At 38.5% G+C, this 144,179-nt stretch overlaps 3 protein-coding genes, 1 long non-coding RNA gene, 11 other non-coding genes and 7 pseudogenes across 17 annotated transcripts in view; 3 read left to right on the plus strand and 19 right to left on the minus strand.

Moving 5' to 3' along the window:
• Nucleotides 1-13,146: 13,146 nt before the first annotated feature.
• On the minus strand, nt 13,147-13,265 carry LOC132131998 (5S ribosomal RNA). The gene has a single exon (XR_009428984.1). It is a non-coding gene; the product is annotated as a 5S ribosomal RNA (ribosomal RNA).
• Nucleotides 13,266-21,677: 8,412 nt separating this feature from the next.
• Nucleotides 21,678-25,080, plus strand: LOC132131317 (uncharacterized). Its single transcript, XM_059543342.1, has 5 exons — nt 21,678-22,469; nt 22,758-22,850; nt 23,011-23,393; nt 24,907-25,020; nt 25,063-25,080. Exons 1-5 carry the CDS (start codon nt 22,244-22,246, stop codon nt 25,078-25,080), a joined length of 834 nt encoding a protein of 277 aa, XP_059399325.1. The 5' UTR covers nt 21,678-22,243.
• Nucleotides 25,081-27,145: 2,065 nt separating this feature from the next.
• On the plus strand, nt 27,146-29,254 carry LOC132131514 (uncharacterized). 3 transcript variants are annotated; one of them, XM_059543558.1, is made up of 4 exons: nt 27,146-27,230; nt 27,716-27,985; nt 28,129-28,305; nt 28,384-29,254. In XM_059543558.1, the coding sequence occupies exons 1-4, from the start codon at nt 27,158-27,160 to the stop codon at nt 28,596-28,598; spliced, it is 735 nt and encodes a 244-aa protein (XP_059399541.1). In that variant the 5' UTR covers nt 27,146-27,157; the 3' UTR covers nt 28,599-29,254. The 3 variants fall into 3 exon arrangements, with proteins under 3 accessions (XP_059399541.1, XP_059399540.1, XP_059399542.1); XM_059543557.1 differs by having other exon boundaries at nt 27,716-27,988; nt 28,384-29,251; XM_059543559.1 differs by having other exon boundaries at nt 27,716-27,988; nt 28,129-28,290; nt 28,384-29,250.
• Nucleotides 29,255-33,415: 4,161 nt separating this feature from the next.
• Nucleotides 33,416-36,015, minus strand: LOC132131874 (uncharacterized). Its single transcript, XR_009428962.1, has 4 exons — nt 35,987-36,015; nt 34,822-34,889; nt 34,578-34,621; nt 33,416-33,680 (listed from the first exon to the last, which is right to left on the minus strand). It is a non-coding gene; the product is annotated as an uncharacterized LOC132131874 (long non-coding RNA).
• Nucleotides 36,016-57,201: 21,186 nt separating this feature from the next.
• Nucleotides 57,202-57,320, minus strand: LOC132132010 (5S ribosomal RNA; annotated as a pseudogene).
• Nucleotides 57,321-67,781: 10,461 nt separating this feature from the next.
• Nucleotides 67,782-67,900, minus strand: LOC132131999 (5S ribosomal RNA; annotated as a pseudogene).
• Nucleotides 67,901-68,943: 1,043 nt separating this feature from the next.
• LOC132132019 (5S ribosomal RNA) lies at nt 68,944-69,060 on the minus strand (annotated as a pseudogene).
• A 1,035-nt stretch (nt 69,061-70,095) lies between these two features.
• Nucleotides 70,096-70,214, minus strand: LOC132132011 (5S ribosomal RNA; annotated as a pseudogene).
• Nucleotides 70,215-70,836: 622 nt separating this feature from the next.
• LOC132132000 (5S ribosomal RNA) lies at nt 70,837-70,955 on the minus strand (annotated as a pseudogene).
• An 892-nt stretch (nt 70,956-71,847) lies between these two features.
• LOC132132022 (5S ribosomal RNA) lies at nt 71,848-71,966 on the minus strand (annotated as a pseudogene).
• Nucleotides 71,967-72,816: 850 nt separating this feature from the next.
• Nucleotides 72,817-72,935, minus strand: LOC132132020 (5S ribosomal RNA; annotated as a pseudogene).
• A 14,417-nt stretch (nt 72,936-87,352) lies between these two features.
• Nucleotides 87,353-87,423, minus strand: trnag-gcc (transfer RNA glycine (anticodon GCC)). Its single transcript has one exon. It is a non-coding gene; the product is annotated as a tRNA-Gly (tRNA).
• A 227-nt stretch (nt 87,424-87,650) lies between these two features.
• On the minus strand, nt 87,651-87,721 carry trnag-gcc (transfer RNA glycine (anticodon GCC)). Its single transcript has one exon. It is a non-coding gene; the product is annotated as a tRNA-Gly (tRNA).
• A 739-nt stretch (nt 87,722-88,460) lies between these two features.
• trnag-gcc (transfer RNA glycine (anticodon GCC)) lies at nt 88,461-88,531 on the minus strand. The gene has a single exon. It is a non-coding gene; the product is annotated as a tRNA-Gly (tRNA).
• Nucleotides 88,532-89,366: 835 nt separating this feature from the next.
• Nucleotides 89,367-89,437, minus strand: trnag-gcc (transfer RNA glycine (anticodon GCC)). Its single transcript has one exon. It is a non-coding gene; the product is annotated as a tRNA-Gly (tRNA).
• Nucleotides 89,438-89,975: 538 nt separating this feature from the next.
• trnag-gcc (transfer RNA glycine (anticodon GCC)) lies at nt 89,976-90,046 on the minus strand. Its single transcript has one exon. It is a non-coding gene; the product is annotated as a tRNA-Gly (tRNA).
• Nucleotides 90,047-91,095: 1,049 nt separating this feature from the next.
• Nucleotides 91,096-91,166, minus strand: trnag-gcc (transfer RNA glycine (anticodon GCC)). Its single transcript has one exon. It is a non-coding gene; the product is annotated as a tRNA-Gly (tRNA).
• A 227-nt stretch (nt 91,167-91,393) lies between these two features.
• Nucleotides 91,394-91,464, minus strand: trnag-gcc (transfer RNA glycine (anticodon GCC)). Its single transcript has one exon. It is a non-coding gene; the product is annotated as a tRNA-Gly (tRNA).
• A 227-nt stretch (nt 91,465-91,691) lies between these two features.
• trnag-gcc (transfer RNA glycine (anticodon GCC)) lies at nt 91,692-91,762 on the minus strand. Its single transcript has one exon. It is a non-coding gene; the product is annotated as a tRNA-Gly (tRNA).
• A 1,061-nt stretch (nt 91,763-92,823) lies between these two features.
• On the minus strand, nt 92,824-92,894 carry trnag-gcc (transfer RNA glycine (anticodon GCC)). Its single transcript has one exon. It is a non-coding gene; the product is annotated as a tRNA-Gly (tRNA).
• A 229-nt stretch (nt 92,895-93,123) lies between these two features.
• On the minus strand, nt 93,124-93,194 carry trnag-gcc (transfer RNA glycine (anticodon GCC)). The gene has a single exon. It is a non-coding gene; the product is annotated as a tRNA-Gly (tRNA).
• A 49,422-nt stretch (nt 93,195-142,616) lies between these two features.
• LOC132131618 (gastrula zinc finger protein XlCGF8.2DB-like) overlaps nt 142,617-144,179 on the plus strand; it is a 14,258-nt gene continuing 12,695 nt past the window's right edge. Inside the window, exon 1 of the mRNA XM_059543679.1 lies at nt 142,617-142,753. Coding sequence (XP_059399662.1) covers nt 142,672-142,753 — 82 coding nt within the window. The 5' untranslated portion in view covers nt 142,617-142,671. The remainder of the gene's footprint in view (nt 142,754-144,179) is intronic.

A 144,179-nucleotide genomic window follows, 5' to 3' on the forward strand; every position in this document is an offset into this window, starting at 1 on the left:
CCACTTGTTTCCTTATTTCCAGCCATCTTTACTGTCATGGCAGCATGATCACTTACTCCAATAAACTTATATCTCACATTTTTCACATAATATAATATTTCTCTTTTAACTAAACACAGATCTATTTGACTTTGTTTTAAGTTTCCCAGCACCATTTGCCTTCTTGAAAATTCCTTTTTAAATGGATTCTCCTCTCTCCAGGCATCTAACATATCCTCACTTTGCATTAATTTGTTTAAAAACCTTCTAGACACATCTGATTTGAAATTTGCACTTCTAGACACATCTAGTCTTTTGCACCACACATTAAAATCTCCAACCACTATACAGTTGCCTTTACATAATGGTTTAATTTGCTCAAAAACTCCTTTTCTTTCGATTTCTACATTAGGTGCATATAAATTAATCAATCTAAAAAGTTCATTGTTGAACATGAAATCTATTCCTAACAGTCTTCCTTTACCATCATTATATATTTCCTTTACATTATACATTTCACCTCTTTTCATCAGAATCGCCACTCCACAAGCCCTCTGATTCCCATGATTTACATAAATATCATGTTCCCAGATATGTTTTATATTGACCATTATGTCTTCAGACCAATGTGTCTCTTGTAAACAAATTACATCTGTTTTAAACTTTCCAATAACCTGCAAATAAACTTAACTTATAGAAAATAAACTTATTTTCTCTGAGACCATTACAGTTCAAGCAGGCAATGCTCATTATGTCACACATTGCATGTATTACAAGTATTAGGAGGCAACACATAAAAAAACCCAAGTTCTTACTTTTTCGCAAAGCATTCTTGACCGCCTTTCATTTTCCTTTTCAGCAACTTGATACTTCCTTCACTTGTGTCCAAATCCTCTTCCAGATTTATCAGTGGAGTCTCCAGAGACTCCCTCACCTCTTCTCTTCTGCTTTCCTTATTCTTTAAGCTTTCATCTTCTTCTTGGTGCCTTGTTCCTTGTTTTTTCTTTTTCCCATCATCCCCTTCACTTTTTCCCCCTTTTTTGGTTGCCCCTCCATCTTTCTCTTTAGTCATCTGTACTCTCCCGATTTTCCCGTTACCCTCCTTTAAACTTTCAACAACATCTCTGCTTCTCTCTTTCTCAGCAGTCTGTTGTCCTGCAGTTAAATCTCTTTCACTCCATGCATCCCCTCTTTCCTCTTCCTCCACCGTTAAACTCTCCTCCGACTCTTCATACAGGTCCACGAAGCTTCCCACGCTATCTCCTTCCTCCCGCTCTTCTGAAATTTTGCATACGCAAAATGCAGTTCTCATCCTGCAAATGCTACAGTTTCCCTCATTGCATTCCCTTACATAGTGGCCCTGCATTCCACACCGAAAACATTTAAAGCTTGGACAGTCTCTCACTATGTGTCCAGGTTCAATGCACAGATGGCAAACTTTAACCTGTCTGTCATGTATGACTCGAAAGTGCTCAGTTCCTCCCAAAGTCTCAAACTTTGTTGAGTATGGCAGCGATTTAACAGTATCTGTGAACTTGACTTTCAAGAATCTCGTTCCATCAGCAATGTCAGTCCCTGGCCACATTCTCCTTTTAATAGTTGAAACTGCTGTCACTCCCCAATCTGTTAGCTTTCCCTTTATCTCCTCATCTTGAATATAAGTCGGCAGATTTAGGAATGAAACCACCATCTCATTATTGCTTATTTCCTTCGCTATCACCCTACTATTTTTTATCTTTAGCCCATCCAAAATTTTGTCTTTTCCATTCTCTTCTTTCATTGTCAGTTCATATTCTCTTGGATTTTTATATCTACAACCAATTACCACTCCACAATCTTCTCTTACTTTTTTCAGTAGCTCCATCATCGTAATTCTGTCTTACCCAACAATCTCCACCAACACAGTTAATTTATTATCATAGTTTTGTCTTCTTGATTCATCTTCATTTTCTCCCATATTCCATCTACCTTTTCCTTTGTCCATGTCTGTGTTATCAGCCCGTATCATTTAGCAACTCAAAATAAAAAGAGATAAGATCCCCAAACAGCAAAAAGCTGTTTGGGGAATAAAGCAAAAAATCTTCTTTTTTTTCTTTTTTAAATAAAGATATCAAAACAAACCAAAAAGTCTAAATTTTTCTACAAACAAATACTCTCCACGTGCTCTCTGCACCAATACTTCCACTTCCTGAATAGCTCAATTGCGCCCTCAGGTTGGTATGGCCGTAAGCGAAAGCTGCTGCAAAGAGAGGGCTATTAAAAGATCAGCCACTGTAATCTTTTTTGTAATCTGTAAAAAAATTTTTTTTTTGCACGATTATTATATAATTAGTGAAAAAATTCCATAAAGTAAAAAATTGTGAAAAATTTCCAAAAAGCTTTCATCACCTGGTATTCCCAGGCAGTTTCCCATCCAAGTACTAACCAGGCATAGCCAGGTATGGCCGTAAGCGAAGGCTGCTGCAGAGAGAGGGCAATTTAAAGATCAGCCACCCTAATCTCCAGTTCAATATATAAGTAGGGAAGAAAACCCAAAAGCTTACAGCACCTGGTATTCCCAGGCGGTCTCCCATCCAAGTACTAACCAGGCCCAAACCTGCTTAGCTTCCGAGATCAGACGAGATCGGGCATAGCCTTTTTTTTTTTTTTTTTTTTTTTTTTATTAAAGAAATTTCAAATAAAGTACAATAGATTAAACACAAGCAATAGAAAATACAGAATTTCTTCTGTACACATCTCTACATTACACATCTTTCCTTTACATAGATAATTTAAAAATCTCCTTCACTTCCTGGCAGCTTCCACATTAAATCATTTAAAACACAATACACTTTTGGGGTAAAAACATCATAAAAATAATCCAACATAATTACACCTTTAAAATACACATACAAACTTTCAATATATAATTCAGTTTTCCTTTTAAACACAGTCCAAACATCCAACACAATGATTTCCTTTTTAGCCACAGTTCTTCTCTCCCATATTGCACTTTTCATTAGCATTACACACAGATTAATGAAACATTTGTTTTGACACTTTTTTTCCCAACCAAACATCACAACTCTGTTCCATTCCATTCCATTTTCATCCCACTCCTCAGTCACATCTTTAATTAAACATTTACATTTCCTTAAAAATTCCTCCAGTTCTCTACAATATAAAAACATATGTAAAATCCCCTCTTCCTCTTCCTGGCACACTTTACACAGAGCATTTTCTTCCCTTCCTATTTTATTTAAAATAATCTCCGTAAAAACCACTTTATGCCTTATAAAATACTCCAAACATCCCAATTTTGTTTCCACACACTTCCCTGTCATGTTTCTCCATATACACTCTTTTTATAAATCTTTGAATTTCTGCACCCAGTAACCATTTGCAATCGGCTCTTTAAAAACATCATCTCTAAAAGCACAATAAATCATTTTCACAGTACATTCCTTAAAATCATACAGTTTTTCACGTAAATACATTTCTCTTTTGGCTCTCCTTCCATACATTCTATTCTTTTTATCCACTCTTTGGGTATTGCGCTTTTAATGATTTCATATTTATTTTTTATGTCTTGTTCACTGTAATCCTCTTTTGCCTCCTCCATTGCATCTACAATAAATTGTGTCGGTAAAAACCCTTCTTTAAATTCATACAATACATCTCTCACTCTTGTTATCCCCACTTCCATCCATTTCTTTAAAAAAATCCCTTTGTCTTGTTTTAAAATGTTCTAAAATGTCTCTTATGCTCATTGTTATGTCTGCTATATCTCTTCCTTTTACTCCATATGCTTGGTTTGTTTGAATTATACTTGGCATTACTTCCTTTAACCTGTTTGCTAAAACCTTTGCTAAAATCTTAAAATCTGTGTTAAGCATCGTAATCGGCCTATAGTTTTTTAAATCTACCTTTTCTCCTTTCCTTTTATATATCAGTTTTGTTATACCATCCCCATTCTTTCATTAACTTCTTTTTCAAAAACTTCACTAAAAACTTCCTTTAAAATCTTGGTTAAAATCTCTTTAAAACATATATAAAATTCACTTCCCAAACCATCTATTCCTGGACTTTTATTTTTATTCAGCTGCTGTATTGCTCTTTCAATCTCTTCTTCACCAATTTTTTGATCGCATTCTATTTTATCTTCCTCACTAATTTTTACTTTTATCTGATTCAACAGTTCCCTTTTTTCGTTTTCTTCTACACCCCTTGCACTAAAAAGATCTTCATAAAAATTATTTATTTCTTCTAAAATCTCTTCATTCCCTTCTACACCTTCCCCATTTTTCCCTCTTACCTGTTTTATTGTTTCAGCTTTCCCTCTCTTTTTTTCCAAATCAAAAAAAAACTTTGTGCATTTTTCTCCCTCCACAGTATATTTAGCTTTGCTTCTTAACCTCGCCCCCTCATATTGTATTTCCTCTATTTCTTTAAGTTTTTCCTCCATTTCCCTTATCTTTTGTATATCTTTATTTTCTTTAGTCAATTCCACTTCCAAACTTTCCTTTATTTCTTTTTCTTTGTATCTTTTGCATTTTTGTACTATACTGCAATACTTAATTGAGAATTTTTTTATTAAAAACTTTACATTCTCCCACCATATTCTCTTATCGTCTTCATACATTTCATTTTCCTTTTCTTTTTCTATAATTTCTTTAACCTTTAATACATAGTCTTCATTTTCTAACATTTTTGTATTTAAAACCCATATTCCTGGCCCTCTTTGCACTTTATTCCAGTCCAAATTAAAAAATAAAAACTTGTGACTTCATACTTAATATTTTCTATAAAATTCTCCACATTTCTTGTACATAAAATAAAGTCAATTCTTGTTTCGCACACAAACTGCCCCACTATTTGCCTTCTTGAAAACTCCTTTTTCTTTTCATTTCTTTCTCTCCACACATCTATCATATTATTTTCTGCCATTAATGCTTTTGTTCTTTTCTCCCTTTGTCAGTTTTAAAACCATTCCTTCTGCCATGTCTTGTTTACTAAAAACCGTATTAAAATCCCCCATCATTATTATTTCTTTATACTTCTTTACAAAACTACTTAAAACATAAAAAAACTCTTTCTTTTCCTTCTCCTCCGTTGGTGCATGTACATTTACTAAAATCAATTCCCTTCCTTCATGTTTTATCTGAACAACCATACATTTCCCCATCGTATCTTTGTATAAATTTGACTTGCTTTAAAAACATCATCCTTCATTAAAAAAGCCACACCTCTCCCAAACCTCCCATCTCCATTATTGTATAAAATCCCTCCTTCCCATCTCTTTTTATATTCATTCATTACATTTTCTCTCCAGTTTGTTTCCTGTAGTACAATAATGTCTTCTTTTACATTTTTCTTTTATATTTTCAAATTTCTTTAAGTTCAAAAGTCCTCTTGCATTAAAAGTCACAACACTTAAAACCATTAAAAAGAAAAAGAATAAATATCTAAAACCCATCATTCTCAGTCTTTCTCCTCCATTCCCTTTAACACCTCAAACCTATTTAAACATTTAACTTTTTTCCTTGCCGTTCCTATATTTGGCTTTACCTTTAGCGATTTTCTTCATATTTTTCCCCTCTCCGCCTTTTCCTCCTCATCCTCCTCCATACTTATTTCTCCTTCGTTGTCAGTTTCTTTGTCTTGTTCTTTTCCTTTTTGTCCATGAATTGAAGATATGTCCATCTGTGTAATTTGTGTGTCCTCTTCTCTTATTTGTTCATTGTTATTTTCTTTTTCTCCTTCTCCTTCCTGTCTGTTGTTTGTTCCTTCCTCTGTTTCCTTTGGTTGTAATTCATCCTCTTCTTGTCTTTCATCACAATGTCCTTCATCATTGTTTTCTTCATGCACCTGTCTGTCCACCTGTTCTTTCCTTCCACCTACCACCCCCTCCATCCAGCATTCACATTTATTTAAAATTCCTTGGCAATCCGGACACCTGACAGCATTGCAGTCTCGTGCAAAATGTCCCCTTTCCAAACATTTATAGCACTTGAATTCTGGGCACTCTTTCAGTAGAAGTTCTGGGCTCATGCACAGCCTACAAGTCTTCACCTGGTGGCTGTGCATCACCCTAAAGTACTGCGGGCCCTCGGCTGTTTCCATCTTTGTGCTATAAGGGAGTGATGCCACTTCTTTGGGGAACCTCACCTTTACAAACCTTGTACCGTCTTCAATGTCAGTGCCCGGATAGCACCTTCTTTTGATTTTAGATAAGGGGGATACCCCCCATCCTTCCAATTTGTCTAAAATTTCCTTATCCTCCAGGTAGACAGGCAGGTGCATGAAGGAAACAACGTAATCTTTATTTTGCAGTTTTTTTACTTCACAGTCCACTCCCTTTATTGTCAATCCATTGATTAAAATGTCAGACATTTCTTCCTGTTCCAATGTCAGTTCACATTCTTTGCCTTGTCTGGGTCTTACAGCCAACACCTTTCCACTTCCAATTTTTTCTGAGATTGCTTTAATTATATCCTCTCCTCTCACACCAATCACATTCTCTGTACTCACGATCACTGTTGCCTCCTTTAAATATTTTCTTTCACCAGATCTTTTCCTTACTTCTTGATCTTTTAAATTTCCAGCTCTTTGTCTCTTCTCCAGTCCAGTGTTGTTTGCCATGCGTGTTCCTAAAGCCAGTTCAGAGTCGTTACCATATAATCCGTCCATTTTTGAGAAAAAAAAAAAAAAAAGATCAACCACCCTCCAGACAGCGATATGCTGCTGTTAGGTGGTTTTCAAAAAAGAAAAAATACCAAAAAAAACAATCACAGATTCACAAAACAACCACAAATAGAAAAACACAAAATGGAGGAGAGCCTTCCTCTCCCAACTGCAGCCAACACTTCCTGTAGCTCTCTAGCGCCATCAGGTTGGTATGGCCGTAAACGAAGGCTGCTGCAAAGAGAGGGCTATTTAAAGATCAGCCACTGTAATCTCCAGTACATTATATAAGTAGGGAAGAAAACCCAAAAGCTTACAGCACCTGGTATTCCCAGGCGGTCTCCCATCCAAGTAGTAACCAGAACCAAACATGCTAAGATTCAGACATCGGGCATTGACTCTTTTATTATTATTATTTTTTGCACGATTATTATATAATTAGTGAAAGAATTCCATAAAGTAAAAAATTGTGAAAAATTTCCAAAAAGCTTTCATCACCTGGTATTCCCAGGCGGTTTCCCATCCTAGTACTAACCAGGGATAGCCAGGTATGGCCGTAAGCGAAGGCTGCTGCAGAGAGAGGGCAATTTAAAGATCAGCCACTCTAATCTCCAGTTCAATATATAAGTAGGGAAGAAAACCCAAAAGCTTACAGCACCTGGTATTCCCAGGCAGTCTACCATCCAAGTAGTAACCAGGCCCAAACCTGCTTCGCTTCCGAGATCAGACGAGATCGGGCATTTTTTTTTTTTATTATTATTTTTAATAACACAAATTTTATACATTCACAGTATTACATTTGAAGCATATGCAGAAGCAGAAAATAATTATTAAAAAAAAAAAATAATAATAATAATAATAATAATAATAAATAAATATTTTTACAATGTATGGATTGTTTTTTTTACAATGTATTTGTTAAATACATCCATTTGTGCATTCATATTAAAAAAGTCGTATATGTCCTCTGTCACTGCAGTCAAATACTGTTTAAATAAGCTACATAATGAAAGTTCTTTTTTCTTCATTTTCATTATATTCCTTCTTCTCCAAATCGTATATCTTGCTACTGTTAACCATAAATTTAATGCATAAACATTTTGTGCTGTTCCATTAAAGACAAATAAAATCAATGTTTCCCATTTCTCTAACCAATCATTCTGATCACTTAAAAAGTCCCCCACAATTTTCCTTAACATCTTCATAAAATTGTCTAATTTTATACATTTTAAAAACAAATGCAACACTCCTTCATCTTTTTCCATACATAATTTACATTTTGCATCTTGTGCTATTCCAATGTTTGCCAATTTCAGTCCTTAAAACATTGTGTCTCAACAAGAAATCCAAATTATCCAGGACAGGACTTTTAAACCTACATTTTACATTTTTCCAGATTTTTGTTACATCTAATTCACAAAAAGACCTTTCCCAAAAATCTGTTGCTTTTGGTCTTAAAAATACAAGATCACATAGACAAACATAAAACATTTTAAGAACACAGCCATTGAAAGGAATCTGTTCATCATTTCTTTTTAAAAAAAATTCAGGTTTCTCATTTCCTGTTTCTTTATCGTCAATGCTTTTAATCCACTGTAGTGGCACAGCTTCTTTTAATTTTATGTATTGCTCCTTAATCAGCTTTCTGTTTTCTATATCTTCATTCTCCTCTAATATGTCTATAATTGCCTGTAAAGGTAAAAATCCAGGTTCTACCTCATATAAAATGTCTTTGACTTGTCTTAATCCTGCATAATACCATTTCTTATAAAGAATTGTATTACTATTCCTTGAAATTAATTTGTTTAAGAAAAGGGGCTGTTTCAATAGTTGCTCTCTTCCTTTAAACTCCACATGAACCTTCCCTTTAAAAACTTTCCATGCTCTTAAGACTTCTTTATAAAATTCAGGTATCTTCTCAAGCATATTATCTGTAAAATTCATCCACATAAAATCATCCCCCATTTTCCCACACTTATTTATAAAGAAACTCATTATTCTTTTCCATACCATATCATCATTATTCAAAAACTTTTTTACTGTCTTTATTCTCATACTCTTCATTCTTACCATTGGATCTATAAGTCTCAAACCTCCATTTTCCACCTCCCCAATTATTGTGTCATATGCTATTTTTGCTGGCTTATCATCCCATAAAAACTTTAAAATATACGTTTTTATTCTTTTGTACGCCCATGCTGGCAGACTAACCACACTTAAAATATACCACATCTTAGACAGGAATAAAGAATTTAGAACTAATACTTTCCCTTTTAAAAACAATTCTCTTTGTTTCCAAAAATTAAGTCTTTTTTCCATTTTACCTATAACCTCCTCCCAAATCAGGTCTCTTGTTTTCATTTCATCTTTCCCAAGTATAACTCCTAAAATCTTTAATTGGTTGTTCTGCTCTTTAAATTGCCATTGTTTTTCTAAAGTATCCACCTTCCCTATCCTCATATATTCAGTCTTATCTTTATTGACTTTAGCTCCTGTTCCGCTACAATATTTTTCAAAAATTAACATTGCTTTTTCGATACTCTTTAAATCCTTTAAAAACAAAGTCGTGTCATCTGCATATTGGAAAATTTTTTGTTGCATTTCATCATTTTCAACTAAAATTCCTTGTATTTGTTTTTCTTTATTTATTGCTATTCCTAATGGTTCAGCAACTAAAGTATAAAGTAATGCCGATAATGGACAGCCCTGCCTTATAGACCTCGAAATTTAAATATAATCAGTTAAAAACCCATTTACTTTAATACAACTTAAAATGTCAGTATAGAAACATTTCATCCATGTTATAAAATTCCTCCCAAATCCAAATTTTTCAATTAAGTCAAACAAATATTTATGCTCTACTCTGTCGAAAGCCTTTTCCAAATCTATGCTAATTAAATACCCTCCTTCACCTTTTTCTTTCATATAACACATTAAGTCTCTAATATTTGTTACTATGTCTGTTATATCTCTATTTAAAACACCATATGCCTGATTTGTTGTTATAATGTTTGGAATCACTTTTTTCAGTCTATTTGCCATGATCTTAGCCAAAATCTTATAGTCAGTATTTAGCATACTCAACGGTCTGTAATTTTTAAGATGATCTTTATCTCCTTTATTCTTATAGATCATTTTTATCATTCCTGTCTTCATGCTTTCACTCATTTGTTTCCGCTTAAAAATATCAGTAAATAAATTGTGCAAAATTGGTATTAAAACATTTTTAAAAACCTTGTAAAACTCAGATGTTAAGCCATCTAGTCCTGGACTTTTCCCATTCTTCAAATGGTCTATAACCTCTTCAATGTCCTCTTCATTTATATCCTTATCACACATTCTTTTATCTTCTTCATTTACTTGCACTTGAATTTGATTCAATAAAAACTCTTCATCTTTCACATTTATATAATCATTTTTAAATAAGGTAGTATAAAAATCCTTCACTTCTTTTAAAATACATTGTTTTTCCTTCACAACTTTCCCATCTTTTAATATACTTTTGATCAATTCTGCATGTTTCCTTGTTTTCTCAAACTCAAAAAAGAATTTTGTACTTCTTTCTCCCTCTACTGTATTTTTCACTCTGCTTCTAATTTTAGCTCCCCTGCACTTTTCCTCCTCTATTTTCTTAAATTGTTCTTCTAAAAACACTATTTTTGTCACATCCATCTTTCCTTCGGACATCTTTTTCATTTCTTCTTCCCATTCCTTATTTAAAAATCTTCCATTACTTTTCTTTGCCTTTTGCATTCTTTTTGAATATTCAATGGATATTTTTTTCATAGCTTTTTTCAAATTATCCCACCACAAGCTTTTTTCTTCATCATATAGAATATTGTTTATACTATTTATTATGACATTTTCTATTTCCATTTTGTAAGACTCGTTTTTTAAAAGTTCAGCATTGAAAACCCACACCCCTGGACCTCTCTCTACTCCACTAAAATCAATTATTACATTTAAAAAATCATGATCACTTTCACTGAACCTTTTATAAAATACGTTTGATATGAATAGTTCCAACTGTCTGTTACATAAAACCAAATCAAGTCTACTTTGCTTTAATACTGTGTTCACAATTTGCCTTCTGGAATATTCTCTTTTTACTCTGTTTCTTTCCCGCCATATATCTAAAAATTTGTGTTTTTCCATCATTTTCTTTAATTCAGTTCTCCCCACATCTGCTCTATATACCATATAATCCTCCACATCAATTCTTTCCAAAATAGTATTAAAATCCCCAATTAAAATCCCTTTTGTATAACCATCCATTAAAACACTTAATTCTTTAAAAAAGATGACTCTTTCTAAACGGTCATTTGGTGCATGAATTGTACATATCATTAATTCTTCTTCTTTGCTTTTGATTTTAACTACCAACAATCTTCCTACATTATCTGTGAACATTTCTGTTGCTTTTTCTGTCACTCCCCTTCTAATTAAAATTGCTACTCCTTTTTTCCTGTTTGGGTCATTAATGTAAAAAAATTCTCCATCCCATATTTTCTTAAAACCATTAACAATGTCTTCATTCCATCCAGTTTCTTGTACACATATTATATCACTCTTCTTTGTTAAATAGAGTACATTTTCAAATTTAGTCCTAGTTGACAATCCTCTTGCATTGATTGAAACTAGTTTCAACTGACTCATAAACAAAAGAAGAAAAATATAAATGCGAAACAAAACCCACATCACTTTTGTTCAGTCTCTCTCAAATCAACATCTTTTAAAGCAATTATCTCAACTTTCTTCTTTTTTTTTCTTTAGATTCTCTTCTTATTCTTTGTCTTTCCAAGACCTTTTCAATGTTTATTTGTCCTGATGTTTTCCCTTTATTCCCCCTGCTCAAAAACTTTTCTTTCCACAATCTTTTCTTTTTTTCTCCCCAATGTCGCTTACCTCTTCCGGGATTGTACTATCCTTTGTTCCATTATTATCTTCTTTATTTTCCATCACATCCTGCTCCACATTTTTCACAGATAATTGTAGTCCAGTCATCACTTTTTCTTCTCCATCCTGCTCATTCTCACTTGTTTCCTCTTCTTCTTCTTCTTCTTCTTCTTCTTCTTCTCCTTCACTGCTCAGTACATCCTTTGTTAATCCACTTGATTTTTGTGATGTTTTTTCTTTCTCAGCCTCCTCCAAATACTCCACTTCATTATGCATCTCCATTTCCATTTCCTCATGTTCCTCTTCATCTGTTTCACATGCGCATGTTGGCAATGCCTTTCTGCAGCCTTGGCACCGCAGGGCTGTGCAGTCCCGCGCATAATGCCCCTGCTCCAGGCATTCTCTGCATGTTAGTTGAGGGCAGTCTTTCTTTTCATGTTCAGCACTTGAACATAGTCGGCATATTTTTACTTGCTGATCATAAATGACTCTGAAAAACTGTGTTCCTTCCTCTGTTTCAAAACTGGTGTTATATGGAAGTGACACCACGTCCTTAGGGAATTTGACTCGAATAAATCTAGTTCCATCTGCCACCATTGTCCCTGGATAATACCTCCTTCTCAACGGCAGTATCGGTGTCGTAACTCCCCAGCTTTGCAGTTTTTGTAGTAAATCCTTGTCATTGATATAATTTGGCAAACGTAAAAAAGAAACCACCCTCTCCATTTCACAAAGTTTGCTTATTTTACACATTTGTCCGTTCAATAGTAATCCATTCGATAAATTGTCACAGTCTAGTTGATTCTCCATTGTAAGCTCATACTCAAAGATATTTTTTTTCCTTAGTCCATATAGTTTACCTTTTCCAGCAATGTCCTCAATAGCTTTAATTATCATCATGGCAGTTAGTTTTTCTGGATTATCCACAGTCATTGTCAGTGTTGTTTCTTTCTTGTATTCTCTCTGATATTTCATTTTGTCTTTTAATCTATTTATCATTTCATTTCTCCGACTTTCTTCTTGTCTCTTTTCTCCGTTTGTATCAAACTTTTCTTTACCTTGTGAAGTTGGTTGCTGTTCAGTGCGACCTTTCTCCATTTCAGCTCCATTTCTTTTCCTTCTCGATACAACAGTTGCCCATGTTTCATTGTAATCCTTTCCATCATTTTTCATAATCCCTTTTTTCAAAGTAGTGTCTCCTTCAAAATCATTGTTCTTTTCCTCAAAAGCTTTGTCCAGATCTGATCCATTAGCCATTGTTTCCATCCTTGTTAGCTTAGCTAAATAGCTTAGCCAAAAAAAAAAACACCAACAAACAAAACAAAGTAGCTCAATCCCAGACAGTTTAAAACTGCCCGGGGTTAAAAAGACTTTAACAAAAACAAAATACTTCAAACTTTATACCTTGATATTAAACAAAAACAAAACAAATGAAAAAAAATGTGGGAGAGCCTTCCTCTCCAACTGCAGCACAGTACTTCCTGTCAGACTCTCTAGCGCCATCAGGTTGGTATGGCCGTAAGCGAAAGCTGCTGCAAAGAGAGGGCTTTTTAAAGATTAGACACTCTAATCTCCAGTTCATTATATAAGTTCGGAAGAAAACCCAAAAGCTTACAGCACCTGGTATTCCCAGGCGGTCTCCCATCCAAGTACTAACCAGGCCCAAACCTGCTTAGCTTCCGAGATCAGACGAGATCGGGCATAGCCAGGTTGGTATGGCCGTAAGCGAAAGCTGCTGCAAAGAGAGGGCTAATTAAAGATCAGCCTCTCTAATCTCCAGTACATTATATAAGTAGGGAAGAAAACCCAAAAGCTTACAGCACCTGGCAATCCCAGGCGGTCTCCCATCCAAGTAGTAACCAGAACCAAACATGCTAAGATTCAGACATCGGGTATTGACTCTTTTATTTTTTTTATTTTTTTTTTGCAAGATTATTATATAATTAGTGAACAAATTCCATGAAGTAAAAAATTTTGAAAAATTTCCAAAAAGCTTTCATCACCTGGTATTCCCAGGCGGTTTCCCATCCTAGTACTAACCAGGCATAGCCAGGTATGGCCGTAAGCGAAGGCTGCTGCAGAGAGAGGGCTATTTAAAGATCAGCCACTCTAATCTCCAGTTCAATATATAAGTAGGGAAGAAAACCCAAAAGCTTACAGCACCTGGTATTCCCAGGCGGTCTCCCATCCAAGTACCACTTCCTGTTTGTTTGTTGGCGGCTGTACTGCGTTTGAGCTCCGTCACTATATTCTTTTCATTGACTATTTTTAACTCAAAAATCAATTTTATACATCATCGTTTCCGCTTATATAACGTGTGAATGTATCCTTCCTCTATTGTATTCTACAACAAAAACAATCAGAGCGCCTCGCTATCACTAGTTTTACTTTGATCTCCCGGGTCCGCTATTAGCTTTTAGCCCGTTAGCATCAGCAAGCGTGGTTGCAGCTAACTGCGCTTACTTTGCTAATACTCTATTCACACACATTACCACTGCTGTACTCACTGTTACTTGCTTTAATGGCGGATGAATGTCTCCACTCTGTGCAGCTCGAGCTCGAGGCCGTGGGAAAGCAGATTCGCGACCTGGAGGTGAGGCAGGCCCAGCTGAGAGAGCTGGAATCATCCCGGGCTGACGCTCACAAGTCCGGGGTAAGTATACAGCGATCTGTTAACAGTCCCACCACGTCTACTCCGTGTGTTTCTCTGCACAGGCCCGGTGCACCCAGGACGCGATCTTCCCAGATGTCCTTCACTGCGACGCCGGGACACCACGGACCCTGGGTGCATCCACAGCGGAGGACGCGAGCCGGGTCCCGGGCGACGACTTATCCCCCTCCTGCCTTCGACATCTCCATCTGGAACCGCTTCGCTCCCCTCCGCGAGACAGGACGCGACGCTGTGATCATCTGAGACTCCATCGTCCGACACGTAAGTGCTACGTTAGCCGAAGGTAAAGTGCAAACTCATTGTTTGCCTGGTGCTCGTGTTCTCGATGTTTCTGCGCAGATACCCGCGATCCTGAAGGCCGACGAGAGCCCCAGAGCGGTCGTGCTTCACGCCGGGGTTAACGACACCACGCTGCGGCAGACGGAGACGCTGAAGAGGGACTTCAGGAGCCTGATCGAGACGGTTTGCAGCACGTCGCCGCCGTGTCAGGACCACCGCCCACGTATCGACGAGGACACGAAAGGTTCAGTAGACTTTTTGCTTTAAATGAATGGTTGTTGTCATGGTGTAAAGAACAGAAACTGCTATTTGTTAATAACTGGAATCTTTTCTGGGAGCGTCCTAGGCTGTTTCGCGCTGATGGATTACACCCCAGCAGAGTCGGAGCGGAGCTGCTCTCTGACAACATCTCCAGGACACTTCGCTCCATGTGACTAGTAAGACAATTCTCTAATAACTATTATGATGAGTTTTGTTCCACCCGCTTAAATGATAAAAGTACTTGCGCTGTAAAAACTATTAAGACTGTGTCTGTTCCCCGAATAGTGAGGTCAAAATATAATGTAGGATCTAGAAAAAATCTTATCGTAATTAAACCAGAAAAATGTAAAGTAAATGAACAAAAACAATTTTTAAAGTTTGGGCTCATAAATATTAGATCACTCACACCCAAAGCAGTTATTGTAAATGAAATGATCACAGAAAATAGATTTGATGTACCCAAAAATACACATGAATTAGACGAAATTACTGACAACATGGGCACTATTTTCTCTAATACATTAGAAGCTGTTGCCCCCATCAAGTTGAAAAAGGTTAGAGAAAAACGTACTGTGCCATGGTATAACAGTAATACTCACTCTCTCAAGAAAGTAACTCGTAGTCTTGAACGCAAATGGAGAAAAACTAACTTGGAAGTTTTTAAAATTGCATGGAAACACAGTATGTCCAGCTATAGACAGGCTCTAAAAACTGAGCAGAGCATATCCACAAACTCATTGAAAATAACCAAAACAATCCAAGGTTTTTATTTATCACAGTGGCTAAATTAACAAATTACCAGACGCCACCTGATTCAAATATTCCACCAACGTTAAATAGTAATGACTTTATGAATTTCTTCACTGATAAAATAGATAACATTAGAAATACAATAGCGAATGTAGATTCTACAGCGTCTAACACTTCTGTTTCATCCATCGCACCCAAAGATAAACTGCAGTGCTTTACAAATATGCAGTAGGTGGCCATCCTTTCTGGGGCTTACCGCCGCGTGTACCAATCATTCGCGAAACTACCGCCAGGTGGCGCAAAGGGACGGATTGCAAAATGAATGTAACTGTAAAATGAGATAAAAGTAGGAAGTAAAACAACAATAACATTATGATATAACATTGTAACATTTAAAAAAAAACATAATTTTCTTTACAATTTGTTAATTTTTAAAATGTAGGATAGTCTTAGGCTACAGTCTACTAAACAAAAATTAAAAGAAGACCTTAACACAAAGGATCATATGCATGCTATTTTTATAAAACAGTAAATAAATATAAGGCCTATATATATATAAGCTAAATGTTTTAATTTCATTTTCATTTCGGTTCATTCTTGGTTTAAAAAAATCTTCAGGTTCCATATGCAGAGCGAAATGGGAACGGTCCAGCATTTAGCAATAATTAGTATTAACTCTGTTATTATTCTTGATTTTTCAAACTACCAGCATTTTTTAATTATGCCTTATGTGTGACCAAAAATTAAGTATTATTTGTTTCAGCTGTTTGAGCTTGCTGGTTCCTCGCGCACACATTGACTGGAAACAGCAGTCGTTCACCAGACATTCGGCATGAGCACTTTGACATTGTTAATTATGATTTTTTTTTTTGCTCGATACTGAAACGCACACAGCCTATTTACCTCATGAATAATAGTTAAGCTTCAAATGGGAACATCACAAATATGGAAACGTTTGATTTCTCCCGATTGAGAAGGCCAAACCTTACCTTATGCTTAGCTTTAAATTATTATTATTTTGTTTTTTTTTGTTTTATTACTAAGCCTATATTATTATATACTGCAACTATATTTATCCATTAGAATTATATATTTTTAATTATTGTTTTGTTCTGATAAATTTATTAAATTTAAAGGATTTGTTGTAAAATATATTCTTATAGCCTATTTTTTTCCTCTCACAAACTGATTTATTTTTTAGCGTTTTTAAAAAAAAACATGCAGCAAATGAAAATAGGTGATTGATCCGTTAAAATGAAACCTATACACGACTCATATTTTTTTTCCTCTGACAAACTTTATTTAATTTTTAGCGTGTTTAAAAAATAAAAAATAAAGAAAACATTCAGCAAATGAAAATAGGCGATTAATCCGTTAAAATGTGTTAAAAATGTGTTACTCTTGGTTAACAGTAATTATAATTATTTTACTTCAGAACAGAGCCTGGGACTAAGGTTATCCATTGTTTTTTTTTTTTTCATTGCATCTGAAAATGACTTCATTACATTCACTTCACGCGATCTGGCGCAGATCAGCCTCCCGCAAAACTCAGATGTGGACGATTTAAAAATGTTTGAAATAAAGCAGTGGTTCTCAACCCGCGGCCCGTGACGAATTCAAATGAGGCCCGAACCACATGCTGAATAAATTTTTTTTTTTAATAATTTTCTAAAATTTTATTATTTACATCAATTAAAAAGAAATTATGCTACCAATGAAATATAAGCTATAGCCTATCCTAATGTTTTTATGTGATTTTTTTCTTCATATATTATTTTCAGACATGAGCACTGGCATTAGCATTTAACGAACACATACAAGCGCGCACTTTGGCAGAATTCAATTCAAATAGTCATTAACAGCCATTAGGTAAATTGCCTTTAAGGTAAAATTGCGCATCAGAATGGACACATTTGTTTTTAAGGGAGAAAAAAAAGAAATTCAAAAAATGCCAGCGAATGAACATGTACAAACTGTGAATAGTCGCAGTATCAGTATTGAAGGAGAAGTGCTGGATTTTCGTTTGTTTGTTTTTTTTGCCCCGCAATTCACTTGAAGAAGTTCAGATAAATGGAAACACCATACACTATGTAACAATCCTTATCGTCATTGGAGAGTGTGTGCCAAGGCTCATGAGCAGACGACCGCGCGGACAGGTGTGCGTGGTCAGTAGGCTTCAAAAGCAAAATTGCACATGTGCAGGCAGAGTGAAGAAGCTCATTGCTACTCGAACCTGTGCAATCCATCAGTAAAAGAATATAAAGACAGTCAGATGTGCAATAATTCTGGGCAATTGCAGAGCGGACCATCATCCTGCGCACTCAGAAGTATAAATTGATGAAGTCTGCATCCGCGCTGGCCGTGTCTGCATCCGGATTGCTCATGCGGAAAGTATAACACAGGCGATACAATCGCAACTTCTTTGTGTTATTGCTTTCAAGCTGAATCTCACAAAATTGTTCAGCTCCCGACAGCATCAGGTGTTTTATTTATGGGGAATAGAATTGTTTATTTCAATGAATGTGATAGATTATATATCATAATAGTTAGGCTATAATATTATAAATCAGGTTGGCTTGTATTGCTGACGTAATATTTAAATTATATGCGTAGACTTGCACTTAGACCATAGTGCGGCCCGCTGGAAAAAAAGGTTGAGAACCACTGATATAAAGGTTGCTGTCCCATTTTATACAGGAATTGTTCATTTAAAAAAAATATATATATTTTTAGTTCTAATTATATTGTTAACACAAGTTCATTTAGAACCTTTTTTTTACTTATAAACTCCTTGAGAATTTAAAGTTAGTTTAATAGTATTTAAATTCAAGTTTAAAAAAAGGTTTTAATTGCTTAAATTATTTTTATTAATTAATAATATGTTATCATGTTTGTTCTTGTAAAAAATACGTGTTTATTCTTTAGGAAAACAAGGGAAAAAATAAGGGACAATCCGAATATTTGTTTTGCTTTACCTATTTAGGCTATGTAAGCTAAAATTGTTCAAATAATAATAATAATAATAAAATAATGTCATTAAAAAAATACCATTGGCCTGAGTAATTTTGACCATTATAGAATTGTGACTTTAAAGATTAGTCATTTAGGTGGTAAAAATACTGTGAAATTAATAATGGCATAACATTTTAGAAATTAACAATGGCATTTTAGAGCAACCGAAGGTTTATGAAACATTAGCCAATAAAGCATTTTTTTGAACAACGGAACTTAAAGTTGTGAACTAAAATATTATTTCAACCATACAGTGTGAATAAATAAAATGCATAAGTTTAAGAATAGCCCTAGACTAGTTTCTCTCTCTCTCTCTCTCTCTCTGTTTAACAGCATTAGCTCAATGATATACGTCTTCCTTCCGTTAGAATTTTCCTGCCTTGCTAAATGTTGGGCTCATGCAGGGCCGGCGCGTGCCTGTAGGCGAACTAGGCAGCCGCCTAGGGCGGAGAGAGAGAAGGCGAGAGAGAGAGAAGGTGAGAGAGAGAAAGAGAGAGAGAGAGAGAATTATTAATTTATTTGTTTGTTTCACATTAGGTATAAATAAAATAAAAGCTATAAATAAATAAAAAAAACTTTACATTTCGAATAAAAATTCCCGCACGGCAGCGCCCTATTAGTAGGTCTATATGTATGCAAAATACTTTAATGTATATTCAAAAATTTCAAACCGAATAAATTTATCTGGTCATGAGTAATCGCCTCCGTGGAAGAGCGCTTTTCGCTGCTTAGAGACCATGGGCGCGGATTTGGACTTTTATATGACATCGCATCTCTCAAAGAAAAGGAGAATACAATAGTTCTTCAGGATTGCTTAGGACTGGAAAAGGCCCTGACTCATGGAGACTTGCGGGATGTTGATGGGCATGAATTGTTTGAAGAGCTGACTGCTTTGGGCAGACGCCTTGTTGCTGGATCTAAACCACTGGATGCGCTTAAATTCATCTGTGAAAAAGGGATGGAAAACAATTTTCCAAATGTTTTTGTAGCATTGAGAGTGCTTCCCACTCTCCCTGTCACTGTGAGCTATGGAGAACGCAATTTCTCAAAGCTTAAACTGATAAAAATGATCTCCGAAGTACAAGTTAAACTCGAGGACGCAATCACAGCATTTGCCGCTGTGAAAGCCCGATGCGCACGCTTCTGAAATGAAGGTGTGTGAATGTGTGTATCAGTCAAGAAAACAATCGAAAACTCCAGTTTTGTGAGCTAAAAAGTTGAGTGCACATGTTTAGTTTTATTCTGTACACTATCTATTAGCCCATAAAACAGAATTTATACTTAGCTGTTGCATTGTGTAGGCTACCCTTTTCACATTTTTGCAATATGAAAAAATTAAAAACTCTGAAAACATGCTTGCACGTTTTTATTTTAGTGTAAATTCATAGATTAAAAAAAAATTGTTTACATGCATCTTAAGGATCCCCAATTGTGAATGTGAGGGGGGCGGCACGATCGTGCTCTGCCTAGAGCGGCATTTGAGCTTGCGCTGGCCCTGGGCTCATGATCAATAAGTTGTATTCGCCTCAATCTGATTCAGTAAAGTCAAACCGCAGACAGTGAAGCCTCGAGACCCGTGCGCTGTGAGGCGGGAACAGAGGATTCCGCTTGGTCTTAAAGCCTCCCGCAAACATCCACGATCACAAATAACAATGATTTTCGTAAAATAATGATTAGGCCTAATTATTAATTGATGATTTGTTATTATCATTATGGTCTTGTGAAAATAATAATATGGGCTGGGAGAAAATTATGAATACAAAGAGTACTTCTGAGTGAAAGCATGTTTCAGCCCAGTAACACACCGTTCCTCAGAGCCAAAACAGACCGAATTCTGTTCAGCTGGAGGGGGTTGGGTTTTGGGTAGTTATTCATGGATTGTGAGGGTCGAGATAAAAGTGTGAATTGCTCTTTCATATGGACAGACAACAAAGTCTCACTCTCTACTCGTCAAATGTCTGACGCATGGTCAAGGGATCTGGCGTCCCTTTTTTGACGCACTGGGTATACCTTTGACGTCTTTTTTCAACGTGGGGGTAGACCGATAGACTTCTATAGAACTCAGCAGCGTTGAAATTTGACGTCTTGGATCAGCACACCACAACCCGTTGTCTGCCTCGTATGGTTCGAGACTACACTGAATAAAAATAAAAAGGAATAGGTTACAAAAAATGATCTATGCCAAGGTGAGTCAAATGGCGGCCCCCAGATCATTTTTATCTGGCCCTCCAACTGTTTTTTTGATGTTTAAAAAGCCTCGCAATCTGATATCAAAGCGCCCTCTGCGCAAAGGTTTAGCGCGTTCATCAGCGGTGAGTTCATCAACACTCAACTGCAGGGTAAACGGCATTAAAAGGTGAGTTTAACAACGCTCCAAGGCGCGTGCAAGTAAGCAGTTTAAGCGTTTTCTTATCATAGGTAGGACACCGCTTTAACTATAGCATGCTGGATAACGTATTTTTAACGGAGGTTTGTTGATTTTAATAAATGTATATAAATGCTACGATTGTGTTCAATTAATCTTTTTTTATTATTATTATTATTATTATTAAATCCTCTAAATTAATAACGCTGACGTCACCGTGTGGGCGATCCCAAGGTCCATTGCGATTTTCCACTCGGTAAGTAAAGTAATGTTAGAAGGCTTAATTAATAAAGATCGATACTATTCTTACATTTACACATCAAAACTATTGAATCAGGACAAGAAGTTGTGTTTAGAAACTTTAGATTTTTTAAGGTGGCCATGTCTTATGACGATAAATAATGGAAAACATAAAAAAAATAGCTTTCTGTACCAAATGTGCAGGCTAGCAAAGTTAGCTAATTGAATTCAAGTTAATTTTTTGTCGCATATAATCATGTAAGGTACAATCATAGGGGAATGTTAGATTTTCATAATGAGACATAACGTAAGTGTTACAGCAGCTATAATGTATTTCTGCGTTGGGATTCTTCTTGTGGTTGTATGTCATTGCTCTTTCTTTGTCCAGTGTTTTGTGCCCATTTATACACATGATAGTCAGTGTATCTTATAACTGTGCTAATGAAAGCATAGACATGAAAATTAACATTAACTAATTAAATGTGTTAATTAAAAGCTAGTGTTCTAAACTACTATGACTGCTGAGAAAAGTTTTTGATTAAAATGATCACAGATAAAAGGAAATAAACCAGTTAAAGAAATATTTTTCCTTGTCAATACAAAAGTATAATTAATAACTTAAACATATTTTTAAAAAAAATGGCACTGATCAGCCAAACTGGCATTTTGAATGGTTGGTATCAATATCAGCCATGATTGTAAAGATCAGTCCATCCCTTTTGAGCTATTGTATTGTGAGTTTTCAGGCAACACCCAGCCCTACAGTATTCTGGCCTAATACTTACTATAAGTACCCACAGACCTCCCCACCACATCCCAAAGCATGGGCAAACTAGACCAACATTTTCTCAAGTTCTTAAACCTTTCAGTTATTCAGTATATATCTATTTGTATGTAGCATGATCTTCAAATCTGAATGTATTATCTTTCCCTTCTCTCAACAGGTCCCCTTGTTCCTTCATCATTTATTTGAAAACTTCAGTTTCGTTACAAAGCAAAAACAAAGGCACTTTTAAGAGCCACGTTTGTCTAGTTAATTGTTGTTAGTCCGTCTAGTTCTCTGTTGTTCTTGCTCATTTGCTCTTCCCCCTATCCCTTTAGTGTTGTCTTGTTTGTCCTTGTTCGTCATGAGTGACCATTCCAATTTCGAACAGGTCCTTAATGAGCTTGATGAGCTTGTTGAACATTCTGAATTAAATTATGAACTCCAGACCTTGGATGATTTCATTAATAAGATGTCAGGAGAACAGGAGGCAGCACCATCCACCAGCCATCAACCTGTCAGGTGGTTGAAGAGAGACAGTGATGGAAATGTTGTCTATGACAGACCAAGGTCATCCCGAAACCAAACGGGTCAGTTTTATTTTTCAGTTATATTACGTAAAGGAGAACTCCCTGTGATTTTTCACATATATCTAAAACAGAGATGTAGATTGTTTTGCCTCTTGGGATTGAATACATGAATCAGTCATGTGTCTGGTATGAGATATGCAGTTTTTTTTACATACTCACCAAAGTGGTATAGACAACATAATTGGGCTAATAAAAGTTTGTATCATTGTGTGGAATAAAATGAGCTTGTCAAAATCTTTGGAATTGTAATGCTGTAAAGGTTGATTTGGGTTTTATTTTCTGCTACAGCTAGTCACAGCTACAGTCGTAAGGCTGGTGCTCATCCTAGAATGTTGGACAGCAGCGTTGAGATAACCAACTACTGTCCTCCTGACACTGTTGGTATGTTCTTTTTTTGTCACTATTAGTTCATTTTGTTTACAGATTCTAATAATTAGAATGTAAATTACATGTTTTTGCAACAGGATAACCGACAACATCCATGTTACATACTTTGATAGTGTAGAAATTAGTTTTTAAATATGATGTACTATTTTAACAGAGACTTTCCTTGAAGAGCTAAACCACTCACAGGGTGATGACTTGGATGATCAGGAAACGGCACCAGCACCACCACGAGCCTCCTCAGACTGGTCTACTCGAAAAAGTCTCCTCTCAGAGAGGTGGGAGAAAGAAAGAGCCTGTCTGGTGAATACCATGGTAGCACAACAAAATGTGACAACTCAGATCTGCAAACAATGTGGCAGCAGTCCAGCTGCTGTCCGTTGTCGTGACTGCAGACCACAACCATTTTTCTGTGCTGATTGTGATGTCAGTATACACCGAAACCACGTATTCCACAACAGGGATGCAACAATAGCTGGATTCTTTCAGCCATTGCCTCCAACAACCTGTGTCGTGGAGAGAGGGCTCTTTCCCAGTGTGGTAAGCTGTATTTCTTTTTTTTCCCCTTTTTTTTTGAGTGTCCCATTTAGGGCTGCACAATTAATGCAATCACAATTGCAATATGATCCAACGCAACTGCCTAATGGTAAAATCTGCAAATAATCATAAAAGTCAAATGTCACAAATGTACCTATGCATATTCACGTCATCCTCCTTGACTTGCAACTTCTGGTTGGTGGGTCTGCGTAGTGCGTGAAGGGTACAAAAATTCTGATTGGCGAACTTCAGTCAGTCAGTGGGTGTTAGTCTTGTACACTGGCTGTGCTTACCTATCAGAGGTGGTACAAATGAAAGAGACATTTGGAATATTGAATTAAATCAAATCATTCACATTCAAAAATCGTATTGGAAATGGTAATCGCTTTATCTGTCAGAAAAAACGCAATTATATATTGTGCAGCCCTAGTCCCATTCTCATTTTATTTAAATAACTTTACAGTATAATAGGCTTCACAGGAATCTTTTGAGTACTTTCTCTGAAACACACTTAATGACCTTTATCTTTAAAGCTTTTCAAATCATTTATTAAAAAAAAATGATTACAGAATACTTCCGAGTTAGTACATAGGACGATGCATGTCTTTAATCCCTGCATATGATGTGTCTTTCAGTGTGTATTGTGCCATTGGAGATGCCCAAAAAAATATGTAGTTGTTCTCCAGGATCGTTGAGTGTCAACACAGGAAAAGTTGTTGCTGTGGTTACAATGAATGGTAAGAATAAGATGAACTTAAGAGAACATTCCAGATCAAACGGCTGTAGCGTCCATATCACATTCTGGGCAAAGCGCCCATAGGGACCTGGGTTGGACTTTAACCTGATTCCACCCCATAGGGCTCTCCCACTCGCTTCCTGACACTTTCCATTGTCCTATTTGAATAAAAAAAACTGCTTATCTATTTCTATTCAAACGTTCCCTATAGTGGTCTGCGCTGGGCAGGATTTTCAGTCCCGCACCCCCCCCCCCCCCCCCCGTTCCTGCAATATTCTGTCCCGTTCTGCAATGTGTTGTTTTAGTCCTGCTCCCACCCGCATCGATAACCTTATGTGCATCTCCCGCCTATGAAAGACCGCAGGATAGGCAAGAGGGATGTTCAGTTTTGCATTCTCTCACGAAAGAGGCATTTGACAACTGAGAAAGACTGCCAGATGTCTGATTTTAAGTTTCTTGGTTCTGACTGTACTACATGGGAGATTATAATGTAGGCTACTTTTCTTTAGAAATTCAAGAACATCTGAAGTAGCCCAGTGGTGTCCACTTCTTCTGTCATGCTTTCAATTTCAATTTCAGATGGAGCAGCAGGAAAGAATTGAAACCACGTAAACAACATTGTCAGTTAGGCTGCTTAAACCCCTTCTTTTTTTATTGCTGCCTAACATATCATCCATCTGAACTATAATTACATACACTACTTTCTCATTTGTGTATGTTGTTTTACACAAATATTTCATTTGTGGAAATGCAGTGAATCATCTGTTTCTCCTGCACCAGCAAACACACCTGTCTCATCCCGGCCAGTCCCGCATAGAGCTTTCAAAACCTGTCCCGCGCTGCAGTCTTTTGTGTCGGGACATGCAGGAGGGACCTCTAGTTCCCAATGAATTTGTCAGAGTTGTGCATAATACAATGTGTTCTTGATTTTTTCAGGACGATATGATCTCCTGAGATGAAATGCGAGGCATGCAAAGCCACATGGAGCCCTGGAGTGGATGACTTAGTCCGTAATGACTACTGGCCTGCTACCCTTCACTTTTCCACGGTGTACTCTATAGATGTGTTTTATTCATATGAAGAGTTGAAGATGGCAGCACCAGGACTGTCCTGCCAAGCATTTTTAAGAATGCTTGATCAACGAACTGTCCGCTTTGGCCGTGTGAGTATTAGTGGTGGGAATCACTAACAACTAGAACTAGTATTAACGTGTATTGTAGAATGACTATGGTGATATTATCAACACATTGATTATTATAATTGGAGCATGTTGATGGTATCAAAACACAGTGATTTAGCTATACACGATACATTGATAGAACATCATCTAATATTCAAAATTTTTGTGTAAAAACTACCGCTCTGTAAAAAATCTAAATTCGTACACTAAATGTACAAAAGTTTTGGAGCAATTTATCAACTCAATCACTCAAAACATTAGAACTGTGTATAAGATCAAGTAGTGATGTCCCTGTCACATCCTAGTCATGCAGTTTGCATTCAGAAAAAACAAAGAGCCAAAAGATTTCCAATGATGCACTGGGCTGAGCAGCTGCCTGTGGAGGCTCGATGCTGGAGGATTTGGCGTCACCTTTGACCTTACTGACTTTAGTTAACTGTGAATTATGTTGGCATGTTTTACTGTTTTGAAACAGATTGGGAAGATCACAGCAGACAGCTTCAGAAAAAGTTTTTTGGAGTGGGAGGCTGTTAGATTTGAGGTGGATAAGATCTGCAGGGAGGAGCATTTTGTCTGTCCTGCATGCACCCCAGACATGCTTGCTGTTTCTGTGGATGGAAATCGCAAGCACTACCGCTTTAAGAATGCAGCAAGGTACTTACAAAATGTGTGTAATTTGCAGTGTTGTTAAAGTAACCTTGGCTGTGTCATATTGAAGGTCAATGTGTACCTTTCTTTCATTTAGATCTGAAGAAAAAGCCTTATTTGATGGCATCTTCATTCCAAAAGATGATGAAGTAGAGAGATTTGTGGATTACATTCATTCTACCACCAACCATGTAAACTTGTTTTATAATATTTAAAAAAAAAAAACACCAATAACATCTTGACATTGTTTGGGTGATTCCTTACTTTTTATAACAACCTTTTTCCATTTTGTAGGTCTCTGGAAGAGGTGTCTGTGGAGGGGAGCGGTCAGCTGCAAGGGAAACGTCTCAGAAATCCTCAAGTAAAATTGATGAGGAGGGACTTGAGCTTGCAGTCTGTCGACATGGAGTTTTTCTCGCCGCTCTCAACATGTTCAGGGGAGAAATATATGCTTATCCCCTCTACCTGCAGAACAAGCTGGCAAACACGCCAATAAGCTTTTTTGCCATGGATGTAACCTGCAAGTACTGGCCTTACCTCAACAAAGTGACAAAAAGCTGCCCGGAGCTCCAGCACCTTCTGAACATGAAACCATTCCTCTCAGTGTTTCATGCCAAAGCCCATGATTTTAAATGTGAGGTAAGAAAACATTACAATGTCATTGACTGTCCCTAAACACCTGCAAAGGAATGTTGGCAGCTTTTAAGTATTTTCATCAATAGGTTAAATGGAGTGGAGCTTACCAGCAAGGGGCCGGATTGACACTTGGGGAGGAGGTTGAGCAGTGTAACACCTTCCTCTCTAGGATTGCTGTGACCACGAAGCACATGTCCAAAGCAGGTAAGGTAACCACACACTGCACTAGACTGAAAGTGTTACAAGAAAATTGTAGCCAGTGAGGGACATGTAGTACAACACAGAATAGTGTTTTTTTTTATTTTTTTTTTTGTAGGACGTACAGACATGCTTACACTGATGGCCATGCGCTGGAATCAGCAAAAGTTTAATAACTTGGCTACTTCACTTGCCTGCCGATATCAGAAGGTAGAGATGAGTATTTTTTTATTTATTTTTTTTCTTATTATTGTTATTTTCTTATATTGTAAATACCTTCTATTGTATATTTTTGTAGGTATAACATTTTTCTACTTTCGTTTCCTTTTTTTGTTATTTGAAGGCCACAAACTTCAGGACCTGGAAAGCATGAGAATCCAGCTGGCAGTGACACAGGTTGAAGTTGAGGGCTGGGTCACTGATATTAAGGAGTGGGCAGAAGGTGAGAGTAATACTATTACTTCAATGTCTCAGTTCTGCAGAATAATGGGAGACATGCTTCTGCAAGTAATTATTGTTTTAAAATGAAATCATACATACACAGTTTTTTTGGTCATGTACTTATGCAATAAAAATGCCAAATTTTAGTATGTAGTGCATACAGACTGGAAATAATGTCAAAACAAAGTACCCTGAAAGTACCTGAATGGTGCATAGTCCAAAAGTTGGAACATTGGACATTTCTTGCAGTTAGTGGATCCCATCTTGGCTACGTTGTCATTTTCTTTGGTACCCTGTTATATACTTCCTATACACGCTAATAAATATGAAATGATTGAGACTTGCATGTCCTTCCTCTAGGAGCTGTTTTTTTTTTTATAAAGAAAAAAAAAAAAGCAAAGAGGGATAATCCTTATGGCTTCACTGTAGCGTTTCAGTTACTGCCATGAAAATGTAAGTGAAATGTTTTTTTTTTTTTTTTCTCAGCAACAACATCCCAAAAGAATGCCGATCTTGACGCGGTGATCAATAGAATGGAGGTGCTGGTGGCCAGCATTAAAAGAAGGTCCCAGCGCCTTTACAAAGACACCGATGGCAGCAAAGGTCGGGCCCGGATCCGGCGCAAAATCAGAGAGGAGAAGGCCATTCTTAGCTCTGTTGTTGAAAAATACAACAGTATGGTTCCAGATACAGAAAGAATCGCCTTTGACATCATTCTCTCTGACGAGACAGTTTGGCCATGGCAGCTTTCACATGGTGGTATGTACACAAATCTGTTGACAATTTTGTTTAATTCACAGTATCAAAAAACTAATTATGCCTTATCCCAGATTATCTCAGAAATTCTTTTAAAAATAATCATACTTACAATTGACTTATTTTCCACAACTGTATCCCAGACGCTGTAGATTTGAAAACCAAGAGGAAGGCGTTTGATGTTGTGATGGCTATAAGGAGACTTGAGGAGGAGAAGAAGATTGTTCTTTCTGAGATGGCAAAGCATTGGAAATCTCTCTCCACTCGTGCAGACACACTCAAGGAGATGTCATGCCAGCTTTCCAGTGAGGCATTGAAAAGTACGCATTAAGTAATGCGTTGAAATACTATACTGTACATTGGAATTTTTTTTTTCTGATAATTTTTTGTTTTACAAGGTGAGCTGTGGGATTTAAATGAAGAAGGGATCAAGGGTTTCCTCAGCTTAACTTTGAGAAAGAAGCAAGAAGTCACCAGAATGATGAAGCATACAAGAGACTGTTATGCTAAAGTTTTGACTGGAACAAGTATGGACTTCCAGAATGATTGGGATGGATACGACAGTGACTCTGAATTGTCAGATGAGTTTGAGGAGCTCTCAAGTGAGAAATGAGCATTAAGTCATTTTTGTTTTGATTTCTTATATTTGTCAGAGTTTCCTTTGTATTTTTTTTTCCACTCTAACAATGCAGCCCTATTTCTGATACCGTGGGGGGTCAGAAATGTTGCTGTGGGGGGCCACCACGGTCAAATCAACATGGAGGAATCACTGTTTGTGGGTCAGATATGCTTGAATAATAGTATTCATCATATCTACATGTGACATTACTACAATAATAATGAGTGTGATTAAGTTAAGTAACTGTTTTTCCAATAGTAATCTTCTGTTTATGGTAGAACAAAACTATGTGCAGAAAAGTTTGCAGGAAGGTGTAAATATGTAAATATGTGCATTGTAATAATAATAATAAAAAACATAATTCCACTAATGTCATCTGCTGTGGCAAATCTGAGTTTTCCGACAGTTTTACATTGACACACAAACCCTTTTTTTTTTGAATTTGGACTCTTGCATCATCTCATGCTACAAATGGTCTCTGAAAGCATCCTTGACAGGACTTAATCAGCTGCTTCTCATGTGCAGTGAAAGTACATAGAGGTTCAACAAATGCAAAAACTGGCCCAAAACTTGAAAATGTGACTTAATTATATACACAATAGTGGTTATTATATACACACAATTAAATTTTTCTGAATTTGGATGTTTAATAGGGAAGCCTCATTGAATTACTTCAAGATTTGCTTTAATAACAATATTTCCTGACTATATAAAAAACCTACAGTTGAGTGTTTAAAAATACAGCCTAATAGCTCGTTTGACTAATTTGCATTTGTTTTAACTTGTACTGTTTGAAAAACAAAAAATAAACCATACAAAGAGAAGCATTTTTTTACATGCATGTTATTTAATTTTCTAATATTGTGGTTGATAAATATTAATAGCAGAGGCTACAGGGAAAAAAACATGAGCATATTTATGTGTGAGGCTTTGATTTAAAATCACATTGCATTATTCCATTTTTGGCACACCTCTTGCTCAGCCTTCTGCACACAGACACAAGGAAGCAGACAGACTGGCTAAACCGACCGTCTGCTAGCTGCCTCACGTCACAGAGGTCAGTTAATTCTCAGCACATAGAGACTCTTTCACCTAGATATCACACTATAGAGACTGTGTCTGTTCCCCGAACTAGAAAATACAAAAAACGTCCAAACCAAGTTAAGATTAACAATTTAATTGAGGTTCAACAAATAAAAAACAGAAGCAATATGGATAAACAAATGATAAAGCTTGGCTTATTGAATATCAGATCCCTTTCTACGAAAACACTTTTGTAAATAATATGAACACTGATCATAATATAAATGTGCTCTGTTGGACAGAAACCTGGCTAAAACCTGATGATTACATTATTTTAAATGAGTCCACCCCCCAAGATCACTGTTATAAACATGAGCCGCGTCTAAAAGGCAAAGGTGGAGGTGTTGCTTCAATTTATAACAACGTTTTCAGGATTTCTCAGAGGGCAGGCTACAAGTATAACTCGTTTGAAGTAATGGTACTTCATATAACATTATCCAAAGAAACAAATGTTAATGATAAATCCCCTGTTATGTTTGTACTGGCTACTGTATACAGGCCACCAGGGCACCATACAGACTTTATTAAAGAGTTTGGTGATTTTACATCCGAGTTAGTTCTGGCTGCAGATAAAGTTTTAATAGTTGGTGATTTTAATATCCATGTTGATAATGAAAACGATGCATTGGGATCAGCATTTATAGACATTCTGAACTCTATTGGTGTTAGACAACACGTTTCAGGACCTACTCATTGTCGAAATCATACTCTAGATTTAATACTGTCACATGGAATTGATGTTGATGGTGTTGAAATTATTCAGCCAAGTGATGATATCTCAGATCATTATTTAGTTTTGTACAGCACACTCGAACACTAAAGAGAGCAGCCCGGAAAATGGAGCGCAGCTGGAGGAAAACAAAACTAGAGGTATTTCGTATTGCTTAGTGGGAAAGTAACATATCCTACAGAAAAGCATTAAAAACTGCTAGATCCGATTACTTTTCTTCTCTTTTAGAAGGAAACAAACATAACCCCAGGTATTTATTCAATACAGTGACGAAAAATAAAGCATCAACAAGTGTTGGTTCAGTTGATTTGACGCAATCTTTTTTGTTTAAAGTGCTATATAAATAAAGGTGACTTGACTTGGCAACTCACACATCTCATTTAACCATTTCACAAGCTGATGAAAGGGTCGTGACATGGGTCAGAAGGTATCAGATGTCATAAATGTTGAACCAATCCATCAGCTCTGCTCCTATTGGTGTGTATATGGACAATACCTTTGGCTGGAAGGCCCGTGTTGAAAGTGGGTGTTATCATTTAGAGCAAACACTCATGGTGAATCAGAGGGTTTTATATTATACAAGGCTGCATTACAGAGTATTTTAATATGAAGATTGTGGAGAGGAATAGAAACAAGTCTCTCCAGGCAAGCATAAAGAATGGGGTCTGATCCATCTTTATTCTCAATACCAAGTATGAGTTCTTATCCTCTGGCAGAAGTTATAGGTACCCCTATCTAAATTTAACATTTCTAAACTATAGCCCTATTTGGACCTACAGTACCTCAATTAAAAGTTTAAATAATGTTGTTTGAGGCTGGTTGTACAATAGCTTCATGATATAACGCAAATGGTTGTGTGTTGCTCGTCACTGTTTGTGAAACATGAGCAATAGATTGTTACTGTGTGATGTGCTTTAGCAAGGTTGCCAACTCTCACGCATCTGGTGTGACACTCACGCTTGGACTTAAGCGTGAGATTGATGCTGAAAGCGTGAGTTGGCAACCCTGGCTTCAGTCTGACTACATATCACTTTGTTTATGTTGTTTTTAATTGTAAGTATAGGTCAGCTGTATGATAAAACAATATGTCAAGTGTTATGTGTGAAGCATTTGAACTCAAAGCAGATATCCCTCTGGGGACAATAAAGGAGGCTATCGCCCAAAGTGGATCATCTGCAAACCATGATATGTAAAAATATAAACGTTGTAGTAGGACAAAATTGTCAACAGGACTATAGCAAACAAAACATTGGAAAGGTCTCAACATGGGGATTAACATATTTCAGTCTGAAGAGGATACATTACTCCTGCTTTGAAATATTGACCTCTGAACCTTGAACCCAGTCCATCTTTGAAGGCTTGTCATTCAGCAACAGTGGACAAGGTGCTAAACACGTAAGACCAGCAGTTATAGAAAGCTCTGGGCCTCTGCTGTCATGTAGATATGGTCACCAAAGTTTAACCACTGTAAGCACTGTCAAATATGGTAGTAAGCTATGTTCACCTATTTAACAATTACATTTTTAAAATCTGATGACACCAGTGTGTTCCCCATCCCCAAAAAACACAGGGTGTATCCAAAATTGTACACTTTTGACTTCTAATTATGAGAAATATACCAATATACTTTAAACTACAACTCCCATAAGAGACGCGCCACATAAACTGTCACAAAGCATGTGTGTTATTCCGGGGTGGGTGGGGGGACATGTTCGACTCCTGTGATTCTGCCGTCTGCCGTGAATCACTATGGCCGTGAATGGTCTTCATTCCATTTCAGATTGCCGCCGACCGAAGAGCACACAATACATGAGCCAAATACCTGAAACTGTATTTTATTATTATTGTTATCTTTATTGTTAAAATCTTCAAATACTAGGTTAGACAAAAACATCAATATAACGAATATTATGTTGTTGTTGTTTTTTTAAATCTTTTTTTTAATTCAAGAAATGTTTTACAATAGTGCAAACACACATTTCTTAGAAAGCTAGAACATTTCCCAAAAAGCATATATTAAACAAATGAAGTCAATTTTGCAAAAAAAAATTTTTTTGATCTTCTTATCCGCCGAGTGGTCACTTCTGGAGTCTTCGGTTGATTTAAATTAACGATATTGCGGAGCATAACTTACTGGAACAAAGCTGAGCAACGTGTAGTTGCTGGTGACAAAACCAATGATTATATATGTGTACATTGAAGCGATACTGGCGTTAAAGACCAGCTGATCGCTGTCCGATTCTGTGAATGAATGCCCGCATTGCATTGTGGAATATAGGCTTTGAATGCGTCTAGCTCGGATCATATAGTAATGTTCTGTATTACAGCATACTGTAATATTTCAACGTTAATTAGACCAAAGTAATATGCAAATAAAGAAATTAATACCATGATAACATCTAAATAAATATTGATAGGTGTAGCGTTATAGTTTTAAAAATATAAATAAACAACAAAGAAACCCAGCTTCCCTGGCCCATATAGATTGAAATAATAACATTAAAAGTGTAAAAAAATATATTGTCTTCTGCTTTTTACCCATCCGGGGGTAGACTTGCACACACACATTCAGTGTGTCAAAGTAAATGGAAGGCCATTAGTGCAGCAGCCAGGGTTTCATGTGCCTTGCCTTTAGAAGCATTTTTTTAAAAGCCTTTAGAAACTTTCCTGAATTAAAAACCATGCTTTCACATTTTTAGAGGCTTCTGGACCCTTTTGACATCTGGTCCTGGTAAGCCTGTTCATTTATCCACCCCTGCCTACCTCAGCTACCCTTTATACAGAAAATGTATTATTTAGCTGGTGAAATCAACTGCCTCTTCATGGTGTCAGTTAATATGAATGAAAACATGTCCCACCTTCCTACATATTTTGGTGCATCATATTGCAATATATCATTTGATGTGTTGAAGAATATTTCAGCTAATTGGCTAACCCACAAGGTGAATGGAAAGACATAAACAGAAATATAGTTACACTTTGATTTATGAACACAGCTTTTAACAAGAATCAGTAATAAAGAAAAAAACAGCATGACAGCATGTTAGGGTGGAAACCATTGAAAGTGTGTAACGTGGCTCCTCCTTCTCATCTAAAATCGTCACATCCGTAAACAGGATGGCTGTGCCGTAACAGCGATCTCGACAACTCATAGCAGGTATTCAACTCATATTGAATTGTAGACGAATGGGTGACGTCACACATGCTTGACACCTGGTGAGAACTGGCAGGCCGGCTCCCATGTCTCCTCCCAGATTTTTCCACTGTAAGTATCAGTAAAAAATAATAATAATAACAACATTAGAACAGTGAAAAACAGAGGGGCCATTTTAACATAATAGTTTCACAGCATAAATAGTTTCAAAAAATTATTGTATGGCCTTGTATTTGTTTTTATACAAACCTATACATATGTAATGCTTGATGCAATGTAACAGATAAACATCAGCCACTCCGATCTATGAAGTCATAGAAAGTTAACTAGCCAATAGCCTATATCAGTCAACAAGGATGATCTTGGCTGATACTGATTTTCTGCCAGTATATTGGTGAATGTCCACTTCCTACATATAATCACACAGGGGCTATTATGCATGGTACTGAAAAGAACAAGTGGCTAAATCCTGTAGACAATATTTGACACTGCATTTAATCCATCCTGTACCAACAGTGTAACAAACAGTGTAATTAATATACAGGTGGGTCTCCAAAATTACAATATTGTGCAATATTTCAAGCAATTTTTGTTGTTTTAATCTTGATGACAGCTGACAGCTCATGAAAACCAAAAATCATCAAATCACTATATTATAATAAAGAGGCATACAGAAATGTCGACCTTTTGAAAATAAATTAACAAATCTGACTTATCAAAAATTTTAATGCATACATTCTACTTGGTCTGGCTGCTTTTGCACAAATTACTCTAAAATCTCCAGGTAGAAGGCTGCATTGACTCTGGACTTAAAACCTAGTGGACATGACAATTCTCTCAACGCTGCTTGTTGGTTGCAAAACTTTGAGACCCATCTGTACATTTACACAGGTGTGCTACAATATACATTCCGACCTTACGTTCCAACCTTTATCCACCACCTATGAGATGGTTAAAAGTGGAAACAGAAAGGACATGTATGAAGGCAATATAAAGCAGTACTTACCATGCAGAGCAAGGTAACCATTTCACCCTTACTTCTGCTTGCCCCTGCAGAAAGACACAAACATATAATCAGGTTTTGAATTTCATAATTTTTGGGGCAAGGCCACTTGGCCTTCATTTGAACTTAAATGGACTCAAATTACCACCTGCTTAAATGGTTAGTATTTTGTGATCTGTGAAATGCCAGATGAGCAACAGACAATGGAGAGATGATGAGACAGCCCAATGAAAAATATATTTCTTACCTCATTTATCCTTCTTCCTGTTATGGAGTCATATTTGAAAACTTTTTGCCTACTGCATTTCCGGCAACCTTAAATGACCAAAAAATAAATATATTAATTAACCATAAGTGTCAAAAACCTTAAAAAAAAAAAAAAAAACGTTCTTAACTAAGTTTCATAAAACCTGGGGAACAACATTAACCATTGTCCTTGAACTTTGAAAACGTCAAAAATACAGCTAAATAACTAAAGAATACTTATATTAAGGGCCATTCACACCAAGAACGATAACTATAAAAAAATATATTGTTCTTGTTAATATGATAAACTATAACGATAACGATATGGGGAACAATATTGTTGGGGATCACTTTTAAAGCGATTTTGAGAACGATAAAAAGCTAACAGCCAATAAGAACCCATCACATTTTAGCCATTACATTTATTAACACAAGGTGAGACTTTGCTTATCGTTGGTCAGTCTGGATGCTTTTATCGTTATGGTTATAGTTATCGTTCCTGGAATGAACTGCCCTTTAGCCATCAAATTCAGTGATTTCATAGCCGAAATGTAGACTTATTATCATATAGCCTAGCCTAAAGGTTATTGAAGCAGACATGAGAACAGTGGTGGGGGTGGGGGGAGGGGATAAGCTACCTGGGCTGCTCACTGATGTGTGTGTGTGTATTCATCTCTCCTCAAGTGTGTATTGCTAATTGCTTGACTCCTAGAGTGCGTGTTCAGTACTGAAAGGTATGTATGCGAGGACAAACTTCTTTGCGTATCACACTGGCCACTGAAAATACTCACTATTAACTGATTGACTGCACTTAAATTCACTTGAAGATTTCTGTATTTTAATGAATAATGATTACAAAAAAGGGGAAATTCATACATAGTGTGCTAAGACCATGAGATGGTCCTCACTACAGGACACAAGATCCAGGGGGAGTGTTTGGATCCAGATCCAACTCCTCCCTCCTTACATCTACCTAAACCTACCCGTCTCCACCCCCTGATTCCTAAACCCACCCAGTTCCACCCAGTTCCACCCCTAAACCTACCCATCTGCCAGAGCTCCACCCCTAAACCTACCAAACTCCACCCCCTAGATGTGGATCCAACCACGCCCCTTGGATCTTGTGTTCTGCAGTGAGGAGCTACTGAAGACCACAGTTCACTTACACTTTCTTTTTTTTGTTGGGGGGGGGGGGGGGGCGGTGGGTAGAGACAGGGTATAAATCTAAAAGATAAAAGGTCTCCTTTTCCTGGGCCTGAGACTGGGACTCAGCCAGGGCCAAGAACTGAGGCTGTGGCTTGGGCTGGACCTGATGCTGGGGCTCGGGTTGAGCCTGATGCTGGGGCTCAGGCTGGTCCTGATGCTGGGGCTCGGGCTGGGCCTGATGCTGGGGCTCGGGCTGGACCTGATGTTGGGGCTCGGGCTGGTCGTGATGCTGGGGCTCGGGCTGGGCCTGATGCTGGGGCTCGGGTTGAGCCTGATGCTGGGGCTCGGGCTGGGCCTGATGCTGGGGCTCGGGCTGGGCCTGATGCTGGGGCTCGGGTTGAGTCTGATGCTGGGCCTCAGTCTGGGGCTGAGGCTGGGGCTCTGGCGTGGAGTTCCCTACAATATTGTATGTGTATGTTTATTTTTTATATTTCTCCATCATAAAAAAAACCCCGTTTAAAACTGTCATGACCTACCTTCTTTGATCAATACAAAATTGTAGGCCTTTCTCATGGTGGCCACAATTTTTAGGTTATCCTCAGTGGGTGTCAGGTGGGTCACAACATCGGCCACCCACTTTCCAGAGGCCTTATCTTTCTTGGCGAAAAATAGAATTGGGACATAGCCCAATGCACTTAGTTTTTTCACCTGTAATAAATAAATGCAGACAGCAAACATTAGTTATTCCCACTGCATTATTTTCCACCCTATTGAAAACAACTGCATTAAATACATCAGTGCTACTGTTTCTAATATACAAGTACACAATTAACATTATCAACCTTAACAGTTTTTCCCCTTAGAAACAACATTACATTATGTTTTATTAACAAAGTTTTGTAGGGAGCATTTCCAAATAATCAAACCTAATTAGACATGAGTTGAACAAACTCTGCTAATCAATCAAATGAACGAGTTAAGAGGTGTATATATAACAACAAGCATACCTCTGTCCGTTGACAGTTTGACAGCATCCCTCCACCACCCCACCTCCTCACTTCTAGTCCTAAATACTTTTATAACAACGGGGGAAGTACTCTGGGTTCTGGCAAAAATCCTGAGCTTGGAGCCCTCCCCGGACAGCACACCAAATACTCATAATCTTTACTCTGTTTAATTGATGTAAGTTTGAAGACCAAGTTAGTACACACCAGCTAGAAAACATGGAATAGTGAACTCGGACACAACTTCAGGGAATAGAAATGTCATCAAAATATACAAACGGTAGCAAGCATATGCTTAATCGTTTTGATTATGTGAGGGTCCTTGGAAACTGTTCTCCCACACAAAGGGTCCTTGGAACAAACAGTTTGTGAACCCCTGATTTATACAACCAATATTCATGTAATGTTGTGCTGGATGCTGGTGGTTTAGTACTTAGCAATCTGGGTTTCTAAAGGGAACACTAAAAGTCCGGACACCCTTCAATAATAATTATATTGATTGGACACACACAAAACAAAATATGATAACAAAAATAAATTTTGACTGGACTCCTTCTTTATGGCCACCTATCCACCTGATCCAAACACTCTCCTCCCCCCACTGGTCGGTCTACCTGTCTCTGCCCACTGTAAATGTAGATTGGGGGACAAACAGAAACACTCATTTGGGAATGCCACCAACGGACATAAAATAGCCAGCCACTCTACAGAACCTGGTCTCGGTCCTACTCCAGTAGGTATGGTTGAATCCTTTCTACTTTTAATGTGACATTACTATCCCCCCTGTAGTAATTAAAATGTTTTTTTAAGTTGTGGCTTTGAATATGGCCTTGCTTTTAACAACACATATGTTGCACACAGTATGGCTTACACTCATGTCAGAGTTATTTTGCCACATCATCATGCACTTTCTCTAAAACTAACGCAGTGAAGACACTATAAGGGTGAGATGCAATATTCACACGCTAGGGGTGGTAGTGCAAGGTAGGATCATGTTATCTACTTACATAATCATGCAAGACTGTCTTTAATAGTGACTCTGGTTCTGAATTCTTTGAATTGCCTTTAGCAGAGACAGAGACTTCAATGACACGCATACTGAAGTACCTGTGTATTACTAAAGCAAAGTTATATTTACAATGTAGGCGGTTGTATATGTAAACAAATGTACATGAGCGCCGGGTCAAAAAGAAAGTCTATTCCATGCGTGTCAAGCAAATTACAAAGTAATCAAAATAATATGTTACACGAATGCAATCTATGACAACCTCAAATTCATTCACTGACAGATTAAACTTGTTTTTGTAAAACGAGGCCCTTGCCCTACCACACAATATTAATGAAACTGAAACAAATTATATTGCTTAATGAAATATGAAGATTTCTACTTACTGCAATATGGGCAGAGTCCACCACTCTTCCAGCATTTCTATTTTTTAGGACCCTTTCCCCCCACTTCCTGTCCAGGGTCACTTTTTTGGCTGCTACTTTTTTTTTGGGAGATGGCTGCAAAACAAGAGCTGCAGGTTTTGAGGCTCACCTGTGTTGGTATTAGTATACCAAAGCGAGACATCAGATCCACAGTCACAGAGAAAAAGTACAATCAAGAAAGAGTTTAATTTGGCTGTATACAGGATAGAGAGGAACACACAAAACACAATGCAATTCAGAATATGCGTCTCTAGATTGACACATGGTTCTTCTTCTTCTTATTATAATCATACAGTGAAAGTGGCAGATGTAGGAGACACCCAGGCTACTCTAATTAATATTGCCTATGTTGTTTGGTGCAAAACAAGCAATCAAAATTGATATCAACCAGACGCCTTACATTATCACTGTTTTGTAACACAGTACAGATATCATACAGGGTACAGTAGGAGCATACTTTAGTGTCCAATTGACCTAACAATGAGAAATGTAGAACATTAAAACCACATATTTGAATATTACACATAATGCTCTATTCCATTTTCCTTCACCTGGTTAAGTGCTTGGCAGGAGGGGCAAGGCTATGATAAGAAAATGCTTAAACTGCTTACTTGCACGCGCCTTGGAGCGTTGTTAAACTCACCTTTTAATGCCGTTTTACCTGCAGTTGACCGTTGCTTTGGACAAACTCACCTCTGAATGCTGTTTACCCTGCAGGTGAGCGTTGTTAAACTCACCTCTGAATGCTGTTTACCCTGCAGGTGAGCGTTGTTAAACTCACCTCTGAATGCTGTTTACCCTGCAGGTGAGCGTTGTTAAACTCACCTCTGAATGCTGTTTACCCTGCAGGTGAGCGTTGTTAAACTCACCTCTGAATGCCGTTTACCCTGCAGGTGAGCGTTGTTAAACTCACCTCTGAATGCCGTTTACCCTGCAGGTGAGCGTTGTTAAACTCACCTCTGAATGCTGTTTACCCTGCAGGTGAGCGTTGTTAAACTAACCTCTGAATGCCGTTTTCCCCGCAGGTGAGCGTTGATGAACTCACCGCTGATGAACGCGCTAAACCTTTGCGCAGAGGGCGCTTTGATATCAGATTGCGAGGCTTTTTAAACGTCCAAAAACCAGTTGGAGGGCCAGATAAAAATGATCTGGGGGCCGCCATTTGACTCACCTTGGCATAGATCATTTTTTGTAATCTATTCCTTTTTATTTATTGTAGTCTCGACCCATACGAGGCAGACAACGGGTTGTGGTGTGCTGATCCAAGACGTCAAATTTCAACGCTGCTGAGTTCTATAGAAGTCTATCGGTCTACCCCCACGTTGAAAAAAGACGCCAAAGGTATACCCAGTGCGTCAAAAAAGGGACGCCAGATCCCTTGACCATGCGTCAGACATTTGACGAGTAGAGAGTGAGACTGTGTTGGGACAGAGGCTTTCACTTGCTGAAACGGTTTATATACGACTGTTGTTTTGGCTATATTCACAGTGCTGGCTCTCTCCGACGAGAGAAATGCAACATTCACACATTACACTATTCATTTTCCTTATATTTTTAATGTACCTATGTGAGACACCACGATATTATGTTAATTAAAAAATTATACATTCATTATCATGGAAAATTAAAGTGATGAGACGGCGCCTCCCTGTCATTAATGCACATTAATAATTTTTGCACAAACACTTGAATATGAGCTTCTTATCACGAGTAAAATTCATGCCAACAGCCAACATATTTAGCTTGATAAGAAGGTTGACTGCAAGAGTACAGCGGGATGTTAAGAGTTTGTCTGTTTCTTTTACTGATTATTTTCGGGTTAAAGCATGATTTAAACAGATTCACACTCAATCGCTTTTGCAATAATGCGTTCAAACAAATGTAATCTTACAGTGCTACTACATTATCAGCATGCTATCTGATTTAGAAATCTTGAAGAAGTTAATCAATCTGTTTAGATAAAAAAAACTGACAAAAATATACTGTTATTTTCATCACAAACAAAATTTTCACAGCAGAAAGCAGCAATTAAAGATGTAATGCTTACAATGTTATTAGTTTGGCATGTGATAGGCTTTAGGGGAAAAAGTTTACACAAAATAGCTTAAGCCACTTTGAAACTCTCCAGTTATTTTTTTATTATTATTATTTTATATGCTATGTTATGTTTCTGGTATCAGAGCGCGTGGAGGGGAAGTTGTTGCTTCTCACAGACTCTGCTGCGGAGTGAGAGAGATGTTTCACCCGACGAAATGAAGACGACCGCGGCTGCACAAGCACAGCACATCCGCCGAAAATCAACCTGAAGCAATGCTCGTACATCGACTCACCAAGCTTTACTTTTGTAGGTCGCATGGCAGTAAATAATTTGATAATATGACCATGCAGTCAATACAAATATTTAATTGACTCCATTGTGAAAAAGGCCCAGCAGAGGTTGTACTTCCTTCACCAGCTGAGGAAGTTTAACCTGCCACAGGATCTGCTGAAACAGTTCTACTCCACCATCATTGAATCCATCCTCTGCACTTCAGTAACTGTCTGGTTCAGCTCAGCTTCTAAATCTGACCTCAGAAGACTACAGAGGGTAGTCCGGACTGCTGAGCGAATTATCGGTACAACCCTCCCATCTATTCAAGAACTGTACTTATCCAGAGTGAGCAAAAGGGCTGTTAAAATCACTCTGGACCCCTCACATCCAGCACACTCCCTCTTTGAACTGTTGCCATCTGGTCGACGCTACAGAGCACTGAGCACCAGAACGACCAGACACAGGAACAGTTTCTTCCCTCAGGCAATCCATCTTATGAACAGCTGATAATAACTGTGGGACACACTACACTATTTATATTTATATACACTACACTTTTTATCCAACACACATACTTAGCGTACACTTAAATCTTTTGCACATAATATACATGTACATACATGGAACACACTACACTACTTATATTTATATTTATATACACATACACTTATTTATCCAAACACACATACTTAGCGTACAGTTACAATTTTTCCACATAATATACATGTACATACATAAATGCTCATTTAAATATACCTGCCATACATTGTCAATTTGTATATTGTCAATCCTTACCCACCTATTTGTATTTTTTTGTATTTTTTATTCCTTATTGTGTTTTTTGTTCTGTCGCTGTTATGTTGTACTGCGGAGCTCTGTCACGAAAACAAATTCCTCGTATGTGTGAACATACCTGGCAATAAAGCTCATTCTGATTCTGATTCTGATTCTGATTCTAATAAAAACATTAAAACAAGCAGGGCTGTAAAATAAAACAATAAAAAAACGCATGCCAGGTCTACACCGGACACAAGTGGAACGATCCAACAAAAGACAACAGAACCCAGTGATGGATGCACTGCACTCGATCCCCATCAGTGAACTGATGCTCGTTCTGTTTATGATGAAATGTTCTGACACTGTGTTCAGATGATTTGACACTATAGTGTGATGTCATCACGTTTAGACACACTTTTCGCTGTAGACACAGACAGTGACTGCTCTATTTACAAATAAGTTCTATAAGAAAAAAAAAAAAGAAAAAAAAAAATCTAAACCAGTGGCATACCGAGATGGAAATATAAACTAGAAAAAAAATATTAACAGGTCTTCCGTCCATGACACTGACTCACTGCGGAGCTGCAGTTTTAATCTGAACAGCTCTTAAAGCTGAGTGGATGTTAGATGCATGATGGGCTAGTATAAAAAAAATAGCATCTTTCCAGCATTAAGGTAATAACAGTACTGTTTTTTTTATCATCTTGATGCAATTTGACTGCTAAATGAATGATAAAGAACTATATTAAAACTTGTTTTGTAAAATTTCTTCTCATTTGAATATTGATTTAAAAATCGGTTTAAATCATAAATCAGATTTTTTTCTCTAAAATAAAAAAAAAAAAAAGCAGGGATTTTTTTTAGGCTATATGATATTACCCTACTTTAAAAATAAGTAAAGAAGGTTCCCTTTAAAATAACTTTAGTTGTCAATTACTAAAGCTTTTTTTTTACATCGTGTGAATGTTGTTGATTATAATGAGAGAACTTGAGTTTAATTGTGAGGACGTTTTATTAATTCTTTAGAGTTTCAAAGATTTAATCGTGCCGGTTTCATTTTATTCGTTTCTTGTTTTAGGCAAATTAGGCCTAGATAATGGGAATGACATTATACAGTGCTTCACATTTAAACATGCAACAATTTCTTAATCAGTTTACGGACAAATGTCTTTTTCCCAATAAGTTAAAGGACAGATAACGAATAACAAAAATGCATGTTGTTTTATTAACCCTCTGGAGTCGATTAACGCGGATACCCGTTATGAGTCATTTTCTCCTGATAACCCCGAAAAGAACTTAAATTACACTTTCAGTTTTAATCGTACAGATAAGAGCAATACATCAATCGAATCTGTAAAGGGTCTATTTTTTTGGATACAGACATAATAACAACAAAACTTTGTGCACTTATAAAATAAAGATAACAAACAAGGTGTGCTGTCTGCAGCCTTTGTCTGCGCCGATCTTCATTTACAAACACGTCATTAAAATGAACTGTAACTCCGTGAATAGCTACTCAACGAAAATGCATGAGAGAGATATCTATAGAAAGCTTGACATGTCTACTTTTAAACTAAACAAGTGCCGCCGAAAACAGATATTCTGTGATAAAGTAATCCTTATATTGACATTTTGCATATTAATCCATGTAGCCAACCCCCCTAAAATAGGCTACCACTTTTAATGCTCCAATGCAAAGTAAACCACAATTTATTTTTAATAATATAACGCATAATATAATATAAATAATACTGCACACCTTTTAAATGTGTCAAATCTAAAATATGGTTTAATACCATGTAGATTAGAGAAAATATAATCACAGGTTCAGGCACAGGCTTGACATCCTGCTTGAAATCGTTCTAAGAAATGCACATAACTTCATAAGTACCAAACTTTCGTCTGTGGATATTAAATATTAAATATTTTAACTACAGTGTTTTTCTTTCATTTTCCCTGACTGAAGCCATCAAATCTAACACATCAGTGAGGCAAAACTGACGTCTATTAGTGAAAATGTGCTTTGATGCGCTTGGTTGATAACTTGTGGTTAAAGCGCCACTCAGCGGTCAAAGGCTGCAAATGCACTTTCTACCGCCGCCGCGGCGGTACGTGTGGCGGTAAAAAGGGCCTTTTGGATGTCTACTTAGTGTAGGACAGGAAGAGCTAAATAAACGTATCACTGTATCTAAACCAACAACATGTTTATTAGATCCTGTACCCACTAAATTACTAAAAGAGCTGTTACCTGTAGCCGAAGAACCGCTTCTCAATATCATTAACTCGTCGTTATCTTTTGGTCATGTCCCAAAACCATTCAAGCTGGCGGTTATCAAGCCTCTTATTAAGAAACCAAAACTAGATCCTAGTGTACTGGCAAATTATAGGCCTATTTCAAATCTTCCATTTATGTCTAAAATTTTAGAAAAAGTTGTTTCTGCTCAATTGAGCACCTTCCTGCATAAAAATGATCTGTATGAAGAATTTCAGTCAGGTTTTAGGCCCCACCATAGCACAGAAACTGCACTTGTTAAAATTACAAATGACCTGCTCCTTGCGTCAGATCAAGGCTGCATCTCATTTCTAGTCTTACTTGATCTTAGTGCTGCGTTCGACACCAAATATCATGACATACTCATAGATCGATTACAAAACTATACAGGTATTCAAGGGCAGGCTCTAAGATGGTTTAGATCCTACCTGTCCGATCGCTACCATTTTGTTTACTTAAATGGGGTGTCATCTCATTTATCATCAGTAAAATATGGAGTGCCACAAGGATCCGTCCTAGGTCCCCTTCTATTTTCAATATACATGTTGCCCCTTGGTAATATTATTAGAAAATACGGAATTAGCTTCCACTGTTATGCTGATGATACTCAGCTATATATCTCAACGAGACCAGATGAAACTTCCCAATTATCTAAGCTAACAGAGTGTGTTAAAAATGTAAAAGATTGGATGACAAATAATTTTCTCCAATTAAATTCGGATGAGACAGAGATATTAATTATTGGACCAAAAAACACCACACAGAATCTTGTAGATTACAATCTGCAGCTAGACGGATGTACTGTTACTTCCTCTACAGTCAGAAATCTGGGTGTTATATTGGACAGCAATTTGTCTTTTGAAAATCATATTTCCAATGTTACAAAAACTGCATTCTTCCATCTTAGAAACATAGCCAAGCTACGAAACATGTTATCTGTTTCTGATGCAGAAAAGCTAGTTCATGCATTTATGACCTCTAGACTGGACTATTGTAATGCACTTCTAGGTGGTTGTCCTGCTTCGTCAATAAACAAGCTACAGGTAGTCCAAAATGCAGCAGCTAGAGTCCTTACGAGGTCAAGAAAATATGATCATATTACCCCAATTTTACAGTCTCTGCACTGGCTACCTATTAAGTTCCGTATCAGTTACAAATTATCATTACTTACCTATAAGGCCCTAAATGTCAATGTCAATGTCACCTTTATTTATATAGCGCTTTAAACAAAATACATTGCGTCAAAGCAACTGAACAACATTCATTAGGAAAACAGTGTCAATAATGCAAAAATGATAGTTAAAGGCAGTTCATCATTGGATTCAGTTATGTCATCTCTGTTCAGTTAAATAGTGTCTGTGCATTTATTTGCAATCAAGTCAACGATATCGCTGTAGATGAAGTGTCCCCAACTAAGCAAGCCAGAGGCGACAGCGGCAAGGAACCGAAACTCCATCGGTGACAGAATGGAGAAAAAAACCTTGGGAGAAACCAGGCTCAGTTGGGGGGCCAGTTCTCCTCTGACCAGACGAAACCAGTAGTTCAATTCTAGACTGCAGCAAAGTCAGATTGTGCAGAAGAATCATCTGTTTCCTGTGGTCTTGTCCTGGTGCTCCTCTGAGACAAGGTCTTCACAGGGGATCTGTATCTGGGGCTCTAGTTGTCCTGGTCTCCACTGTCTTTCATGGATGTAGAGGTCCTTTCTAGGTGCTGATCCACCATCTGGTCTGGATATGTACTGGATCCGGGTGACTGCAGTGACCCTCTGATCTGGACACAGACTGGATCTGGTGGCCACGGTGACCTCGGAACAAGAGAGAAACAGACAAATATTAGCGTAGATGCCATTCTTCTAATGATGTAGCAAGTACATAGGTTGTTATGGGAAGTGTTTCCGGTTCCGGTTTACCTAATTAATGCAGCCTAAAAATCCTTTAACGGATTTGGATAATAAAAGCATATTCGTATGTTATGTGTATGCCAGGTTAAAGAGATGGGTCTTTAATCTAGATTTAAACTGCAAGAGTGTGTCTGCCTCCCGAACAATGTTAGGTAGGTTATTCCAGAGTTTGGGTGCCAAATAGGAAAAGGATCTGCCGCCTGCAGTTGATTTTGATATTCTAGGTATTATCAAATTGCCTGAGTTTTGAGAACGTAGCGGACGTAGAGGATTATAATGTAAAAGGAGCTCATTCAAATACTGAGGTGCTAAACCATTCAGGGCTTTATAAGTAATAAGCAATATTTTAAAATCTATGCGATGCTTGATAGGGAGCCAGTGCAGTGTTGACAGGACCGGGCTAATATGGTCATACTTCCTGGTTCTAGTAAGAACTCTTGCTGCTGCATTTTGGACTAGCTGTAGTTTGTTTACTAAGCGTGCAGAACAACCACCCAATAAAGCATTACAATAATCTAACCTTGAGGTCATAAATGCGTGGATTAACATTTCTGCATTTGACATTGAGAGCATAGGCCGTAATTTAGATATATTTTTGAGATGGAAAAATGCAGTTTTACAAATGCTAGAAACGTGGCTTTCTAAGGAAAGATTGCGATCAAGTAGCACACCTAGGTTCCTAACTGATGATGAAGAATTGACAGAGCAACCATCAAGTCTTAGACAGTGTTCTAGGTTATTACAAGCAGAGTTTTTAGGCCCTATAATTAACACCTCTGTTTTTTCAGAATTTAGCAGTAAGAAATTACTCGTCATCCAGTTTTTTATATCGACTATGCAATCCATTAGTTTTTCAAATTGGTGTGTTTCACCGGGCTGCGAAGAAATATAGAGCTGAGTATCATCAGCATAACAGTGAAAGCTAACACCATGTTTCCTGATGATATCTCCCAAGGGTAACATATAAAGCGTGAAGAGTAGCGGCCCTAGTACTGAGCCTTGAGGTACTCCATACTGCACTTGTGATCGATAGGATACATCTTCATTCACTGCTACGAACTGATGGCGGTCATATAAGTACGATTTAAACCATGCTAATGCACTTCCACTGATGCCAACAAAGTATTCAAGTCTATGCAAAAGAATGTTGTGGTCAATTGTGTCAAACGCAGCACTAAGATCCAATAAAACTAATAGAGAGATACACCCACGATCAGATGATAAGAGCAGATCATTTGTAACTCTAAGAAGAGCAGTCTCAGTACTATGATACGGTCTAAATCCTGACTGGAAATCCTCACATATACCATTTTTCTCTAAGAAGGAATATAATTGTGTGGATACCACCTTTTCTAGTATCTTGGACAGAAAAGGGAGATTCGAGATTGGTCTATAATTAACTAGTTCTTTGGGGTCAAGTTGTGGTTTTTTGATGAGAGGCTTAATAACATCCAGTTTGAAGGTTTTGGGGACATATCCTAATGACAATGAGGAATTAATAATAGTCAGAAGAGGATCTATGACTTCTGGAAGCACCTCTTTCAGGAGCTTAGATGGTATAGGGTCTAACATACATGTTGTTGGTTTAGATGATTTAACAAGTTTATACAATTCTTCCTCTCCTATGGTAGAGAATGAGTGGAACTGTTCCTCAGGGGGTCTATAGTGCACTGTCTGATGTGATACTGTAGCTGACGGCTGAATGGTTGCAATTTTATCTCTAATAGTATCGATTTTAGAAGTAAAGTAGTTCATAAAGTCATTACTGCTGTGGTGTTGGGAAATGTCAACACTTGTTGAGGCTTTATTTTTCGTTAATTTAGCCACTGTATTGAATAAATACCTGGGGTTATGTTTGTTTTCTTCTAAAAGAGATGAAAAGTAATCGGATCTAGCAGTTTTTAATGCTTTTCTGTAGGATATGTTACTTTCCCGCCAAGCAATACGAAATACCTCTAGTTTTGTTTTCCTCCAGCTGCGCTCCCTTTTTCGGGCTGCTCTCTTTAGGGTGCGAGTATGCTCATTATACCATGGTGTCAAACTGTTTTCCTTAACCTTCCTTAAGCGTAAAGGAGCAACTTTATTTAAAGTGCTAGAAAAGAGAGAGTCCATAGTTTCTGTTACATCATCAAGTTGTTCTGAGGTTTTGGATATGCTAAGGAATTTGGATACATCAGGAAGATAACTTAAAAAGCAGTCTTTTGTGTTAGAAGTGATGGTTCTTCCATACTTGTAACAAGAAGTAGAATTTACAATTTTGGCTATATGAATTTTGCAAAGAACTAAATAATGATCTGAGATATCATCACTTGGCTGAATAATTTCAACACCATCAACATCAATTCCATGTGACAGTATTAAATCTAGAGTATGATTTCGACAATGAGTAGGTCCTGAAACGTGTTGTCTAACACCAATAGAGTTCAGAATGTCTATAAATGCTGATCCCAATGCATCGTTTTCATTATCAACATGGATATTAAAATCACCAACTATTAAAACTTTATCTGCAGCCAGAACTAACTCGGATGTAAAATCACCAAACTCTTTAATAAAGTCTGTATGGTGCCCTGGTGGCCTGTATACAGTAGCCAGTACAAACATAACAGGGGATTTATCATTAACATTTGTTTCTTTGGATAATGTTATATGAAGTACCATTACTTCAAACGAGTTATACTTGTAGCCTGCCCTCTGAGAAATCCTGAAAACGTTGTTATAAATTGAAGCAACACCTCCACCTTTGCCTTTTAGACGGGGCTCATGTTTATAACAGTAATCTTGGGGGGTGGACTCATTTAAAATAATGTAATCATCAGGTTTTAGCCAGGTTTCTGTCAAACAGAGTACATCTATATTATGATCAGTGATCATATTATTTACAAAAAGTGTTTTCGTAGAAAGGGATCTGATATTCAATAAGCCAAGCTTTATCATTTGTTTATCCATATTGCTTCTGTTTTTTATTTGTTGAACCTCAATTAAATTGTTAATCTTAACTTGGTTTGGACGTTTTTTGTATTTTCTAGTTCGGGGAACAGACACAGTCTCTATAGTGTGATATCTAGGTGAAAAGGTCTCTATGTGCTGAGAATTAACTGACCTCTGTGACGGGAGGCAGCTAGCAGACGGTCGGTTTAGCCAGTCTGTCTGCTTCCTGACCTGGGCCCCAGTTAGTCAAGTATAAACACTAAGACTATTTGCCATATTTCTAGAGAGAAGAGTGGCGCCACCCCAGGAGGGATGAAGACCATCTCTTTTAAACAGGTCAGGTCTGCCCCAAAAGCTCGTCCAATTGTCTATGAAACCTATGTTATTCTGTGGGCACCACTTAGACATCCAGCCATTGAGTGATGGCAATCTGCTATGCATCTCATCACCACGGTAAGCAGGGAGGGGACCAGAGCATATTACAGTGTCTGACATCGTGCTTGCAAGTTCACACACCTCTTTAATGTTATTTTTAGTGATCTCCGACTGGCGAAGTCGAACATCATTAGCGCCGGCATGAATAACAATCTTACTGTATTTACGTTTAACATTAGCCAGCACTTTTAAATTTGCCAAGATGTCAGGCGCTCTGGCTCCCGGTAAACATTTGACTATGGTGGCTGGTGTCTCTATATTCACGTTCCGTACAATAGAATCACCAATAACTAGAGCACTTTCATCAGGTTTCTCAGTGGGTGCATCACTGAGTGGGGAGAACCTGTTTAATGTTTTGATCGGAACAGAAGAGCGGTGTTTTGACCCACGACTACGCTGCCTCACCGTCAACCAGTTGCCCTGCTGCTGGGGCTCTGTTTCCGGAACTGAACAATGTACAGGAATCCCTGAGCTAGACGCATCCAAAGCCGTATCTAGAGCCCTAACATTCTTACTGTCCTCAATTAAAGTTTGGATGCGTGTCTCTAATTCTGAAATCTTCTCTGTCAGCCTAACTATTTCCCTGCATTTATCACATGTGAATCCCTCATCAGCGACAGAGATAGATAAACTGTACATGTGGCAAGAGGTGCAAGAAACAATGATAGGAGAAGCCATTACTCACCGTGCTTGATGAAAATTCTTACTGCGGTTGTTTGATGAACTTGTGAAAAACTGGAGCGAGGGAGAGGAGAAAAAAAAAAAACAGCGATAGGTTCGAATGAAAACGCTAATGACAAGCTAACGAGTGCTAACGCTTTGCAGGTGTACTGCACTCACGGAAATAAAATAAAAGTGAACGATCAAAGTTAATCTGATAAGATTGATCGATAATATCAGAAATATGGTGTGAATTAAGTTATATTTTACCACTTTAAAAAAACAGAGAGTGATAGTAAGATAAAGATTCTAGAGAAAAAAATAAAATAAAAACAGCTACACGGAGCTACAATTTGCTACAGAAGGCCAACAGGAAGTAGAGAAAACACTGTCCAGAATGGTTAAGCTCCTGCGTACCTAACTAGCCTTCTACCACGCTACAACCCATCACGCTCCCTAAGGTCACAAAACTCTGGACTTTTGGTAGTTCCTAGGATAGCAAAGTCCACTAAAGGAGGTAGAGCTTTTTCACATTTGGCTCCCAAACTCTGGAATAGCCTTCCTGATAATGCCCGGGGTTCAGACACACTCTCTCTGTTTAAATCTAGATTAAAAACGCATCTCTTTCGCCAAGCATTCGAATAATGTATCTCTTAAATTGTGAGTGTAGTTGCATTTGCATTTTTATTCTTTAGCTTGGGTTAAACTAATTTTACTTTGTTGGATCAGCAGCTATGCTAATGATGTCTCTATTTTGTTTCTATGTTTTGCCACGGGATTTAAATCCCCTGGTAACTAGGATTTACACAAGCTCCAGTCTGGATCCAGAACACCTGAGAAGAGATGATGCTGACCCTCAGAGGACCCCAGATGATCCTAACCTTGAATCAACAAACAGAACTAACAATTATTGCTACATGTGTAACTGCATCCTATAATTACTATTAATTAATAATATTGATAGTTCATCATCTAGCTGACTACGTCTTGTATTATTATTATTATTTTTATTTTTCTAAAATCCTGTCAAACGTGCACAAACTACTAGCTACTACTAAATATTGTAGAAACATAATTTTCTGTAAAGTTGCTTTGTAACGATTTGTATTGTAAAAAGTGCTATACAAATAAACTTGAATTGAATTGAATACTAACCAGGCCCAAACCTGCTTAGCTTCCGAGATCAGACGAGATCGGGCATAGCCAGGTTGGTATGGCCGTAAGCGAAAGCTGCTGCAAAGAGAGGGCTATTTAAAGATCAGACACTCTAATCTCCAGTTCATTATATAAGTTCGGAAGAAAACCCAAAAGCTTACAGCACCTGGTATTCCCAGGCGGTCTCCCATCCAAGTAGTAACCAGGCCCAAACATGCTAAGATTCAGACATCGGGCATTGACTCTTTTTTTATTTTATTTTTTTTGCACGATTATTATATAATTCGTGAAAAAATTCCATAAAGTTAAAAATTTTGAAAAATTTCCAAAAAGCTTTCATCACCTGGTATTCCCAGGCGGTTTCCCATCCAAATACTAACCAGGCATAGCCAGGTATGGCCGTAAGCGAAGGCTGCTGCAGAGAGAGGGCTATTTAAAGATCAGCCACCCTAATCTCCAGTTCATTATATAAGTAGGGAAGAAAACCCAAAAGCTTACAGCACCTGGTATTCCCAGGCGGTCTCCCATCCAAGTACTAACCAGGCCCAAACCTGCTTAGCTTCCGAGATCGGGCATAGCCTTTTTTCTTTTTTTTTTTTTTTTTTTATTGAAGAAATTAATCAATTCAAACATACATATCAATTATTCACATACAAAAGTACATAAGATTCTTTCTTTGACATAAAAAATTCCTAAAATCTTGAATTGACAGACATCTTACTTACAATTTAAAGAAAGAAGTCATTAAATAGTTTAATCTTTTAAAAATGAAAATTCAATCCCCAGCTCTTTGAAGACCTTTAACACCTCCTGAGTAAAAATATTATAAAAAACATCAATCGTTTCCTCCAATTTAAAATAATAAAACAGACATCCAACATATTTTTCAACTTTCCTCCTAAACACATTCCATACATCAATTAAAGCATTGTCCTTTTTCACCACAACTCTTCTTTCCCATATCGCACTTTTCATCAGCATCACAAGTAAATTAATCAGCTTCTCATGTTTACATTTGTCATTAATGCCCAACATTAACACCTTTTCCCATTCAAAGTTTCCATTTCCCTCTCCTCTCAAAATTAAAATCATGCTTTTACATCTCTCATTAAAATCTTTCAGCTTATCACAATATAAAAACAAGTGTAAAAACCCTTCATCTGCATCTTGGCATACTTTACATATTGCACTTTCCTCCATCCCAATTTTGCTTAAAATCACATCTGTGAACACTGCCTTGTTCCTGATAAAATATTCCATATACTCCAGTTTAGTCTGTACAATTTTCCCATTTATATTCCCACATACTTTCTCTTCTGTTACATCATTGAACATCCGTAGCCAGTATTCATTTACAGGTTTCTTCAAAACCACATCTCTAAAAAAAACAATAAAACATTTTCACAGTACATTCTTTAAAAGCACACAATTTCCCCCCCATATTTACATACACATCTTTTCCTTGATTTTCTTCTTCCATATTTTCAATTCTCTTTATCCATTCTTTAGGTATAGCATTCTTAATTAAATCATATTTGTTTGTAATCTCTTGTCTGCTATAATCCTCCTTTGCCTCCTCCATCACATCCACAATGTATTGCACTGGTAAAAACCCCTCTTTGAATTCATATAAAACATCTCTGACTTTCATGATTCCAACATCCCACCATTTCTTAAAAAAAACCTGCTTCCCTTGATTTAAAATGCAGTTGTTTAAGAATAAAGGCTGATTTAAAATGTTCTCTCTACCTTGTGGCTTAAAATGCACATTATCTAAAAATTTTCCCCATGCTCTCATCAGTTCTTTATAAAATTCTGGCAGCCCCTCCGTCATACAATTTTTTGTTTTCATCCATAAAATGTTGTCCCCCAGATTAAAATGACTACACTTGTTTAAAAAATGCCCCATTGTTCTTTTCCATGCTGCTTTATTTTCTTCGTCTAGATATTTGCTTATGATTTTCACCCTTAAACTGTTCTTTCTTTGCTCCACGTCCATTAGCCCTAGCCCCCCCTTTCCCCACTGCTCCTATTAAAGTGTTATATGCAATTCTCTGTGGCTTTCCTTCCCATAAAAAATCTAAAAAACATTTTTTCAGCCTTTTTTCTGTCCACAACGGCATTGAAGCCACATATAAAATATGCCATAACTTAGAAACCATTAAAACATTCAAAATTAAAACCCTCCCCTTCAAAGTTAAGGACATTAATCTCTCGATCACTCCTAACATCTCCTCCCACATAATTCCTTCTGCTTTGGTTTCATCCCTCCCCATTAAAACACCTAAAATCTTTATTTCATTTATTTCCTTAAAATTAAAGTGCGCCGTTAAAACCTCACTTCCCCCGAATCTCATGTATACTGTTTTATCCTCGTTCACTTTAGCCCCTGATCCCCTGCAAAATGTTTGTACTATTTTTATTGCTTCCCTTACACTCAACAGATCTTGCAGCAATAGCGTAGTATCATCAGCATATTGAAATATTTTATTCTCTCCTCCCTCTATGCCTATTCCTTTTATTCTCCCTTCCTGTTCTACCATTAACCCAAGTGGTTCCGCAACTAAAGCATATAAAAGTGCCGACAACGGGCAACCCTGTCTAATTGATCTTGTTAATTTAAAACACTCTGTTAAAAACCCATTACATTTTACTCTCGTTACAGCACCTTTATATAAAATCTTAACCCATTTAATAAAATTTCCTCCAAAACCAAAACTATTCAAAACCCCAAATAAAAAATCATGCTCTACCCTGTCAAAAGCCTTCTCAAAGTCCAAACTGATTATAAAACCATCTTTCTTCTTTTCATTCATATATCTTATGGTATCTTTTATGCTCATTGTTGTATCCGCAATGTCTCTTCCTTTAATACTGTAAGCTTGGTTTGTTTGAATTATTGTGGGCATCACTTCTTTTAATCTGTTAGCTAAAACTTTTGATAAAATCTTCAAATCAGTGTTAAGCATTGTTATTGGCCTATAATTCTTTAACTCCACTTTCTCTCCTTTCCTTTTATATATCAGCTTTATTAATTCCATTCCCATCCTTTCGTTCATCTCACCTTTCCTAAAAATCTCGTCAAATACTTCTTTTAAGATAGTTGTTAAAACATCTTTTAAAAACAATGTAAAACTCACTCCCCAACCCATCTATCCCTGGACTTTTTCTTTTGTTTAATCCAATTATTGCTCTTTTTATTTCTTCTTCTCTTACTTCATCATCACACTCTTTTTTATCCACTTCTCCTACTCTGGCTTTTATTTGCTTCAGTAATTCCACTTTTTCTTCTTCTTTTACCCCCTCTGTACAGAATAAGTTCTCATAGTATGATTTTATTTCCTCTAAAATGTCCGCATTTTCTTCTACTATTCTCCCATTTTTGCCCCTTATTTCTTTAATCATGTCTGCTTTCCCTCTTCTTTTCTCTAGATCAAAGAAAAACTTTGTGCACTTCTCCCCCTCCACTGTATATTTTGCTTTACTTCTTAATCTTGCTCCTTCATATTTCTCCTCTTCCATTTCCTTCAGTCTACCTTCTATTTCTTTTATTTTCTCTATGCTTTTTTCTGTCTTGTCCAGTTCCTTATTTAAGTTTTGTCTTAGCTCTCTTTCCTTATTTTTCTTACATTTATTAATTAACTTGCAATAGGTTATTGTAAACTTTTTTACCAGATATTTCACGTTCTCCCACCACATTCGCTTATCCTCATTATACCTTCCATTTTCTTTTTCCTTTTCAATGATCTCCTTTATACTTAAAACATAATCTTCATTCTTTAAAACCTCTGTATTTAAAATCCAGACTCCCGGCCCTCTTTGCACTTTACTCCAGTCTACTTTAAAAAATAAAAACTTGTGATCACTAAAACTTGTTTCTTCATAATTAATCTTTTTTATAAAATTCTCCACATTTCTTGTACATAAAATAAAATCTATTCTTGTTTCACACACAAACTGCCCCACTATTTGCCTCCTTGAAAATTCTTTTATCTTTTAATTTCTTTCTCTCCACACATCGATGATATTATTTTCTCCCATTAATGCTTTTAATTCTTTTCTCCCCTTGTCGTTTTTAAAAACCATTCCTTCTGCCATGTCTTGTTTACTAAAAACTGTGTTAAAATCCCCTATCATTATTATTTCCTTATACTTGTTTATGATATTTCTTAAAACATAAAAAAATTCTTTCTTTTCCTTCTCCTCTGTTGGCGCATGTACATTTACTAAAATCAGTTCACGTCCTTCACAATTTACTTCCACCACCATACATTTCCCCATCTTATCTTTATACACCACTCTACTTGCATTAAAAACATCTTTTCTTATTAAAAAAGCCACTCCTCTTCCAAGCCTTCCATCCCCATTGTTATATAAAATATCCCCTTCCCATTTCTTTTTATAGTCCTTCATCACACTCTCTTTCCAATTTGTTTCTTGTAAAACAATAACATCTTTGCCTTGGCATTTTTCCTTCACTTTTTCAAATTTACCCATGTCCATCAGTCCCCTTGCATTAAAAGTAACACAACTTAAAACCATTAAAAAGAAAAATAAATACCTAAAAACCATTACTTTCCATCTTCTCCCTCCAGCCCTCTTAACACTTCATATCTGTTTACACTTTTCACTCGACCCCTTGTCATTATCTTTTTTCTAGCATTTCCCACATTTGGTTTTACCTTTAATGTTCGTCTTCTTATTTGTCCTCTCCCCTCTCTGTCTTTTTCCATGTTATCCATCCTCGTTTCTTCTTCACTGTCCATTTCTTTGTTTTGATCATTCATTCCTTGTCCATCTCCATCCACGTCATCCAGAAGTTTTTTAACACTGTCCGATATTTCAATTTCCGTCCATTGGGTGTCCTGTTCTGTTAAATGTTCCTTGTCTGCATTATTTACTTTCTCTCTGTCGCTCGCTCCTTCTTCTGTTTCTTTTTGTTGCAATCCGTCTTCCTCTTGTCCTTCATCAGTTTCTCTTTCCTCCTCACTGTTTCCTTCATGCACCTGTCCGTCCAACTGAAGTTCCATACCTCCTTCCTCTCCTTCCATCCAACATTCACATTTATTTAAAACTTCTTGACACCCTGGGCATCTGACAGCATTGTAATCTCTTGCAAAGTGTCCCCTCTCCTCGCAAATACGGCACTTAAAATCTGGGCAGTCTTTCAGCAGGTGTCCAGGGCTCATGCACAGCCTACAGGTCTTCACCTGATGGCTGTGCATCACCCTAAAATACTGCTGCCCTTCTGCTGTTTCCAGCTTTGTGCTATATGGCAACGATGCCACATCTTTGGGGAATCTCACTTTTAGGAACCTTGTTCCGTCTTCTATGTCAGTGCCCGGGTAGCATCTTCTTTTTATCTGTGAAATGGGATTAACTCCCCATTCTTCCAATTTACCTAAAATTTCTTTGTCATCAATATAGATGGGCAGGTGCATGAAGGATACAACATAATCTCTGTTTTGCAAATTTTTTACCTCACAGTTTACTCCTTTTAGTCAGTTTGTCACGTTTCTTCTTTCTCCATTGTTAATTCATATTCTTTCCCTTGTTTGCCATGCGTCTCTCTCCAGCCAATCCAGTGTCATTTGTCATATGTGTCTCTCCAGCCGGTCCTGTGTCGTCATCCATTAATCCGTCCATTTTAAGAGAAAAACAAAAAACAGTGAAACAACCCTCCAGCCAGCAAAAAGCTGCTGTTAGGTGGTTTAAAACTGAAAAACCACACAAAAAACTGAACTAAAGTCCAAAAACAACTTACAAAAAAACACAAACAGAAAAATCAAAATGGAGGAGAGCCTTCCTCTCCCAACTGCAGCCAACACTTCCTGTAGCTCTCTAGCGCCCTCAGGTTGGTTTGGCCGTAAGCGAAGGCTGCTGCAAAGAGAAGGCTATTTAAAGATCAGCCACTCTAATCGGTAGAGCATTTTATAAGAAGGGAAGAAAATGCAAAAGCTTAAAGCAACTGGCTTTTCCAGGCAGTCTAACATCCAAGTATTAACCAGGCCCAAACCTGCTTTGCCTCTGAAATCGGGCAGAGACTCTTTTTTTTTATAGATTATTATAAAATTTGTGATAAATTCCAAAAGTTTACAGCACCTGGTATTCCCAGGCGGCCTCCCTTCCAAGTACTAACCAGGCCCAAACCTGCTTTGCCTCTGAAATCTGGCAGAGAGTCTTTTTTTATGTAAGATTATTATGTAATTTGTGATAAATTCCAAAAGTTTACAGCACCTGGTATTCCCAGGCGGCCTCCCTTCCAAGTACTAACCAGGCCCAAACCTGCTTTGCCTCTGAAATCTGGCAGAGACTCTTTTTTTTGTAAGATTATTATGTAATTTGTGAAAAATTCCAAAAGTTTACAGCACCTGGTAATCCTAAGCGGTCTCCCATCCAAGAACTAACCAGGCCCAAACCTGCTTAGCTTCCGAGATCAGACAAGACCAGGGATAGCCAGGTTGGTTTGGCCGTAAGCGAAGGCTGCTGCAAAGAGAAGGATATTTAAAGATCAGCCACTCTAATCGGTAGAGCATTTTATAAGAATGGAAGAAAATGCAAAAGCTTAAAGCAACTGGCTTTTCCAGGCGATCTAACATCCAAGTATTAACCAGGCCCAAACCTGCTTTGCCCCTGAAATCAGACAGAGAGTCTTTTTTTTTTTTTTTTAAAGATCATTATATAATTTGTGATAAATTACAAAAGTTTACAGCACCTTGTAATCCCAGGCGGCCTCCCTTCCAAGTACTAAGCGGGCCCAAACCTGCTTTGCCTCTGAAATCTGGCAGATACTCTTTTTAAAAAAAAAAAAAAAAGATTATTATATAATTAGTGAAAAAATCCAAAAGTTTACAGCACCTGGTATTCCCAAGAGCTCTCACCCAAGTACTAACCAGGCCCAAACTGTCAGGGTTTGGCAAGGGAGGACCCAGATGCAGAATTAACAGGGGAAACAGTTTATTAACAAGTGTGAAACACAGATGATGCACTAAGACAGTCCACAAAAGGGCAGGGCTCAAGACAGGAGAACCGGCGGATCAGAAGGAGATGGCTCCAGACTCTGTGGCAAAAGGAGACCTTGTAGCAACTCAAGTAGGAAGGGCCTGACCCGGTTGAAGGAACCCCTTGTAGCGCCCCAATGTCTGTCAGGTCAGAAGAACCAGCGACCAGGGAGGATTCAGGAAGCAGGGCAGGAACCAACACAGACACAAAGACAAAACAGGGGAGACAAGAATTTGACAGATAAAAGTAAACTTGCAAACCAATGCCTAGGGAGAAAAGAAAACTAAAAAGGAAAAACAAAAAGTAATACTAGAAATAACTGGAATTAACTGAAAACAAAAGGATAACAATTGGAAAAAGCTAGGAATAATTAACTAGAACTACAAACCAAAATAAAGAAAACAGCAACCTTGCTGAAAACTAGAAAGAAAATAAAAAGGTGGGAAAAACCCCAAAAGGTTAAAGAACAAAAACACTAAACTACAAAGACTAGAACTAGACTACACATGGGAACAAATGAAAACTAAAAAATAAGAGGGAACCAAATAAGATGCAAAATACTGATTAAAGAGTTCTAACAAGACTAAATATCCAAGCTAGAGACTGTACACAAGGCACACACAAAAACGAACCAGCCAGGACCAGAGGGAAATGAGCACAATATAAAGGGAGCAGATCACACAAGGATCAGGTGAACAATTAGACAAACAAAGGACTAAACAAGGGGGCGTGGTGATTAGAAACAAGGAGGCAGGACAAGGGGAGCACACGGCCAACATAAACAAAGACACAACCATGTGCTCAGGCACAAAATGAACAGAGACACATTAAACAAAGATAGGACAGACAAGACTGTCAGGGCAGGATCCTGACACAAACCTGCTTAGCTTCCGAGATCAGACAAGACCAGGCATAGCCTTTTTTTTTTTTTTTTTTTTTTTTTTTTTTTTTTACTAAGAAATTTCAATCAATAAAATACAATAGATTAAACACAATCAATAGAAAATACAGAACATTTTCAGGGCAGGATCCTGACAGTACCCCCCCCCTCCAAAGGACGCTTCCTGGCGTCCATCCTGGGTGGAGTCAAATGGGCCACAGGGTTGGTAGGGAGCCAAAATGGTACTGACTTGGGTGGTGGGTGGGAAGGGACCCATGGATGTCCAGGCCTGTAAGGAAACACAGGGGGTGGGACGGGAGAGGCAGAAAATGTTCCAGGGGAATGGTTTAAGGCTGACCAGGGTGGTGCCATCTTAGGGAAACTTTGCAGACCAGGACAGACAGAGGGTGGGTTAAGGGTGGGGGCATAGTTCGTGGCACCTCTACCAGCACATTTCACAGGTGAAGGTCTCCTACTGGACTGGGTATTACGGCCAAACTCCAGGGTATTCTTGGTAGGCAAGACATGACTAACAAGGGATTCGGAGGTGGCATCAACGAGAGGTTTAGGGCTCTCTGGAAGGGCCTCCTTGGACAGAACATGGACAGTTTTTGAAGGTACAGCATGAGAGATAAAGTCATCTTCTGTGGGCTTTACATGACTGACAAGACTTTCAGGGTTGGCCTCCAAGAATGCGACAAGAACTTCTTCTGTAGTAGGGGGAGAGTCTGGAGTGGGCTCTGGGGATATAACAGGGATGCTCTTAGGGGCCACTGGACCAAGTTCAAATACTGACACTGGACAGCCCTTGGGATTTGTTGAAATGCCCTCCTGGGCTGCAGTAATAGGCTCAGGAACCGACTCTTGACTCCTGCTGGGGGATGACGAACTGCCCTCTGGGGCTATGAAGATTGACCATTGAACTGGCTCTTGACAGCCCTCGGGGGCTGCTAAACTACTCTCCAGAGCTGGAACTGGCACAAAGACGGTCTCAGGAACACATCCTGTGGCTTCTAAACGGTCCTCTGGGGCCATAGCAACAGGCTCTGGGATGGATTCTTGAGTACCCTTGGGGGCTGCAGGAACAGACTCATGAACGGATTCTTGGGTTACTGATGCTGACGCTTGACTGGCCTCTGGGGCTGCAGGGACTGGGTCTTAAGGAACAAACACCTGGACTGGTACTGAAGCGGATTCTGAAGCAGACTTTGGAATGAACTGGGATGAAGACTCTAGACTCTGGTGAGGGGCTTGTGAAGATTCTGGAGGCTCCAGGGCGGAAGCATATTCAGTGCCTGAGGGGGCTGACGTCTTGAGAATGCCCTCCAAGGATATGACCGAAATAGTGGGCCGTTTAGGAGTGGTCTCCATCTCAGGCCTGACATGAGTGTCGGTGACAGAGCGAGGGGGCTGCTCAGGAGTGACATCTGTTACTATAACAGGAAAAACATGCTGCTCAGAACCTGCCTCCATGGCCATAACTGAAGCATCAGGCAACTTGGGATCCAGGGTAAGTATATGAGGGGTCTCTGAACAAAGGGTTCTAGCCATCCTTGTGCGGGACCTCCTACCCTTACGTACCCCAGGACCGGAATTTGTCATCTTGCCCACTTCTTGAGTGACTTGGACTGACATAAACACAGAATTATCAAGACTCGGCATGACTGGCTTTGACTTAACTGGGATGGACTTGACAGACACCAGAACAGAGGTTGACTGGGAAACTTCTCTTAAAGCTACCTTGACGACTTCAGAAGGCTATATTGACTTAGAAGCAGGAGCTGGCACAGAGCTATTCTCAGAGGCTGGAGCCAGCACAGAGGAGTCCATGGCAGCTGCAGCAACTTGGGCTGCCCTCTTCCTGCGGTCCCTTCGTTTCTCAGTGGGAGTCAGATGATGATCGTGGACTTGACTCGAAGAGGGAAGGAGGGCAGGTTGATGGTCACTGCTGATATCCTCTGGAGGATTAAGAATTTGCCAGTCCTTGCGGTGATGCACATAATTAGAGAAGTCCCAGAAATTCAGAATATGCAGCTGCTCCATCTCCCATCGAGGTAAGGGGTCATCCAGAGTGAGGTTGAAGGCCTCCTTCAGGGTTGCATCATCATATTCAAGGCCCCTAGCCATAGTCCAAAAGAATTGGGCATAGGACCGTGGTTCCTGGCCCTGCTGACGAAGCGATGCCAGTGCCTGTTGGAGCGCTAATCTCCCTTCCGCAGTGGCAGGTGGAACAATTTTAATACTCATTCTGCTGGGTCCTAGAATGGCTGGTTCGTTCTGTCAGGGTTTGGCAAGGGAGGACCCAGATGCAGAATTAACAGGGGAAACAGTTTATTAACAAGTGTGAAAAACAGATGATGCACTAAGACAGCCCACAAAAGGGCAGGGCTCACGACAGGAGAACAGGCGGATCAGAAGGAGATGGCTCCAGACTCTGTGGCAAAAGGAGACCTTGTAGCAACTCAAGTAGGAAGGGCCTGACCCGGTTGAAGGAACCCCTTGTAGCGCCCCAATGTCTGTCAGGTCAGAAGAACCAGCGACCAGGGAGGATTCAGGAAGCAGGGCAGGAACCAACACAGACACAAAGACAAAACAGGGGAGACAAGAATTTGACAGATAAAAGTAAACTTGCAAACCAATGCCTAGGGAGAAAAGAAAACTAAAAAGGAAAAACAAAAAGTAATACTAGAAATAACTGGAATTAACTGAAAACAAAAGGATAACAATTGGAAAAAGCTAGGAATAATTAACTACAAACTAGAACTACAAACCAAAATAAAGAAAACAGCAACCTTGCTGAAAACTAGAAAGAAAATAAAAAGGTGGGAAAAACCCCAAAAGGTTAAAGAACAAAAACACTAAACTACAAAGACTAGAACTAGACTACACATGGGAACAAATGAAAACTAAAAAATAAGAGGGAACCAAATAAGATGCAAAATACTGATTAAAGAGTTCTAACAAGACTAAATATCCAAGCTAGAGACTGTACACAAGGCACACACAAAAACGAACCAGCCAGGACCAGAGGGAAATGAGCACAATATAAAGGGAGCAGATCACACAAGGATCAGGTGAACAATTAGACAAACAAAGGACTAAACAAGGGGGCGTGGTGATTAGAAACAAGGAGGCAGGACAAGGGGAGCACACGGCCAACATAAACAAAGACACAACCATGTGCTCAGGCACAAAATGAACAGAGACACATTAAACAAAGATAGGACAGACAAGACTGTCAGGGCAGGATCCTGACACAAACCTGCTTAGCTTCCGAGATCAGACAAGACCAGGCATAGCCTTTTTTTTTTTGTTTTTTTTTTTACTAAGAAATTTCAATCAATAAAATACAATAGATTAAACACAATCAATAGAAAATACAGAACATTTTCTTTACACATCTCTACATTACACATCTTTCCTTTACATAGATAATTTAAAAATCTCCTTCACTTCTCCTTAATCAGCTTCCACATTAAATCATTTAAAACACAATAAACTTTTGGGGTAAAAACATCATAAAAAGAGTCTAACATATTTACACCTTTAAAGTACACATACAGTCTTTCAATATATAATTCTGTTTTTCTTTTAAACACCCTCCAAACATCCAACACAATTTTTTCCTTTTTAGCCACAGTTCGTCTGTCCCATATTGCACTTTTCATTAGCATTACACACAGATTAATAAAACATTTGTTTTGACACTTTTTTTCCCAACCAAACATCACAACTCTGTTCCATTCCATTCCATTTTCATCCCACTCCTCAGTCACATCTTTAATTAAACATTTACATTTCCTTAAAGAGTCCTCTAGCTCTCTACAATGTAAAAACATATGTAAAATCCCCTCTTCCTCTTCCTGGCACACTTTACACAGAGCGTTTTCTTCCATTCCTATTTTATTTAAAATAACATCAGTAAAAACCACTTTATGCCTTATAAAATACTCCAAACATTCCAATTTTGTTTCCACACATTTCCCCGTCATGTTTCTCCATATACACTCTTTTTTTAAATCTTTGAATTTCTGCACCCAGTAACCATTTGCAATCGGCTCTTTAAAAACATCATCTCTAAAAGCACAATAAATCATTTTCACAGTACATTCCTTACAATCATACAGTTTTCCCCCTAATTTCACATGAATACATTTCTCTTTTGGCTCTCCTTCCATACTTTCTATTCTTTTTATCCACTCTCTAGGTATTGCATTTTTAATGATTTCATATTTATTTTTTATTACTTGTTCACTGTAATCTTCTTTTGCCTCTTCCATTGCATCTACAATAAATTGTGTCGGTAAAAACCCTTCTTTAAATTCATACAAAACATTTCTCACTCTTGTAATCCCCACTTCCATCCATTTCTTTAAAAAAATTCCTTTGTCTTGTTTTAAAATGTTTTGGTTTAAAAACAGAGGTTGATTTAAAATGTTTTCTCTCCCATGTGGATCAAACTCAACTTTATCTAAAAATTTTCCCCAGGCAGTAAACATTTCCCTATAAAACTCTGGTAAGCACTCTGTCATCCAATTCTTTGTTTTCATCCATAAAATCCCATCCCCCATGTTAAAATCCCCACATTTGTTTAAAAAATATTCCATTGTCTTCTTCCATGCAGTTTTGTGACCATCATCTAGATATTTTTTTACTATTTTAATTCTTAAGCTATTTTTTCTCTGTTCAACATCGATTAATCCCATCCCTCCTTTCCCTACTTCTCCTATTAATGTACTATATGCAATTCTTGACGGTTTACTATTCCATAAAAAATCTAAAAAAAACTTTTTTTCAACCTTTTCTCCACCCACATTGGCATAGCAGTCACATATAAAACATACCACAACTTTGACACCATTAACACATTTAAAATTAAAACCTTCCCTTTTAAACTTAATGTCCTCAATTTCCAAAAATTTAACCTTCTTTCAATACCTCCTACTATTTCTTCCCACATTTTTTCTTTAACATTCCTTTCTTCTTTTCCCATTAGAACACCTAAAATCCTTATTTCTTTTGTTTCTTTAAAATGAAAATACTCTGTTAAACCAGTCACTCCTCCAAATCTCATATATATAGTTTTTTCTTCATTTATCTTACCTCCTGATCCCCTACAAAACATCTGTACTACTTCCATTACTTTATTAACACTCTCTATATCTTTAACTATTATTGTCGTATCATCTGCATATTGAAATATTTTTTCATTTCCCCCTCTTCCTTCAATGTTTATCCCTCTTATGTCTTCGTCTATTTTAATAGCTAATCCCAATGGTTCTGCAACTAAAGAATATAAAAGCGCTGATAATGGACATCCTTGTCTTATTGATCTAGTAATTTTAAAACATTCAGTTAAAAAACCATTACACTGTATTCTTGTTATTGCTCCCCTATATAAAATTGTAATCCACTTGATAAAATTTTCCCCGAACCCGTACCTTCTTAAAATTCCAAATAAATATTCATGCTCCACTCTATCAAAAGCCTTTTCGAAATCCAAACTAATAACATATCCTTTTTTGTTTTTTTCTTTCATATATCTTATCCTATCAATTATACTTAAAGTTGTGTCCGCTATATCTTTCCCTTTAACTCCATACACTTGATTTGTTTCAATTATGGTTGGCATTACCTCTTTCAATCTGTTGGCTAAAACTTTTGTTAAAATTTTCGGATCTGTATTCAACATTGTAATTGGTCTATAATTTTTTAAGTCTACTTTATCTCCTTTTCTTTTATATATCAACTTTAATAATCCCATCCCCATTCTCTGATTAATTTCCTCTTTCTTAAAAATCCCTTCATATACTTCTTTTAAAATACTGGTTAAAAAATCTTTAAAAACAATATAAAATTCACTCCCCAAACCATCTATACCTGGACTTTTATTTTTGTTTAATTCACTTATTGCTCTTTTTATCTCTTCTTCTCTTATCTCTTCATCACACTCTTTTTTGTCTACTTCTCCTACTGTTGTTTTTATTCGCTTCAGTAACTCCAATTTCTCTTCTTCCCTCAACACCTCAGTACTAAACAGGTTCTCATAATATGCTTTTACTTCTTTTAATATTTCCTCATTTGTTTCCACCACTACACCATTTTTTCCTCTTATTTCTTTAATCATTCCAGCTTTCCCTCTTATTTTTTCTAGATCAAAGAAAAACTTTGTACATTTTTCACCCTCCACGGTATATTTAGCTTTACTTCTTAGTCTTGCACCTTCATATTTTTTCTCTTCCATTTCTTTCAATATTCCCTCCAATTCATTTATTTTTTGTATATCTTTCCCATTCTCATTTAATTCCTTTTCCAATTTTTCTCTTATTTCTCTCTCCTTCTTCCTCTTACATATCTGTATTAATTTACTGTACTTTATTGTGAATTTTTTAACTAAATATTTAACATTTTCCCACCATATCCTTTTATCTTCACTGTACATTTCATTCTCCTTTTCTTTTTCAATAATTTCTTTAATACTTAAAACATACTCCTCATTCTTCAAAACCTCTACATTTAACACCCATACACCCGGCCCTCTTTTCACTGAACTCCAGTCTACTTGCATAAAAATTGGTTTATGGTCACTTAAGCTTGATTCTTCATATTTAATATTACCGATAAAACCTTCAATGTTCCTTGTACATAAAATAAAATCAATCCTTGTTTTACACATAAAATTCCCTACTAATTGCCTCCTTGAATATTCTTTCTTTTTTTCGTTTCTTTCTCTCCATACGTCAATCATATTATTTTCTTCCATTAATAATTTCAGTTCTTTTCTTCCTTTATCATTTTTAAAAACCATTCCCTCACCCATTTCTAATTTACTGAAAACGGTATTAAAATCACCCATCATAATAACTTCTATATGTTTCTTTAAAAAATCTCTTAATACATTAAAATATTCCTTCTTTTCATTCTCTACAGTCGGTGCATGAATATTAACTACAATAACTTTTTTCTCCTCATACTCCATTTCAACCGCAATACATTTCCCATCTACGTCATTATATATTGTTTTACACGATACCCCACAGTTTTCTTTTATTAAAATCGCAACTCCTCTTCCCAGCCTCCCATCACCATTGTTATATAAAATCTCTCCGCTCCACCTTTTCCTTATTTCAGTCATGTACTCTTCCCTCCAGTTAGTTTCTTGTAATAAATCACATCCTCTCCTTTACACATTTCTTTCACTTTTTCAAACTTTCCTACGTTTGAAAGCCCTCTAGCATTAAAAGTAACAATTCTTAAAAGCATAAAACATATAAAAACATGCATAAAACCCATAAACTCAGTCCATCTCCTCGAAACCCTTTAGCAGCTCATACTTATTTGCACACTCAATACCCTCTTCTTTAAGCACTCTTTCTCTTGCAATATCTAGATTGGGCATTACCTTTACCGATCTTCTTCTTTTCGATGATTTCCCCTGTGTCTCCTCATTTTCTTGTCCTTGTTCATACTCTTTTGTAGCAGAAACATTCTCATTACTCTCATAATTATGTTCCACAGGGTCCATCTCCTTTTGCATACTGTCCGTCACATCCATCGGTCTCCATAAAATTCCCTCCTGTTGTGCATCACTCAGTACTTTATTCCTTTTATCATCCTGTTCCACATTATCCAAAGCATTTTGCAAGCTGTCAGTCAAATCCATCTGTGTCCAAATTCCCCCATCCTGTTGTGTTTGTATGATCAGTTCGGTACACTCTTTCTGATGTTCTATATCCTTATTTAATTCCAGTCCTTCACCTCGTACTGTTTCTCCATCATCTCGCTGCTCGTTGTCTCTTTCATGCACCTGCCCGCCCACCTGCTGCTCCTCCTCCTCCTCCTCCTCCTCCTCACCCTGCATCCAACACTCACACTTATTTAAAACCAAATTGCAATCCGGGCACATCACAGCATTGCAATTTCTCGCGAAGTGGCCTCTCTCCTCGCATTTATGGCACGTGAACTCCACAGTCTCCACAGTCTCCGCAGAACTCCGCAGTCCTTCACCACATGGTCTGGGCTCATGCACAGCCGACAATTCTTCACCTGATGGCTGTGCATCACCCGAAAGTATTGTGGACCCTCTGCCGTTTCTATTTTTGTGCTGTAAGGGAGGGAGGCCACCTCCTTCGGGAACCGCGCCTTTACATATCTTGTACCATCCTCAATGCTGGTGCCCGGATAAACACGCCGCTTTATTTTTGAAATTGGGGAAACCCCCCAAACCTCCAGTTTATTTAAAATCTCTTCATCAGCAAGGTAGACGGGCAGATGCATGAAAGAGACAACATAGTCTCTGTTTTGAAGTTTTTTTATCTCACAGTTCACTCCATTTATTAACAATCCCTCAGTCAGTTTATCACAAGTTTCTTCTTTTTCCATTGTCAGCTCGTATTCTTTTCCTTGTCTTGGCCTTAGTGCCAAGATTTCTCCATATCCATATTTGTCTGTCACCGCTTTAATAATATCCATAGCCCTCACCTCATTTACATTTTCCACATTCACAATCACTGTTGCCTCCTTCAAGTATTTCCTTTTACCAAATGTATCTCTTACATCTTGATTTTTACCGTGTCCTGCTCGTTGTCGATACTCCAGTCCAGTGTTGTTTGCCATGCGTCTCTCTCCAGCCAGTCCAGTGTGGTTTGCCATGCGTCTCTCTCCAGCCAGTCCAGTGTGGTTTGCCATGCGTCTCTCTCCAGCCAGTCCAGTGTGGTTTGCCATGCGTCTCTCTCCAGCCAGTCCAGTGTGGTTTGCCATGCGTCTCTCTCCAGCCAGTCCAGTGTGGTTTGCCATGCGTGTCTCTCCAGCCAGTCCAGTGTGGTTTGCCAATAATCCGTCCATTGTACAAAACACAAACAAAAATTTAACCACCCTCCAGCCAGCAAAATGTTGCTGTTAGGTGGTTTAAAACTGAAAAAAACACACAAAAAATAAACTAAAGTCTAAAAACAACTCACAAAATAAACACAAACAGAAAAATCAAAATGGAGGAGAGCCTTCCTCTCCCAACTGCAGCCAACACTTCCTGTAGCTCTCTAGCGCCCTCAGGTTGGTAGATTACAGCACCTGGTATTCCTAAGCGGTCTCCCATCCAAGAACTAACCAGGCCCAAACCTGCTTAGCTTCCGAGATCAGACAAGACCAGGGATAGCCAGGTTGGTTTGGCCGTAAGCGAAGGCTGATGCATAGAGAAGGATATTAAAAGATCAGCCACTCTAATCGGTAGAGCATTTTATAAGAATGGAAGAAAATGCAAAAGCTTAAAGCAACTGGCTTTTCCAGGCGGTCTAACATCCAAGTATTAACCAGGCCCAAACCTGCTTGGCCTCTGAAATCGGGCAGAGACTCTTTTTTTTATGTAAGAATATTATGTAATTTGTGATAAATTCCAAAAGTTTACAGCACCTGGTATTCGCAGGTGGTCTCACTTCCAAGTACTAACTAGGCCCATACCTGCTTTGCCCCTGAAATCAGACAGAGAGTCTTTTTTTTTTTTTTTAAAGATCATTATATAATTTGTGATAAATTACAAAAGTTTACAGCACCTGGTATTCGCAGTTGGTCTCCCTTCCAAGTACTAGCCAGGCCCAAACCTACTTTGTCTCTGAAATCTGGCAGAGACTCTGTTTTTTGTAAAATTATTCTATATTTTGTGAAAAAAATCTAAAATTTTACAGCACTTTGTATTCCCAGGCGGCCTCCCTTCCAAGTATTAACCAGGCCCAAACCTGCTTGGCCTCTGAAATCGGGCAGAGACTCTTTTTTTTATGTAAGAATATTATGTAATTTGTGATAAATTCCAAAAGGTTACAGCACCTGGTATTCGCAGGTGGTCTCACTTCCAAGTACTAACTAGGCCCAAGCCTGCTTTGCCCCTGAAATCAGACAGAGAGTTTTTTTTTTTTTTTTTTAAAGATCATTATATAATTTGTGATAAATTACAAAAGTTTACAGCACCTGGTATTCGCAGTTGGTCTCCCTTCCAAGTACTAACTAGGCCAAAACTTGCTTTGCCTCTGAAATCTAGCAGAGACTCTTTTTTTTGTAAGATTATTTTATAATTTGTGAAAAATATCTAAAAGTTTACAGCACCTTGTAATCCCAGGCGGCCTCCCTTCCAAGTACTAACCAGGCCCAAACCTGCTTTGCCTCTGAAATCTGGCAGACTCTATTTTTTTTTTTTAAAGATTATTATATAATTAGTGAAAAATCCAAAAGTTTACAGCACCTGGTATTCCCAAGAGCTCCCATACAAGAACCAACCAGGCCCAAACCTGCTTAGCTTCCGAGATCAGACAAGACCAGGCATAGCCAGGTTGGTTTGGCCATAAGCGAAGGCTGCTGCAAAGAGAAGGATATTAAAAGATCAGCCACTCTAATCGGTAGAGCATTTTATAAGAATGGAAGAAAATGCAAAAGCTTAAAGCAACTGGCTTTTCCAGGCGGTCTAACATCCAAGTATTAACCAGGCCCAAACCTGCTTTGCCTCTGAAATCGGGCAGAGACTCTTTTTTTTATGTAAGAATATTATGTAATTTGTGATAAATTCCAAAAGTTTACAGCACCTGGTATTCGCAGGTGGTCTCACTTCCAAGTACTAACTAGGCCCAAACCTGCTTTGCCCCTGAAATCAGACAGAGAGTCTTTTTTTTTTTTTTTTAAAGATCATTATATAATTTGTGATAAATTACAAAAGTTTACAGCACCTGGTATTCGCAGTTGGTCTTCCTTCCAAGTACTAGCCAGGCCCAAACCTACTTTGTCTCTGAAATCTGGCAGAGACTCTGTTTTTTGTAAAATTATTCTATATTTTGTGAAAAAAATCTAAAATTTTACAGCACTTTGTATTCCCAGGCGGCCTCCCTTCCAAGTATTAACCAGGCCCAAACCTGCTTGGCCTCTGAAATCGGGCAGAGACTCTTTTTTTTATGTAAGAATATTATGTAATTTGTGATAAATTCCAAAAGTTTACAGTACCTGGTATTCGCAGGTGGTCTCCCTTCCAAGTACTAACTAGGCCCAAACTTGCTTTGCCTCTGAAATCTAGCAGAGACTCTTTTTTTTATAAGATTATTTTATAATTTGTGAATAATATCTAAAAGTTTACAGCACCTTGTAATCCCAGGCGTCCTCCCTTCCAAGTACTAAGCAGGCTCAAACCTGCTTGGCCTCTGAAATCGGGCAGAGACTCTTTTTTTATGTAAGATTATTATGTAATTTGTGATCAATTCCAAAAGTTTACAGCACCTGGTATTCGCAGGTGGTCTCCCTTCCAAGTACTAAGCAGGCCCAAACCTGCTTTGCCTCTGAAATCTGGCAGAGAGTCTTTTTTTGTAAGAATATTATGTAATTTGTGATAAATTCCAAAAGTTTACAGCACCTGGTATTCCTAAGTGGTCTCCCATCCAAGAACTAACCAGGCCCGAACCTGCTTAGCTTCCGACATCAGAAAAGACCAGGCATAGCCAGGTTGGTTTGGCCGTAAAAGAAGGCTGCTGCAAAGAGAAGGATATTTAAAGATCAGCCACTCTAATCGGTAGAGCATTTTATAAGAATGGAAGAAAATGCAAAAGCTTAAAGCAACTGGCTTTTCCAGGCGATCTAACATCCAAGTATTAACCAGGCCCAAACCTGCTTTGCCCCTGAAATCAGACAGAGAGTCTTTTTTTTTTTTTTTTTTTTTTAAAGATCATTATATAATTTGTGATAAATTACAAAAGTTTACAGCACCTGGTATTTGGCCCAAACCTGCTTTGCCTCTGAAATCGGGCAGAGACTCTTTTTTTTAATGTAAGATTATTATGTAATTTGTGATAAATTCCAAAAGTTTACAGCACCTGGTATTCGCAGGTGGTCTCCCTTCCAAGTACTAAGCAGGCCCAAACCTGCTTTGCCTCTGAAATCTGGCAGAGAGTCTTTTTTTATTAGAATATTATGTAATTTGTGATAAATTCCAAAAGTTTACAGCACCTGGTATTCGCAGGTGGTCTCACTTCCAAGTATTAACCATGCTCAAACCTGCTTTGCCTCTGAAATCTGGCAGACTCTTTTTTTTTTTTTTTTTTTTTTTTTTTTTACGATTATTATATAATTAGTGAAAAAATCCAAAAGTTTACAGCACCTGGTATTCCTAAGTGGTCTCCCATCCAAGAACTAACCAGGCCCAAACCTGATTAGCTTCCGAGATCAGAAAAGACCAGGCATAGCCAGGTTGGTTTGGCCGTAAACGAAGGCTGCTGCAAAGAGAGGGCTATTTAAAGATCAGCCACTCTAATCGGTAGAGTATTTTATAAGAATGGAAGAAAATGCAAAAGCTTAAAGCAACTGGCTTTTCCAGGCGATCTAACATCCAAGTATTAACCAGGCCCAAACCTGCTTTGCCTCTGAAATTGGGCAGAGACTCTTTTTTTTTTTTAAGATTCTTATATAATTTGTGATAAATTCTTAAAGTTTACAGCACCTGGTATTCGCAGGTGGTCTCCCTTCCAAGTACTAACTAGGCCCAAACCTGCCTTGCCTCTGAAATCTATCAGAGACTCTTTTTTTGTAAGATTATTTTATAATTTGTGAAAAAAATCTAAATGTTTAAAGCACCTTGTATTCCCAGGCGGCCTCCCTTCCAAGTACTAAGCAGGCCCAAACCTGCTTTGCCTCTGAAATCTGGCAGAGACTCTTTTTTTTGTAAGATTATTATATAATTTGTGATAAATTCCAAAAGTTTACAGCACCTGGTATTCGCAGGTGGTCTCCCTTCCAAGTACTAACCATGCTCAAACCTGCTTTGTCTCTGAAATCTGGCAGAGACTCTGTTTTTTGTAAAATTATTCTATATTTTGTGAAAAAAATCTAAAATTTTACAGCACCTTGTATTCCCAGGCGGCCTCCCTTCCAAGTACTAACCAGGCCCAAACCTGCTTTGCCTCTGAAATCTGGCAGAGAGTCTTTTTTTTGTAAGAATATTATGTAATTTGTGATAAATTCCAAAGGTTTACAGCACCTGGTATTCTCAGGTGGTCTCACTTCCAAGTACTAACTAGGCCCAAACCTGCTTTGCCTCTGAAATCTGGCAGAGACTCTTTTTTTTTTAAAGATTATTATATAATTAGTGAAAAAATCCAAAAGTTTACAGCACCTGGTATTCCTAAGCGGTCTCCCATCCAAGAACTAACCAGGCCCAAACCTGCTTAGCTTCCGAGATCAGACAAGACCAGGCATAGCCAGGTTGGTTTGGCCGTAAGCGAAGGCTGCTGCAAAGAGAAGGATATTAAAAGATCAGCCACTCTAATCGGTAGAGCATTTTATAAGAATGGAAGAAAATGCAAAAGCTTAAAGCAACTGGCTTTTCCAGGCGGTCTAACATCCAAGTATTAACCAGGCCCAAACCTGCTTGGCCTCTGAAATTGAGCAGAGACTCTTTTTTTTATGTAAGATTATTATGTAATTTGTGATAAATTCCAAAAGTTTACAGCACCTGGTATTCGCAGGTGGTCTCCCTTCCAAGTACTAACTAGGCCCAAACCTGCTTTGTCTGTGAAATCTGGCAGAGACTCTGTTTTTTGTAAAATTATTCTATATTTTGTGAAAAAAATCTGAATGTTTAAAGCACTTTGTATTCCCAGGCGGCCTCCCTTCCAAGTACTAACCAGGCCCAAACCTGCTTTGCCTCTGAAATCTGGCAGAGACTCTTTTTTTTGTAAGATTATTATATAAATTGTGATAAATTCCAAAAGTTTACAGCACCTGGTATTCGCAGGTGCCCTTATGAAAATGAACCATCGTTTTACTACAAATAAAACCAAAAAACCATGGTTACTATAGTTAATCCATGGTAACCACAAATTAACCATGGTTTTGCTAAATTAACCATAGTATAACCATGGTATTTGAAGTAAATCTGTGGTTATACAAATGGTAGTCAACACGCCAAAAAACCATGGATTACTACAGTTTTACTATAGTAAAACCATGGTTATTTTTCGTAAGGGATTCCAAGTACTAACTAGGCCCAAACCTGCTTTGCCTCTGAAATCTGGCAGAGACTCTTTTTTTTTTTTTAAAGATTATTATATAATTAGTGAAAAAATCCAAAAGATTACAGCACCTGGTATTCCTAAGCGGTCTCCCATCCAAGAACTAACCAGGCCCAAACCTGCTTAGCTTCCGAGATCAGACAAGACCAGGCATAGCCAGGTTGGTTTGGCCGTAAACGAAGGCTGCTGCAAAGAGAAGGCTATTTAAAGATCAGCCACTCTAATCGGTAGAGCATTTTATAAGAATGGAAGAAAATGCAAAAGCTTAAAGCAACTGGCTTTTCCAGGCGGTCTAACATCCAAGTATTAACCAGGCCCAAACCTGCTTGGCCTCTGAAATTGGGCAGAGACTCTTTTTTTTATGTAAGATTATTATGTAATTTTTGATAAATTTCAAAAGTTTACAGCACCTGGTATTCGCAGGTGGTCTCCCTTCCAAGTACTAACCAGGCCCAAACCTGCTTTGCCTCTGAAATCTGGCAGAGACTCTTTTTTTTGTAAGATTATTATATAATTTGTGATAAATTCCAAAAGTTTACAGCACCTGGTATTCGCAGGTGGTCTCACTTCCAAGTACTAACCAGGCCCAAACCTGCTTTGTCTCTGAAATCTAGCAGAGACTCTTTTTTTTGTAAGATTATTTCATAATTTGTGAAAAAAATCTAAAAGTTTAAAGCACCTTGTATTCCCAGGCAGCCTCCCTTCCAAGTATTAACCAGGCCCAAACCTGCTTTGTCTCTGAAATCTGGCAGAGACTATTTTTTTGTAGGATTATTCTATAATTTGTGAAAAAAATCTAAAATTTTACAGCACCTTGTATTCCCAGGCGGCCTCCCTTCCAAGTATTAACCAGGCCCAAACCTGCTTTGTCTCTGAAATCTGGCAGAGACACTTTTTTTCCGTAAGATTATTCTATATTTTGTGAAAAAAATCACAAATTTTACAGCACCTTGTATTCCCAGGCAGCCTCCCTTCCAAGTACTAACCAGGCCCAAACCTGCTTTGCCTCTGAAATCTGGCAGAGAGTCTTTTTTTTTTTGTAAGATTATTATATAATTTGTGATAAATTCCAAAAGTTTACAGCACCTGGTATTCGCAGGTGGTCTCACTTCCAAATACAAACTAGGCCCAAACCTGCTTAGCTTCCGAGATCAGACAAGACCAGGCATAGCTTTTTTTTTTTTTGTTTTTTTTTTTCATTAAAGCTGTTACAGGGAAATTTTCATAAAAGCAAAAGCATTTCACAAAAGCATTTTTCCAAAATATGCATAACACTAAAAACCAAAAACATCTAAAATCACAAATTCATTAATCTTCTCTTGGCATATAAAAGTGCTTTTGTTTTAAAATATATGTAACCTCCTTCGTAAAAATTCCATAAAAATCCCCCATCTTGTTTTCCAGTTTAAAATAACTGACAGCATTTTTACATAATCTTCAACCAACTGTTTAAAAATCAACCATAGGTCTGCAATAAAATCTCTGTTTTTGACTATATTCCTTCTTTTCCATATTGCTTTTTTGGACAAAATTAAAAACAAATTAATTAGTTTCTTGTTTGCTGTATTCTCTGCCATTCCCAACATAAAAAATCTATTCCAGTTGCAGTCCCCCTCATTATCTCTTAAGTCTTTGATTATTTCCTTTAATTCCTTAAAAAATGGGCTCAACTTCTCACAGAATAAAAACAAATGTAAAATTCCTTCATCTTCTTTTTTACCAACTCTGCATTAGGCAAAAGTTTCTTTCTGCATTGCACACAATCTCATTTCCGTAAAAATCACATTTTGTCTAATAAAATAATCAAAACTTTCTAAATCCGCATCCAACCATTTCCATGTCATGTTCTTCCATATATCTTCCTCTTCAATTTCATTAAAATGCCTTATCCATAACTGATTGGCAAGCGGTTTTTTAAAAACTCCATTTATAAAAAACCCATAAAACATTTTAACAGAACCCAAATTAAAATTCACCATATTGTCTTTACATTTTAGAAACACGCTCATTTTATTTTCTTTTTCTCCCTCCTTAATAATTTCATCCAGCCATTGTCCTGGGATTGCTTTTTTTACTTGTTCGTATTGTCTATTTGAAACATTTACATTAAAGTCCTCCTTCTCCTCATCCATTGCATCTATGATCACTTGAAGTGGTAAAAATCCCTCTTTAAATTCCCATAAAACATCCCTCACCTTTACAAACCCCACTTGCAACCACTTCTTAAAATAGATATCATACTCTTGCATCTTTATTTTTCCATTTAAAAATAGAGGTTGATTTAAAATCATTTCCCTCCCCTCCGGATTAAAATCCACCTCTGTTAAAAAAGCCTCCAAGCGCTTAAAACCTCTTTGTAAAATCGTGGGATCCCCTCCATCATCAAATTCTTAAGCTTCATCTATAAAACATTTTCCCCCAAATTAAAATTCCCACATTTATTTAAATAAAAAGCCATCAATCTCTTCCAGTCTGCTCTGTTCGTATCATCCAAATATTTTCTTACCACCTTTACTCTCATGCTTTTCATTTTTTGTTCTACATCCACCAAACCCATCCCTCCCTCCCCCGGTTTCCCAATCAGTGTAAAATATGCAATTCTTGGAGGCTTTTTGTCCCATAAAAATTCTAAAACACATTTCTTTATTCTCTTAAAAACCCAGTCTGCCAATGGCATCACATGTAATGTATACCAAATTCTAGATAACATTAGCATGTTTACAACTAAAATTTTCCCCCTTAAACTTAAAAACCTGCTTCTCCAGAAAATCAGTCATCTTTCCATCCCTCCCACCGTCTCTTCCCACATACTGTCCATAGCCTCCTTTTCATTCTTTGCTACAAATATTCCTAAAATCTTTATTTCTTGCACCTCCGTAAACTTACAGATCCCTGTAAGAACCTCCGCCCTTCCATATTTCATGTATACAGTTTTTTCTTCATTTATTTTTGCACCCGAACCCTCAAAATACAGTTTTGTTTTCTCCATCACTCTTTTAACACTTTCTACATTTTAAATCACAATTGTCGTGTCATCAGCATATTGAAATATTTTCTTGAATTCTTCTCCCTCTTCCATTTGTATTCCATTTATTCTTTTTTCTCTATTTATTAAAAGCCCTAAAGGTTCTGCTACCAAAGAGTACAACTGTGCCGACAATGGACACCCCTGTCTTATGGATCTTAAAACTTTAAAAGGTTGAGTTAAAAAACCGTTGCATTTTACTTTTGTAAAAATATCCCTGTATAAAACCGAAATCCATTTTATAAAATGATTCCCAAACCCAAATTCCTTTAAAACTGCAAATAAAAAGCCATGTTCAACTCTGTCAAAAGCCTTTTCAAAATCCATACTAATAACATAAGCTCTTTTGCCTTTTTCTTTTATATACCCTACTATATCTCTAATGCTGCTAGTAACATCTGCTATATCTCTCGCCTTTACTCCATACACTTGGTTTGTTTCGACTATATTTGGCATGACATTTTTTAATCTGTTTGCTAAGACCTTGGCTAAAATTTTAAAATCAGTGTTTAGCATTGTAATGGGTCTAACATTTTTCAGCTCAGTTTTGTCTCCTTTTTTCTTGTATATTATTTTCATTAATCCTAGCCCCATTCTTGGGCTTACTCTTTCTTTTTTAAAAACGTCTTCAAAAATTTCATGTAAAATCACCAGGGTCTGGATTGTGGCACTTCTCAGAAGATCCAGCAGCACTGTCAGGGCCTCGCTGCTCAGAACAAAGCCATTAAACACCTGTCCAGCGCTGCCACATTCAGCTTTAACCTGCAGTGCAGGGCTCTGGTCATTTAGGGAAGGAAGGAAAAGAAAAATTGTTTAGCGCTATAAGAAATATTGAGATACTTTAGTAAACTACTTTTATTAACTACCAATACGATATTGGGGAACAACTACTAGTCATATTTAAAACCTTAGCTAAAGGGAAAATTCCAAACCTAGAACAACTGAAGGGTGAGTAAATGATCACAGAATTTTCATTTTTGGCCTGTCCTTTAAGTAAAAGTAGTATCTTGCATACTGTAATATATTTAAGGTATTGAGAGTAAAAGTAAAGGTATGTACAGTATTGTTCTGAAAAAGAATTCGTCAGGATGGTTTTACATTAATATTACTTCTGCACTACTGTGTATGTTGCATTTTACTTCTGAATGTTCAAGATTATAGTTGCATACTAAATATAATGTTTGGTAGTTTAATCTACAACAATGCATCATGTGGTAAAAGACCATATTTTGGTAGTGCTGCTGTCCTGTGAGAAAAATAAAACAAAACTTAGTACTTTATATTTGTACGACTATACTTAACTAATGTACTTCCTTACAGTCCATCTCTGATTAAAGTAACATTTATTGTCAGAATATTAACAAATTCAAACAGAGCACTGTTCAGCTGTGATAACTGCTGCTGAATATTGAGCTATACTATGCTCTTGATATCAGCTTAATTTTTATGCTTTACTGCTTAAAAAATGGGTTGCAACTTCGGAGGGCCCTTCGTGCACTTCGGAGGTCTGGTCTTCGAAAGTCCGTGGCCTTCGAAGTGTGTACACTCAACTTTGGGACACAGCTATGGTGTTTGTTATAACAAGCATGACCTGAGACTACCTACAGTGGTTCAGCGAAGTGCCTCCTAGTGGTCAGGAGATACGAAAAATGCACATAGTTTATAGTTTTTAACTACAAAGACGCAGTTTTCTGAGCGTGAGTTATTCCATAATGGACACAAAAAATACTGTCCCTGAAGAACTGGAATATAAACAAAGGTAAACCACCATCTGGTCTGGATACGTACTGGATCCGGGTGACTGCAGATACCCTCTGATCTGGATACGGACTGGATCTGGTGGCTACGGTGACCTCGGAATAAGAGAGAAACAGACTAATTCTAGCGTAGATGCCATTCTTCTAATGATGTAGCAAGTACATCGGGTTTTATGGGAAGTGTTCCCGGTTCCGGTTTACCTAATTAATGCAGCCTAAAAATCCTTTAATGGATTTGGATATAAAAAGCATATTAGTATGTTATGTGTAAGCCAGGTTAAAGAGATGGGTCTTTAATCTAGATTTAAACTGCAAGAGTGTGTCTGCCTCCTGAACAATGTTAGGTAGGTTATTCCAGAGTTTAGGCGCCAAATAGGAAAAGGATCTGCCGCCTGCAGTTGATTTTGATATTCTAGGTATTATCAAATTGTCTGAGTTTTGAGAACGTAGAGGACGTAGAGGATTATAATGTAAAAGGAGCTCATTCAAATACTTATGTGCTAAACCATTCAGGGCTTTATAAGTAATAAGCAATATTTTAAAATCTATACGATGTTTGATAGGGAGCCAGTGAAGTGTTGACAGGACCGGGCTTATATTGGTCATACTTCCTGGTTCTAGTAAGAACTCTTGCTGCTGCATTTTGGACTAGCCGTAGTTTGTTTACTAAGCGTGCAGAACAACCACCCAATTAAGCATTACAATAATGTAGCGGATCTGACCCGAATCAGACAAATTAAAGAGTCGATCAGGACTGTGGTTGAAACACGAGCCAAATTCCTCAGAAAGGCAACAGGAAGTCATAAAACATTCTGTGCCACAAGTCCCAAGCAAGATAACCAACAAACCAACCAACTCTTTCACAGAACAGCGTTCAACATTAACACCACTAGAACAATTATTGACAATTTCAATTCGGAGAAGAGATTGTCAAATTTGGGGCAAGTAATTGAGATGCAATGCCGGACATCACATGTAAACCCATGAGAGTTATACACAATATCCTTAAACACTTCCCCCTCCTAGCAGAACCAGACAGGAATTCCTAAGAGGGGGGGGGGGGCCTTTGAACCTCTGGTCTCCACAGAAATCTTTGTCAGATAATGACACCGAAACTGTCTTTTCTACATATATATGGATCAAAATGAACTCAAAAAGGCTTATAAATGAATATCAGCCCATCGCTTCACTCCATATTCATTTATATGTAACCCACACATTTGACTATCATGTTTATAATCACTCATTTTGTATGTCTTTTAATAACTATGGGATAGCTTAAGGATACATATTCATGTCTAGTATGTATGTGTTCGAATCTGTTAGCTTGAAACAGTCCTGACCATCAGTTATTTGTCGAATGTATCAAATTCTTGTTATAGGAAACAAGTCCAAAATTATACCCTGCAAGAGCGGGAAAATTCGGACCATGTGCTTGATAAGATAACATATGATTTATGATACCCCCGAGCCAAGACAATATCTGATTGGTCAAGACAACATTTGAGGTGTGGCCAACAGGCCAGTTTAAATACTTAGGACACCATAAAATTTTGCTTTTAGCTTTAAGCTTGCGTTTAGCTTTTGCTAGCAGTCATGCCGGCTTTTAGCTTTTAGCTTGCTTCTTAGCTTCTGCTATTAGTCATGCCTGCTTTTAGTTTGCTTTTAGCTTTGCTTCTTAGCTTTAGCTTTTAGCCATGCTGTTAGTCATCACTGTTCTTTGAGCGCAGTTCCAGTGTGTGTCGGCCTGCATGCCTGCTGCTACTTAGCCACGATGAGAAGAAACACCACCTAGTCTCGCCAAACTTTAATTCTTTTTTTTTTTCGTTTGAGAGTTTCCTGTTCTGAGTTAAGTTTTGTAACGTCGAGTCTCCGATGTCTGACCTCGAGTGCCCGTTCAACTTCAACCAGCCACACAACTCCGCGTTGCCTTATTCATATTGAAAAGAGAAGTATCTTGTGTTTTGTGCTTACAAGTTAATGTCTTAAACTGGCGATTTTGTTACTGTGCTAATTGATAGTGTTTTCACTATACTTTGGATATTAATATCCAGCGCAGATTTGATGTTAAACGGCTCGTTCAGTAAAACGCAGGACGTCTCAGTGATCAGCCGTGAAACAGTGAATCTGTTCAAATTCCCTTTAAAATCTTAAATGATTCCCTTTGAGCTAAATTGACCTGTTTCCCTTACATTTATTATGGTGGAGAATGCGGGCAGTTTAATCTAAATTGTGAGCATAAACAAAGTTATTTAATGTTTTCTTTTGTTGCGGATGAAAGATGAGAAGCTAGCGAGACGTGTGTGTGTGTGTGTGTGTGTGTGTGTGTGTGTGTGTGTGTGACCCGTGACGTCGAATGAATGAAAGCAGATGGGACTGTAACTCAAGTCCACCTCTCCATTGTTAACAGCAGTAAGTGAACTTAAAAGTAAACATCTGAGATCGTACAATAAGGTAGAAATTGAGCGTGTTCCTCATTTGTGTAATGCCTTGTTTATACCTGATTTGATTTCACTGCGTGTTCCAGTGCCTCTCAAAAGCTATCTCAATCACTGTTCGCTGAACGGAGCTAAACTGATGTGATTCAAAGGGAAATAAATTGGTGAATAAAGAATAGTTTTGAGCATGTTCCTCAATCTATGTATCAAAGCCTCAGTATTCATAGTTTGATTGCCAGTGCGTGTTCCACTGCGGAATCAAATTTGATATTTGACTCCCCTAAGTTAAACATTAGAGAATAATGTTTGCCTGTCCGTGTCCGTTCACAAAGTGAATACAATCTCGAGTAACACTGTGTGTGTCCGAGAGTAATTTGAATGGGAGTGTTCTAAAAGCTTGATCAAATAAATTTTAACTGTGTACCAACAGCGGAAAAAAAAACCTTGTGTTTGTGTCCAGAGAAACTGGCACGGAGATTTAGATCGCTGAGATCGCTACCACTGTGTTCCCTTAACTACAGCACGAAGCTGCTATTTGAAATAAGATAAGTTTAACTCTATACGAACTGAGAGTTTAAGTGCCACATCGCAAAACCAACTAAAAGTGGTGTTGTTATTTGTACAGTGTTGAAATGAGCCGACATTTCATGTAACATGTTTAACTGTACTTGCAATTATGCAACGATTCATTTGTTAGTCCACTAAAGTTTGTTTTGGTTGCCACAGTTACAACCGTGACATGGAAGTCTTAACCTACTTCTGGAGCAACTTTGAACTGCACACATGCGCAGCGCATCGACGCTGGTGTAAACAAACTCCACGGTTATTTATTACCCATCTGAATATATGCTATTCAGACCTTTACTTATTTGATTGCGTTTTACCCCTCTTCCTGTTTTGGTTATACACTTAACCACTATTGTTTTACTCATTGATTTCCTCTATTTAATTAAATTTTTGCATATTTTGCCCATTTATTTTTTTTTTTTAAATTTTACTTGTCTGACCATTTCTTTCCTCTGTGTATCCTAGGTTGGGAACGACACACCTGAGCCCTAAAAGGACAAATTGTTATACCTCACAACGAGTTCAAATAAATTAGAAAGACCACTCTCTTTAACTTAAAGTTTATTTTGTTTGATTAGTTGTGCAGCAACTAAAACAACGCTCTCCTCGTAGTTTGAGATAACCACTACTGAGACTTACTGTCTTTGTCCTCTCTCTCCTTTCCTTTCCTCTTCACTTTTAACATTTGTAGGGACATGTAAGAACCATCATTCAATTCTAAGTGAATGAAATACACAATCGTGTCAAAGAAGACGAATCATCCTTATGAATTTGATTGTAATCAACCTCTCCTTTGTTTTTCCTAACCTCCCTACATTTGGAAACTCAATCCAAGTTTTAGCATCTCATCCAACGTTGAGATCAATTTAATAGAGATACGTGTTGAACAACTTTCGCCTTCGCAGCCTCCCTGGTGAGCGGTCCAACTGTAAGGTGTACGGTGTCAATCCTGTCAGACTAAGAAAAGAGATATCAGCATTATTATTGTATTCTTTTGTCCAAAACAAGAAATATAATAATATTGTTGACCTTTTCGATAACATTTAATTGGAAAAATATATATTTTCCTAATTTGAAAAACATAAATTTTTGCTTGTCATTGAATTTGTTTTTCACCTCTTTCTCTCTTTTCCTCTTCCTCATTAGAGTGACAAAGTCTTTGCATCTCTAGTCTACTTAGACACCCTGAGACCAACACCGTCATCACCACACTTCACTAGTGGTTCACAATCACTGAAACAACACTTAGTTGTCCCACCACACATAGGCTTTTACTCCACACAGATCTGTGTCAGTCTCTCTTCTCTCTAGCGTGCCAACATGCCGCAGTCTGCAGACCCCATTGCCCATGGGGATGATGTGAACACTTGGCTGAGAGGCATGACAGACAGCCTCACTCCAAAGACATTCGAACTGTTATTATTTTTACTAATAATCCTAATCCTGAGAAGATTCCTGACACAAGATTCAAGCCAGAACAACAACCACGAAGAGCTAGTCAAGATCACAACCTCCCTAAGCTATGCCTTCACAACCCAGCTGAAACTGATCGACAAGCACATCACCCACCTTTAAGAGGAGCTGACACGTGCTCAACATCGCATAGACAAGCTGGAAGTGAAAGTTCAAAATCAACTCAAAGCACCCAGCGAGAGGGAGCAGGAAACAACGGAACAAGTTATGAAGCTCCTAGCAGCCCTGGCAGCAGCTCAGCTCGACCAGCAACATACAACGGCTGCTCAGAAAGACCTGGTAAACAGACTCCAGTATGCCGAACAGCTACTAGAGAAGCCAAGCTAGACATCAGAAACAAGAATTCTGAAATCAGTGCTTTGAAAGACCACCTTGAAAGGTACAGAACTGAAACGGACAATCTGACCCAACAACTAGACGATACCAACGATGAGCTCTACATGGTCAGAAAAAAACTCCAATATGCTTACGAGCAGAAACAAGAGCCAAGAAAAGAGAAACATCTCTTAGCCTCGTCACTGCTGAGCCGAGCAGAGTCCCACATCCAAGAACTGGCATATGATGAAAGAAGCGAAGGGCCACAACCCAAAACCTCACCTGCCCTCGCCACACAACCCTTTCCTGCCAACGAAAGAAAACCTCCCATCCAAGACCTTGGAGCTGCACACGGGTTACCATCAAAGACCTCAACAAGCTGTCTGAAAACATCAGCAGGTTCAACCCGAACTCCACAGAGGGCCACATCATCCAGGCTAACCTGCAAGATATCGAATTTCATCTGGAAGTGAGACCTCATGTGACTGCCAGAGACTGGTTATACCTCCTTAGAGCCACGTCCAGTCCCGAGGTACGAAACTTTCTAGCTCGACAGCCCAGTCAAACAAAGCCAAACTACCAGCGACTTCGTGAGGTCCTGATTAAAGAGTTTACAGACCCAGGGTCTGGATATGGACTGTTAACTGCCTTGGAAACCAAACAAGGTCGACAAGTGACTCCACAAGCTTACTACAACCGACTCCGACAAGCCTACTTTGGTGCACACAACCAACCCGACCTTGAAGAGGATGTGAACTTCAAAAATCTCTTCATAAGAAATCTGTACCCTGGAGTCAGTCACCATCTAGGTGTCATGGCCTGTCCACGCTCCATGACCATCCAACAATTGCGTGACCTAACACAGAATGCCTATAACAAGCAGAAGATGGCCTCAAAGAAAGGTAACAGAACCTCCACACTCTTGAATTCTGTTAACAAAGACTCAAGCCTTGCACTGGATGAAACCCAGTGGCATCACAACACCAGAGTCTTCCAGACCATTTACATGCATATGACCACAAAGTTGAGCCATGCTCGCTGTGACCAGCGACAGAACGGAAGGCTGGTGATCACCTGGTGCACCACATCAGAGATGACAAGCACCTGTTCAACAACGACCCGGAACGAACAAGTCTTTCACGGCCAACCGTTGATGAAAAATCTGAGGTACTAAAGGACATCACCTCAGTCACCCAACACAGTCACTAACAAACTGTCAAATGAACTCCAACTTCAAGAACCACATTCCAGTCTGTGCAACAGCAACCACCAGAGCACAGAAGGTCAGAAAGTCTGCTACAGCCAGAAGGCATCACAAGAAGAGTGCAACATAGGAGACAATGTTTTGCAACCCAGCTTCACACAGCCATGCCAAACTGCCTCCAACTGTCTGCTAAAGAACTTCCTACCTTGCTGGACTGACCCCCATTAGACCATGGACATGCCCTCATCCAAGCCAAGAATGCAGAGAGCCAGTCTTCAGTGACATACTAGAAAAGGGGGGGAGACAACACAGACTTGAACAGATCTGACCACACATACACTACACCATTAGCACACACAACATTACCTACACCTAGAGGTAACCACATCTACTGATAACACATTCAACAAACATATTCTTTCCACAGGTAGAATTTCCAACTTTTAACGTAACAGAGTTACAAATACCCTCCATGAAGAAACGTGCAGTCATCCTCACAATAGGTAGAACACCTGACACGAAGTTAAGGTACATGACACACTAGCTGCACATGACATCCTAGCTCAATAGTAGTTGGAAGCCATGCTAGGAAAACCCACAGCAGGTTTTAGTTTTGTTCTTATTTTACCTATCCTTCTCCTTCCCCTCTTTCCTGAGTAGGTGAAACACCTAGACACCCTGCAAGGGTCGAAGGTCTGATATTAGGATTGACTCTGAACACCTAATATCCGCCAGCCACTCTAAACTGAATGGAAGCTAGAGAGCTCCATGCATGATAGGTCAATTCATTTAATTGAAAATGAGGTTACTAGAAAACTAACGGTAAACGTGTAAAGTAAGACAACCTAGAAGAACCAAACAAAGTTAACCACGAATTTGATTGACGAATCAAAATAAAACAACGATTTCCAAAACGATCTAAACTATCCTCAATGTGCTAAACTACATCTGGTCAGAGGAGAACTGGCCCCCCAACTGAGCCTGGTTTCTCCCAAGGTTTTTTTCTTCATTCTGTCACCGCTGTCGCCCCTGGCTTGCTTAGTTGGGGACACTTCATCTACAGCGATATCGTTGACTTGATTGCAAATAAATGCACAGACACTATTTAACTGAACAGAGATGACATAACTGAATCCAATGATAAACCGCCTTTAACTATCATTTTTGCATTATTGACACTGTTTTCCTAATGAATGTTGTTCAGTTGCTTTGACGCAATGTATTTTGTTTAAAGCGCTATATAAAAAAAGGTGACATTGACTAATTGAACTTAACCACGTGTACTTAAATAACCTGATGCCTGCACCAGTACAGTAACTGTCATGGAGGTGTTGTCTTGTTGTTTGCTGTGTTTGTCTGCTTCTTCTGCCTTTGTTTCTCCAGCGATCGACAATGTCTTCAGCTAAACACCTCACTGATCAAAAGGGGGATATGTAGCAAAAATGACTCGAACCAGACAAATTAAAGAGTCGATCAGGGCTGTGGTTGAAACGCGAGTCGAATTCCTCTGTAAGGCAACAGGAAGTCATAAAACATTCTGTGCCACAAGTCCCAAGCAAGATAACCAACCAAGCAACGCTTTCACAGAACAGCTTTCAACATTAACACCACTAGAACAATTATTGACAATTTCAATTCGGAGAAGAGATTTGTCAAATTTGTTGTTCGTAATTGATAGGCAACGCCGGACATCACGTGTAAACCCACGAGAGTACTACACAAGATCTTTTGACTTCCCCCACCTAGCAGAACCAGACTGAAATTCCTAAGGGGGGAAGGGCCTTTGAACCTCTGGTCTCCACAGAAATCTTTGTCAAGAGAATGGCAAAGAAACTGTCTTTTCTACATATATATGGACCAAAATGAACTCAAAAAGACTCAGTCCATCGGTTCACTCCATATTCATTTATATGTAACCCACACATTTGACTATCATGTTATAATCACTTATTGTGTATGTCTTTTAATTACTATGGGATAGCTTAAGGATACATATTCATGTCTACTATCTATGTAATCGAATCTGCTTGCTTGAAATAGTCCTGACCATCAGTAATTTGTCAAATGTATCATATTCTTGTTATAGGAATCATGTCCAAAATTACACCCTGCGAGAGCGGAAAAATTTGGACCAGATGCTTGGTAAGATAAACATATGATTTATGATACCCCCCAGCCAAGACTATATCTGATTGGTCAAGACAACTTTTGAGGTGTGGCCAACAGGCCAGTTTAAATACCCAGGACACCATAAAATCTTGCTTTTAGTTGTTAGCTTTGCTTCTGCTACTAGTCATGCCTGCTTTGAGTTTTAGCTCTACTTTTGATATCAGTCATGCCTGCTTTTAGCTTTTAGCTTTGCTTCTTAGCTTTAGCTTTTAGCCATGCTGTTTGTCATCACTGTTCTTTGAGTGCGGTTCCAGCGTGCTTCAGCCTGCACGCCTGCTGCTACTTAGCCACGATGAGAAGAAACACCACCTAGTCTCGTCAAACTTTACCTCTTTTCTTTTCCGTTTGAGAGTTTTGTGTTCTGAGTTAAGTTTTGTAACGTCGAGTTCAACTTCAACCAGCCACACAACTCTGCATCTTCAGCAAACGCCCAACCACGGGCTTCCCAAGACGTCACTTCAACGACTACTGAACTTCCAGCCAATCAGCGACATCGGGAAAAAAACCCTTTCAATGACAACTTAACACAGGAGACACAAGTGCTACCTCCAGACACTTGTACCGGTGTATCTAATATAATTCTAACCTCATTGAGGAACTCAATGCGAGGGTTAATTAAGTGATTGATGGTTGTTCATGTCTATGCAATTTAACGTATTGCTGTAAACTTGGGATTTCACATTTTCATTCTCTTAAACTCACCCTTCCCTAACTTTCGATCTCTCTGCAACTTCTGTGAATGTATGAGTGTGTGCGTTTATGTGTTAGATTAGTTTATATGTCTTAGATTTATCTAATAAAGCCTTATTCATATTGAAAACAGAAGTATCTTGTGTTTTGTGCTTACAAGTTAATGTCTTAAACTGCCGATCTTGTTACTGTGCTAATTGATAGTGTTTCACTATACTTTGGATATTAATATCCAGCAATGATTTAATGTTAAACGGCTCGTTCAGTGAATCGCACACCATCTCAGTGATCAGCCTTGAAACAGTGATTCTGTTCAAATTCCCTTTAAAATCTTAAATGATTCCCTTTGAGCAAAATTGACCTGTTTCCCTTACAGGAAACAGCCTCCTGGACTGCACCAGATTTGTCAATTCTTGCTGGGAGATATTCCCCCGCTCTTCCACAAAGCCACGTTCCATCTGTGACCCTGTAGCGCTGTCTTAGGGATCTCACATTACTGACCTTGTACATTATTCCACTTTCCTTCAGGTCAGCATTGACCCTGGACATATTTCTTCTGGTGTTTTTCAGAGACAACAAACTGGTCAGTTTACTGTCATTAGTTACTTTAACCCTGACCTTTCTTGCCTGCTGCCTGCTTATTGCATTCAGGAGCTTTCACAGGTGAATGAAAAAGCACGTACAGACTGGATTATGAAAAATCCTACCGCGGCACACTCAAAACAAGCTCCTTCAAGCCAATTACGCTTCAGTTTCATTTTAAAGAACCCCACTTCTGAAGTAACAAAACTCACTGCTTTGCACTGGCCAGGAATCAAACCCAAGTCTCTATCATGGAAAGCAACAATTCTGCCACTGAACTACCAATGCGTAAAGCTCAGCTTCGTGGTGTGCATGGCTGAGAAGAGAGCTGCCAATTATGAAGAACCAGAAACATGACGAAAAGAGAGAAGGTGCTGCATTGGCCGGGAATCGGACCCAGGTCTCCCGCATGGCAGGCGAGAATTCTACCACTGAACCACCAATGCTCCACTTTTGCATGGAGATACTAAGGTTGAACATCTGACAGACAAACTGATCAAGTACCATAAGTAAGTGATGAACTGATATGGTCAAAAATATCTCTGCGCAAAGAGTTCAATATAAAAAGTGATAGGAGTTAACTTCTGTGGCCACCAGCTCCATTAAGAACTACAGTGCATCTCAGCCTCCTGTATCTGAAGAACCAGAAACATGACAAAAAGAGAAAAGGTGCTGCATTGGCCGGGAATCGGACCCGGGTCTCCCGCGTGGCAGGCGAGAATTCTACCACTGAACCACCAATGCTAAACTATTGCATGAAGATGCTAAGGTTGAACATCTGACAGACAAACTGATCAAGTACCATAGGTATGTGATTAACTGATATGGACAAAAGTATCTCTGCGCAAAGAGGTCAATATAAAAAGTGAGAGGTGTTAACTTCTGTGGCCACCAGCTCCATTAAGAACTACAGTGCATCTCAGCCACCTGGACTGCACCAGATTTTTTAATTCTTGCTGGGAGATATTCCCCCGCTCTTCCACCTGTGACCCTGTAGCGCTGTCTTAGGGATCTCACATTACTGACCTTGTACTTTATTCCACTTTCCTTCAGGTCAGCATTGACCCTGGACATATTTCTTCTGGTGTTTTTCAGAGACAACAAACTGGTCAGTTTACTGTCATTAGTTAATTTAACCCTGACCTTTCTTGCCTGCCGCCTGCTTATTGCATTCAGGAGTTTTTCACAGGTGAATGAAGAAGCAGGTACAGACTGGATTATGAGAAATCCTACCGCGGCACACTGAAAACAAGCTCCTTCAAGCCAATTACGCTTCAGTTTCATTTTAAAGAACCCCACTTCTGAAGTAACAAGACTGACTGCTTTACACTGGCCGAGAATCGAACCCAGGTCTCTCAAGTCGAACGCAACAATTCTGCCACTGAACCACCAATGCGTAAAGCTCTGCCTTGTGATGTGCATGGCTGAGAAGAGAGCTGCCACTTATGAAGAACCAGAAATATGACGATAAGAGAGAAGGTGCTGCATTGGTCGGGAATCGCACCCAGGTCTCCCGCGTGGCAGGCGAGAATTCTACCACTGAACCACCAATGCTCCACTTTTGCATGGAGATACTAAGATTGAACATCTGACAGACAAACTGATCAAGTACCATAAGTATGTGATGAACTGATATGGACAAAAGTATCTCTGAGCAAAGGGGAGTGGGGAAGGTCAATATTAAAAGTGAGAGGCGTTAACTTCTGCGGCCACCAGCTCCATTAAGAACTACAGTGCATCTCAGCCTCCTGTATCTGAAAAACCAGAAATATGACAAAAAGAGAGAAGGTGCTGCATTGGCCGGGAATCGGATCCGGGTCTCCCGCGTGGCAGGCGAGAATTCTACCACTGAACAACCAATGCAACACCATTGCATGGAGATGCTAAGGTTGAACATCTGACAGACAAACTGATCAAGTACCATAGGTATGTGATGAACTGATATGGACAAAAGTATCTCTGCGCAAAAAGGTCAATATAAAAAGTGAGAGGCGTTAACTTCTGTGGCCACCAGCTCCAATAAGAACTACAGTGCATCTCAGCCTCCTGTTTCTGAAAAACCAGAAACATGACAAAAAGAGTGAAGGTGCTGCATTGGCCGGGAATCGGACACAGGTCTCCCACGTGGCAGGGGAGAATTCTACCACTGAACCACCAATTGCTCCACTTATGCATGGAGATGCTAAGGTTGAACATCTGACAGACAAACTGATAAAGTACCATAGGTATGTGATGAACTGATATGGACAAAAGTATCTCTGCGCAAAGAGGTCAATATAAAAAGTGAGAGGCCTTAACTTCTGTGGCCACCAGCTCCATTAAGAACTACAGTGCATCTCAGCCTCCTGTTTCTGAAAAACCAGAAACATGACAAAAAGAGAGAAGGTGCTGCATTGGCCGGGAATCGGACCCGGATCTCCCGCATGGCAGGCGAGAATTCAACCAATGAACCACCAATGCTCCACTATTGCATGAAGATGCTAAGGTTGAACATCTGACAGACAAACTGATCAAGTACCATAGGTATGTGATGAACTGATATGGACAAAAGTATCTCTGCGCAAAGAGGTCAATATAAAAAGTGAGAGGCGTTAACTTCTGTGGCCACCAGCTCCATTAAGAACTACAGTGCATCTCAGCCTCCTGTTTCTGAAAAAAAACAGAAACATGACAAAAAGAGAGAAGGTGCTGCATTGGCCAAGAAACAGACCCGGGTCTCCCTCGTGGCAGGCGAGAATTCTAACACTGAACCACCAATGCTCCAATTTTGCATGAAGATGCTAAGGTTGAACATCTGACAGACAAACTGATCAAATACCATAGGTATTTGATAAACTGATATGGACAAAAGTATCTCTGAGCAAAGGGGAGTGGGGGAGGTCAATATCAAAAGTTAGAAGCGTTAACTTCTGTGGCCACCAGCTCCATTAAGAACTACAGTGCATCTCAGCCTCCTGTTTCTGAAAAACCAGAAACATGACAAAAAGAGAGAAGGTGCTGCATTGGCCGGGAATCGGACCCGGGTCTTCCGAGTGGCAGGCGAGAATTCTACCACTGAACCACCAATGCTCCACTATTGCATGGAGATGCTAAGGTTGAACATCTGACAGACAAACTGATCAAGTACCATAGGTATGTGATGAGCTGATATGGACAAAAGTATCTCTGCGCAAAGAGGTCAATATAAAAAGTGAGAGGCGTTAACTTCTGTGGCCACCAGCTCCATTAAGAACTACAGTGCATCTCAGCCTCCTGTTTCTGAAAAAAACAGAAACATGACAAAAAGAGAGAAGGTGCTGCATTGGCCAAGAAACAGACCCGGGTCTCCCTCTTGGCAGGCGAGAATTCTAACACTGAACCACCAATGCTCCACTTTCGCATGGAGATGCTAAGGTTGAACATCTGACAGACAAACTGATCAAATACCATAGGTATTTGAAAAACTGATATGGACAAAAGTATCTCTGAGCAAAGGGGAGTGGGGGAGGTCAATATCAAAAGTTAGAAGCGTTAACTTCTGTGGCCACCAGCTCCATTAAGAACTACAGTGCATCTCAGCCACCTGGACTGCACCAGATTTTTTAATTCTTGCTGGGAGATATTCCCCCGCTCTTCCACCTGTGACCCTGTAGCGCTGTCTTAGGGATCTCACATTACTGACCTTGTACTTTATTCCACTTTCCTTCAGGTCAGCATTGACCCTGGACATATTTCTTCTGGTGTTTTTCAGAGACAACAAACTAGTCAGTTTACTGTCATTAGTTAATTTAACCCTGACCTTTCTTGCCTGCCGCCTGCTTATTGCATTCAAGAGTTTTTCACAGGTGAATGAAGAAGCAGGTACAGACTGGATTATGAGAAATCCTACCGCGGCACACTGAAAACAAGCTCCTTCAAGCCAATTACGCTTCAGTTTCATTTTAAAGAACCCCACTTCTGAAGTAACAAGACTGACTGCTTTACACTGGCCGAGAATCGAACCCAGGTCTCTCAAGTTGAACGCAACAATTCTGCCACTGAACCACCAATGCGTAAAGCTCTTCCTTGTGATGTGCATGGCTGAGAAGAGAGCTGCCAATTATGAAGAACCAGAAACATGACGAAAAGAGAGAAGGTGCTGCATTGGTCGGGAATCGGACCCAGGTCTCCCGCATGGCAGGCGAAAATTCTACCACTGAACCACCAATGCTCCACTATTGCATGGAGATGCTAAGGTTGAACATCTGACAGACAAACTGATCAAGTACTATAGGTATGTGATGAACTGATATGGACAAAAGTATCTCTGCGCAAAGAGGTCAATATAAAAAGTGAGAGGCCTAAACTTCTGTGGCCACCAGCTCCATTAAGAACTACAGTGCATCTCAGCCTCCTGTTTCTGAAAAACCAGAAACATGACAAAAAGAGAGAAGGTGCTGCATTGGCCGGGAATCGGACCCGGGTCTCCCGCGTGGCAGGCGAGAATTCTACCACTGAACCACCAATGCTCCATTTTTGCATGGAGATGCTAAGGTTGAACATCTGACAGACAAACTGATCAAGTACCATAGGTATGTGATGAACTGATATGGACAAAAGTATCTCTGCGCAGAGAGGTCAATATAAAAAGTGAGAGGCGTTAACTTCTGTGGCCACCAGCTCCATTAAGAACTACAGTGCATCTCAGCCTCCTGTATCTGAAAAACCAGAAACATGACAAAAAGAGTGAAGGGGCTGCATTGGCCGGGAATCGGACCCGGGTCTCCCGCGGGGCAGGCGAGAATTCTACCACTGAACCACCAATGCTCCGCTATTGCATGGAGATGCTAAGGTTGAACATCTGACAGACAAACTGATCAAGTACCATAGGTATGTGATGAACTGATATGGACAAAAGTATCTCTGCGCAAAGAGGTCAATATAAAAAGTGAGAGGCGTTAACTTCTGTGGCCACAAGCTCCATTAAGAACTACAGTGCATCTCAGCCTCCTGTTTCTGAAAAACCAGAAACATGACAAAAAGAGAGAAGGTGCTGCATTGGCCAGGAAACAGACCCGGGTCTCCCTCGTGGCAGGCGAGAACTCTCCAACTGAACCACCAATGCTCCACTTTCGCATGGAGATGATAAGGTTGAACATCTGACAGACAAACTGATCAATACCATAGGTATTTGATAAACTGATATGGACAAAAGTATCTCTGAGCAAAGGGGAGTCGGGGAGGTCAATATCAAAAGTGAGAGCGTTAACTTCTGTGGCCACCAGCTCCATTAAGAACTACAGTGCATCTCAGCCACCTGGACTGCACCAGATTTGTCAATTCTTGCTGGGAGATATTCCCCCGCTCTTCCACCAAGCCATGTTCCATCTGTGACCCTGTAGCGCTGTCTTAGGGATCTCACATTACTGACCTTGCACTTTATTCCACTTTCATTTAGGTCAGCATTGACCCTGGACATATTTCTTCTGGTGTTTTTCAGAGACAACAAACTGGTCAGTTTACTGTCATTAGTTAATTTAACCCTGACCTTTCTTGCCTGCCGCCTGCTTATTGCATTCAGGAGTTTTTCAAAGGTGAATGAAGAAGCACGTACAGACTGGATTATGAGAAATCCTACCGCGGCACACTCAAAACAAGCTCCTTCAAGCCAATTACGCTTCAGTTTCATTTTAAAGAACCCCACTTCTGAAGTAACAAGACTGAATGCTTTCCACTGGCCGAGAATCGAACCCAGGTCTCTCAAGTCGAACGCAACAATTCTGCCACTGAACCACCAATGCGTAAAGCTCTGCCTTGTGATGTGCATGGCTGAGAAGAGAGCTGCCACTTATGAAGAACCAGAAATATGACAAAAAGAGAGAAGGTGCTGCATTGGCCAGGAATCGGACCCGGATCTCCCACATGGCAGGCGAGAATTCTACCACTGAACCACCAATGCTCCACTTTTGCATGGAGATGCTAAGGTTGAACATCTGACAGACAAACTGATCAAGTACCATAGGTATGTGATGAACTGATATGGACAAAAGTATCTCTTTTCGAAGAGGTCAATATTTAAAGAGTGAGAGGCGTTAACTTCTGTGGCCACCAGCTCCATTAAGAACTACAGTACATCTCAGCCTCCTGTATCTGAAGAACCAGAAATATGACAAAAAGAGAGAAGGTGCTGCATTGGCCGGGAATCGGACCCGGGTCTCCCGCGTGGCAGGCGAGAATTCTACCACTGAATCACCAATGCTCCACTATTGCATGGAGATGCTAAGATTGAACATCTGACAGACAAACTGATCAAGTACCATAGGTATGTGATGAACTGATATGGACAAAAGTGTCTCTGCGCAAAGGGGAGTGGGGGAGGTCAATATCAAAAGTGAGAAGCGTTAACTTCTGTGGCCACCAGCTCCATTAAGAACTACAGTGCATCTCAGGCACCTGGACTGCACCAGATTTGTCAATTCTTGCTGGGAGATATTCCCCCGCTCTTCCACCAAGCCACGTTCCATCTGTGACCCTGTAGCGCTGTCTTAGGGATCTCACATTACTGACCTTGCACTTTATTCCACTTTCATTTAGGTCAGCATTGACCCTGGACATATTTCTTCTGGTGTTTTTCAGAGACAACAAACTGGTCAGTTTACTGTCATTAGTTAATTTAACCCTGACCTTTCTTGCCTGCCGCCTGCTTATTGCATTCAGGAGTTTTTCAAAGGTGAATGAAGAAGCAGGTACAGACTGGATTATGAGAAATCCTACCGCGGCACACTCAAAACAAGCTCCTTCAAGCCAATTACGCTTCAGTTTCATTTTAAAGAACCCCACTTCTGAAGTAACAAGACTGAATGCTTTGCACTGGCCGAGAATCGAACCCAGGTCTCTCAAGTCGAACGCAACAATTCTGCCACTGAACCACCAATGCGTAAAGCTCTGCCTTGTGATGTGCATGGCTGAGAAGAGAGCTGCCACTTATGAAGAACCAGAAATATGACGATAAGAGAGAAGGTGCTTCATTGGCCGGGAATCGGACCCGGGTCTCCCGCGCCAAGGCCTTGAATTGTTTAGCTAAACAGCTCTAAACCGTTTCCCATTCATTCTCAATGGTAGTGCTAAACCACTACGGATGTAATATACTTTCGGCCGCTAGCGTTCTCGTGGCGCTCTTCCGTGTTTCGGCACCGCGGGAAGTTTGAATTCGCAGAAGAAGGAGAAGAAAACACACAACAGCGATCGCCTCCGTTGTTAAATTCAATGCATTCTCAAGCGTCTATCAAGGTAAGATACTTTAAGTGACATCAGTTTACGTTTCGTTACCGTTAATGATGAAATCACATTGGTAAACTTTGTTCGTTTCTAAACTGTTTACTATAGTTAAGCATAGGTTGATTTGTTTGCAAATTATGAATGAACATAGCCGTGATTTACGTTTCTGTATATTGTTTGTCATCATTAACACGTCATCTGTTGATTATCAAGGATGCCAACTCTCACGCATTCAGCGTGAGACTCACGCAATTGACCCAATTGTCACGCCACAACCCCATATTCTCACGCAGACTCGTGCAGCAGTGAGGAAAAAAATTGCGCCGCATGATCTCGCAAAGCAACTCGCAGAGAGACCAGACAGACAGTTTAGTTAGTTTTTTTGTGACAATTGTGAGGGAAATACACAATTTATTCCCATAAACTGTGTAGCCGTTCTCCCTCCCATCTGAACCGTGTGAATTGTGAACGCTGGCAGGTCAGTGAGTTACAGGGCACTTCTTGTCTCCGTCCAGTTTAGGCTAGTAACTAATAGACCTATGCAATAAACCTATGTTTGTTGCAGCAGAACTGAGCAGTTATTTTACATAACTTTATCATAAAAAACAGTATCTGGACATGCCTAGTAACGTTAGAAAAAAAGATTTTCGAGTATTCGTCGAATTTTTTATAAAAATCCACATCTTTAGGTGTGCGTTAAGGAGGCTGCTTTAAGACCCTGCCCGGGTATACTTCACATTCCAAACTTTCCAAAGACAGATGAGCTCGACACGCAGTAACCAATTCTGTCTCATCATTCACCTCGTGTGTGCTCTGTTGTACGTCTCATAAATTGCCTGCACGCGGGCGGGGGGTGCAGCTGTCCGCGAGCCCTCTTGATGATGAAAATGACATATTGCAGACGGTGCGTGAATGCGGACGGCCCAAGTATATTTTGGCCTTTATCAGTGCAGCTCGAGATGCGATGACAATGTAAGTTTCATTGCATTATAATTTTCTTTTTAGCCTTTCCAGTTAAAGCCACTAGATGCAGTGCTGCAGCGACGTTCTTTCAAAATATTGCGGAAAAAAGAACAACAATGTGGAGAAGACGTTGTTTACATCAAAACCTAAATCAAGCTGTTCACATAGAACGCATTTCGCACACTCGTGTCTCTCACAAGAGAGCCGGATGTTTAGAAAGCCATGTAAAATTAAAATTTACTTTTTAAAAACTTATCTCGAGAATTTATGGTGGGTTTTTCCCATCCCACTGCATCTCATGTTTTTAAATGTAAAATGGACTCTGTGATTGGCTTTCCATACTCTGTATTAAACTATGCATGTATACATGATGCTGTTTTGTTTATAGTTGTTTAAGCAACTTAATTATAATTGGTTTATAATTTTTTTTTTAATATTATTCACTTAAAGGAGAACTCCGGGCAAGTTAATCTTGATCGTTAAACCTATGTGATTACTGTCTATAGAAAAAAAAAAAAACGGATCGGAGCTTGCAACATGGAGATATTACAGCTAATGCCCAGAGCTCCCAGTCAGCTAAAACGGCAGTTATGGGGGCATATACGATAAAGAGTGTATTTGTGCCTCTTAACAGACACAAAATGCTATTAAAATGTCTGTCCAACATGAACAGGGCCCTTACATGACAACAAGATGCATTTAGCAACCTAGCCATTGTTTAAATTCACCTAAATAGTGTTTTAGACAGCTAGCTGTAGTCTCGCGCTGAAGTCCCGTGGGAACTCACTTGTAGCCGGAAAAAGGGAAATAGCAGCGCGCAGGTGGGAGGAGCATAGTGTGTGACGAGTGATGATCGGTGTTGCTCACAAGTGAAGAAGAAATGGTTCGCGTTTGTGCCGTTCCGAATTGTGGCAACAGAATGCGAAAATACAAGAACTTACATTTTCATCGTCTTCCTTTCCATGACCTCGAGATTCTGCAGTTGTGGCTAGTTGTACTTCAACTTGATGTGCAAACTCCCATACAAGTACTAAGCGCTAAAGATTACCGCATTTGCAGCGAACACTTTGACAAGGATGACTACACAGACACAACACAGCGGGGCCAGTTGAAGAAAAATGCCATTCCGAGGACGAAAACGGATGCAAGCACTGTGGAGGTAATGTCAACTTTATTTATCTTTTCATTTGGGCACACACTTACTTATTCAGGAGACTGATGTGCCCCTGAGCGAATCACAATTTGCTGGAGTGCCACAGTCAACTCCAAAGAAAACTCTCCAAAGAGGAAGTGAATCCAGATCAAGCCGGTCTGGTCTGTCCTCCTGCTTGACCCTACTTCTCTATAGTCCAGAGACATCTGTAAGACCTCGCACAAAGCCTTCACTAACTGGGACATATATAGCACAACCTGTTTCATGGGAACAATCAGTGGTAAGCCTCGCAATGATCAAAGCTTTTCATAAATTTCCAAACACATTTGCCATCACTAGAGTGTAATATTTTACATTTCTAATATCAAATAATACCAGGGTGCCATGGCATCATATTTGTCTGTCCCCAACACAGCCAGTGGAGATGTGGCACAAGTGAGTTGAATGGCTTTTCTTTTGAGTCTGTACTACTGTTATTTGTTGTGTGATAATGTTTATTATTTACTAAATAAATAAATTGAAATGTATTTACACAACAAATACATTGTAAATTTCACAAGCAGGATGATAAAGAACATTCGGCAACGTTGGATATGAGCAGAAGCTTTGGGGAAATGCTTTTATCAGACACCCCATCTATCGACACCCCAACATCAAGCTCTGGTTCAGGTTCTGGTTCTGGAAAAGAACCGGAACACGAAAGAAAGTGGATTGTGAATGAATCCAGACTATTAGAACTGTTCAATACATGCAAGACCTGCGGCTCAGCGGTGGAAAACAAAAGGATTGTAACCCATGGCAGCCAAATCTGAGTGCTTTGGACATGCGTGAATGATCACCCTGGAAGTTGGGCTTCATGTCCTGACATTAGAGGGATAGCAGAAAATAACCTGCTCATCAGCGCATCCACTTTTTTCACAGGAACCACCCATACCACCATTTCTGACTGGGCTGAGCTTCTTTATACCCCAATTCCGAAGAAACTCAATATTATTCAATGCAATCTGTCTACCTAATACCAGTCATCCAACAAGCGTACAGAGATCAACACGAGAAATTAATGGAACGTTTCGTGCAACTTTGTGACTCAGGACAGAAAGTTGAACTCTGTGGTGATGCTAGAAGTGACAGTCCAGGTAAGCATTTTGCTGGAAATGTAAATCATAACTCCATGAGTTATAATAAAAATTATTCTGATTATACTGTATGACACATGGCAACCCTACAACATAGTTACCAATTCATCTCTGCTTTTTTCTCACAACAGCTTTCAGTAGCAAATACTGTACATATTCATTTCAAGATGATGCCACAAAAGAGATCATTCATTTTGAATTGGTTCAGGTAAATTATCTTCTATGTTTTGTAACACCAAATTATGTAAGTGTTTTCAAAAACTAATGTAGACATGCTTTGTCTGATCGGTCAATATTATTCTCTAGGTTACAGAAACAACCAGCTCAGTTTCTTTGGAGGTGTTGGGATTTCAGAGGGGTTTGGACTATTTGCTTGACAGGGGAGTGGTTGTTGGTGTTGTGACCACTGACAGATCGACATCTGTCCGCAAACTCATGAAGGACAACTATCCTAGCATCCAACATGAATTTGATCCCTGGCATGTGAGCAAAAGTAAGTAAATTTAGTGGAAAAGACACTCAATTGTTTGTACCTCACAAGATAAGTGTGTTCTCTTTAATTTTATCACTAATCTTTTAGACGTAATTTTGGGCTGTTTTGTACAGGTGTGAAGAAGAAACTTGTACTTCTATCCAATAAGAAGAACAACAAAGACTTGCAGCCATGGATAAAGTCAATCACTAATCATCTGTACTGGTCATGCAGCACCAGCAAAGGTGACAAAGAGGTAAGAATATAAAGTAGTACATAACATAGATACAGTATTTTTGATGTAGAATATTTACTGTTATATCAACGATAACTAAACATGTTCCTGTCTGTGTAATAACAGTGGTAGTAAATATTTTTAATAGTATTTACCTGGCACATAACGTAATATTTGCACCAGGAAAGTATTTCACCAACTATGACTTCAATCAAATTTTTATAGGAATGTGTACGAAGATGGAAGTCGCTTCTGCACCACATATGTGGCATTCATCGGTGGGAGGAGGATGGTGCTCAGTATACCTGCCACCACACAACCCTGACTGAGGATGAACAGAGGCGCAAAAGGTGGCTGAGACCAGATTCCTCAGCTTTTCTGGCATTGAAGGGAGTGGTGTTGGACAAAAATCTCCTTAGAGACTTGAGGCAGATGTCACTCTTCAAGCATACTGGTATCTATTTACATTGATTCAAATATTTCATATAAGTCATGATGATTATTGTCGCAACATCTATAATTTTTTTTTGAGAGGAGCAGTTTTGTTTCATTATTGCCTACAACACAATAATACCAGTTACACTGGGTCATTGAGTGTGTGATATTACATTTATACAGGATCTTTGGAGGTGTACCACCAGGTCATGCTGAAGTATGCTGAGAAGCGACTTCACTTCAGTTACGACAGCATGAGGGCTCGTACCCAACTTGCAATAGTTGACCATAATAGCAACGTTGGGAGACCACAGGCAAAGACAAAAGAAGGTATCATATAATACATATGCTCATTTATATCAATATGTTTTACATGACAACATCACATTCATTGTATACTACCTAGTCTCTTCAGGTTTTCCATGGAGATGCTGTATTTAATTTGTAATTTCATGTATTTTAGGACAACCACGGTACAAACATGTATACTCAAGACAGAGTCAGCAGTGGGTTGCAAAACCCATTTATGACAACACCACACAGGCGTTTCGTCATGATCTTGTTGAGCGTGTGCTGAGGAGGAGAGAGGACAGTACTGTCGCCTTTTCCAACACTTTACCCCCTCGTAAACCAGGACAAAGGAAATTGCTCCAGAACATCGCTCCAATTCCAAGGTCGGACAAGGGTGATCTGGTCGCTCATACCAAATCTCGCTTTTGAGCTTGGCAACACCACTGTTATCTGACCATGCTGACATTTTTTTATATAAAGCTTACAATGTTCTGCAATTTATTGTTGTAAAATAAATTTTTGTTTGTAACTATAATACTGTGTTCTTATAGTTCAAATATAAACACAGGAGCACAAGAACTTTGATTTACCATCTTTATTATAATGAATGACGTCATTCAATCTTTTTGAACATGCACAATGTACAGTTCAGACTAAACATTTAGAATATTTCCTCTGCCTCCTGAAATCCAATGTAAGTACCAGTGGGGGATGGATACTTTCTTCTGATCACTGATACAACACAGCTAGGTAATGGTCTTCTACTGCCACGTCCAAGGCGCTCTCCTTTTAGTGCCCATTCTAGCACAACACAGTAGGCCACCAGTCTGTATTGGCTATAGGGAATGGGGGTGGGGGCACAGAGAGCAGATGTTTGGTCAGTTCACTAGCGAAATGGATAATGTATTTACATTAAAAAAAATGATTAAGGAAAAGGTTTATGTCATGTAATCAATCAGATATTCAACTCACTCTATGGATAGCTGCCCATTTAGTCCCTCCGGATCTGGAGGTCTCTTCCAGTTTATTTTAGGAACAAAGAAGAAAGTGTCCAGGACTGGCTTTTGGATAAGAGCAGGCAATTCCTCGGTACAGGTGACACATTTTTCATTACCTGCCTGTATGAGATCCCACTCTTTACAGCACAGGTTTTCTTCCTCGGTAGGCAATGGGTCACAACACCCACACAAACACCACCAGTTGTCCGAAATCCGTGTCCTTGAAGCATATGCTTCATCTGCCAGTTGCCCCTCTGTCTGTCTCCTTCTTTCCAACTCTTGTGAGGCTAGTTCTTCGTCTGTATACTCGGGTTCGAATAAATAAGGACGACCATCAAACTCAAATGCCTCTTCCATGTGTTCAAAATCTGTATTCTCCATAGTTATATTCACAATTCGGAACGGCACAAACGCGAACCATTTCTTCTTCTTCTTCTTGTGAGCAACACCGATCATCACTCGTCACACACTATGCTCCTCCCACCTGCGCGCTGCTATTTACCTTTTTCCGGCTACAAGTGAGTTACCACGGGACTTCAGCGCGAGACTACAGCTAGCCGTCTAAAACACTATTTAGGTGAATTAAAACAATGGCTAGGTTGCTAAATGCATCTTGTTGTCATGTAAGGGCCCTGTTCATGTTGGACAGACATTTTAATTGCATTTTGTGTCTGTTAAGAGGCACAAATACACTCTTTTTATCGTATATGCCCCCATAACTGCCGTTTTAGCTGAGTGGGAGCTCTGGGCATTAGCTGTAATATCTCCGTGTTGCAAGCTCCGATCCGTTTTTTTTTTTTCTATAGACAGTACTCACAAAGGTTTAACGATCAAGATTAACTTAAAAATTGCCCGGAGTTCCTTTAAGACCGCACTAACAGCAATAATTCTTATTAACTGCTATTGTTCTTGATTTTTCAAACTGTCTCCAATTATGCCTTAACTGTGTGAGCAAAAATTGAGTATGGTATATTTCAGCTGTTTTATGCGCTGGTGCCTCACGCGCACATGTTCACTGTAAACAGCGCAGTTCAGCATGAGCAGCGGTCTACTGTGGCATATTTTTGCTCATTATAATATTTTTCCGTCGATACTGAAACACACGTGAACCACAAAGCCTATTTTACCTAATAAATAATAGTTTAGTTGCAAATACGCAACATCACGAATATGGAAACATTTGGATGTGTCCAGAATGAGAGAGGTAAACCCAACAGTTAAGCTAAGTGGATATACTGTATATCAATTTATTTTATTTACTTATTTATTTCGTGTTTATCCCATTTTTTTTCATTGCATATGAAAATTTAAGAATAAAAAAATCCTCCTACCCCCTAAAAACTTGTGCGCTCTTGCAAAATACCTTCCTCTCGCGTTGCTCAATTGTGACGACGTAAAAGTGTTTGATATAAAGGTTGCTGTCCCATTTTATACATGAATTTGTTCATTAAAAAAAAAATCGAATTATTCTGTTATTTTCATGATATCATATAGGTTATATTTACCATTCACTGTGGCATTTTCACCTGTTTAAACTTAAAATTCCATGAGATTTTAAAGTCTCCGTGAAACGGAAGTTGCAAACGACTTTTCTCCAGTGTTGTGACGTATTTCCGAGAGAAACGGAATAATAAATGAGGAAAATAGTGGGCGTGGTTTATTTTCCAACTAGCACCTGATTGGATCTAGATAAGTAAGTGTTTAATTCAAAAAATGGAGGCAGATCTAAACGCAAGTTTTAGGATTACTCGCCACCTGAATCAATGCAATTTAGTTTGCAGCAGGAGGAGGAAGATGAAGAACAGGAACACACTGAGGATCATTTCGTCACGGGAATCAGACCTTACACGTTTGAGCCATTACATGCGGAGAGTTCAAATGGTCACCTGGACGTGGCAGCTCAGGAGCAAGTTCACAGTCGCGACCACTCTGTTATCCCTCCTTCCTCGAAATGTAAAAAATCGAGCCATCTGGACCGTAACGAGGGAATTTTAGGGAAAGGGAAAAGTGTTCCGTGAGTTCCACAACCAAAAATGTACCTCCTCACCATCTCTCCTTTCACGCGCTGTCAATGCTTGCAAACACACAGGCAGCCTGTCTACTGTCAGTTGGAGGGGCGTGGTCACGGATTAAGCAGACACCAAATTCTCAATCCTCAAGCCTATGTCATCAGTGAAGGTCTTCCAATGCAGAGGGGAGGGGCATTTTCAGAGTTTGATTAAAGATTATGAAGCCAAAAATGTTTTTGTGTGCACAAAACGATCAATTTAGGCGAACAAAGTAAATATAGTCAATTTTGATTTCATGTGGACTTTAAATTCAGTTTAATAGTATTAAAAATTCTGATTTAAACTAGTATAAAAACGCATTCAATTACTTAAATTATTTCTATAAGTTAAAGTAGCCAACCTTAAAAATGTGTTGTCATGACTTTTTCACCGTATTTTCTATTACAGTCTGATAACAAGCTGTATTCGTTTTCCTTTTTTTATTATTATTTTTGTTTTAGTTTATTGAAAATAAATTGGCTAAAATAGAAGCAGACACGTTTAAATTAAAACAACCACAAAAACATGACTAGTCTTGAGGGAAATATAGGTTTTATTATTTTTATCAATCGCAGATCTCACAGACGAACGTCTTAATATAATCGCACATTAGAAATGTTTGGTGAGATAAAATGTGCACGATAACATTAAGCAAATCTCTTCGCCATCGTCACTCTTTATTATTAAGCAGGAGTTTACGTACAGTTAATGCGTGTGAGTGCGCCGTGCTCGTTGTGGTGTATGTGTGTGACAGACAGACAGCCTCCGCGGTGCGCATTAGAGATCTCGCAGATCTCACAGACAAACGTCTTAATATAATCGCACATTAGATATGTTTGGTGAGATAAGATGTGCATGATAACATTATTAAGCAAAAATACATAGTACATATTTTTTTTCCCATTGTTCCAGTACCGAAAGCAGAACCGATAGAGTCAGATCTTACTGATTCGGTCTTTCATAATTTAGCCCTGGGGCCAGTTTAATACCGGGTTTCGGTACACATCCCTGCTTATACCTGACTTATATTTTTCCTCTCACAAACTCTGATTTATTTTTAGCGTGTTAAAAAAAAAAAAACATGCAGCAAACAGAGAATAGGTGATGAATCTGTTAAAATGCAACTATAGACGACTTATACATTCTTTCCTCTGACAAACTTAATTTATTTTTTAGCGTGTTTAAAAAATAAAAAATAAAATAGACATGCAGCAAATGAAAATAGGCGATTAATCCGTTAAAATGTTATACTTCAGAGCAGAGCCCGGGCCTAATATAGGCTATCCAGGTTTTTTTTTTCTTTTTTTTTTTTCATTGCATCTGAAAATGACTTGATCAGCCTCCCGCGATGCTCAGCGGTGGACGATTTAAAAAATGTTTCATAAAGGTTGCTGTCCCATTTCATACAGAAATTGTTCATTTAAAAAAAATCGAATTATATTGTTAGTTCTAATTATATTGTTAACACAAGTTCATTTAGACTATTTAACATGCACTGTGACATTTTATCCTTTTTTACTTATAAACTCCTTGAGAATTTAAAGTTAGTTTAATAGTATTTAAATCCAATTTTAAAAATAGGTTTTAACTTCTAAATACCAACAACCATACTGCATGTGAATAAATAAAATGCATACTTTTCATAACATTTCATTATTCATTATTTCATATATAACGTTTCTGGTGTTTGGATTTGTACTTCAATATAATGAGCTCTAAGTTTAATAGCCCTAGACTGGTTCTCTCTCTCTCTCTTTCTCTATTTAACAGAATTAGCTCAATGAAATACGTCTTCCTTCAGGTATAATGAATGTTTTCCTTCTTGCTAAATGTTGGGATCATGATCAATAAGTTGTATTCGCCTCAATCTGATTCAGTAAATTCAAACCTCAGACAGTGAAGCTGCGTCACTGAGCACGAGTCCCGCGCGCTGTGAGGTGGGAACAGAGGATTCCGCTTGGTCTTAAAGCCTTCCGCAAACATCCACGATAACAAATAACAATGATTTTCGTAAAATAATTATTAATTATTAATTGATGATTTGTTATTATCATTATGGTCTTGTGAAAATATATATATATATGGATAAAAAGCTAAATGTTTTCATTTCATTTTCATTTCGGTTCATTCTTGGTTTTAAAAAAACTTCAGGTTCCATATCCAGAGCGAAATGGGAACGGTCCAGCATTTAGCAATAATTATTATTAACGCTGTTTTTATTCTTGATTTTTTCAAACTACTAACACTTTGCATTTTTGAATTATGCTGTATGTGTGTCCAAAAATTGAGTATTTTCTGTTTCAGCTGTTTGATCGCGCTGGTGTCTCGTGCACACAGGGCTGGCGCGTGCCTATAGGCGAACTAGTCAGCCCCCTAGGGCGGCAGCTCAGCCCAAGAAAGAGAGAATGCAAGAGAGAGAGAGAGAGCGAGAAAGAGAGAGAGAGAAAATTATTAATTTATTTGTTTGTTTTACATTAGGTTACAATTATCGCACTTATATCAAAAGCATTTTTTTACCCACTCCATTAGTATAAATTTAAATTCACTTTAAATTTAGCATAAAAATTCCCACCCGGCCGCGCTCTATTAGTATATGCGTGCAAAATACTTTAATGTATATTAAAAAATGTCAAAATGAATAAAATTAGGCTATCTGGTCATGAGTAAAAAATAAGACCGCTTTTAAATGAGAAACAATGAGGCTCCTTTTTGAAATTCATTGCCTCAGTTCTGTGAAAGAGCGCTTTTCGCTGCTTCGAGACCATGGGCGCATCTCTCAAAGAAAAGGAGAATACAATAGTTCTTCAGGATTGCTTAGGGAAAAGGCCCTGACTCGTGGAGACTCGCGGGATGTTGATGGGCATGAATTGTTTTGAAGAGCTGACTGCTTTGGGCAGACGCCTGGTTGCTGGATCTAAACCACTGGATGCGCTTAAATTCATCTGCACTGTAAAACCGGATAAGTTAATATAACTCAAAAAAATAGTTGAAACTGATTACAGTAAATGGTACTAGGTAATTTTAAGTGATACTAACTTAATATCACAAGTTACTGTAACAATATTGATCAAGTACTCTTTTATTAAGTAATCACAAAACATTAACAATAATTTTTTTGTCAGATGGAAATACTCCCAATAGAGTGCAAGGCCCTTGAGAAATGGGCTGAGATAACTATCACTTTTAGATGTGGACAATATGGATATCTGGCTATCACCCAGCTGTAAACAATTCTGTCAAGTAGGAACAGTGGAACACTATTCAAAATTCACGCAGTAACCTTAGAAGAATAAGACAAAAAAACAAAATGTTTTTAAACTGTCATCTCTATGAGTGGTATATGGAACTTATACCGTGGTAGTTATTTTTAGATGTAACGATTTACTAAACTGCACTGACCGCATTAGGATACAGAAATCAAAGATACGATTACTACAGTGTAAACTGCAATGCACTACATGGTCTGTTGTACTGTATGACATCGATACAGTGCAAACATGCCAACTTGAACAGCAACACATTTAACCGGTACGTTGAACAATCATTCCTTAAAACATCTGTAAGCTGTTATCAAAAAACTAATTCCTTGCTCTACTGTGTGCACTAAAAGTGACAGAAGTGAAATTTGAAAATGAAATGTCACATGAAAGAGTACCTTCGTAAGCTTTGTTCAAACACTGAGGGTACTCCAGTGCAAAAAGCTCATTTTTAAGACTCAACACTATGGGCCTCAGCTTCCCATCCTCCAGACCCATCAAGACTTTCTGGGTAAAGTCAGATGTGTTCGCCAATTCTTTTGGGTTACTTAGATCCAAGGCGTAAGTTAGTCCGAAAAGCATTACAAATGCATCAGCCAATGTGGGAAAATCGATAACCATGTTACCCTCAAGAACAACTGCAATCTTCTCTGGGCAGAAGAACGTGGCATCTGTTGAATTGCCACTAATGGAGAGCAGACCCAGTGGTACGTCATCAATGTCTGGTTCATCAGATTGCTTAACCTGAATAAAAGAAGAGAGAACTGTTACTCTAAACTTCCAAAGGATGACTGCTAATAAATGACATGTTTACAATTATTTCAAACCATTCTATACCATACAGTAATTACAACCCTAATTAATTTATTAAAACCATGGAACTAGAAACCAGGATGACATCTTAATAGCAAGTGAGATTGTTGGTAATCAAACAGTGCAACACTTACATCCCATGTCTTGAGAAAGTTGTCATCCTCTTGCAGATAGGTGGGGTGAGCACGGAGGATGGAAGCTCGTCGTACATGGATGTCCACGTTTTCCTTCAGTGTGAGAATTAGAGACTTGAGTATGAGAATCTTGCCACACAATACTATGCATCTACCTCTAAAATGTATGTAAATACAACCAAAATATTTAAAAATCCACTGCAGTTTCTTTATCAGGCATCAAGAAGTGTAACCAACTGACCTGGAGGTCATATATCCTGAAGAGCTGACTCAGTACTTCAGACACTTTCCCTGTACGAGCAGCTTTCTTTCTGAACAAGCTCTGAAGACGGGGAGCATGCTGGTCCAACACACCATAAAAGTGGTTCTTCAGGTTGACGTTTCTAATTTTATGAAACTCGGAACAGATTTGCAACAATTAATAAGTGATTAAGCCAAGGTATATGTATATATTCGTGATACCCCCCCCCCCCCCAAAAAAAAACTTTTGCTGCAAAATAACATTTTGAACTTCGACTGTCAACTACAAGTGTAAACCGGACAGACTGAAAAAGAACCACAAATAAATATTTACTGTCAGTTTATTCACCCTTCAGCCATCCAAGTTGCAAGTTACTTACTTCAGTAGAACTCTAAAAAATATTTTAAGCTGAACCTGTGGTCTTGGTGATTCATAAAATTCAAGTAAACAGGTGCCACCACTTTGTGAGTCAAAAAGCAGTTATAGACAACATATTATAGCATTATTACCAGGAAAACGAGAGTCTGGAGCTCAAGATTTCTGTATCACAGGTATTAATTTTGTGTTGCTTGTTTATGTTTTTTGACTTGCAAAGTGATGACACCTGTTGAATTGCATTTTATGAGGACCAAGAGTTAAGCTAAAAATCATCTTTAGTGTTATACTGAAGAAAGAACGTCACCTACATCTTGCATGGTCAGAGAGAAAGTAAAATTAACAGCAAATGTTCATTTCTGGGTCAACTATTCCTTTAAATATAACACATTTTCAAGTTTACAAAGGAAAATATTTTTTACCTGTGACTCCATTTTAAAGGCAGGCCAGCGTTCCAGGATATCACCAACAGGTAGGTTTTCAGTGATGACCTCTTTGCGTCTCAGGGCAAAGGTCGTCTGCATTAACTTCGTAATCAGGACAAGATTTTTGTCACTCTTCTTAACTTCTTCTACAATTTGTAGTCTAAGTTGTTCCAGGCTTGCCATGTCTTCGCCTATTGGGAAGTTAGGGAGGAAATTCACTTCTGCCCTCTTGGGGCGTTTGATGTTTGTGTGAGGAGCTTGCTTGTCCGGATTGTTTCTACTCCTCTTCCCACTATTTACAGCAACCTCGTGAAATCCTGCTCGACTCAATTTAGTGCGGTAATTCCCCATCTTAAACTTCAGACTGTTCTTCCAGCCATACCACCCTGTCTGAGATCCTGGCCCTTTAGACAAGGATGCTTGGTGACAAGTGCTTCTGCTACCTTAGAAACTTCTTTATCATTCGGGTATGCTTTGAAACTATGCATTTTGGCTGCAAGGGTCTCAAGAATGTCATGCTTTTGACCCCTGGATACCTTGAGAGTCTTCCCTGTTTTCTCACATGTAGCATTTCCCTCACCAAGTAGGAGTTCTACCTCCCAAGAAAAAGTGGGCACTGGAAAAACATCCGGCCATCTCTCAGTCCTGTCCGGAGTCACAGCATGGGGCAATGTTATTGTGTCATCTGATGCTACTGAAATTGCATCAATCTCACATCGTATAGCTCTTACCACAGCCTTTTGTGGAAGTTCCTCTATGTCTACAAGGGAACATAATTGCCCATCAAAATCTGGATCTTCGTAAGATAGGTTAAAGTCAAAGTCCAGCTTAAACTTTTCTTTTATCATTGTTTTTAATTCATTCACAGATTCTGGACGTGAAGACAGAGTCATCTTCCTCACAATGTCTGATGAGATATGGACATGAAGCAGGAAGTTCTGAGCTGCCATTCTTACTGTTTAAAAGAAAATAAAGAATGCATTAATGAGTTTAAAGGGAATTTTCACCAAAAATATGAAGACTCTCATTCCATACCAGATGTGTATGACTGTCCTCCTTTCTTTACAAAGACAAATGAAGATTTTTAGAAAAATAATGCATTTCAGTGAGTCCATATAATACAAGTGAATGGGTTTTGAAAAGTTAACACTTCAAACAGCACATACAGCAATAATGATGCTATCTGTACAATTACAGTATATGAATCAATGTCTTCTGGAGTAAAATTATGGGTGTAAGAATTTTTATAATAATTATTTTTTTTACACTTTAAAGAATAGCTTTCACTCAACCATAATACGCATGTTTGTATCATGCTTAAATTTAGATCAAAAGCATGAACTTGACGCTCTCATGAACACATGATTATAGATTAAAAAATATATATTAAAATGTTCCTGACACACACCTATTGTTTTGCTCCAGAAGACATTGATTCATCCACTGAGGTTTATGGATAGTTATATGGACTCACAAATATGGTATATTTTTCTAAAAATCATCCGTTTTGTTCAGTTGAAGAAATAAAGTCATATACATATGGGATGGCATGAGGTATGTAAAAAATAATTTTAATTGTTGATATCCCTTTAACACTAATCTGACGACAAACTATTCTAGGTGACTGTATTTTTTCCTATTTCTAAATGGGTTTAAACCTCCAAATCTCTGATCAAAATAGATCGTTTCTGTGTTAACAGCAAATGTCCATCGATAGTGTATGCCGTGAGATTTACTGTGTCATTTAGTTCTGAAAGTTGATGCACAGAGAAGATGTCCAATGATGTCAGCTCAAATGATCTTAAATGTTCTCTGTACCAGGACTCGTAGTTCCTGCAAAGAAAGGAAGCAGAGTTGTTTTCAAGCAGTACATTTTCAATCCCGCTGAATTTTGGAAGTCCTCCTGCCTGTCCTACGGAAACAAACATTCCATTTGCATAGTCTGTGCCATCAATAGAGACTTTTGATGTACTGTATATGTTTTGGCTGTCTGTCTTGGTCTTTATGAAGTCTTTTGCCACTTGAGGCAGAGTAGTGACTTGGACAGTAGTAACACTTGAGACCTGTATGTGGGGTCTGAAAAAAAATGGTGCATTGAGGTGATACGCCATCATGTGCTGATGCCTGGTAGCCAGGGTTTTCAATACATTCTTGAAATTCTGTGTGTCATGTATCACCTTTTTGAAAAGGCGGTGTTTTCCCTCAAATCTCATGGTCCACAGATGAACCGGAGGCCCAAAACACTTGGTCAGTTCTGGGTAGTGTTCGATATAATGATGCTTGGTTCTGAGTTTAAAGTCTGGAAACACTGCTTTAAGAACCTGTCTGTGATCACTTATTTTAGTTTGCATGTACTGGATGGATTCTTCTGTGAAAGATGGAGACAACACTAGCTGCACAATTTCTTTAAGGTCCATCAATATGGCCCATGCTTCATCTCCTTCAGGGACTTTACTTCCTACCATAAGTGGTAATAACCTCAGCAGAGTGGAATTTTCATGCCCATTCCCACCAATGTTTCGTTTGGCAACAAATTTTTTGGGGATTTGCTGAGGTTTATCAAGCCTATCAGTGTGCTGATATGGAAATGTGCAAATTATTTTGTTTAGATCTTCAAGGGTGAAATTCTTCTTTCGAATCATTTCACTGATGCACAAGGCTAACTCAACAGGCACAATACCCTCAAACAAATCATGCAGAATATCAGGTGGGAATCCAGTAATGGGATGAAAATGCTGCAGTGCCTTGCTGAGAGCACACTCACTTGTAACACCAAAATGGGTTACATTTTCTCCTTGCAAAACATTTTGCACATGAAGATCATGGCAGTCCTTCGTTCTCATTCTAAAATCTCCTTCAGAAACTTCACTGGTCTGTCTTTGATCTGCAGTACAGCAACAAAATCTACAGAAATAATGTCCTTGGAAAGATTACACAAATCCTGCAAGACCATGAGCAGCCAAATTATTAGCTGCCACTAACAACACCGTACCACTGATGCACTGACCGAGACTTTCACCAAAAACACCATCCTGCTCAAGAGTTTGCAAGTCTTTCAACAAAGGTGACAGAACACTTTCATAACCACACTTCTGCACATCTGATACTTTGCATAGCAGAGCTAGTTGTATGACATGTAGGCTGGATCTGAACTTGCTGGGCAAATTGGCAAGTAACCAATACACTGCACAAAGCTTGTGGATCTTTCTAGCTGTGCCTAAAGGATTTGCTAATTCAAGGTCATCCACATACATAATCAGTGACAATTTCAGCTCTCTTGCCTCAGACAATACCTCATTTTGTTTGAAATACATTCCGTCTTCATGAGAAATGTACATTCCAGGTGGCGATGGTTTGGCTTCTTGAATTTTCTCAAGAAGATCAGTATTTTTAAACATTGTTTGAAGCATTTGAAGTATCGGAACATACACGGCTGTGTGTCCATTAGAATCTACTGTATATTGAACTGGCAATACCAGAGGATAGTTACTCTCCACAAATCTTTTTCTTCGCTTAGCAGTGGACAGCTCTGCACCTTCTGCAGTAGAGCTGACAAAGATGTTACTTTTCACAACAGCTTCCACTAATTCATTAAGAAGGACTTCACTGAAAGTCTGATCATGCTCTCGCAGAACCATGATGATTGAGTCTCTCACAAGAGGTTTGGACAGTGAGAATATCTGTACCAAACTTTCAACTATGTCTTGTATAGCCATATCTGATACATGAAGAACAATGTGCATTTTCAAGAACAAAGAAGCCAAGTTGTTCCTTGATTGAGCTTGCAATTCATCTGTGTCATATCTTGACTCAAGAGGATTAAAGTCAGTAGTCTCTAGCTCAAGAGAATCCTGAGAGGAATCAGGCTCATTAGATTCAACTTGACTTTGCATTGAGGGGCTGTCAGTTACTGCCCAGATGATCTCGTCCTTAAAATCTGAGACATCACCATCTGGATGATTTCTACTTTTGTGGGCATTGAAGGAGGAATAGACATTGGTAGAGTACTGACAATTTCTGAATGGACAGTCCACTGTCTCATGTTGTTTTAAATGTGTCCTTAAATGACTGAGAAGGGTTTTATCGCTAAACGGCTGCTTCAGTCCACATACAGGACAGATGAATGATACACATTCCATATGATTTACACTATGCACAGCTGAGTATGCAATCGTGTTAAGTGAATTTTCAATGCATTTATTGACTGAAATGTGCAGATACAGTCTTCATAGAGACATGGCAATGGGCTGCCTGAGGAAACATTGCCATGATGCCAACGATAGTGTTCAAGCACCTGTAACCTTTTATCAAGGATAGCAGCACAAAGTTTGCACTTCCACGCCATTGATTTTTTTTTCCTTTTCGATTTGTGTTGCGTACTCAATATTCATTCACATTTTAGTATCTTTATGCAATGAATGTGTATTAATAATTGGACATAAACATACCAAACTGAACTGCCAGCTGCTTCACTTTTAGCCTGAAAAAATAGAGATTGAGAAGTTAGTCAGGTTGTAATATTTGCCAAAATACTAGAAAAAATATATGTAAATACACATGATGCTAATCAGTTATGTAACTTAAATAATACGTTCACTTTCAAAAAAATTTTTTGCTGATAATTTACTCACCCCGATGTCATCCAAGTCTGTCTGTCTGTCTTCAGTCGAAATGAAATTAAGGTTTTTAAAGAAAACGTTCCAGGATTTTTCTCCATATAATGGACTTCAATGGCAATCAACGATCTGAAGGTTCAAATGTCTGTCTCAGTGAGGCTTCAAAGTCTCGACATTAATCCCAGTTGAGAAATAAGGGTGTTACCTAGCGAACGATCGGTCATTTAAAATAATAAATAATAATAATAATTTTTACATATTATATAATTATTATATATATACTTGCCAAAAACCACAAATGCTCGTCGTGTACCATCTCTGAGATGTGCCACGCATTGCGTCATTTCGTTGGAAAGGTCATGCATCACATCATCTATCTAAGTTATTTGTCTGTGTACTCCGGTTCAAAAAGGTAGGGAAGGGCGAAAAACTCCCTCTCATTTTCTCCTCCGACTTCAAAATCGTCCTCCATCTTTGTTTTAATTTATTATTTTTTATTTTATCGTGACCTTTCCAACGTGATGACATGGCACATCTCAGAGATGGTTTAAGACAGACATTGGTTAAATAGTATATATATATATATATATATATATATATATAAATGACCCATCGTTTCGCTAGATAAGATGCTTATTTCTCGACTGGGATCGTGTAGAGACTTTGAAGCTGCATTGAGACGGACATTTGAACCTTCTTTGAACATTGGAATAGTTGGTTGCCATTGAAGTAACGTTAGCCTACATTCTGTGTAGAAAAATCATGAAATGTTTTCCCCAAAAACCTTAATTTCTTTTTCGACTGAAGAAAGAAAGACATATCTTGGATGACATTGGGATGAGTAAATTATCAGCAAAAAATTTTTTAAAGTGACCTAATCCTTTAATAATTCTCAGTCTGATCACATAAAACAAACCTTAAACATTTACATATTATTTATACTGCACAATTTCTTTTTGAAATGTTCAAGTTTAAGCAAGATCAAAAGGTGAAAAATGTACAACACGTGGAACAACGTGCTTCTTATTATTGAAAAACCTCTATGAAAACTACTAACATTAGCAGCTTACATTACTTAATTCATACGTGCCAAATAAGATGTGTCACAGCCCGCCATTTTGAGGTCATTAAAAGTTGTTGCCCGAAAACGTTTTAATGTGTGCACAATCGATGCAAAAAGACAGACTTTGATTTTTTTTTTAAATAATTTAAATACATTTGCTTCAACAATTCAATCCATTTTTACCTTTAGTGATGCAGGATACAATTGATCAAATCCTCATTCGCTTTGCAAATGCATAAAATACATTAACTACTACGACACTAAAGATATTTGCAGAAAATAAAACAGGGAACTTACCAGATTAGTGTGCCCATAGAGAAGAAGAATATAATGGCGGGCAGCACAATGAAGAAAATCTTGTCACCAGCAGGTTCCGAAAATTGCATTGCGCGTTTGTCCTCACAGACAACGCCACAGCAAATTCCCGATCGAAAAATATCTCCTCCTACGCTATTTTTTTTTTAATAAAATATGATCGAGTTTTTCACGTGTTGAAAACTTAGCTGGACAAATTTTCATCTGAGGCGGGTCAGGCGAGCAACAGAAAACATGGCGTGTTTTCACAAACTTGCAACTGCTAGTTAAGGGAGGAGCACGTACGGACGTAAGTGACGTCAGACGAATTTATAGTAAAACTATTAGAGTGCACTGACAAAAAAAAATTAAAGAATTTGAGTGCTGTAAACTTAAAGATTCACTTTCGTTCTAATTGCACAGAAAATTAAAGGCGAATGAACGTTTTTATTTTTTTGAGTAATTACTACCCATTTTATTTATGGAAGTTTTACTGTTTGGTTTTACAGTGTGTGAAAAAGGGATGGAATACATTTTTCCAAATGTTTTTGTAGCATTGAGAGTGCTTCTCACTCTCAACGTCACTGTGAGCTCTGGAGAACGTGGTTTCTCAAAGCTTAAACTGATTAAAAATTATCTCCGAAGTACAAGTTAAACTCGAGGACGCAATCAAAGCGAAAGCCAGAAGCGCACACGTCTGAAATGTAGGCTAGTTGTGTGAATCTGTGTTTGTGTGTTTCAGTCAAGAAAAAATCGAAACCTCCAGTACTGAGCTAAAAAGCTGTGTGCATATGTTTAGTTATATTCTGTCCACTATCTATTATAAAACAGAAATTATATGCAGCTGTAGCATTGTGTACTTTTTCACGTTTCAGTATGAAAAATAAAACACGTTTTTATTTTAGTGTAATTTTATAGATTAAAAAAAATAATAATAATTTGTTTACATGCATCTTAAGGATACCTAATTGTGAATGTGAGGGGGGCGGCACGATCGTGCTCTGCCTAGAGCGGCATTTGAGCTTGCGCCGGCCCTGAATATAACTCTATATTCAGCAAGAATTCATGTTAAACATATTTAGCTATGGCTTGATCAGGTTATAATGACAGCAATAGTCGAGCGGGATGTTAAAGGCTATATGAGTTTTTCTGTTTCTTTTACTGATTATTTTCGGGTTAAAGCATGATTTAAACAGATAAAGCACATTCACACGCAATCGCTTTAGCAATAATGCATTCAAACAAATGTAATCTTACAGTGCTACTACATTATCAGTAGGCTATTTGATTTTGAAATCTTGAAGAAATTTATCGATCTGTTTAGATAAAATAACTGACAAAAATATACTGTTATTTTCCTCAGTAACTAAATTTGCACAGCTGATGGGCTAGTATTAACAAAAAATAAATAATAATAAAAAATAATATATAATAAAAAATAATAATAAAATAAAATAAAGGTCTTTCCAGCATTAAGGTAATAGTTTTTTTATTATCTTGTCCAGCATTAAGGTAATAGTTTTTTTTTATTATCTTGTCTCAGTTATAAGTTTATAACTATATTAAAACTTGTTTTGAAAAATGTCTTTGTCATTTGAATATTGATTTTAAAATCGATTTAAATCATAAATCAGATTTTTTTTTTTTTAGGCCATATGCTATCGCCCAGCACTAAAAGCAATTAAAGAAGGATCCCTTTAAAATCACTTATGTTGTCAGTTAATGAAGCTCTTTTTTACATCATGTGTATTTTGTTGATTATAATGAGAGAACTTGAGTTTAATCGTGAGGACGTAGAAGAGTTTCAAAGATTTAATCGTGCAGATTTAATTTTATTCGTTTCTTGTTTTAGGCTAATTAGGCATAAATAATGGGAACAAAATTATACAGTGCTTCATGTTTAAACATGCAACAATTTCTTGATCAGTTTACAGACAAATGTTTTTTCCCCAATAAGTTAAAGGACAGGTAACGAATAACAAGTCAAGTCAAGTCAAGTCACCTTTATTTATATAGCGCTTTAAACAAAATACATTGCATCAAAGCAACTGAACAACATTCATTAGGAAAACAGTGTCAATAATGCAAAATGATAGTTAAAGGCAGTTCATCATTGGATTGAGTTATGTCATCTCTGTTCAGTTAAATAGTGTCTGTGCATTTATTTGCAATCAAGTCAACGATATCGCTGTAGATGAAGTGACCCCAACTAAGCAAGCCAGAGGCGACAGCGGCAAGGAACCGAAACTCCATCTGTGACAGAATGGAGAAAAAAACCTTGGGAGAAACCAGGCTCAGTTGGGGGCCAGTTCTCCTCTGACCAGACGAAACCAGTAGTTCAATTCCAGGCTGCAGCAAAGTCAGATTGTGCAGAAGAATCATCTATTTCCTGTGGTCTTGTCCTGGTGCTCCTCTGAGACAAGGTCTTTACAGGGGATCTGTATCTGGGGCTCTAGTTGTCCTGGTCTCCGCTGTCTTTCAGGGATGTAGAGGTCCTTTCTAGGTGCTGATCCACCATCTGGTCTGGATACGTACTGGATCCGGGTGACTGCAGTGACCCTCTGATCTGGACACAGACTGGATCTGGTGGCTACGGTGACCTCGGAATAAGAGAGAAACAGACAAATATTAGCGTAGATGCCATACTTCTAATGATGTAGCAAGTACATAGGGTGTTATGGGAAGTGTTTCCGGTTCCGGTTTACCTAATTAATGCAGCTTAAAAATCCTTTAACGGATTTGGATATTAAAAGCATCTTAGCAAGGGCGTAACTTTGGGTCTACCATTGGGGGGGTTAAACTCGCGGCATATTTATTTATTTATTAATTTATTGTATTATTTTCTTGTGTAAAAGGTAACATGCTAATTTGCATAATTTAATTATGCAATCCCCCCCAAAACGGGTGACTGTATTGGAGCAAACAGCAGTTACAATTCAGTGACATTGGTTCTACACAGTCCCTGGCACCCTCTGGCTTTACCTCATAGGACACTGGCAAACGAACATCTAGCCAGCCAACTCCAGTCAACAAAACAAATCATCAGCTAACTCAGTGTTTCTCAAACTTTTCTGCCATTCCCCACTTCAGAGGTAGGAAAGGGTTTCGAGTCCCACCTGTCCCCAATCACCCCAACAAAATGTTAATAAACTAGGCTTTAAGTTTAACTGTTAAAATGTATTTTATTAACATCACATTTTAAAAACTTAACATCAAATAACAGCATTAAAAATTTTCAAATAAAGAAAATGAAAGTGCAATTATATTATCACTTTGCATGAAATAAGACTCAAAATTAGATTAAAAAATAATAATAATTGTGTTTGCATTTAGCTTCTGATAACATCAATACAAGTGTGGACTAACATTAACCTAGTTGTGCTTTGATTCATTTTGACACTTTGCAAAATCCATGCAAAAAGAACAACAAAAAAACAAACAAACAAAAATAAAAATAATCTCAAATTGAACCAGAGATGGTAAATTCCTAATAATGTACGTATTTTTTTAGGTATTTTAATAAGATAGATACCTAAAATACGTTGCGCATACAGCTCAAGTAATGCGATCGTTATAAAGGTGTTTGAACAACAAAACACATCCACTTGCACATATTTGACAATCAGAATATCAGATATATCCTGCTATAGCTAACACATTTGTGAAATTTTGAATAAAAAAGGAAATAAAAGCAGATCATCAGTCATTCAGCACTATTGTGGCTACGGTGTGACAAGCAATGAATGGCGCGTCTCCATGGGAACCATAAAGCGATACTACGATCAATAACGGTAGCCTTGAAATACTTTTAAACTTACGTGTGAAGAGGTTAAGTAACGTCAAGGCTTACATTTAAATGTGTCTTTGTTTTGAGTGTATGGTCAATAAATAAAGGAATTAAAAAGATGGGCACAAAACCTGTTTGTCATGTTTCTATTCCCCACACTTTGAGAAACGCTGAGCTAACTTAACAGCTAACTTAAGGGTACCTCCGTTTGGTCAGGATTTTTCTTTTTTCTTTTTTTTTTCTTTTTTCTTTTTTTTTGGCTGGTGTCGACAAACAATAAAAAATCGTTGTCTGGCTGCCTTTCAGTGTCCTTTTCATCTTTCCGTCAGCTTTCTCCAACCATTCATCCCATCGACTGCGCAAAATAGTGAACAAACTTGGTACTGAAAGCGGGTTGGGTAATACCAGAGACTTTGGTAATACCAAATCGGTGCGGTGGGCGGGGGGTACATTACAGATTATTTAAAATATGATACTATCTTTCTTGCTGGCAAATGAAATTAATAAAGAAAATGAACAAAAGTATTCATTCTGAATATTTCATATCTATTTTAATCTGAATGATGTGATGATATTGGGGGGGTTATATTAGCTGGATCTGATTTTTGGGGGGGTCATGACCCCCGTAACCCCCGTGCAAATTACGCGCATGCATCTTAGTACGTTATGTGTATGCCAGGTTAAAGAGATGGGTCTTTAATCTAGATTTAAACTGCAAGAGTGTGTCTGCCTCCCGAACAATGTTAGGTAGGTTATTCCAGAGTTTGGGCGCCAAATATGAAAAGGATCTGCCGCCCGCAGTTGATTTTGATATTCTAGGTATTATCAAATTGCCTGAGTTCTGAGAACGTAGCGGACGTAGAGGATTATAATGTAAAAGGAGCTCATTCAAATACTGAGGTGCTAAACCATTCAGGGCTTTATAAGTAATAAGCAATATTTTAAAATCTATGCGATGCTTGATAGGGAGCCAGTGCAGTGTTGACAGGACCGGGCTAATATGGTCATACTTCCTGGTTCTAGTAAGAACTCTTGCTGCTGCATTTTGGACTAGCTGTAGTTTGTTTACTAAGCGTGCAGAACAACCACCCAATAAAGCATTACAATAATCTAACCTTGAGGTCATAAATGCATGGATTAACATTTCTGCATTTGACATTGAGAGCATAGGCCATAATTTAGATATATTTTTGAGATGGAAAAATGCAGTTTTACAAATGCTAGAAACGTGGCTTTCTAAGGAAAGATTGCGATCAAATAGCAAACCTAGTTTCCTAACTGATGACGAAGAATTGACAGAGCAACCATCAAGTCTTAGACAGTGTTCTAGGTTATTACAAGCAGAGTTTTTAGGTCCTATAATTAACACCTCTGTTTTTTCAGAATTTAGCAGTAAGAAATTACTCGTCATCCAGTTTTTTACATCGACTATGCAATCCATTAGTTTTTCAAATTGGTGTGTTTCACCGGGCTGCGAAGAAATATAGAGCTGAGTATCATCAGCATAACAGTGAAAGCTAACACCATGTTTCTTGATGATATCTCTCAAGGGTAACATATAAAGCGTGAAGAGTAGCCCTAGTACTGAGCCTTGAGGTACTCCATACTGCACTTGTGATCGATAGGATACATCTTCATTCACTGCTACGAACTGATGGCGGTCATATAAGTACGATTTAAACCATGCTAATGCACTTCCACTGATGCCAACAAAGTGTTCAAGTCTATGCAAAAGAATGTTGTGGTCAATTGTGTCAAACGCAGCACTAAGATCCAATAAAACTAATAGAGAGATACACCCACGATCAGATGATAAGAGCAGATCATTTGTAACTCTAAGGAGAGCAGTCTCAGTACTATGATACGGTCTAAATCCTGACTGGAAATCCTCACATATACCATTTTTCTCTAAGAAGGAATATAATTGTGAGGATACCACCTTTTCTAGTATCTTGGACAGAAAAGGGAGATTCGAGATTGGTCTATAATTAACTAGTTCTTTGGGGTCAAGTTCTGGTTTTTTGATGAGAGGCTTAATAACAGCCAGTTTGAAGGTTTTGGGGACATATCCAAATGACAATGAGGAATTAATAATAGTCAGAAGAGGATCTATGACTTCTGGAAGCACCTCTTTTAGGAGCTTAGATGGTATAGGTTCTAACATACATGTTGTTGGTTTAGATGATTTAACAAGTTTATACAATTCTTCCTCTCCTATAGTAGAGAATGAGTGGAACTGTTCCTCAGGAGGTCTATAGTGCACTGTCTGATGTGATACTGTAGCTGATGGCTGAATGGTTGCAATTTTATCTCTAATAGTATCGATTTTAGAAGTAAAGTAGTTCATAAAGTCATTACTGCTGTGGTGTTGGGAAATGTCAACACTTGTTGAGGCTTTATTTTTCGTTAATTTAGCCACTGTATTGAATAAATACCTGGGGTTATGTTTGTTTTCTTCTAAAAGAGAAGAAAAGTAATCGGATCTAGCAGTTTTCAATGCTTTTCTGTAGGATATGTTACTTTCCTGCCAAGCAATACGAAATACCTCTAGTTTTGTTTTCCTCCAGATGCGCTCCATTTTTCGGGCTGCTCTCTTTAGGGTGCGAGTATGCTCATTATACCATGGTGTCAAACTGTTTTCCTTAACCTTTCTTAAGCGTAAAGGAGCAACTTTATTTAAAGTGCTAGAAAAGAGAGAGTCCATAGTTTCTGTTACATCATCAAGTTGTTCTGAGGTTTTGGATATGCTAAGGAATTTAGATACATCAGGAAGATAACTTAAAAAGCAGTCTTTTGTGTTAGAAGTGATGGTTCTTCCATACTTGTAACAAGAAGTAGAATTTACAATTTTGGCTATATGAAGTTTGCACAGAACTAAATAATGATCTGAGATATCATCACTTGGCTGAATAATTTCAACACCATCAACATCAATTCCATGTGACAGTATTAAATCTAGAGTATGATTTCGACAATGAATAGGTCCTGAAACGTGTTGTCTAACACCAATAGAGTTCAGAATGTCTATAAATGCTGATCCCAATGCATCGTTTTCATTATCAACATGGATATTAAAATCACCAACTATTAAAACTTTATCTGCAGCCAGAACTAACTCGGATGTAAAATCACCAAACTCTTTAATAAAGTCTGTATGGTGCCCTGGTGGCCTGTATACAGTAGCCAGTACAAACATAACAGGGGATTTATCATTAACATTTGTTTCTCTGGATAATGTTATATGAAGCACCATTACTTCAAACGAGTTATACTTGAAGCCTGCCCTCTGAGAAATCCTGAAAACGTTGTTATGAATTGAAGCAACACCTCCACCTTTGCCTTTTAGACGCGGCTCATGTTTATAACAGTAATCTTGGAGGGTGGACTCATTTAAAATAATGTAGTCATCAGGTTTTAGCCAGGTTTCTGTCAAACAGAGTACATCTATATTATGATCAGTGATCATATTATTTACAAAAAGTGTTTTCGTAGAAAGGGATCTGATATTCAATAAGCCAAGCTTTATCATTTGTTTATCCATATTGCTTCTTGTTGAACCTCAATTAAATTGTTAATCTTAACTTGGTTTGGACGTTTTTTGTTTTTTCTAGTTCGGGGAACAGACACAGTCTCTATAGTGTAATATCTAGGTGAAAGAGTCTCTATGTGCTGAGAATTAACTGACCTCTGTGACGGGAGGCAGCTAGCAGACGGTCGGTTTAGCCAGTCTGTCTGCTTCCTGACCTGGGCCCCAGTTAGTCAAGTATAAACACTAGGACTATTTGCCATATTTCTAGAGAGAAGAGTGGCGCCACCCCAGGAGGGATGAAGACCATCTCTTTTAAACAGGTCAGGTTTGCCCCAAAAGCTCGTCCAATTGTCTATGAAACCTATGTTATTCTGTGGGCACCACTTAGACATCCAGCCATTGAGTGATGACAATCTGCTATGCATCTCATCACCACGGTAAGCAGGGAGGGGACCAGAGCATATTACAGTGTCTGACGTGCTTGCAAGTTCACACACCTCTTTAATGTTATTTTTAGTGATCTCCGACTGGCGAAGTCGAACATCATTAGCGCCGGCATGAATAACAATCTTACTGTATTTACGTTTAGTATTAGCAAGCACTTTTAAATTTGCCAAGATGTCAGGCGCTCTGGCTCCCGGTAAACATTTGACTATGGTGGCTGGTGTCTCTATATTCACGTTCCGTACAATAGAATCACCAATAACTAGAGCACTTTCATCAGGTTTCTCAGTGGGTGCATCACTGAGTGGGGAGAACCTGTTTAATGTTTTGATCGGAACAGAAGAGCGGTGTTTTGACCCACGACTACGCTGCCTCACCGTCACCCAGTTGCCCTGCTGCTGGGGCTCTGTTGCCGGAACCGAACAATGTATAGGAATCCCTGAGCTAGACGCATCCAAAGCCGTATCTAGAGCCCTAACATTCTTACTGTCCTCAATTAAAGTTTGGATGCGTGTCTCTAATTCTGAAATCTTCTCTGTCAGCCTAACTATTTCCCTGCATTTATCACATGTGAATCCCTCATCAGCGACAGAGATAGATAAACTGTACATGTGGCAAGAGGTGCAGGTAACAATGACAGGAGAAGCCATTACTCACCGTGCTTGATGAAATATTCTTCTTACTGCGGTTGTTTGATGAACTTGTAAAAAAAACTGGAGCGAGAAAAGAAAACAGCGATAGGTTCGAATGAAAATGCTAATGACAAGCTAACGAGTGCTAATGCAATGCAGGTGTACTGCGCTCACGGATATAAAATAAAAGTGAACGATCAAAGTTAATCTGATAAGATTGATCGGTAATATCAGAAATATGGTTATATTTTACCACTTTAAAAAACAGAGAGTGATAGTAAGATAAAGATTCTAGAGAAAAAATAAAATAAAAACAGCTACACGGAGCTATGATTTGCTACAGAAGCCCAACAGGAAGTAGAGAAAACACTGTCCAACAGCGACACCCGCCTGTAGGTGGAGTGTGTTTGTTCCTCACCATCCACACCTTTCCCTAATTCCTTAATTAAACAAAAATGCATGTTGTTTTAATAAAGGAAAACATATATTTATAATGAAAATATAAACTAAAATATGAAAATATTGACATTTTGCATATTAATCCATGAAGCCCTAAAATATTAACCCCTAAAATAGGCTACCACTTTTAATGCTCCGATGCAAAGTAAACCACAATTTCTTTTGAATAAAATAATGCATAATTAATATAATATAAATAATATTGCACACCTTTTAAATGTGTCAAATCTAAAATATGGTTTAATACCATGTAGATTAGAGAAAATATAATCACAGGTTCAGGCACAGGCTTAACATTTATCCTGCTTGAATTCGTTCTAAGAAATGCACATAACTTCATAAGTACCAAACTTTCGTCTGTGGATATTAAATATTAAATATTTTAACTACAGTGTTTTTCTTTCATTTTCCCTGACTGAAGCCATCAAATCTACCACATCAGTGAGGCAAAACTGACGTCTATTAGCGAAAATGTGCTTTGATGCACTTGTTTGATAATTTGTGGTTAAAGCGCCACTCAGCGGTCAAATGCTGCAAATGCACTTTATACTGCCGCCGCCGCGGTACGTGCGGTGGTAAAAGGGGCCTTTTGAATGTCTACTTAGTGTACTACAAAATGTTTTTGTCGATTAGCACTGCATTGACTAACTGGGGCCCAGGTCAGGAAGCAGACAGACTGGCTAAACCGACCATCTGCTAGCTGCCTCATGTCACAGAGGTCAGTTAATTCTCAGCACATAGAGACTTTTTCACCTAGATATCACAGTATAGAGACTGTGTCTGTTCCCCGAACTAGAAAATACAAAAAACGTCCAAAGTTAAGATTAACAATTTAATTGAGGTTCAACAAATAAAAAACAGAAGCAATATGGATAAACAAATGATAAAGCTTGGCTTATTGAATATCAGATCCCTTTCTACGAAAACACTTTTTGTAAATAATATGATCACTGATCATAATATAGATGTACTCTGTTTGACAGAAACCTGGCTAAAACCTGATGATTACATTATTTTAAATGAGTCCACCCCCCAAGATAACTGTTATAAACATGAGCCGCGTCTAAAAGGCAAAGGTGGAGGTGTTGCTTCAATTTATAACAACGTTTTCAGGATTTCTCAGAGGGCAGGCTTCAAGTATAACTCGTTTGAAGTAATGGTACTTCATATAACATTATCCAGAGACACAAATGTACTGCCTACTGTATACAGGCCACCAGGGCACCATACAGACTTTATTAAAGAGTTTGGTGATTTTACATCCGAGTTAGTTCTGGTTGCAGATAAAGTTTTAATAGTTGGTGATTTTAATATCCATGTTGATAATGAAAAAGATGCATTGGGATCAGCATTTATAGACATTCTGAACTCTATTGGTGTTAGACAAAACATTTCAGGACCTACTCATTGTCGAAATCATACTCTAGATTTAATACTGTCACATGTAATTGATGTTGATAGTGTTGAAATTATTCAGCCAAGTGATGATATCTCAGATCATTATTTAGTTCTGTGCAAACTTCATATAGCCAAAATTGTAAATTCTACTTCTTGTTACAAGTATGGAAGAGCCATCACTTCTACCACAAAAGACTGCTTTTTAAGTTATCTTCCTGATGTATCCAAATTCCTTAGCATATCCAAAACCTCAGAACAACTTGATGATGTAACAGAAACTATGGACTCTCTCTTTTCTAGCACTTTAAATACAGTTGCTCCTTTACGCTTAAGGAAGGTTAAGGAAAGGTTTGACACCATGGTATAATGAGCATACTCACACCCTAAAGAGAGCAGCCCGAAAAATGGAGCGCAGCTGGAGGAAAACCAAACTAGAGGTATTTCGTATTGCTTGGCGGGAAAGTAACCTATCCTACAGAAAAGCATTAAAAACTGCTAGATCCGATTACTTTTCTTCTCTTTTAGAAGAAAACAAACATAACCCCAGGTGTTTATTCAATACAATGGCTAAATTAACGAAAAATAAAGCCTCGACAAGTGTTGACATTTCCCAACACCACAGCAGTAATGACTTTATGAACTACTTTACTTCTAAAATCGATACTATTAGAGATAAAATTGCAACCATTCAGCCGTCAGCTACAGTATCACATCAGACAGTGCACTATAGACCCCCTGAGGAACAGTTCCACTCATTCTCTACTATAGGAGAGGAACAATTGTATAAATTTGTTAAATCATCTAAACCAACAACATGTATGTTAGACCCTATACCATCTAAGCTCCTAAAAGAGGTGCTTCCAGAAGTCATAGATCCTCTTTTGACTATTATTAATTCCTCATTTTCATTAGGATATGTCCCCAAAACCTTCAAACTGGCTGTTATTAAGCCTCTCATCAAAAAACCATAACTTGACCCCAAAGAACTAGTTAATTATAGACCAATCTCGAATCTCCCTTTTCTGTCCAAGATACTAGAAAAGGTGGTATCCTCACAATTATATTCCTTCTTAGAGAAAAATGGTATATGTGAGGATTTCCAGTCAGGATTTAGACCGTATCATAGTACTGAGACTGCTCTCCTTAGAGTTACAAATGATCTGCTCTTATCATCTGATCGTGGGTGTATCTCTCTATTAGTTTTATTGGATCTTAGTGCTGCGTTTGACACAATTGACCACAACATTCTTTTGCATAGACTTGAACACTTTGTTGGCATCAGTGGAAGTGCATTAGCATGGTTTAAATCGTACTTATATGACCGCCATCAGTTCGTAGCAGTGAATGAAGATGTATCATATCGATCACAAGTGCAGTATGGAGTACCTCAAGGCTCAGTACTAGGGCCGCTACTCTTCACGCTTTATATGTTACCCTTGGGAGATATCATCAGGAAACATGGTGTTAGCTTTCACTGTTATGCTGATGATAGCTCTATATTTCTTTGCGGCCCGGTGAAACACACCAATTTGAAAAACTAATGGATTGCATAGTCGATATAAAAAACTGGATGACAAGTAATTTCTTACTGCTAAATTCTGAAAAAACAGAGGTGTTAATTATAGGACCTAAAAACTCTGCTTGTAATAAGATAGAAACACTGTCTAAGACTTGATGGTTGCTCTGTCAATTCTTCGTCATCAATTAGGAACCTAGGTGTGCTATTTGATCGTAATCTTTCCTTAGAAAGCCACGTTTCTAGCATTTGTAAAACTGCATTTTTCCATCTCAAAAATATATCTAAATTACGGCCTATGCTCTCAATGTCAAATGCAGAAATGTTAATCCATGCATTTATGACCTCAAGGTTAGATTATTGTAATGCTTTATTGGGTGGTTGTTCTGCACGCTTAGTAAACAAACTACAGCTAGTCCAAAATGCAGCAGCAAGAGTTCTTACTAGAACCAGGAAGTATGACCTTATTAGCCCGGTCCTGTCAACACTGCACTGGCTCTCTATCAAACATCGTATAGATTTTAAAATATTGCTTATTACTTATAAAGCCCTGAATGGTTTAGCACCTCAGTATTTGAATGAGTATTCAAACACTGTATTCCCATAATATAATGTACTTGCTACATCATTAGAAGAATGGCATCTACGCTAATATTTGTCTGTTTCTCTCTTATTCCGAGGTCACCGTAGCCAACAGATCCAGTCTGTATCCAGATCAGAGGGTCACTGCAGTCACCCGGATCCAGTACGTATCCAGACCAGATGGTGGATCAGCACCTAGAAAGGACCACTACATCCCTGAAAGACAGCGGAGACCAGGACAACTAGAGCCCCAGATACAGATCCCCTGTAAAGACCTTGTCTCAGAGGAGCACCAGGACAAGACCACAGGAAACGGATGATTCTTCTGCACAATCTGACTTTGCTGCAGCCTGGAATTGAACTACTGGTTTCGTCTGGTCAGAGGAGAACTGGCCCCCCAACTGAGCCTGGTTTCTCCCAAGGTTTTTTTCTCCATTCTGTCACCGATGGAGTTTCGGTTCCTTGCCGCTGTCGCCTCTGGCTTGCTTAGTTGGGGTCACTTCATCTACAGCGATATCGTTGACTTGATTGCAAATAAATGCACAGACACTATTTAACTGAACAGAGATGACATCACTGAATTCAATGATGAACTGCCTTTAACTATCATTTTGCATTATTGACACACTGTTTTCCTAATGAATTTTGTTCAGTTGCTTTGACGCAATGTATTTTGTTTAAAGCGCTATATAAATAAAGTAAAAAATACGCATGAAATAAATAAATAACTAAATAATGGTTACAAATAAGATTGAACAGTCACATGCTTGAAGGTGTACAACTTGCTACAGTTTACTGTACATGTAGAATATTGTCTAATATAGACCCCTGTAGATGACTGGCTCATCTCTCCTCCGTTGTTAGCATGCAGAGATTCTGATGGGTGTGTCATCAGTTTTGCTACCTAATGTTTAACTTAATCATTGTTAAACTTTTTGAGAAATGTGCCATTGTTTTGAAAACTGATTTAATGGTTTGATGGAAAAAAGTGCCAACTAAACTAGATTCTTACCTTAAGAGTAATTTTTTATTGAAGCCAATGAAGCCTTGTATGGGTCGAGATAAAATAAATAAAAAAAAAGCATAAGCTACAAAAAATTATATATGACAGGGCAGGTCAAATGGCGGCCTCCAGATCATTTTTATCTGGCCCTCCAACTGGTTTTTGAGGTTTAAATATCCTCGCAATCTGATATCAAAGTGCTCTCTGTGCAAAGGTTTAGCGCTTTCATCAGTGGTGAGTTTAACAACACTCAACTGCAGGTAAAACAGCATTCAGCGGTGAGTTTAACAACACTCAACTGCAGGTAAAACAGCATTCAGCGGTGAGTTTAACAACACTCAACTGCAGGTAAAACAGCATTCAGCGGTGAGTTTAACAACACTCAACTGCAGGTAAAACAGCATTCAGCGGTGAGTTTAAAAACACTCAACTGCAGGTAAAACAGCATTCAGCGGTGAGTTTAACAACACTCAACTCCAGGTAAAATAGCATTCAGCGGTGAGTTTAACAACACTCGACTGCAGGTAAAACAGCATTCAGCGGTGAGTTTGACCAAAGCAACGCTCAACTGCAGGAAAAACAGCATTCAGCGGTGAGTTTAACAACACTCAACTCCAGGTAAAACAGCATTCAGCGGTGAGTTTGACCAAAGCAACGCTCAACTGCAGGTAAAACAGCATTCAGCGGTGAGTTTAACAACACTCAACTGCAGGTAAAACAGCATTCAGCGGTGAGTTTAACAGCGCTCAACTCCAGGTAAAACAGCATTCAGCGGTGAGTTTAACAACACTCACCGCAGGTAAAACATAATTCAGCGGTGAGTTTAACAGCGCTCAACTCCAGGTAAAACAGCATTCAGCGGTGAGTTTAACAACACTCAACTGCAGGTAAAACATTCAGCGGTGAGTTTAACAACACTCAACTGCAGATAAAACAGCATTCAGCGGTGAGTTTAACAACGCTCAACTGCAGGTAAAACAGCATTCAGCGGTGAGTTTAACAACACTCAACTGCAGGTAAAACAGCATTCAGCGGTGAGTTTAACAGCACTCAACTGCAGGTAAAACAGCATTCAGCGGTGAGTTTAACAGCACTCAACTCCAGGTAAAACAGCATTCAGCGGTGAGTTTAACAACATTCAACTCCAGGTAAAACAGCATTCAGCGGTGAGTTTAACAACACTCAACTGCAGGTAAAACAGCATTCAGCGGTGAGTTTAACAACGCTCAACTCCAGGTAAAACAGCATTCAGCGGTGAGTTTGACCAAAGCAACGCTCAACTCCAGGTAAAACAGCATTCAGCGGTGAGTTTAACAACACTCAACTGCAGGTAAAACAGCATTCAGCGGTGAGTTTAAAAACACTCAACTGCAGGTAAAACAGCATTCAGCGGTGAGTTTAAAAACACTCAACTGCAGGTAAAACAGCATTCAGCGGTGAGTTTAACAACACTCAACTCCAGGTAAAACAGCATTCAGCGGTGAGTTTAACAACACTCAACTCCAGGTAAAACAGCATTCAGCGGTGAGTTTAACAACACTCAACTCCTGGTAAAACAGCATTCAGCGGTGAGTTTAACAACTTTCAACTCCAGGTAAAACAGCATTCAGCGGTGAGTTTGACCAAAGCAACACTCAACTCCAGGTAAAACAGCATTCAGCGGTGAGTTTAACAACACTCAACTGCAGGTAAAACAGCATTCAGCGGTGAGTTTAACAACACTCAACTGCAGGTAAAACAGCATTCAGCGGTGAGTTTGACCAAAGCAACGCTCAACTGCAGGGAAAACAGCATTCAACAGTGAGTTTGACCAAAGCAACGCTCAACTGCAGGGAAAACAGCATTCAGCGGTGAGTTTAACAACACTCAACTGCAGGTAAAACAGCATTCAGCGGTGAGTTTAACAACGCTCAACTCCAGGTAAAACAGCATTCAGCGGTGAGTTTATCAACATTCAACTGCAGGTAAAACAGCATTCAGCGGTGAGTTTAACAACACTCAACTCCAGGTAAAACAGCATTCAGCGGTGAGTTTAACAACACTCAACTCCAGGTAAAACAGCATTCAGCGGTGAGTTTAACAACGCTCAACTCCAGGTAAAACAGCATTCAGCGGTGAGTTTAACAACATTCAACTCCAGGTAAAACAGCATTCAGCGGTGAGTTTAACAACATTCAACTCCAGGTAAAACAGCATTCAGCGGTGAGTTTAACAACACTCAACTGCAGGTAAAACAGCATTCAGCGGTGAGTTTAACAACGCTCAACTCAAGGTAAAACAGCATTCAGCGGTGAGTTTAACAACACTCAACTCCAGGTAAAACAGCATTCAGTGGTGAGTTTAACAACGCTCAACTCAAGGTAAAACAGCATTCAGCGGTGAGTTTAACAGCGCTCAACTCCAGGTAAAACAGCATTCAGCGGTGAGTTTAACAACACTCACCGCAGGTAAAACATAATTCAGCGGTGAGTTTAACAGCGCTCAACTCCAGGTAAAACAGCATTCAGCGGTGAGTTTAACAACACTCAACTGCAGGTAAAACATTCAGCGGTGAGTTTAACAACACTCAACTGCAGGTAAAACAGCATTCAGCGGTGAGTTTAACAACACTCAACTGCAGGTAAAACAGCATTCAGCGGTGAGTTTAACAACACTCAACTGCAGGTAAAACAGCATTCAGCGGTGAGTTTAACAGCACTCAACTGCAGGTAAAACAGCATTCAGCGGTGAGTTTAACAGCACTCAACTCCAGGTAAAACAGCATTCAGCGGTGAGTTTAACAACATTCAACTCCAGGTAAAACAGCATTCAGCGGTGAGTTTAACAACACTCAACTGCAGGTAAAACAGCATTCAGCGGTGAGTTTAACAACGCTCAACTCCAGGTAAAACAGCATTCAGCGGTGAGTTTGACCAAAGCAACGCTCAACTCCAGGTAAAACTGCATTCAGCGGTGAGTTTAACAACTTTCAACTCCAGGTAAAACAGCATTCAGCGGTGAGTTTGACCAAAGCAACGCTCAACTCCAGGTAAAACTGCATTCAGCGGTGAGTTTAACAACATTCAACTGCAGGTAAAACAGCATTCAGCGGTGAGTTTAACAACACTCAACTCCAGGTAAAACAGCATTAAGCGGTGAGTTTAACAACACTCAACTCCAGGTAAAACAGCATTCAGCGGTGAGTTTAACAACACTCAACTCCAGGTAAAACAGCATTCAGCGGTGAGTTTGACCAAAGCAACGCTCAACTCCAGGTAAAACAGAATTCAGCGGTGAGTTTAACAACATTCAACTGCAGGTAAAACAGCATTCAGCGGTGAGTTTAACAACACTCAACTCCAGGTAAAACAGCATTCAGCGGTGAGTTTAACAACACTCAACTGCAGGTAAAACAGCATTCAGCGGTGAGTTTGACCAAAGCAACGCTCAACTGCAGGGAAAACAGCATTCAACAGTGAGTTTGACCAAAGCAACGCTTAACTGCAGGGAAAACAGCATTCAGTAGTGAGTTTGACCAAAGCAACGCTCAACTGCAGGGAAAACAGCATTCAGCGGTGAGTTTAACAACACTCAACTGCAGGTAAAACAGCATTCAGCGGTGAGTTTAACAACGCTCAACTCCAGGTAAAACAGCATTCAGCGGTGAGTTTAACAACATTCAACTGCAGGTAAAACAGCATTCAGCGGTGAGTTTAACAACACTCAACTCCAGGTAAAACAGCATTCAGCGGTGAGTTTAACAACACTCAACTCCAGGTAAAACAGCATTCAGCGGTGAGTTTAACAACGCTCAACTCCAGGTAAAACGGCATTCAGCGGTGAGTTTAACAACATTCAACTCCAGGTAAAACAGCATTCAGCGGTGAGTTTAACAACATTCAACTCCAGGTAAAACAGCATTCAGCGGTGAGTTTAACAACACTCAACTGCAGGTAAAACAGCATTCAGCGGTGAGTTTAACAACGCTCAACTCAAGGTAAAACAGCATTCAGCGGTGAGTTTAACAACACTCAACTCCAGGTAAAACAGCATTCAGCGGTGAGTTTAACAACGCTCAACTCAAGGTAAAACAGCATTCAGCGGTGAGTTTAACAACGCTCAACTGCAGGTAAAACAGCATTCAGCGGTGAGTTTAACAACGCTCAACTGCAGGTAAAACAGCATTCAGCGGTGAGTTTAACAACGCTCAACTGCAGGTAAAACAGCATTCAGCGGTGAGTTTAACAACGCTCAACTGCAGGTAAAACAGCATTCAGCGGTGAGTTTAACAACGCTCAACTGCAGGTAAAACAGCATTCAGCGGTGAGTTTAACAACGCTCAACTGCAGGTAAAACAGCATTCAGCGGTGAGTTTAACAACGCTCAACTCAAGGTAAAACAGCATTCAGCGGTGAGTTTAACAACGCTCAACTGCAGGTAAAACAGCATTCAGTGGTGAGTTTAACAACGCTCAACTCAAGGTAAAACAGCATTCAGTGGTGAGTTTAACAACACTCAACTCAAGGTAAAACAGCATTCAGCGGTGAGTTTAACAATACTCAACTGCAGGTAAAACAGCATTCAGCGGTGAGTTTAACAGCACTCAACTGCAGGTAAAACAGCATTCAGCGGTGAGTTTAACAACACTCAACTCCAGGTAAAACAGCATTCAGCGGTGAGTTTAAAAACACTCAACTGCAGGTAAAAAGCATTCAGAATCAGAATCAGAATCAGAAAGAGCTTTATTGCCAAGTATGCTTGCGCATACAAGGAATTTGTTTTAGTGACATTCAGCGGTGAGTTTAAAAACACTCAACTGCAGGTAAAACAGCATTCAGCGGTGAGTTTAACAACACTCAACTCCAGGTAAAACAGCATTCAGCGGTGAGTTTAACAACACTCAACTCCAGGTAAAACAGCATTCAGCGGTGAGTTTAACAACACTCAACTCCAGGTAAAACAGCATTCAGCGGTGAGTTTAAATACACTCAACTGCAGGGAAAGCAGCATTCAGCGGTGAGTTTAACAACACTCAACTCCAGGTAAAACAGCATTCAGCGGTGAGTTTAACAACACTCAACTCCAGGTAAAACAGCATTCAGCGGTGAGTTTAACAACACTCAACTCCAGGTAAAACAGCATTCAGCGGTGAGTTTAAATACACTCAACTGCAGGGAAAGCAGCATTCAGCGGTGAGTTTAACAACGCTCAACTCAAGGTAAAACAGCATTCAGCGGTGAGTTTAACAACACTCAACTGCAGGTAAAACAGCATTCAGCGGTGAGTTTAACAACACTCAACTCCAGGTAAAACAGCATTCAGCGGTGAGTTTAACAACGCTCAACTCCAGGTAAAACAGCATTCAGCGGTGAGTTTGACCAAAGCAACGCTCAACTCCAGGTAAAACAGCATTAAGCGGTGAGTTTAACAACACTCAACTCCAGGTAAAACAGCATTCAGCGGTGAGTTTGACCAAAGCAACGCTCAACTCCAGGTAAAACAGCATTCAGCGGTGAGTTTAACAACATTCAACTGCAGGTAAAACAGCATTCAGCGGTGAGTTTAACAACACTCAACTTCAGGTAAAACAGCATTCAGCGGTGAGTTTAACAACACTCAACTGCAGGTAAAACAGCATTCAGCGGTGAGTTTAACAACACTCAACTCCAGGTAAAACAGCATTCAGCGGTGAGTTTAACAACACTCAACTGCAGGTAAAACAGCATTCAGCGGTGAGTTTAACAACATTCAACTCTAGGTAAAACAGCATTCAGCGGTGAGTTTAACAACACTCAACTTCAGGTAAAACAGCATTCAGCGGTGAGTTTAACAACACTCAACTGCAGGTAAAACAGCATTCAGCGGTGAGTTTGACCGAAGCAACGCTCAACTGCAGGGAAAACAGCATTCAACAGTGAGTTTGACCAAAGCAACGCTTAACTGCAGGGAAAACAGCATTCAGCAGTGAGTTTGACCAAAGCAACGCTCAACTACAGGGAAAACAGCATTCAGCGGTGAGTTTAACAACACTCAACTGCAGGTAAAACAGCATTCAGCGGTGAGTTTAACAACACTCAACTCCAGGTAAAACAGCATTCAGCGGTGAGTTTAACAACACTCAACTGCAGGTAAAACAGCATTCAGCGGTGAGTTTAACAATGGGTTGTAAGAAAACTGCTTACTTGCATGCGCCTTGGAGCATTGTTAAACTCACCTTTTAATGCCATTTTTCCTGCAGTTGAGCGTTGCTTTGGTCAAACCCACCGCTGAATGCTGTTTTACCTGCAGTTGAGTGTTGTTAAACTCACCACTGAATGCTGTTTTACCTTGAGTTGAGCGTTGTTAAACTCACCGCTGAATGCTGTTTTACCTGCAGTTGAGTGTTGTTAAACTCACCGCTGAATGCTGTTTTACCTGCAGTTGAGTGTTGTTAAACTCACCGCTGAATGCTGTTTTACCTGGAGTTGAGTGTTGTTAAACTCATCACTGAATGCTGTTTTACCTGCAGTTGAGTGTTGTTAAACTCACCACTGAATGCTGTTTTACCTGCAGTTGAGTGTTGTTAAACTCACCACTGAATGCTGTTTTACCTTGAGTTGAGCGTTGTTAAACTCACCGCTGAATGCTGTTTTACCTGCAGTTGAGTGTTGTTAAACTCACCGCTGAATGCTGTTTTAACTGGAGTTGGGCGTTGTTAAACTCACCGCTGAATGCTGTTTTACCTGGAGTTGAGCGTTGTTAAACTCACCGCTGAATGCTGTTTTACCTGCAGTTGAGCGTTGTTAAACTCACCGCTGAATGCTGTTTTACCTGCAGTTGAGCGTTGTTAAACTCACCGCTGAATGCTGTTTTACCTGCAGTTGAGTGTTGTTAAACTCACCGCTGAATGCTGTTTTACCTGGAGTTGAGCGTTGTTAAACTCACCGCTGAATGCTGTTTTACCTGGAGTTGAATGTTGTTAAACTCAACGCTGAATGCTGTTTTACCTGCAGTTGAGTGTTGTTAAACTCACCGCTGAATGCTGTTTTACCTGCAGTTGAGTGTTGTTAAACTCACCGCTGAATGCTGTTTTATCTGGAGTTGAGTGTTTTTAAACTCACCGCTGAATGCTGTTCTACCTGCAGTTGAGTGTTTTTAAACTCACCGCTGAATGCTGTTTTACCTGGAGTTGAGTGTTGTTAAACTCACCGCTGAATGCTGTTTTACCTGGAGTTGAGTGTTGTTAAACTCACCGCTGAATGCTGTTTTACCTGCAGTTGAGTGTTGTTAAACTCACCGCTGAATGCTGTTTTACCTGGAGTTGAGTGTTGTTAAACTCACCACTGATGAAAGCGCTAAACCTTTGCACAGAGAGCACTTTGATATCAGATTGCGAGGATTTTTAAACCTCAAAAACCAGTTGGAGGGCCAGATAAAAAGGATCTGGAGGCCGCCATTTGACTCGCCCTGTCATATATAATTTTTTGTAGCCTATGCTTTTTTTTTATTTATTTAATCTCGACCCATACAAGGCAGGCAACGAGTGCTGACCCAAGACGTCAAATTTAAACGCTGTTGAGTTCTATAGAAGTTCCTTTGGACTAACCTGCACGTTGAAAAATGACACCAAAGGTATACTCAGTGCGTCAGAAAAGTGACGCCAGATCCCTTGACCATGCGTCAGACATTTGACGAGTAGGGAGTGAGACTGTGTTGTTGGCAGATCCTGCACTCTTCCATTGATCCTCTGCTGATGTACACCTGTGTCCGGTTGGTGGCTCTGTGTGTGTGTGTATCCCAACCATTGCCTCTGTAATATGGTTTTGAAGGTGGGGTGTGCCCTCCAATCCCCTCATATAGCATGACAAGCTCCTTGATGAATAGCCCTCATACATTGCTCACACCAAACATGCAATCAGTGTTTTGTGCAGTGAAGCTGGTGCACACAAAACATTCATAAGTGATATGCTAACAATTTGTATGTTTTGTTAATTCATTTACAAGTATTTAGTTATTGATGAACTAATCATTTACAAAACAAAACTATGACCGCCTATTAATATATGACTATATTTTAATATTTTCTATGTATGTTTTGTAGATTAAGTTATTAATCATTTACAAAGGATAAGATGATGATGAACTAATCATATACAAAACATGACTATATGTTCACAAATGATTAATTAATATGCCAACGATTTACAAATCTGTCATGTTATCTTAAATAATAGCATCATGAAATAATCAATCAGATCCTAAGGAAATGGTTAATAGTTATTAGTTAAGTTACTAGTTAATATATTATTAATGATATCAATCATTTAAATGTCAACATTGCACTATTACCTCAATAAACATTTGTTAAACTTGAACAATTAATCCATTAGTAAATGATCAGTATACAATTCATGTATGTTTCGTTAAAGTTGTGAGCTGGTCTGTTAAAAAGCACTTTTTATACTATTTTTGTTTTTTAAAGAATAATAAATCATTTGCTGTCAAGTGAATAAAGAGGTCAGGGGACTCCAGTGGGTTGTGTTAAACACTTTCTGTCATCAGCACAGACTTGTGTTCAGTGTGGAGTGTGTGGATCTAGTGATAATGTGAACCGGTTTTCCCCTTCACTCAAGTGCACAGCGTTAAAATACTCCATGTGTGTCAGAGAAGACATCTGTCTAACCCTCACCAGTCAGCCCTTACACTGCAGTACACACTACAAAGTGTTCAAAACCTGCTGCGTAAACACATGAATAAATCATTTACAACGCTTTCTGCATCCTCTAATCTTAAGTGTAAACTACTCTTCAGTTGTAAATGTGTTACAAAGCTGCCGGTTACAGGTTGTGTGTGTGTACACACTGGGGTGAAAGATCTACGAATGATGAGTAAAACATTTACAACTGATGAGTAGTTTACACTTTAGATTAGAGGATGCAGAAAGTGTTGAAAATGCCTTGTAAACGACTACAGATCATTTGTAACAGGTAAGAAAATCTATAAATGATATGTAACACATTTACAACTGATGAGTAGTGTAGACTTTAAATTAGGGGATGCAGAGAGCTTTGAAAATGATTTATTCATGCATTTACACAACAGGTTTTGAATACTTTGTAGTATGTACTGCAGTGTAAAGGCTCTGACACACATGGCGTATTTTAATGCTGTGAGATAATAATACAATGTTGACATTTCAATTATTTATACTGTAAGTGATTAATAATATATTAAGTAGTAACTTATTAACCATTTACTAAAGATCTGTTTGATTATTTCATGATTAGCTTTTTTTTTTACTTTTTCATAAAGGAAAGAAAGAAAAAAAACATAATGGTTTGTGTAAGTCAAAAACAACATATTTAAAGACTATCTGGAATAATAAATGATAGAAAAACATTTCTTTCAGAGATTCAGCAAATAAATACTCATCCATAACTGAAAGAACATAGGAAATGAATATGGGTCATTTTAGACCCATGTTGTGCATTACAGCGGTAGTGACACAAAAAAAATATTTTTATTCAGAAGGTAAGAAAGAAAAAAGAAAAATAAGAATTTGTGGAGTAGCACTTTCCAAAACATCTGCTTTTCAAGATGCATGTGTATATTTGTCTGATCTCTGACGTGATCACACGCAGCAGCAAAGTTGATTCTGTGCTTACTTGATCTAATATTTTATGTTTTTAAAAATGTTGTAGATTTAAGTAGCAAATTTGAATCCCTAAAATTAATGCATCAGTTTACTGCAACAGTTTTTAAATAATGAAAGAGTATGTAAAAGTATGGTATTTGGGTTAAAGAGCGCCCCTGCTGTTGGGGCTAAAGGCGCCATGATTAACATGATAATTAATAGATGGCTGACTTTTCCATTTGTTGACATGACATGGTTAGATTCAGATGGTAAATATCATATATTATGATGGGTGTCCTTATTACAGATAATCAGCATGTTTAGAATGAAACCATCATATTTAAAAACATGATATTAATCATATCATATAATTAAATATAATTTGTTGTTACTACTGTAAACATATATTCAATTATTATTGGATTTCCTTCAATACATTCAGAATCTTTACTTATTAAAACTATTTTATTTCTGTATTTTAAAATATATATATTTTATTTTTCTTTTATTTACAAAAATTCTTTTATTTTCAAAACAAGCAGAAAATAGTACAAACTTTGCTAAAGTGATTGTTTTGAACAAGTATTAATTTATTATTTTAAAAAACTTGTATCAATATATATAAATATATAATGTTTGAGTGTAGAGAAACTTTTTAGAGTTTTTCAATGAATGTACTCTATGAACTCATACACTCGTTTTTTTCTGTTTATTACATTTGTCACATTTGCATTTTAATCTTATGTAGTTTCTCATCACTTTTTTAGCACATAATTGGACCATATACATTATATTTTTCAATAATACATTACATTCTGAATTTCTTTTTTTTATATCATGTTCTATGTACATTTCTATGCATTAGACTGGTGCGTTCCATTCGACCGTAAGTGTACTGCGAAGTGGACTTCAGAGGGTATTCCGACCGCCATAAGTGAGATTCCAATCCGAAGGGAGCGAACATGTTCAGTTTGAAGGGCACTGCGCACGGCACAGGGAATAAGAGAACATGGATACACCACTTCACAGGAAGTGGAGAGGGATTATCCCCAAACTGTCAATGTTTTTTCTTTTTTTTATTGTATAGTGTACATATTTTAAATGTGATTGTAAATAAAAATTAAAATATGAATGTAGTCCTATATATGTATGTTATATCATAATCTGCGCGACCCCATCGTTGACTTTCTTTGATGACGTTTGCAAGGCGTTTCAAATGAGCCGTTATTGTCAGTGAAGTCCACTTCATCTGATATACCGTGCTCGGGGAGTAGGGAGCAGTGAACACTGCGTAGGGACCCTTTCGAATGGAACGCACCTACTGTCATGTGAGCAGGACTTTTATTTTGGCGTGGTGGTGTGACGTCATGAGGATGCGCCGCGCTCCTGCATCTGCTGTGATTCAACTCGAGAAAGGTTTGTGTTTAAAGCATTTCACGTGAACAAACTGTTCAACTTTCAAGTTTTACGAACACTACAGAATTCATTGTTTAATATTTACTGTAGCATATAAATGTTTTATTTAAAAGTTATTAACGATATGTGTGTGAGTTAAGCGTATCCACACACGAGTAATGTAAACACAAAATGTGAGTTTCATCTCACTCCGTGTATCAGTCAATCAGTTTATCATGTATTCATGGAGAAACTGAGCTGTTTAGACTCCGAGTCAGTTGAATCAAATGATTTACTAAATGAGTCGCTGACGTCACATGCTGGTCAAAACCGTTTAATTTGACAAAAACGTGTTTAATGAAAACTTAAACCAAGAGAAAATATTTTCATTTAGTGTAGTCTATTTAATGTGATCGGCAAATCATTAGATAACTAATATAAATCATAACTACCTTAATGTGAACTTTCATTGTAAGGTGTGTTATTTTATGAATGATTAGAGTAGGTATGTGAGTAAAATTTTCAACATGGTTAAATGCTAAAACTAGTTGTTCAGATAGAAAGAGCTTGAAAAATCCTTTAAAATGACACCAAGACCATGTTTATAGGTTCAAGAATAACAAAATACTGGCCATTTGAAACTCGAAAGTCGTCCTTTTGTTTTGTCCCTTGTTTTCCATTAAAATTAAACAAAAGGTGTGACCGAATAATACAAATTATAACGTTTTTTTTGCTATAACATTTTTAATTTTTGAGATATTGACCTGAATCTTTTAGGATAAGCTGTTTGCCATATCCTCTACATATTCTACTTCTGAAAAGTCAGATACACCATAATATATAAAAACAAACAAACCACTTATTACACCAAATAACACTCTTTATTCAGACAGCACTTATAAATACAAAGTTACAAAGATTTAAAAACTACTTGGAAACACAACAGTGTACTTGTACCACCTTGTGTAATGACTGTTTTAGAGGTTTTGGTGTGGAACAAAACAAACTAATTGATGCAATACTGATAAACTATTAAATTACATCACATTTCACCCACATTAAGATAGGGTCAAATCTTTCAGAATCAAATCGGATGCAAGTTGGTATTTTGAAATTTCATAATCCGTGGCATCATCCTCATAGTTTTGTCCTTCAAGCCAATAGCCAATAACATATGTGCCTCCTTGTTTCTTCAGATATTTATCAATTTGTCCATAATACATGGTTTCACTTTTTGTGTCCTTGGCATATCCTTCTGCCCACAACCTTGCCCCCTACAATTTCATCAACATTGAACTTGCAGTCTTCATCCATCTCAGGGAACTCAATGCTCAAATCAAAGTTTGGCTTCTTCAGTTTTGCCTCCTCTTTCCTCTTGAATTTCAGCACAGTTCTTTCTTCTCCGTTGCCTCTGTTTCTTTGCATTTGTTATGGCAACTTTAATCAGTTTTTCTCTTTTTTCAGATGTCAATCCATCCAGGTAATCCAGTACTTTATATTTCTGAGCACGAATCTTACAGGAGATGAAGCACAAGGTGGCATTTGGGGCCTTGTCCTTCAGAGCAGAAACATGCCCATCACTTGCTCTGCATCAATGTTATGTAAACGCGCACTTTCTGTCTCCTTTTTCAGCTGATCATTTACATCCATGTTAAAGTACCTCTGGTACTGCCTTGTGAGGACATTGTGGACTGCATTTATACATGCATGGAGCCTGTTTCCTCTGTATCTTGGCAGCAAACCTCGAGGCAGTTTGGCATTAGACAACGCAAGCACAAATCCTTTTGGGTCCCCAGCTGCATCTTTGTACCTGAATTTATTCAAGCCCAGCACTAAATCATTGGCCATGCAATCTGAACCCAACATCTTCTTCAGAATGTTAGATGGTTCCCTCTGCTTCAATGCTTTGCCACATTCAGTAGCAATAGTGTCTAGTGGATGTAGGTGGCAATTTAATTCATGAATTCTCTGATCGTTCAATGGTGGCATGGTTAACAGCTGCCCTGTCTGTCATAGAATTTGAAACAGACGCAATTATTTCTGACCTTATCTTTGGAAAGTCTACTGTGTTGTCCTTTATTTTGTCAGCTTTGTGAAAAGCACAATGTAGCTCAACTAAATTGTCTACAGACTGATTAATGTGCACTTCATAGTCCTCTGCAGTTCCCCCAGCCAACGGATCAACTGCAATAATGTGGCACTTGTCAGATGAAGTTACATGTATTGAATTGACGTGTACACCCTCCTGAGTTGTTGCATCAAAACCTAATGTCATATCCTTGTTCTCTAGCACATGCTCAGCCACTTGAAAATCCCGCTGCTGATCATTAACTGTATCCTGTAGCCACATATCGTCACATTGCTGCTTAGATAGCATCATTTGTTTCTCTGAGCTTGCCCTGCAAATCAGCAATGGTAGCATCTTGTCCGTCATTTAGTCCTTGTGCCCGAATTGTCCTCCTTCGAGTTTTATTGCGGTGTTTTAAACGTTTGAGTTCCTTCACTATGGCTAGTTTGGAGTATCTGGAATGAATTGCAGCAATTTTTGAGTCTTTTTTTGCTAATGATGCATGTCTCCGTTTCAGAAGTTGTCTGAGATGTTTTACTTGTAGTGCTGGTGCCTTCAATTTAGCTCTTAATTTTTTTACTTTGTTCAAGTGATTTGCTTCATCTCAGCTCTTTGTCTTGCAACAAAAGCTAATGTCTGTTGCATCTTAAGTTTCCTTGGTGTCAACAAACTCTTTCGATGTAAGGAAGGAATAGATAGTGGTGTGTCGGGGGTGCCTGGTACCTTGGACTTTGTTGTTTTCATCAGTGTTGTTGGACTTTCACTTGCTGTTGATTGAACATCTGGTGTGTGTACTGTGTAATCTGAATCAGTGGGTCCAACATCTCCAGTGGAAGGCAGACTTGGGTCATCATGCATATCGACACCATGTGGAGGCTGACCATTGTTCAGACCAAAGGGTCCCAAGGCTGGGCTGGGAGCAACATCAGTGATGGAAGGAAGGCTTCTTGCTTGATAAGAGAACTCAGTGGAAGACGTGGTAGGACTGGGATCCTCATCACTACATCAGCTTGAACATCAGGCATGTCAGGGACAAAATCTTCAAGGCATATCTGTAAAAAAAATCAAATGGAGGCCATTATTTTATTTTTATTTTAATGCATTGATGATAACACGGTCATATTCCAGAATCATCAGCAAGTATGATTTAATATAGTACTCAATTTATATGATTAATATTATTAGAGACTTCAGGCAATTAACAGTTACATACAGCTACAGTTATTGAAGAAGAAATAGTATATGGGGTCATGCTTACCTTTGTGTAACTGTCCATGTCTGACTGACGAGTGAGGTGGTGCTCCTATTTCTGCACTCTCTTTGCCAAATGTCTTATGTGATGGGGACTGAGTGTACAGTGGAGCATTTCTTGGATAGCTTTCACAGTTTCGGCTGGAGACTTGTCGCCGACATGATAAAGTAACAGCACATGTCCATTCTTTAGTTGATCATGTGTAGATGGCAGCTGACTGAAGTTTTCCTCCAAAAACAACCGGCCCCTCCCTGGCTCTAGCTTCTCTGGACATTTTCTTTTCTTTCTTTTGACCTTTGGCATTTTTGCTGAATACACCAGAAAAATGTGTAAGTGGAAGACAAATTAAAAAAGCAGAAAAATTAACATGCATCTACTGTTAGGCTACCTGATATTTATCCAAATGAATCGATATTGAATCAAGATTGAAATCAAATCACAAGTTGTTACATGTCGTTGTCACTAAACACTAAACCAAATGTTTGACAATTACAACTTAACGTTACACCAAAAAATGATGGACTGAGTTTAGACACAACTGTTACATCCTGCTTAACTGTCCCTGCTTGTCTGGACAGAATGTTCAAAATATCTTATTTTCATGAGCATACAAATGTTCTTATTTATTGTTCTATTTATTTTATACTATTGTACTATTGAGACAATAACAAGTTTGCAGTAATGTTAACTTACAGCCTCAGTTCAGTAACTATATTCTACCTGTACTTCATTATCTGCAATAAGAATAGCTCCATCTAACAAAACAACTTTTATAGCTTTACTGTTGACACAAGATGAATTTCATGGCTAACCTTATATGACACAGTATGGCTGTTTCACATTCTTTCTTTTTTTCCTTCACATTTAGCAGATTTTGCGGGTGGTAAAACTCCCGTGGTCGTCGTTCAAATTCATTGAAATTTCGTTCACTTGTAGTTTAGCAATTAAACTAAATGTCTATTACAATTTCAAGAATGCTTTTACTCACCTTCAGCAAAAACGACGACGATTTTACGAGTAACACACTTCGGCGCGCTCACACGGCCAGTAGTTCAACAGGGAAGAAGGTGACTGAAAACGAGAAGGTATATATGGTTCTTCCGGTGGTGTTATCAATGAAAACCCGGAAACTCTGCCATCAACAAAACAACAGAAGCATTTTTTACGCAACACCGCACGTCGCCTGAGGAAATCCGAAGTTGCGTCGAGCAGAACCAAGATGGCAGCCGCGACAGCGGAGGTAGTCGCGTACCTAATTACAGTGTGTAATCAGGTGATTTAAGTCCTTTTAAGACAAGTCATGTCACTCGGCGGCCATCTTTGAAAAGCCTCTCGGCATCACTTGCGATTAAATTTCATATTTGAAATTACCAAAGAAATCTGATAACAACTGTGTAATAAATGTGGTTTATTTTGCTGAAATAGCATTATAAAAAGCTTATTCAGGCTAGATCAGCCAGTGCGCATGCGCAGTCTCAGAACGCTAACTGTTTCTATAGCAACCGGGACACTTCTAACGGTAGCTGTAGTGCTGACTTTACCGATTAGCGATTGGCTCCTTCATTCAGAAGGCGGGGCTACCTGCGATTGAGCGGCCATATTGAGCATTGCATTTTTCCCCATTCTAAACTATACAAGTGACATGTCTTGGGTATTCTATAGTCCTTGTTTATGTCCATGAGCTCTCACTCTGACTGACTCCCTCACCAGTGCACTGAACACTGAACTAGAGCTTGAGACGCACCCAGGGATTGGGTTTATTTCTCTTTCTGTTACTCTCATCTTAAACAGAACTGAGTGTTCAAATAACTCCTGCTGAAGCGACTGAGATCGACGTGACGCACTGATAAAGATGGCGTTTGTTAAAGAGGAGAGTGAAGACATCAGGATTGAAGAAGTGTTCAGTCTGAAACAAGATCCTGAGGAACAAACAGGTCAGTTTTTATTCTCTAAACTAATCCCAGTCATTTGATCCATATTCAAATGTCCAGCTCTAAGAAATGAAAGATATTTTTGAAGAATGTCATATGAGCATCGTAATTAAAGTGGTTTTATTTGGCATAGCGTGTCGAAGCATGTGGACCGTCATGTTGAGATCACATGACGAGACAAAAGGTGCGTTCGACTTCATGCAGCGCCGCGCAAACCGATCGCAGTCTGACTTCAAGCAATGCATGCTGGGTAGAAATGTTGTCCGACTTGAGACGGCGCCTGATTTAATAACTGATTTATTTGTATTTCACTAGTATTAATCAATATCTAAAAAAGTTTCCGATCTCTCCTAATCATATTACAGGGGAACAGTCCGTGCATAATTTGCATTTATATTTCTGCATTTAACATACGTGCATTTAAAAGTCCATGCATTACAAAAACAACCAATATCAATCACCAAAAGCAGTTCACTTAATAAAAAAGTTGGTTTTATCTTAGCTGAGGGATGTCTTTCTTGATTTCCTCCGAGAAAACGCCACCACAACATCATCAAAATCCAGTTCCCTCACAAGATCGCATTCAATGTCCATTAAAGACAAACAGTTGAGACGTCTTTGACACATTTTGCTTCTAAGTTCATTTTTTTTCTCTTGCCATGAGAGCAAATGAACGTTCTCCTTAACAGTTGCTGACTGGCAGGGTGAGAAATAGCTTAAGGGCAACACACACATTGGGGAAAACCGACGGCAGTCCATAATCTATAATTGTTTTCAGTAGTGTTGTCAAAAGACCCGGTACTTCGGTACCAAGTCGGTACTAAAAAAATTTAAATGTGACGGTACCAGGTTTCTGTAAGTACCGGTAGTACCGAGGTCCCGTTCAAACCCGGTTCAGCGCTATGATTTCAGCGAAGCAGAAAACGCGGACGGAATCTCAAAATCCAGTCATGAAAATGAAACTTACATTTTAATATGGACAGTCACGGAATTTGTCAAAGTTAGCATAAATTAATCAAATCAAATCTCCATATGGACCAGTATCTGTAAATGTTAAGCCGCAAAAGTTGCATAATCATGTCTCTGTGTGAATGAATGGTTTGTTTACTACATAGACTGAAGCGCATGACGCTTGCAATAATGAGGACATACAACATCACCAGAACTGTTCTGAGTCACTTCACAAGCATTTTACCGTTTCATTTAAGTAAACCCAGTGTCAATTTAAAGGTATTCACGGAAAACCGTCAAACAGCCTCTACATTGCGAGTAAATCACTCGCATATGTGAATAAATTTTACTCAGGGCGAGTAAATTATGTCTATTGTTAGCCATTGGCTAATGTCAATGTCAATGTCACCTTTATTTATATAGCGCTTTAAACAAAATACATTGCGTCAAAGCAACTGAACAACATTGATTAGGAAAA

Source organism: Carassius carassius, chromosome 48 (genome assembly GCF_963082965.1).
Source record: "Carassius carassius chromosome 48, fCarCar2.1, whole genome shotgun sequence".
In the NCBI taxonomy this organism is placed as follows: Eukaryota; Metazoa; Chordata; class Actinopteri; order Cypriniformes; family Cyprinidae; genus Carassius; species Carassius carassius.

Coding starts and splice junctions, on each gene's coding strand:
- LOC132131514 (XM_059543557.1), top strand. CDS start 27,158: ATGAGAATCCAGCTGGCAGTGACACAGGTTGAAGTTGAGGGCTGGGTC. Junction 27,231..27,715: donor TATTAAGGAGTGGGCAGAAG/GTGAGAGTAATA, acceptor TTTTTTTCTCAG/CAACAACATCCCAAAAGAAT. Junction 27,989..28,128: donor ATGGCAGCTTTCACATGGTG/GTATGTACACAA, acceptor ACTGTATCCCAG/ACGCTGTAGATTTGAAAACC.
- LOC132131317 (XM_059543342.1), top strand. CDS start 22,244: ATGAGTGACCATTCCAATTTCGAACAGGTCCTTAATGAGCTTGATGAG. Junction 22,851..23,010: donor CTGTCCTCCTGACACTGTTG/GTATGTTCTTTT, acceptor CTATTTTAACAG/AGACTTTCCTTGAAGAGCTA. Junction 23,394..24,906: donor GAGGGCTCTTTCCCAGTGTG/GTAAGCTGTATT, acceptor CTCCTGCACCAG/CAAACACACCTGTCTCATCC.